The sequence below is a fragment of the Anas acuta genome, chromosome 4 (genome assembly GCF_963932015.1).
Source record: "Anas acuta chromosome 4, bAnaAcu1.1, whole genome shotgun sequence".
Classification (NCBI taxonomy): Eukaryota; Metazoa; Chordata; class Aves; order Anseriformes; family Anatidae; genus Anas; species Anas acuta.
Genome location: NC_088982.1, coordinates 17,953,133 through 18,097,311, shown reverse-complemented (window position 1 = coordinate 18,097,311; position 144,179 = coordinate 17,953,133). Strand labels below are relative to the sequence as shown.

Here is a 144,179-nt window from a genome sequence, read left to right as displayed (position 1 = left end):
TTTATTTTCTTGCTTGAAATACCACAGTTGCATTTTTGTAATAGACTCCAGTGAATTCTTCATGTAGAAACTTAACAAAAAGTATTTGGGAATTCTCATCCCTTATTCTTTTGTTAGCTTGAATAACAGGCATCATCTTAATGTCTGTTTGCTTGCAACTTCTATGCGCACTGTTATGTGAAAAAAGAAGGACCACAGAGACGTTCCAATATTGCAGAGCAAGCTGGAGTGAGAAATATTTAACGCCAGTCCAGAGATTCACTGGCAAAAAGCTGCAAATGAAAATTATTACAATGAGTATAAAATTATTATAAAACTGTCACATTTCCAATATTTCATATCACTTCTGACCATAAGCTCCACAGCTATAAAAGCAATATCTTTTACTCTTCAATGTGCGCAGATGATGGTTTGCATTCTTCAGGGCTTATCATGTTAAAATGCCTTTAATTATGTCCCAGATAGCTGTTCAGAAGGCATTTTTAAACCTCTTCAAGGTCAAAACCTTACTTCTTGCTGATCCTCAGATCATCATTCTATGATTTCTGTTTCACTAACATAATATCTCTATTATTCTTAGGAATCACTATGTTGATGTGCAGGCCACACTGGCATACGATTACATCAACTGTCCCTAAAGGTTCAGATGCTGTTTGCTGATGTCTGTTTCTCATTTACTAATCCTTAAAGGTCAGATGGGTTGAAAACTAATGTATGTACTTACTTCATATTTGAAAAAGGTAGTAGTATTGCTAAGTTACTTCTTTTTTTCTTCTTTTTTTTTTTTTTTTCTGTGATTGGGTTCATGAATATCAAACATATGGTAAACAGAAGAAGCATCTTACAAACTTGCGTTTCTGATGACATATTGTAATGAAAATGAGAAAGAAATGATTGGTTGCCAATCACAACTATAACTAGGCACCTTGAGAACTCCAGTCCATTTGCAGTTTGTGTTGAATTTAAACGATTGCTAGCTATATAGCACATAGTAATAAACTCCACTCCCAAACCATTAATTTAAGCTCAGACACAAAAACTCAAAGAAGAATCTTCTTCATGGATCACTGCCCTTGTTAACAAGTATCAAATAGGATAAATTGTATATTATAGCACTGTCCACTAGCTCTCTATATTTAAATCTTTCGGTGTTTCTATTATTATAACACTCCTTTCTAACAGAATGATAACATCCTCCACTTAAAAGAAAACTGACATAAACTGAAATTTTGCCTTTTAGTACATGCACTCTTCATAAAATATTCTGGTTGGTACGTATGCTAAGAACATTAAAGAATCAAACTTCTAGCAATCTACACCAATTCCAATCTTCCCCAATGTTTACCTCTCATGCAGAGTCCTTCTTTAATACATACAAACAGAAGAGGCCCACTGTGAATAAATTACTGTAGATATGCTTCAGTTCATTAAATGAATCCACAATGCAAAGTACTTCTTTAAAATTGTAACCTAACATACACGGTAAGATAAATAAATATGTTAACACTGTTAAATATAAAATTAAGGACTATCTTCAAAACCAGTCCAAATGTATATCTATATTTCATTCACAGAAATTAAAGTTAGAAAATGAACAGTCCTTTAGAAAGGAATAAAAATTAGAGTAACAATGAAGTCAAATGCTGTAATCAGAAAAAATATGGCTTTATCTTACATTTAAGAAAATAGTTCAGTTTAACAAAATTCTAAGTCCAAACAAGTCTTCCAATAGTTTTTTGTTGTTGTTTTTAAATGATTAAAATGCAATATTGATATCTTGAATGAATGTATGATGAATACTGATGATGATGAATATTGAATGAATGTTGATGAATATATCAATATTGATATATTACAATGCAATATTGATATACAAGTAACAAACTATTCATGTTGTATTAAATCCATGTTATATAGACTTCATATCCTTATTCAAAAAAGAAAAACATTTTATCCTTTTGGTCACTTAAATGACAGTTTTATTTATCAGCTATGTAAATAGACCAGCAAATCATGGGTAGAAAATGGAAGGAAATAATAATGCATTATTTTTGTAGTCTGTAGAAAATGGAATATAATAACTCCCACTCGTGGTAACAGAGTTATGTACTTCATTCTCCATCCATTGTATTAAAAATTGAGCACTCTGCAAAATACAATATCAGTTTGAGTGTTACCTTCTGTAAACTGTACAGACAGATCTTGTCCAGAAAGAAAAATATAAACAGTTTGCAAGTTGCAATGTCAAAAAGAAGGTATAATGGGTCAGACTGGGTAGTATAGTAAATCATTACTGAATTGCTACATATGGATGGACACACATACTGACATTGTATACCTGCAAATTACTCTCTTCTTGACTTGACTATGACTTGCCTTGACTACATGTATATCTTGTACTTTAGGGTATGTTTTATTTTCAAATAAATGGCCAAGAGTGAGTAAATCACTGGTCTACATCTATTAATCAATACAGGAGATAAATCTACAAAATGAATATGATTTTTTAAAACTGCTCATTTTTAAAACTCTGTTCATTTTCATTTTGTGTGTATAAGGTTGAAAGGGAAAGATTTTTTACAGGGAAATTGTGTGGTTGATTACTCAAGTAGTCTGTTTTTATGAGACTTCCTCCTCTTCCTTATCTGCTGTAATATTCAATAATGAGATTTTAAATGTCTTTTGTGCTATATATTTCTATAGGATATGGTGCCCTTTAAAACTAAATATTATTTATAGCATGAAAAACACAATGATTCCTGACCCAGAACTATATCATTAGAGGATACTAATGAAGAAGCTAGTTCATTAACATGTAGAACATTAAACTATTTTGTTTGTCTAGAAAAAGCATAATCACCCCTTCAAACTTTTGTTGTGTTACCTGTAATTAATACTAATTAAGACTGAGGCTCTCAAATATGAAATGGTTGAAGAAATCTGCAGGGTTTGGTTTCCTATTTGTCAACTTTTATTTGAAAACAGCAGGTTAAATTCTGATCTGAGGAATGTTTAGCCTCAAACTATCATGCAGATTGTTTTCGTATCTATGTAATTGCCAAAGACTGCTTTGGTCAAAACTCCTGAACACTTTTTATTGCTAATTTTGGCAATAAACCTGTTAATTAGTTAATTGTGAAGCATTAGTGAATCAAGTAAAAAGGATCCATCTGTTTATAAAATAAGATTTCTTCTGGGCATAACATTTACAAACCACAGTGGTAGACACCATATTTGTTGATAAAATCTCTCACTCCTTTTACAGCTAAAAAGTGACTTTAAAGGAGATTTGTAATATATCACGCATGGTTAATACCATCAGTTTTAAAATCATCAGGGGGGCTTGAAATTGTGGCAAAGACCTATACCCTTTCTTTTCTCTATGTCAGTGATGCAAATCTGGCATAGACCGATAGCTGCCAGAAATGTGGCCACATTAAAAGTGTTCAGTTCTCCAAACATATTCATGGTATCTCCAGTTGGAGAAGAATTTTAAGAATACCTAACATCTACCATTGCCACAGGGATTATTTCTGTGGGCAGGCTCAGAAGCCAAATGAAGCACCAGGTTTGAGGGAATTTTACCATTGACTTGAATGGAAGCAGGATCATAGATTTTTCCAGGTGAATGCATAAGCAGTCTAGGAAGCTTACACTGCTGCTACTTATCTTTTCCATGGCCAATTAAATAGGCTTCTTTTCTCAGAGCTGTCAATGTGGCAGCTTTCATGAGCACTAAATTCATCCTTTAAGGAGAAAAACATGTTAAAAAATGTAATGTCTTTTCTGATCTAAAGATACTGTAAAAAAAGATCTCTTTTCAATACAGAAAACAAATCTCTTGTATATTCATGTGGATTACAGAATAGTTTCCATACAAAAAATATTACATTTCTTTTATCAGAGCAAAGATGATACAATATTCTTGTCTGAGATTAAAAACATATAAGAATGGAATATTGATAGCACCATACAATACAAAGGAGGATTGGATGATGTACTATGGGTGCTGATAAGAATTATATGGCTTCTAGCAGAGAAATAAAATGACAGAAGAAGATAGAGACTGATGGCAATAGGAAATGCATCTATAAAGGGGACCACAGGAGTAAACAGGGAATAAGTTTGGATAACTCAGCAGACAGGCATTTAAGGGACAATGCTAATTGAATTATACACTGTAACCAGATAGGGTAGACTGATACTTCTAAATGCTGAAGAAAACCTGATGCATGCTGTCCTGTACCACTATCCTCCACTGCCCCAGTCTTTCCCCAAGAGTTCAAAATCTTCTGAAAACCCAGCCAAATAGGTTGTTAAGAGCTGTTTTATCTGTGGCCATTGGGGTTGAGTTATTTCTCCTTGGATGCAAGGGGGATATGAATGAGTCTCTAAAAAGACAGGGAATTCAAGTTCATGGTGGAAAATCATATGAGAGACCCACTATAGAAGTGTTATCATATGGCTGTGGAGAAAAATACCACACATGGAGAGAAAAAGTATCGTCTTTCCTTAGTGTTCTAGTCATACAAATCTAGTCATCTAGATGATGTGCCCACATGTGGGAGGTCTGAACGCTTGCCATGATGCTTACTTTCTAGATGTCTGACATCTGTGGTGGTGTTCAGAGCCTGGAGCAAGATGCCAGGGCTACCCTGTACAGCACCCACAGAAAGAAGGGGGGTTGCAAAAGTCAGTGCACAAAAATGTGATCTGGGGAGAGAAGCTACTGAAAGTCCCAAGCAGGTGGTCAGAGAACTCAGAGCTTGCCTCCAGCTGTGATTTCTCACAGCAGACCCTGTTCTAGGAATTAGTCCTCGGCACCAAACTTTCCCCATAAAATACAGTGAGCAGGTTGGGGGGAGAGGTAAGAGAGAAGCAAGAATACGAAGAATATATTTTGTGATTTTAGATCTGAGCTTACTGAAAGCTGTTGAGAAACAGGATCAGCAGCCTGTTTCTGCAGAGTGGAAGTGATGGGAAGACCTGGCAGCTCCAAGCTGTGCACAGATCTGCAGCAGGAACTGCAGCCAGACCTTGGGGCCACTACCAAAAGTACAGCAAAACCAGGCTGTGGTCTCACAGCAACAAGCATGAAATGAACCCAGGGACTGAGGGATAGACACCTTCCCCACAGCTGTTGCTTTATGAACATTTAATCAATGAAGTTGCTAGTAAGGTATGACTACAGGCCTGTTGTCATGAGATATCTGCTGAGGAGCAATGATAAAATTAATGACTTATTATAAGGGGTAAGGAACAATTCACAGCAGCAATCAGTTGGAACAGAGCCCTTTTCACAATGTCAAAATTTTAAATGGGGAAATATTAATTTGATCTCAAAATACTGGTACGCTTTTTGACACTGCAAAGTGTCTTTGTGCTGTGGAGTGCTGCTGTCAACTGGCAGAGGTGCACTGCTAAAGGTGGTTTGGGAGCAAGGACATCGAATTGTCTACTGAAAACATGGGTGGCAGGATGAAACCGAGAGGCTCACTTGTAAAATTCTAACCCCAGGAATGCACAGCCAGGACTATGTTTCACTGGCATTTAAAGTTACCTTCAGTTCTTAGTGCTTCCCTGAACAGCAACTGCCTGTACGGTCTTTGTGAAAATAGGTTGTAGCATGCTGTCTTACTGCTGTTGCCTGCAATTATGATGATTGTTTAAAAGCAAAAAAGCCAACACCCCAACCCAAAGAAGTGCATGCAAAAATCCCACTACATGGCAGACTATTTCACAGTGGAACCATCAGAAAAACTGGTTTCAAGTGACTGTAGAAGTTAACTCTGGCACCTCAGTTTGGAAACCACTTCTCAAAACCCTGTTGTTTGTAGGCTTGAAATGCAAATGTTTTTTAGCTACTTTTTCTCCAAATACTGTTACACTACTTTATTATGATATAGTCTTTTTATGAATGTTGGTTACTAAGAATAGTCATTTTTAATATAAGCATAATTGAAAACATTTATTTTAAAATATATTGGCTGTATTTTCTTAAAATAAGTTGGGGATACTTTAGGACAGGTTGGGAAGCTACCATCCTTGATAGGGCTAATTTAATATCAATCATAAAATTGGTAACAAGGTAAAAAGAATGGAATTACTAGAGAAAATTCACCAATAAGAGCTTAGCCTATTCGGAACAGTACTAATATAATAGACGGAACAAATCAGCTCAATAAATTTCCGTCAATGTAAAGTACCCATACAAGGTCTCACACATCGGCTAAACTTAAATGAGGTCCTTGTACAGATCCTGTGAACAGGAGTGAATTTCACCCTCAACAGCTGAAAAACTGCCTTTCATTCTGATTGCATCAGAAAATTAATTTGCTCCATTTGCTCCATCTTCCAGCAAAACAGCAACTGGTTCAGTCATCAACACAACATTTTGAACACCACAGTTTATACTACATTTACAAATAATATGGTATCAAGCTAAATAGAGGACTTTTTACTGTTTCTGTGGTAAAAACTGGATAATAAAAGTATTGACATGTGCAGTGTATCAACTGATGTAAGTAAGAGTTATATAATGAAATAAGACCTTGACAATAACATTGCAGAAGCACATGAAGATATACTAGTACAGAAGAAAATGAAGAAAAATGTCAGGAAAATTACTGAAACCAAGGAAGTAAAGCTTTAGTAAAAGGCTAAGGAACTGGAAGGGAGGCTGAACAAACATGGAAAATGCAGCATGTTTTGTGCTCTTCTGGGGAGGAATTGGAACAGAATGGTTAATACAAATATGTTTTGGGTACAGATAATCTGCACCAGATGACCAAAAAAACAAATTGTAAAGTGCCAGTTCCTCACCTGGTATAAATTGTCATCAGTGGAACTGTGATAACTTAGAGCTTGTGGACTTCGGTGTCACAAGCAGGCTATGAAAGGATTAAAACATAAGCACTGTTACCATTTCTTCAGTGCTGAAAAAACATATGAAGTGGAGATCAACCATAGGAGGTGCCAGTGATGTCTCTTAGCTTACACTAGTCCCCACAGGAGAGGGCAAAACTATTCAGCAAGTAGTCCACAAGGCCCCATGAGGCAAAAGATTTCCTTCCTGGATGGGCCAAAGTACATCAGCAGCATACCTCTCCAAAGGGAGGAGAGAGCACTGAGTTTGAAAAGTACATTTAAAGAGTATTGAGTACTATAACCATAGCAAGTGATGGGGCCTGGAGTCCCATATATTGGCTTAAATAACATCCCACAGAAGGTCTGTATACTCCAGCCTCCTGCAGAAGGTTGGTTTCACTCAATATGCATATCGCATCCTCCTAATTATCCATCTCTTTGTATTAATGATGAAATAATACAATCTTCTATTTTCTCTAATTAAGTTTATTATGGAGACATTTTTATGTGCCTATTTTTGAAAAATGAAATTTCATTAAAAGTCAGTGTATCAGATCTTATTAATTCTATTACATTACAACATGAAACGTTTCATCAGGAAAAAAAAGAAGACTGAATCAAAACCAACCCTAGACTTTGATAATACAGATAAAAAAAATCCAATGCATTCACTTTTCAATCTCATTTTAAACACTGCAAAACTTTCCTTGAGTGAAGTTTCTAAATCAATAGAGAATGACTTATCATATTCTACTAAAGAAACATATTTTGTCTACATTTCTGGGGATTTTTTCCCCCGAAAACACTATGAAATGCCAATGCATTTCACTAAGCCATTTTTTCTTCTTGTAATTAGGAAAAACTAGATAAATAAATTGATAGCAATTACCTTTGGGAAAACCAGGTTGGACTAAAAGACCTTTTAATAATTGGAATGGCAGTGCACTTTGCATGCTGTCAGTGTTCAGTGACAATTGCCACAAGACAATTGATACGCAGTGACGTTTTCTTTGTCATTGCTGGACAGTAGGGACTTTAGTGCCAACGATTTTCTGCCATCATCTGAAAGTGATAGGGGTCTATGAATGGTTATAGCAAGATAAAGGATCCCTTGATATCCCGTAGAGGAATTGCAGTGTTTTGCTGCTCTCCCAACATGTTCCACGGCTGTGACCCCAGGGCACACATAGCTGAATGGTTTTGCTGAGGTTTGAAGTCTTCTTTTTCTTGTGAAGCTCCTGCTCAGCATTGCCAGTGCTGTGATTGTATGAAGGATGGATCACGTGGGGTGGCAGACAGCAGCAGAAATACTGGCTCCATTTGCTGCTGCCAGGGACTGAGGGATGCTTATTTTACTGATTTAGAAAAGAAAGTCATAACCCATTTGAACAGTTGTAGCAGAATATATAGACTGTGTCAGGAGAGTGAAAATTTCACTTGTAAAACACACAGTGGAATGACTTGTAGCACATACCTAATTGACTCAAATTGCTTATTTTGGTTTTCAGTAAACCACAAATTTATGTCATATAATTTCATCTGTTTTCATTGTGCAGCAGTTTGTCATTCTAGAAGGAAGTGCAACCCCTGAAATTACTTATATAAAAACTTTTTTTCAGCCCTATTTCTTGTGCTGGAATGATTGAGATACAGTTTTAAATGCTTAGGGAGAATAAAGGACTGTTTCTGATGATGCTTGATCCTTCCTATCCATTAACTGCATATTGTTAATCATGGCAGCTAGGGTCTGCAGATCACATTTATTCTCTCAGGGCAACCTAGTTAGCCCAAAGTCATGCTCAAAAGCCCTCTCTTTTCCAGGCGACTCAGGAGGGTTTTGTGGGTGGACAGATTATATGTCATGAAGAGCTGTTTGTTTAAGAGCATTTCACCCACTATGTTTCCTGAATTTCTACTCATACAAAGAATGAGTGGACAGCAAATTCATCATCATTTATGGGAATTTAGTACTTCATGAGAGCTAAAGATTCATTGTAAGTAAGGCCAGGAGTGACTGGCACAGTACTCTGATGCAGATTGGGCATTCACAGGGCACATTGTTTGCAAATCGGACAGTAAGCAATGGGGACCATTCCATTACATGGCTTCTGTTGGGGCTAAAGCAAGGGTACACAGCCTTCCAGGCTGAAAAGGTCTAGAGATGTACAGGACACTTATCAGCGTGGCTGGAATCAGGCCTGTAGGGCTACTCTTTCTCTGAGCTGACCTTTGAAAGATAGTGACTCATTTTGGCACCCCATTGCCACCTTTCTAAAGTGAGTAGCAATACAGAAAAATATGGCAAGAGACTAGGAAAAATGCCAAAATGAAATGCAAGCCTGGATGATTTTACCTGGTGGCAATTTTCAGCAGAATTGGATAAATATATGAAAATGAAATCTTAGTAATATGTGAGACCAAAAAATCCCAACATAAAGATCCTTGACATTCTTTCTTGTCTCTGCCAGCTCCAGTGAGGATGCTGTCAATGATGGTGATCACACCCATCTGCATACCTTGCAAAACAGCAGGCATCTCCTGTGCACAGCCCTGCTTGGAAGAGATGTGTACGGATATTTCTGTCAGCCTGCCATCAAAAATTCATTTCAGCAAGTAATTCAACAAGTGAAAAAAAAACAACTTCTCTCTCCCACACAATGCAGATCCAAGCTAGTGGATAGGACAATAAACTAGAAGAATAATTAAGCCCATATGCACCTGAGCTTGCAGGTCCTTCTGAGACTTCACTGCTCATGTGTATACTATCTTCACAGCCAGCCTACATGCTATAAATATTTGTTTTTGTGGAAAGCAACATCAAAACCTTTTGAAGGCTCTTTCCACCAGGCTCTTCTGTACAGCCAATGGTAGTCCAGTGATAACTCCACAAGGACAAAGAAATACAGGGGACAGCCAGGCTAGGCACAGTGTGCAGTGAGTGGATACACAAGCCAAACTGGAGGTACGCTTAAAGGCAACTCTCTATTCCCTTCCTGAAGTTAATCCGGTTTGCTCTAATTTTGTTCCAGAGTGCCCTCCAGAGGGTAAACAATGACCGTGGAATTGCTCTTAAAATACAGGCTGGACATGGGCAAGGACGTATCTCTGTCTGTGCTCCTGGGAACCCAAGAGATGTAGACCCCTTTACCTCTGTCTCCACTTCCAAGCTTTACCTTTTACATGTAACACACTGCAAAAGCTGGGTATGTTGAACCCTAAACACAAGGATCCAAGCACCTTTCTCATTGGGAACATACAGGTGCTCCCATAGAGGCATAATGAAAGCCAAGTTCCAAGTCCCTGACTCTCTGGTCAGAATACATCTTTTTTCTTACTTCATTAGTGTTTCCTCCTTGTTGTTTAAGCACATAATGAAACCCAGAAACACTCCCAGGGAGAATCAATTGCATAAATGCAGTGCCATTGAGAGTGTTCAAGACATCTCCATGAGGCTGCCAAAAATGACAGAGGATCTGTGGAAGACCCGTGCCTTTCTAGAGTGACAGCTGGAGGCCAGGCAGGATACCATGGCGTTTAAAATGCTACTGAGTGAGGGATAGAATAAAAATATATTCAGCAAATTCTAGTCATGCTGCTTGATGCATTTCTACTCACAACATCCAAATAATGCCATGATATAAGCTATTATTCATTCACTTGTTCCAGTTCTTTTGAGTTCTGACATAACCTGATGAAAGATAGTTTAAGAATTCTAGAAGTGTTAGTTTGGCCTTTTGGACTCTAGCTCTGATAAGTATTGTGTATGAAAAAAAAAAAAAATATATATATATATATATATATATATTTAACTAGGAAAGATTTCTGTTAAAAGAAGCTTTATTTTATAACAATAAAAAGAGGATAAAATTCCCTCTGTCTCAAAGGCTGATAATGCTACAGAGATTACAAACTGCAGTCTCAAGAGTGTTGCCTTCATTTATCTGCTTGAGAAGTGGCTTTTTTACACTATAGGGAAGCTAACCATTTCAGCTATTTCATAATATCAGTAATGAAAGAATTGTTCTTCCATTATAACCCCATTTTATGTTTAAAGCACAAAGCAGAGCCTCTGTTTCATTATTGTTTAATTCCAGAACAAATGTTATCCTCATCCTTACAGAGAATTATAAACTGTGTCTTTATTTACTTGCATGACACAATTTTCACACATTTGACAGACCATTTCTCATGTTCTTCATTGTCATGGTATTAGTGAAATGTAGCATAAGCTTTAAATTTGCAACTGCTGTCCAATCAATAAGAAGATCACACCATCCGAATAATGCTATGATATGTGACATTATCTATTCAACTGTTCTATTCCTTGGGACTTGTGAATACTGTCACACTGAAAATGAACACCATTTGCGCTGACAGATTCTTCCTCCGTGCAGCACTTTTAATGAATATATTTCAAAATGAGGTACCAGATTAAATAAATTTCATGTCATATCAAAACAGAGATATTAACATTATTTGTAGCAGCAAAGTTCCAAGTAAATTACACTGAACCTACATATGTAATGTATTTAGCAAGAATAGGGTTTTCAAATAGCATAAATCTTGTTGGATGTCAACTTGCCACAGCAGTGATATGTAGACCTTTTTCTCCATATTTTCATGACAAGATCAAAAGTGTACTTTGGCATAGTTTTCTAATGCATCAAGCTAGCATTCAAACCAAAATTTATTACTAACACTAAAGTTCTCTAAAGAAGCTCAGTAAACTTCAGTATAAGTCTCTGCTATCTTTGAATTCCCAAACAAGACCATTATTATGCATTTTTGCTATAAAATCCTCCATAGAGCTATTTTTTCCTGTGGCTATGCTAGTTGAATTTGTGCATTGGATCTAACAGACTTTTTTCCTCCATGAGGTATCTTTTCTAATAGAATCATGCCATTCATGGAAGAATGACTCATGGTTTAGTTCTCTTTGGCTCTTATCCTACAGGGGATAGAACATGATTCCAGTGCAACAGGAATTGCTTGCACAGAACAAACCAGTACTGCCAGACAGACCCAAAATGCATCAAACTTATTGTGTGAAAAAGTTTAGAAGTGGGTACGTATTTTGCTGAGTGTGGTATCTTGGAGCATGAAGGCTTTCATAGTCTTCGGATAAGTGCGTCTTAGTCTTTCAGTAGACAGTCCTATCAGGGTTCAATGAAATTTATGGAAAATAAAGTAAAGATGACATTAGGAAAGACTATAGGAGAATGGCTTATCAAAACTCACGTCATAGTTTCAGTAACCTGTTGTACTGTAAAATAAATAAATAAATAAATTGCAAGAAACATGTCATTCTCAGAGTTGGTCTCATTGTTTCTGTAGTGCAAGCAAATCAATTCAGAGTCCATTAAAGTAATAAGAACTATACATTGTAAAAATACACTTGCAAGAAAACTGGAAATATAATATAGACATCCTATCACAGACCCATTTACTATTGGTGTAGTGGTAAAAAAAAAATGTTTTTAGTTCTGTATGACACTGATTTAATATACAAAGGCATGTAATACCTGCTACATGAAAAATCTTGATGTTAGATTCCTAGAATGAGCTTCTAACTCCTTAATCTGCTAGCAGTAATATTCATCACACATATTCTTTACAATCAAGTCTACATGTAGACAGTAGATCTTGTGAGGTCATTCTTTAGAGCAGCTTCCTTCTACTGGCAAGGCAAAATCTGGAAGTAATGGCTTCTCAGCAAAGAAATGTCATACTGTTCAAACACTGGTAGAAAAAAAATAAATAAATAAAATAAATAAAATTCTCCTGCAGGTAAGATTGGACTTTTGTTTTTCATTTGCAAAAGAAAGAATGCAGTCTTTCTCTGTCACCATCCAGCCATAGTTCTTCAAATGACGAGTTAAGCTTATTCTTCTACTTTGGGTGGTTGTCACTATTTTTGAAAATAAAAAAGCACATAGCCGTATTGAGATAATTGTCTACGGCAGGGAAGCCAACAATGAGAACACCCCTTACATACTGGCCAAAAAGTAATAAATGCCTGCAAAAATTAAGGCTGTATGCATATCAAAATTTCAGTGACCAGAAAGCTAATCACATCCTTAACTGCTGCACAAGTATTCCCTAACACAGCAATGCCTCTTGAAAGCCCTTTAGAAAGGGCTTAAGTCTAGGTGGAGGGAATACTTTTATGTCCATACTTTTAAAGAAGCAAAAGCAAAAGGAGGTTCAGTATTATAACTAATCTCCTTTCTCTCATTTTATCCACTTGTAAAACAATAAGTTGGTACTTATGTATTAGGTGAATACCAACGAGAAACATGTCTTGATTACAAATAGAAATAGGTAGGCATTTTCCCAACACATAAATAGATAAATAAGACACAGATGTTAACTGACTCTCATTGTTGACACAAGAAATTGGGAAATAACTTACAAAACACTCAAAAGGCACTCTTTAAGGAAAAACGAATTTAAAACTTTGCCATGATTAGTCCAATTTAAAGCACTAGTGGTATCTGTGTACCTCTCATGTTTTGTGCTTTATAATTAAACAACATTGGCAAAGTTTTATAGGAGAAGGATACAGCACTTCCTTGTTCCTGTGTTTACAGTGATTACTCTAGATCTTGAGGAAGTAGTAAGCAGAAATGTAAAGATAATCTGTTTTTAGGATAGTTCTTAACAATTTGAGAATTAGTACCTCTATCCCAGAAAGCTACAACCATGTAGTGGAAACAAAATTAAAACATTTTAAGGCTACTTTTTCTTTTCAGAGATCAGCAGGATGTGTTTGTACCAGTTATGTAATTCATTGTTTTATGATTATCTAATAAAATGTCATGTATAACAATTTCTTTAAACCTCAAGAATTTTATTCAAATATTAAAAATAAAGTGCTTTTTTATTCTCTCTCTTTTTATTTTTTTTTTTCCTTTTTCTCTGAGTTTTATTGTACTTCAGGTTCTGCATTATAAGCCACCAAGGATGACTATATCCTAATGTATGGTGATCACTACTGAATATGGTACTCCAGGTGAAGTATATAACTAGTAATTAGGTACTGTTAATTCTATTTAATTTGATTTATATTCTGTTTCTCCAGGAATTAAATATAGCATTCTATTTGACCTGTGTACAGGTAGGGATTCAAGAGCAGGTTAGAAGAAATTGGTATAATAATTCATTGATGGACACTATGCTGTTGGTGTTTTTGTTTGTTGATTTGTTGCTGTTTTTTAAGTATTAACTGTGAATAAACTACTGGCCCACTTAAGTATATAAATATTAATAATAGAAACTTTTGACCTTGTCAAACTCTGATCACTAGTACTTGAGCTATCTTGAATCACTTCATTTGCGATATTCTCATTAGATAGTCAAATTAGCTCTAAAATATATCTTCTAATTGCCTCTAAAAAAATCCTTGTCCTCTGATGTGTTGACATACTGTTTTGACACATGTAAGTGAAATTTTTTGTATGAAAGATTTTTCAGCTGAAAACCTTTTTCAAAATGAAAATTTCTGAGAAATGTTGATTTATGTTTTATTTTTTATTTTTTACTTAAAGTGTGATTATTATTATTATTATTATTATTATTATTATTATTATTATTATTAACTGAAAGGTACCAAGCTTCATTTGTCTTATGTTTTAAATTTCAGTTTTACTTTTCTTAATCTCCCTTTCCTTTGAGTTCTTCACTTTTTACTATTATCTAGTTAGAAGATGTCAAGCAGTAAGAAACCAGGCAATAGATCCTTCACGTTAAAATTGTTGTAGAATAATTAATATATGATTATTTATAATCTGCAGCATTTTCTTTGTATATGTCTGTGAGAAAAAGAATAAGTTTAATGAATAATTATGTGAAACAAATGGCAAGAGGTAAAGGTAGAACATGGAAGTCAGGACAATGTTGTCAATTACTGTGGTCTCTGCTGCCAAGATTTATATTCTTTGCTTCTGTAATGGTAGGAGCCATGTCCTCCACGTGTGGAACTAAGGTTTCCACTCCAGTTGTGATCTGGTTTGAAGGCTTCAGTTCAGCAAAATACTTAAGTATGTGTCCAAGAGTCATTAAAGAGAAGATTTTCAACAAGTGGAGATAGAGGTCTAACAATGTACATCAACTTAGATTCCACTGCACAGTCTTCAGAGGACTTGAACAAGTGCCTAAGGGCTACAACCAGAAGTTAATTGGTTTGAACAGATACCTTTTTCTTCCTGAGTCCAGGCAGGACTCAAGCAATACTGAAATAGATAAGGCTAAATACTTAGCTTTAGTACATCACTCACTTTCTGTTGCAAAATAGCACAACACAACTAGTTAGAAGAAAAGCCTATTGCCTTTTCCTCTCTCCCTTCCCTTCCTCTCCCTTCCTTAGTGGTCTGGATGTTAATATATATCCCTGCAAGATGGGTGATGTATTTAAACCCTTTCAAGCTGAGGAAGAACTTGAATCCAGGTGTTCTGCTTCTCAGATTACTGCTCTAACATGGACCTATTAATAATGGAGAAAGTCCTGAAAGTGGTTGTTTCTTTTAAACAATAATTAGAGGTGTATTCTGGAAAGATTATCAGCCTGTGGCTACCTTGTTTGACTCAAGCAGCTCTGTTGGGTGCTACACAGAACAGCTGGCCTCAGGATCCTTATTAGCTTGCTACAGGAAGATCTCTTCTTTGTTTGCTGGCTTTTCCATGTCCCATTCTGAGGTCTCTAAGTCTACCTCAGGCAGGGGTCTTCAACTAAAGGAGCACAAGTCCTGTCTCAGAACCAGCCTTCAAGTCCTTGCAAACCAGCACTATTTGTTGAATCAGGGTCTACAGAGGAATACCCATGACAGCTTTAGGAGAAATTTCAGGTCTTGCCACTTTAATCACAAATTGAGAATTAACTAATCACTTTAAAGTTAAACAACTTCTAAAATTACTTTCTATAAACAGATGCACTATTAAAGCTGTTTTGTTTTTAAAGTGATTTCTGGAGATGTTAATTTGTGTGATCAATTAGTAGAGAGCATGAAAAATACGTGCGGCTCTATGCAAACATTTCAAATTTTTATTTAAACAGAACAGAAATGAAACATACTCTCTTTAGTACTCAGATGACCTTCCAGATATCCATGTACTGTATCTATGGATTTTTAAATATAATTAACAACTTCCATTTTAGTATTTAAGAGCTTCAAGTTCTGTTTCTTTGACAGTCAAAAGCTAATCAATCTTGTTCTCAAATGCTAATACAAGCAATTAAAAATAACATTAATTGAAATACTGCAGGGGCTGTTAGTGTTTTTTTTTTTTTTTTAACCTCATGGCAACACTAATTTACAGTACTAATTAGTGAATTGCCCTTTGTATTATAAATCTTTAGAAGGGAGAACTGGCCTTTAAAGCCCAACAGAGAGATGCAGATGGTCACTGTACTTCAGTAAGCTTTCTTGCTAACTATCAGGATATTCACTTCACCATGTAGAGCAAACATGATGGATTATATTGTTTACAATGAAGAATATTAATTTCTGCAAAGAAAAATGTATTGCCCATTTGTCCTGTTGTAAAACATGCAAATATCCTTTATAGGATAGATGATGTTCTGCCCAGTTGTCCTAATTGGAAGAAAGAGTATAACTGCCTCATGCAAAACACGGGAGGGAAAGGTAAACTTACAATATATTATAAAACTAGAGAAGACAACCTAAGAAACAGATAAAAATATACTATGCATACTGTTTTTAAACAAGTATAATTGAAAACTTTATGCTGTGGAATTAAAAATTTAAAAATAAAAAGTAAAACTAAAAGCTATTAAGTAACAGTTAAAACAATATAACTGTTTACCTTAACAATTTTTTTCCACAAAATCCAGTTTAACAGAGCTGTATGGCCATCTTTACTCTCTATACCGAGACAGTTTATTGAAATTTACCACAGGCTAGAGGTGACTTTCATGCAAAAGCAAGGTTGGGAGTCTTTAGTGATCACACTAGAATCTAGTCAAAAGAAATTCTGATTCACCTTTAATGTAACATTATAGCAGTGTCCTGTGTACACATGTAAACATGGAAGTACACTTAGCTCCCTCTATTTTAATGAAGGCTGGTTTTTTTCAAGCAGTACTACTCTTGTGGGTTTTAGAAATCTGGTAAGAATTTGTAGCTTTTAAATAACAGGGAAATGTTAAAACATCACACTGCATTTTCCAGGGAAGTCATCATCAGTTGAGAGGTGAAGTGAAGGTAGATGACCACAGTAAGGTGTCATAAGCTTTTTACATCATACACATCCTGAGGGATTGTGTGATCTACAGTGATTGCTGCTGAAGCTCTAATCTTCCAGAAATGCAAATATTACAATAGAAAATCATGTTGGGTCCTAACTGTCACCAGAAGAAGTAAGATGATAAGCTTTCTGCCAGTGACGTCATGCCTCACAAGCAAAAACCATACTTATGGAGAGACCCTAATTTAAACATATAATGCACTTAGGGCTCGGGATGTGAAACTACTAATAAAGCAGGTAGCTTTTCAACATGAATATGAAAATAGATATTTAGGCCTTTACAGGGTTTTCCCTGCTTAGACAGTGAAAGCAGGAAAGTAGGATAGTCAAGACTGGCAAGGTAATGATTAATTACTAGTAAATGTTGATATAAGTAACCTTATTTAAATTGTTTCAAACCTGTTCCTGAAGGAAGACTATTTATTAGGATTCTCTCCTGCCACAGCTTTAGTCCAGACAAACTTGCACATAAATAACCACAGTGATAATCTGATGCTGGCTGCAGGTTTATGGTTCTCTGGCTGAAGCTGAAGCACCCAGAGAATAATTTAGCGGAGCTTCTCTGAAGTGCAGGATGATGGTAGCCTTGAGGGATCAATATAGCCGCACATTAGTGATACCAGGTATACCGACATTAACAGGGATTGTGCTTTTAACACATGCTCTCAGTCTCCTCTATGCAGTGGCAATACCATTGCCAGCACAAGGTACATGGTTCTCTGCAGGTCTCCTAATGCCAAAATCACCAAGGGAGACAAACAAACAAGAGTATAAAATCAAATTGAAAAAGGTATAGTGTGGATGATAATCTTGGAAATAATGTACCTTAAAAAGGGGTGTGGGGTGCAAGCAAAGGGCCAGACAGAAAAGTAAGTTAAAAAAGAGAACATTTTTTAATGAGATAAAGAAATCACAGTATTTTGAGTTTAGTCTTCATCCCAGCACCACTCTAAAGTAATTGTGACAAAGAAACCTTAAGCTGTAGGTGGTAAAATCATCTCTGTCATCAGTTGTATCAAAGGGCAGGAGGCTAACATTATGAACAGAGACTGGCCAAATATTGAGATATTATTGCAGCTTGTAGCTCATTTGATTCCTAGATTCTGAGAAACTGAAGTGCATAGAGATGACATTTGCCAGACACTGCAAAAGAAGGAGCAATTGTACAATTAACCATCACCATAAGATCTGAAAGTAAAGCATTATTTTTTATCTAGCTTCTTCCTCATCTGTAAAATGCAGTATGCATAGCACTCCGAGTCTTAGAAAGACACTTTAAAGATGAAGTATGAAAGATTCTTCTGAAAGTAAAGACAAAATTTTATGACTTTTTCCTTTTCTCCTCCCCCCAAATGCCAAAAGGAGAAAAATAAAGTTATTTCAAGGACAGCACCTTGTTGTAACACTGGAAAGTGTCCTTAATAAGCAAAGGAGGGAACAAACAACTATTCATGCGTACATATTAAATCTTCTGGTCTTTTGTAAACATATGCACATTGTAAGCACTGTGTATAAGCACTGTGTACAACTTACTTTTAATCTAAGCATCATAGATATGTGTGGTTTTTTTGTTTGTTTGTTTGTTTGTTTGTTTTTCCCCTAGTAAGTTACAGTGAGTTACACAAAAATTCTCCCACTTTTAATTGAAAGAAAGATTCAACCTTTTTTCTCTCCATTGTCAGGAGGCAGGTGCTTAGCCGGAGCAATGAACCTCTTTCTGTGAGAGTGTCCTAAAGCAACAGGTCACTGACAAAAGAGCCACTGACAAAAGATTTGAATCAACGTTAATATATTACAGGGATAGAACAGCAACATTTTCTGCATTGCCTAGAGAGCAATAATGAAGAGACGTTATGCACATTTAAAAGAAAGAAACCCCCAAACCAGTGGCAATACTAGCTGGTACCATGGCATGCTGATGCCCTTCAAGCATTGATTTTAGCTAAAAGAAACATAAAAATAACATCAACATTTCACCTATTTTTGTTAATTTACCTTTCTCACTTGTCAACATTTTCTGTGTAATCACTTTTTCTTCTGCAGTCATTTCAATCTATATGTTCACATTGTATAAAAATGAGAAGGAAACAGTTATTGTTATCAGATAACATTCCTATTGCTTTTGTTAGCTGATCTTGTTTGTTTGGATGACTTTTGCATAATCTTTTGCTGATGTACAAGAAGCATTTGAGTTTTCACAATCAATGTGGAATAGTCCAAATCAACAGCTGCTTCAACACACTTATTCAAAGTTATTAGAGGGATCACAAAAAATATACTGTAATTTGGACGATATCAACAGACATGTCTGGAACTAAAATACAATACATAATTGCAAATGTGGAGTGTATATCAGTTCAGACTTTTATACTCCACCTTTTAATGAGTGAATGTCCCACACTGCAACACTTACTATTAATAACCTCTATTTTTGTGAATGCAGTCCAAAGGATTACTCTTTCCCCGTTGTTCATAAAGAATGTTTGGCAACAAAGCTGGCAGACATGAACATAACATTGTTTTACAAATGGAGGTTGTTTAACTCCCCATCTCTTTACTTACACATGCTCTGGTGTAGAGGGGGTTGAAGGACTGTAGTAGGGCATTAAATGTCTATCCCTTTCCTTCTAAAAACAACCTATACAGATATTTTTTTTTCTATCTTCTGTCTCGTAAGCTAATGAGTAAAAAACAGTGTTTCCTCATCTTCCCAGCTATATTTTTTTTTCAAGGAAGGGTTGGTTTGGGAACCCAACTGGGGAGATGCTTTTACGTTGTGAAATTCAGGTGGATTTGTAATTTTTGCATGAGATTTTCCATGTGATTTCATTTTTTTGTTTGTTTTGTCTTTTTTTATTTATTTGTTGTATTTATCAACTTCCTCTCAACAAATTTTTTTGAATCCTGCCTGCAGTGCACTGTGTATATGTTAAGAACAAGCCTGCAATTTCTACTTACATTCTACAGCACAGCAAAGTAGCATGCACTCTCTGTACAACCTCTAACAATCTCTTTTTAAGAAACACATGTATTCCATGAAGCAAAGCAGTATAACCATGTTATTATTTGAATTCTCCTGTATGCCTACATGTGTTTTGGAGCAGATTTTGTTAGATAACTAAGGAAGGGTTTAAAGAGTTTCCAGCAGCCCTTTAACTCTGTTCTTTCATTAACACCAAACTATATTGTGCTTTCTTGTATCATATGACAGAGCCTTGGCCTCATCTATATTTGTGTGTTCACATAAATATGAGGGTGGACATGAGACAAGGCTTACAAAAAAGATCAAGTAACAATTTCCTGGATACCTGTTTGGAGATTTTCTAGGAAAATAAAGTATCAAGAGAAATTGCAAGAAATTTTGCAATGCTCACATAACTTAGATAATCAAAACCAGGCAAGAATTAAGGGAAGAAAATGTGGATTCCTTTGACTGCTTTCACTAAGATAAAGCAAACCTAATCTGCTTCTTTCTTCCATATTCTTAGAAACATAATCATACATGTCACTAATTATATATATGCATATTTTTTTAAAACAAAATGTAAAGTAGAAAATCAGTTTCTCAAGAATACATGATGTTGCTACTGTAAGTAAAAAGAAGGAACAGAAGTCTCTTTAGAAGCACCACTATGTTTACACCTGATACAATTATATGGATTCAGTAGTGGAAACGTCTCTGGATTTGTGATAGGAAAACATTGTTGGGTAAAACCCACAAAAATAAGAAAATAAATTAGAAAATAAACTATTCAGAAACTACAGTACATGCCTGTCTGCATCCAATAGACTAAACAGGGAAAGAAGTACCACCATATGACTTGTCTAATTGATTTATGAAGTGCCAAAATCTTGAGGGCGGGGGGGAGGGGGGGGAAAGCTTTTGAGTATCAAGCTCAAAACAGTGTTGCATGGAAAGATGACCAAGACTGACAGGGATGTCTGTTAGTCCAAGGAAGCTAGAACAGATGTGATAAGTACTGCTCTTGTCTTGTTTCTACTGCTTTTGACTTAAAACTATTAAAAGGGAGGGGCAAAGGCAAATGTAATTCAAAAATGAGACACAAAAATACTATCCACAATGAACTTTTCATACACTGCTGCCTTGGTAATAAGATGGTCTCCAAGTACAGTGAATTTCATGCTGACACTTTGATTAGAAAAACACATTGGGAGCTCATTATTTCCAAGCCCTAAGCACCATTTCCTAATACTGCTAGTGAAGCTGTGCACCAGCTCTTTTCTTCATAGGCTTGTTGAGGTGTTTTTTTTTTTCCTTTCTTTTTCTTCAGAAAGAAGTTAACCGTTATAAAATTCTATAACAGATGTTTTTATTTCAGCTTCAAAAAAAAAAATGAATACTTCCCATTCCTAAAGATGTACACAGCTCCTCAGTGCAGAGAGGCCTTCCCTACTTTTTTCATGCCTGACAACATTTTTCTTATTTGGAATATCTTTTTATACCAAACACATCTAACCAAAATTGAAGAAAATATTCTCCTACAGGAGAGTGACTATCTTTCTTTAACTGTCTGCTGAGATATCTAGATACTGCAATGACAGGCACTTTATAAATAGGCATAGATCTCCCTGTCCCTATCACACCATTTATCACTGTGTTTGGAAGATCTTCTAATTACTCTGCCAATGTAGGTGGTCAGAGTAGCTGAAGGAGTCGCTTTAGGTATACTGCCAAGTATCTAATTTGTCTTGTCATCCTTCACATTAAGCTCCTATTTCTTGTAGGGTCATTTCTCTGTGCTCATTCTTCTTTGATAGCTATGTTACCTTTGACACCATGGGCTGAACGCTACTCCACAAGATACTCCCACCCTTAGGTTTTTGTGACACCAACTTATTGTTTCTTCATCTGGTTGACAGCATTAGAGAGTTAATGCTGATGGATCTTCTATTTCCCCCTGTGTCTGCTGGCACCTCTTAAGGCTCGGTCATCATTCCCTTTCCCCTCTTCCCTGACATCTCCTGGATGTCTTTGCCAGCTGTCCTGGACATACTTATTTCTCAGAGTTAATGACTCTTGAATCTACTTTTCTGCATGTCCAGGCTTGCCTCTGTGGTATCTTACACAGGACTCCCCACTGCTTCCTAAGATGTTCCATGTCTATGGATTCTAGTGCAATCTTATCCATGGCAGCTCTTCTCCTAATCACTGTCTTGTGCAGACATCTCCCAGCTATTTTGACTGCTGCTTCAGTTCTATCTCCTTCCAATCACCAAAACTTTTTCGTTCTACAGTATTGTATCTCCTGTCACTGTTTTTTTTTCCATTTTCTTTGCCTAAATTTACCCAGGTTCTTTCTAAATGGACTGAATTAAACTTCTTGCACCTTCACTCTCTTTGCTGTTGCCTCCTTTTCCATTTACATGTATTATAAAACTTGTTCATCAAGGCTATTCCCTACTTCCTTTCAAAATGAGCAGTTTTAACATATGTATATGCTGAAGTCTTTTGAGACTGAATTTTAAAAATGTAAAGGAATCTATTTGTTCACAATGTAGTATTTTTTAAAGACAATATGGTCAAAACATTTGAGATAATGAACATTTGAAACCATGTGAAATGCTTGTTTGTTCCAAGGTGGCAAAGTAACTCTCTGGCTGTGCAACAGTATTTTTCATATCTTCATGAATATAATATAGGATTTTCTATTGCAATCTGTTTCACAGTATTTTCTAGTTCTTTTCATCCTGAACTTTTCCAGCCTGCAGTTTCGCAAAGCTAGTCCTCCAAAACTGATCTGGAAAACTTTTCCAGTTTTTGTAAAACACAGGAAATGGATCACAGTCTTTTGCCTTAATGAAGCATTATATTCACTTTGTCTTTGGCCTTTAAAAGGGTTGGAACAGTGTTAGCTGAGGAACAGAAAGTTTTTCTACAGAGGAAAGCGTTACCTCCTGTCTTAAAACACTATTCTGAAAAGTGGGAGGTGAGACCCAATGTCCCCAAGAGCAGAGATGAATTTCAAAACCAACTGTCATGTATTATAAGCAAATATTCTCACAAGCCACATCTGACATTCTTTCATTTTCTGTGATGGTCGGTAGAGGGGAACATTTATTTTCCAAATGGCAACAGTCATTGCATAAGATAGGCAAGGAAAACTTTTTAATAGTCTCTCATGCAATTATATGGCTGCATAGGAATAGAAACAGTTGACTTATCTGACAGACAACAAGGTTATCTAGGCATGTAACAGAGAGTTTTGTAATTGGTGATGCTGAATAACTGTTAGGTCATTTTAAGCACACTAAGTCTGATTTGAATAGCCATCTTAGCTGCTAATTCAGCAACCAGCTGCCTTGCTTTGCGCGTATGAAATATTGAAAGTCTATGGTGACTGCTCAAAGATTTTAAAGAGTGGTACTGCAGAGTATTTTCCCCATTCCTCTATTTTTGATCTCATATTACAAGCTGCACTGCAAAGTTAAACACTGAAGATCAGCCAAGATGGGTAATGAGAAATAGCAAAAATTTCCTGAGAACAGCATTTTCAAAAGTGCTGTTCTGAGAGTGACATCTTTATAGCACCTAATGTCTGCAGGACAAGCAGATTTGTGAGTATCAAAGCAAACATTACCAATGAACCACTTGGCATGTTAATAAGGCAAAGAATAGGGGGAAACCCTGTATGTAATGTAGTAAATCTGTTTATTACAGCTCTCCAGCTTTTATCTGCTTTAAAGTCTTAAGTGAAAAGTGATCCAGGTATAGTCACTGATAGCCAGGACCATGAAGATTCAAAAGGGTTGAACAGAAGTGCTTTATATACATGTGTGCCTACATAAACTTTGACCTCAAGCTCTGACTATGCAGGAGTCTGTAAGAGAGCTGCCAGGCTAGAAAAAAACCTTGAAATTTCTGTCAATGAGTACCAGCTTGGAGAATTAATGTGTAGTGGAAGTAGATATGCTCAGAGTTGAACTATGTCTCATCATGACAACCTGACTGTTATCTCTCTGTATAAAGCACTTTCTGCTCTCCTTAGGGGGACCTTAGAAACATTTTCAGCTTTTTAGGATGCTGCTATTAACTAATATTGGACTGAGCCCAACCTTAGCTGTTCTGCATTAAGGGTTTAATCTGAGAGATGGTTATATCTCCCTTGCTTACTCTCCCTTGAATATATGGAAAAAATGGTAGGATATAGTATTTGCTATAAGAATACTTGTTCAATGTTAATCTCTTCTTGTCCCTTTGAGGTCCTTTTAAGAAGAGATTGGCTATTCCTTACCAATACAGCAGGCAACACTGGAATATGCCACGCAAATTTTTCAGAACTAGAAACCCACAGACAGTGTCCCATACTTCAAATGAAAATGTCAAATCTTGGATTTCATATTGGTTTTACAGTAGTCATTGCACAGCAACATTTGCTCTTATGAAATTTTACAGTGAGTTCATTACAGGTGTCAAGGTATTATTTTCCCTATTGGACTGCCATGAATGCTCTTGTTCATCATCAGCCAAGCTTTTCCTTCTGAATAAAAGCAAAGCTTGTACAATTGTACTATGCAATCAATACTTATTCAAAAAATAAGATTCCTTATATACCACAAAGTGAAAACTATGAAATAACACTTCTCCTTGAAGACTTCTGGAGCTGGCATATACAGAATATGCATCACTACAAAAAAGCATTCAGTCATGCAAATGAAATGTATGGGCAAATGACATGCATGGATTTAAACAGATATTTAATAATCAAGAGATTAAAAAACAAACAAACAAACAACATTAATTTGAAACCATGTACTTTACTATGCCTTGTACCTGGACAGAATTGGAATATTTGGTAGAATTACACAGGGGAAAAAATTGACCTGAACAATGGAATGAGATTAGATTGAGACTTAGATTTCAACTGTGTGAACTAAGAAAGTACAAGAGAAAGACCAAGAAAGCAGATTAAAATTTCAGTAATACAAATGACAATCTGACTTGCTTTCATAGAAATATGGCATACAAGGATAATCATACAGCCTCACAATTGTCAAAATTTGCACAAGTCTAAATATTTGAGTTAGGTTCCTCTGTATGGAAATATGCAAAAAGAATCAGCAAATACTGTCAAAATATATCTAATGAAGATTTGAAAAGATTCACATATATCCATTCCTTTTTATGAATGATGAAAGGACTCATGAGTTCCCGTGTGCATTGTATATTCATGTATAATTACATTTTGGTCACATTGATGTTAATGGCAAAGCTCCCAATGAATCTGGAACCCTGAATTTCATCTATGTGGCATGTTCAGCCGTCTTCAGTTTATGCCTAACCATATTGCTCACAAAAATTATCAATACAAATTAGATTTTTTTTCCCAGCTTTACTGATGCCAACCAAACAGAGATTTCAAAGATGTACTAGTGTAACATAGGAACAGATCTACCATATCATGCTTACATACCTAACCAACATTACACAAGCCACTCCCCCAAAAGAGATGTCTGAACTGAGCAAACAGAAGAAGGCTGGGTTCCAGTTCTGACTTCCAATTGTTTATCATAAAAGAAAATTAAAATGTGAACGTGAATTTTCCCCATCGCCAATCAAAAGTATATTTATTTTCTCAAGGCAAAGAGGGGGTTGGAGGTGAAGCAGTATTAACAGTCCAGCAACATGCATTCATTTCCATAGATGGATGAAGACAAGAAAAAAAAACATTTTTTGTACAGAAACAGATTTGTGTTTAAAGCCTCTAAGGAATTATTAAAACCCTAATGAATGTTTTTAATTAACATTCACAGTGTCCTTTTAAGTGAAATCATTTAGGAGTTGCAGTGGAAACCTGTTAAACAAATTGCTGGTTGGAAAAAAAATCCAGCTCTACTTGTTAATAGGTCTTCTATTTCAAATGGCTCTGTGCAAGCCACTTGGTGTATCTTGAAACTGACAATGGAACATTTAGCCAGTATTTCATTATTTTTAAACAGGAGATGTGGGCTAAATTTACACATTCAATTTACACCACATATCTGTGGTACAGGTATGCCAGGCTACAACAGCAAATGGATGTCTCTCTGCACCCTGCACTAGTAAAGAGAATAGATACATTAAATAGATCATTTTCTTTAATAGATCAATATTCTATTGTTTTACAGGTTCAGGTACACTCAGTGGTTTGGCTGGTAAAAAAATCAATACACACATATACCATCATTTTTGCAGCTGGGACCAGTGCAGGGCAGCTGGATTCTGTAACAGACTCTCCTTTAGCTCACCTCCCATCAGTCCTCTGTTCCTGTAAAATCTCCACTATTAGTCAAATTCTGCAGGACTAACAAAGTGTTCGGTATTTCACAGTATTTCACAAAATGAACTACTTCTCACCCACAGAAAGAAAAAAAAAAAGAAAAAAAGGTAGCTCTGAAGCATTGAAGCAGAACTTTAGTTATTACTAGTAGGGGGCTAAAACAAAGGATTTTTATCACGATGTCTAGCTTGCTTTTTTTCCAAAATCTGTTGCATAACTATAGCCACCATGCAGCATATTCATACCTCCAGCTACCTGTGACAAAGAGAAATGTCTTTTGTGTTAGAAAGGGGTTTGCCTTTGCTGCACACAGAACTGATGCTACCCTACAGTATGTTTTGTATGTAATTTATAAACATTGTTTATATATTAATAAAACTAAGGTTCTGGAAAACCTTTTTGTTTAAGTAAAGACATTTTTCATATCACATTAATCTTCCCTATTACAACTTTCAAACTGGTGCATTCACTTTGCTTATTTAAAAGCAATAGATTAAGACTGAGAGAATTAAAATGGACTTTCCATGACTAAAACTGACTACAAAAAGGATGTAGCAGAACACTGCCACCTCCAGTTACAGATCATGTACAGAATACACTGTCTATATTATTCAGACACTCAAAATAAATGAAAAACAGGCGTGAGTTCTGGCAACAGGCACAGACTGACTGCCAGCAAAAAAGCCACATGCACATTTGAGCCTTTGATCATGGCTGACTTTTAAGAAAATAATAACAAAAACTGATACCACAGAAACAAATAAGCCACCAGTCCCCACATACTAGCAACAGCATGTTGCCATGTTAGCAAATTCTTCTGACTAGAGACTGTTCAATTAAGGACACTTAATACTTTCCCCACTCAGCTCACACTTGGTGTAAGGAAAGAGAATCTACTTTCCCATTTTCCATGTCTTTGCTTGTCTAGTTGCCTAGGATTCACAATTTCTTGTATTAGTATACAAAATTCTGGGGGGATCATCTGTGACACAGGAAAATGCATAGTGGAAGTCAATATCCAGGCTTGTGCCTCACCGAGGAAACACAGGCGGTAGTTCAGGACTCAGAGACTGCACTGATTATTATTTTTATTTTTTGCCAATATGAAGGGATAAGTGTTACCCAAATATGTATAAGACAAGGAGGGCACAGCTGAAGCTGGTGAAATAAGAGAGGATGAGTACAGCTGCTGCTTTAGGTGGTCAAAAGAGGTGAGGTCCTTCTCCTAACCTCTGCTTTTTTTTTCTAGTGTGCCTTAGCCACACTCCGGAGACCTTTGTCTTCTTGCTTCACCCGCTGAGCCTTTGCTATACACAATTTTGCTTTCCACATTGGGATGACACTTTTTCCTCTGTCCCTCACCCAGTTTTAGACATGCAGATTGCTGCTTGTCTTTTCCTTGGCTGAAACTGGAGTTTGCTTGAAGCATGTTTTGCCTGTTGGAGCGACAACCATGCCTATACAACACCTGATAGTAGTATGGTCCCATGTTCCAGGTATGATGTTTTGGAGGATGGTAAGAACTTGAATGAAGTTGAAAGAAAACCACAGTGATCAAGAGACAGAAAAAATAAATTATGATTTAAGACCAAAGAAAATAGATAAATATGCACAGCCCGGCTACGTGATGTCTGTGGCTGGAGGAGATGAAATGGGGCTTCCAATGGCTGTAGGAATGAACACAAAAGAAAGAGAGAGATTATCTAGCATAGGACTTGGAAGCAGTAGCAATAATAGGAAGAAAATAAGGAAGTTTATTGGAATTAAATGACATATATTAGACAGGGGAATTGCTTTCCAAGACAGGGTCTTATAATAATGTTAACATTGTACTTTTAAAACAATTTGTGGAATATAATTAACCTTTTAAAAAATCTTTATCTTTAAGGATAAAGCCATTACCGTTTCACACCTATATATGATTACATCATTTAAAAACCTATCACGGCCTGCATAAATGATAATGAGTCTCAGAGAGGAGAACAAGTGAGAACAACCAATGAGCATTAGTGTGGAACATGTTTCCCTGTTATTCTGGACAAATCTTTGGTGGTATTCTCATGAAAATAAACTTGCTGTAAACGCAGTTATGGTGTGAGATGGGAAGAATTCTTTCAGCCATAAAAAAAGCAATGCAAAAAGATTTGGGGAAAGTATAAACATTCAAATTTAAAACCTCCCCAAAGAAACATCTTGACTTTTCTTTGTGTAATGAGATACTAACTTTCAAATTGTCCTGACTTGGACAATTTGACCTGGAAAAAAATAATAAAATAATAATAATAATTTTAAATAATTCAAATATTAAAATAATACACTCTGGATCACTGCGTTCCATTGTTTTCTGTGGGTTTTTTTGTTTGTTTGTTTGTTTGTTTGCTTGCTTGCTTTGTTTTGTTGTTGTTATTGTTGTTTTCTCCTTCAACAAAACCAGTGTCTAATATTGCAAGGGTATACATCGCTCTAACATGATTTTGGATTTTTTGATTTTTTTTTTTCTGATGATGTATGTACAGTCATTGTTGTCAGCACTATTAAATTTATAGAATTAAAGAGAGAAAGGTCATAAAATTGTCTAGTTTGACCCTCAGTGTATCACAGGCTCTTAAATTTCACTAGTTTTCATGGGATGCATCTTAGATCTGGGTTTGACATATCTTCCAAACTACACTCAGCATCGATAGGAAGGCAAGAGGTGCAGAAACCAGTACTTCCGATAATTTGTGCCAATGTTTAATCACTTTCACTGTTACGAAGTGTGTCTGATTTCTCATTTGAATTTGTCTGGCATCCAGCCATTGGCTCTTCTTATGCTTTTCTCCACTAGATTAAAGAGCCCTTTAGTACCCAGTATATTTTCCCCATGAAGGTACCTGTACATTGTAATCAAGCCACCTCTCAATCTTGTTTTTGATAAGCTGGATAGATTGAGCTCTTTTTGAGTCCCACCGTAAGGCATTTTCTCCAGCCCTCAAATCATTTTTGCAGCTTCTTCCTGAACTCTCTCCCATTTTTCACCATCCTTTTAAAAAAGTGGACACTAGCACTGATGAAATATTCCAGTAGCTGTCTCACCAGTTCCTTATGCTCTGCACTGTACTTATTCATCCTCTGAAGAAAGGCAGAGCTAGTCAGAAGGCACCATCTGGTGAGGAAGTCTGGCTGGTGGGGGGCAGATTTAAATACTTAAAGAGTAGCAGAGGGGAGGGTGGAATGGGGAAAGGATATTTAAGGACTGACTTGCTAGACTACGATCATTTTTAGTATCCCCAGGAGGTTAGTGAATTCTTCTCCCTTGGACTCCTATTGCCTGTGTTTAGAAAGGTGAATATAGCAGATTATAAAATATGGAAAATGAAAATTTCATTGGGATTACACATGGATGAGGGGAATCAGCATCTGCCTGCTGGAAAACACAAGACTAACAGGGGTAAGGCAAGCAGGAAATCGAAAAGAAGAGAAATACCATGGTAGTCAAATAAGAAGAGAAGAAAATCACAACAGTCAAAAGAATACAAATGAAAAGTGGATTTCATGACCCTAATTTAAGTAGTAGCATATATAAAAAAGCATTGAATTACTGAAGTTTCAGGATGCAGGTCCAGTATTCAAGCCAATGCTCACCCTGCAGAGCCGACACCTAAGAGAAGAGACTGATTTAGCCCCATTCTGGCTCTGCACATTGTATGGCTTAATGAAAGATCTTTTTCAGAAGCTTATAAAGATGTTGAGTAAAGGGCAGGATGCAGAACCTGTGAATTGTTTACTTATGCACCCAGCTGATCATAACTGCTGGGGTAGCTCATGAGAATAAGACTGCCAGACAGCCATAAAGCTGGTTGCTGAGATCAGAGGCGACATTCGGAGTTGCAGATATAAAAGGCATGCAAGTCCGAGAAAGCTTTTGAATGACTGTTTCAGAAGCTGTGGAAGCGAAAGCACTCTCTTCTCCCCTTCTGCAAGAGCTAAGGCATTTGTCTCTGTCTCTGCATTCAGCTATGCTTATTCATTCCTTTATGATCTTTAGATTGGATTTCTACAATGCATAGTGACTGAAGAATAAACTTGAAAAGTGCATGGCAGCTTCAGTTGTTACAGCAGGAGGCTACTTACTGCTGTGAAGGTATTAGCCCAAGCAGAAATTATACTGTATGAGCCCTACACTGTAAATGCTGACCCCGTGTTCACAATAGCACAAGCATTGTTCTGCCTTTTTTTTTTTTTTTAATCATCCAACTAATCAATAAGGATTCTTTATAAAGGTCACATGGTATTAAAAAACCTGTAACTCTGAACATTCTTTGTAAACATGCATCACATACTTTCATACACTTCCAAGAAAGGATGGTGCAAAATACTGTTGTCTTTTAACCATCTGAATTTTTAAAAAAACATTAAGATACCTAAGGCACCTATGGATTACAGTTGATCCTTTCTGAAAAATTAAAACATTCTTTGTTGCTTAAACACTTCGCTAAAGCTCCCATAGCCCCTGCTAATATCCATACAAACTTTACAATTTCATACCAACATTGCCTGAATTCCAATAAATTATGCAACACAAAGAACATGAACAGCACAAATTACACTGTAGCTGAGGAGATAGCATTTCTTGGAATTCATGATATGGCTTTGCCATACTTAACTCATTGGTGTTACCAAAAAAACAAACAAACAAAGAAACAAACAAACAAAAAAAAAAAAACAAATAAGTGAAGACTGACATGGAAGTATCTTAAAGCCTTCTTAAAAACTGAAACACAGATAAAATATGGCCTGGGATGCAGGAGAATGAACCTTTCCAGACATCTTTCCCTTTCACACAGCACAGGGGCATTTTCTTCTTTCTTCTAAATGGCAATTAATCCCATGAGCCCAATACTAGCAAATACTGTCATGCAAGTCCAATTTATTCCAGATTTTATTTCCCATGCAAGATGGTTAAAAAGAATCAACACTATATTCAGATGCTTCTAGTCATTTTCACACTGGGTAAATGTGCCGGGATGCACAATTTGAGAGTAGAAAACAGAATTACTATAAGTATTAGGAAATTCTTTACTTTTATGTCTTACTTTTCCAAAGTAAAATAGTGCCACCAACAGAGGGTTCCTCCTCACAGAGAACAGCAAGAAAAATACATTTAAATTCTAAATTATTGTCAGGAATGTAAAAGTAAATTCTCTTTAAACATACATGAACGTGAACAATGTAATTCTCCTTTGCAGACTACATTTTCTTAGATTTACTTCTTCCTGAAGGTGAATTGTTAGAGAAATTTCCAGAATACTTCATCTAGCTAGTTTTTGTTGCCTAAGCATGAAGAAGTAAAAAACATGTCTTTTTTTTTCCCAAACTTTTATATTCTAAATTGTGTTGCATCCAGATAGACTCAACATCCTCATAGAGGTATAATTCCTTGTAGTTATTTGATAGTCTGATTTTTCATTTTCCAGAACAAATGATGCTACAGTATCACAGAAATATTAATTCCTCAAAAATATTCTGTTCAAGCATCAGGCTTACCTCACTAAGGACAAGCACATTTAGTATGTTTGGAATGTTTTGAAATATTTTACATTTAAGTGATATATTATGAGTTCAGTAGATGATTTCCCCATTAGTATTTTTGATAGAAGTGTATTCATGTAGATCTTCATATTCTCTGATACGAATGTTTACTTCAAAATGTGTTTATTCGCAGCAAAAATGTGACATTGAGCACATAGAGTCAGAAAAGGAGAGCAGAAAATCCAGGTTCCATACTTATTATTACTCTCATCTTCTTTTTGACCTTAGCTAAATTACACTGAACTTGTGCTGCCTCAATTTCTCTAGTTCAAAATCGAGATAGAGATACTTCACTCCCTGTATGATGAAGCTAAGTATTTCTTTATATAAAAATGGGAGATCCTTTAGCAAAATTGATTCAATGCAAATAAACTAATGCAATGTTATGGTTGAGAATCTGAACAGAGAGCTATCAAAAAATGCAAAGGCAAACTCCCACAGCAATTATAAAGTAGGTCATAGTGAATGTATGTGTTAATGCATTGAAGAAACATATACTTGCTCAGTAAAAACTGCAGTGGAAATCATGGCTTTAAATGCCCAGACATCTGAGAGTTCAAATTCTAATGCTGAGTAACAGACTGAAAGTTGTATTTTCATTTAATAAGACTTTAAATCAGATAATGCCTTGTTTGCATTTTATCCAATCACTTCTGATACATTGCTCTATTGATCGATATGGCTTCTTTCCTTTTATTTTGACATTGTAGCAGCATATACGTAGAACTGCAATGACACTGCTTCATTTGACATTGTGATATTCCCTGTACAGCTGCATTTACATCATTTTCAGCCCTTTAGAATTACAATAACTCCCATGAAATTAAATGATGAGCTATTATTATCACAGAAACATCATGAAAAATCACTAGTTTGAAAGCTGGATAGTAATATATTAGGTAGCCAGGCTATTCAAAACACAGATTTTATTATTATTATTATTTTTCTGGAAACCCTAACTAAGGTTATCTTCCTGCTCATTCTCCTATTTGCACTGCTAAAAATGTGTCCTAGAAAAAAATCCTTTCTTCAGTAACTATCAAACAAATACAAGGACTGTCAAATCACAGATCCATTTACTTGGTCAATCACAGATATTTAGAGAGAAAGACGAGAAACAGAGCATGAATGCTTCGTGTGGAAATTATCATTTAGGAATACCTTGAGAAAAAAGTTGTACCAGTGCCACTAAATTTAATAGCTTTTTCACTAATTCTCTAATACCTTTTGAAAACTATTTTCTTAGTATTTTGTGGTAATGAGTTCTGCGCTAAGACAGAATAGATTTCCTGTTGTATATCAAAATACAAAATCTAATTTTCTGGAACAGAAATCTGTGACTCTAAGAAGTGATAGGCATCTAAATAGAGATGTTTATTCTAGTAAAGTGGACCTATCTCTCCACTGCAGGAAAGATGTATGCCTATATGGAAAAGCTTATGCAAATTGTATTTTATATTAACTTGGTTTCTGGTGTGTGTGATCCTGTATATGATCCTAGGGAAGACATTTAGAATGCACATAATGGGACTGAGTTATATAAAACTGAATTATCTTGAAAAGGGGGGGATTTAAATTAAAAACTGTCTCAAAGACACAACAGCAACACAGAATTTTTTTATGATGTGCCTCTGTGGTTTCAGTACATGTTCTTCTGAAAGGTAACTCCAAATGAAGCATGTGGCTTAGAAGTGATTTTCAAACCCAGTAATGTTATGTGCAATCCGCATCTGATGAATTTAAACTCACAATTTTCATAACAGTCTTCTTATTCATCATAAAGACCCAAATCCCTCTTTTTTATTTATGAGGGTTTGTTTGTTGTCATTTCTGTTGGTGGTGGTGTTTTTTTTTTTTTTTTTTTCCCAGTGAAGTTGTCATTATCTTTCATCTTGAGGGGAATCAAAAAACTACAGTAGGTACTTCTGATGTGGGGATTATGTTTTGTATGTACAAATCATTTCCTAAGGGAAATCTCTAAGTTGCAGGTAAGTAATAGTTGCCTCTAACTTTCTGGCCGCATAGATAGGATTTGATGGTTAAAGACTGATTAGCTGTTGAGATCCCACATCTTAGCTTCCACAACTGAGGCAACTGGCAGTAAAGCTGAAGAATCCTGAATTTTGCTTTAATAATGCAGTAATACTTCTACCTAGGCAAAGCGAATCTGCTGCTGCTAACACCAATTATACCCCAAAGAGACTCAGTCAGGAACTAACCAGCAGCAGTAACACATCCACGGTGCCGAAATATTTAGGTTATGCGTTCTGAGGTAACTGACTAGTAGTCACAAAACCCCCTACATGCTGTCTCCCCTGCAGAATGGAAACTATTCTTATTCTGCAGTTGCTAATGCTTCTGAAGACTAACAGTTCACTGGGGTCTGAGGACCAATTACCTTTGAATCAAAGCACATCCCAGATACTGTGTGAGGATGTGGAACACTGGTTACATCCAGATTCCCCAGAACTCAAACATACTGCTGCACCACGCAGCCTAATTACTGTTCAACACTACACACAAAATGCCCATGGTGGGACCAGCTGATCCCTTTCTCCAGGGACAACCTGATCGGTCCATAGTCATCTAGCCACCATTGCATATTCTTGCTTCCTGTTTATTCTCTTCATTTAAAATTAAGACACTGACAAGAAAGATATCTACTCATATATATGTGTTTCAGAGAGAGACAATTGTCTTCTCTTGGTATAATAGCCAGTCTCCTATTCTGTTTCCAATAGAAGAGAGAGCTCAGAAGTGAGCTTATCTTATCTTATCTTCAATTAAGACACTTTTGAAGGCACAGTTCTGAGCATTTTGGAGAAAGAAAATGTTCCTTCATAATTTTCCATTGGAGAACTGCTGGTTAAGAGTTGAAAAATGAGTGTTCACTTTTGCATATTGAAAAATTCAGATTATAGGATTACTGAAAAATAATTTTAAAAAAGAGGCTTAAACTTTCACAGGCAAGAGAATCTTGCTATGAAGTCATTTCTATTGTCTAGATGTGGCTTCAGACATCTGTCATAAGAAATTACATGTGGATGTGCTTGTGATAATGTGAAGTTATAAAGTTGGCATTGAATTGGAACTCTATAGGATCACATCTGTGTCTGTATTCTGGACCTATACTATATTAAAAATATGATAAATACATCATTCTATGCTAACTGTATCTTTATGGGGTTTTGGTTTTGTTTCGTTTTGTTTTAACCTTTGAATCTCTTATAGTATTCACAATGAATTCAGCTTGATTTTAACACTTCTGCAGTGACTACTGCAAAGCTTATTAACTTTTATACTATAATGCAGTCAATGTATTTATAGTTCTTGAAAATGTCACATGGCAATGTTATGCCAGGGACAGCACATCGCAGAGACTCCTTAAGATGTCTGCATTGTTGTATTCTATTTGTAGAGGCATTTTTGTCAGCAGCAATGAAGAAACAGAGCTGCGGCTGCAGCTCTTTCAATAACATTCAAGCTTATAGTTGACCCGAGGGGCTCACATTATGACATCCATATTTAATTTAACAATAAATCATATTTTCATGGACTACAGTATTGTATTATAACCTCATCGCTTTATGTGCATGGGAATGCAGAAAAAGCAGGCTAGTATGTATCTACAACACAGACTAAATGGTTAGTTCATGAGCGCAAGGTCAAAGTGTACAGTGACAACAATATATAAAAGGTTTTACAACAGCTTTTAGAAGTCTAAGGAAAAAAGGACAAAAAAAAAAAAATCAGTCAAGAAGGGACTGCATTTAACTTAAGGTACATTTTTTAAAATCCTCTTAACTGTACCACCTTGCTTACTGTCAGTTTTAGTTCTGCTCTGCACTTCCCATGGCAGTCAGCATTCTCTGTATCTCATTTTCTTTTCTGCTTCATTTAAGCATATTTAAGGAGAAAATTAACACCATCTGAATCTTAAGCTTTACCTGCTCCTTCCTCCTAGTGATAATTTCTTCTTTTTGTCCAGCATTTTTTACCATTGACCTTCTAGCTAACTCCACATTGAATTTTCATATGTTTTCTATTTTCTCCCTCCTCTAGTCCCACTTATTCTCATTTATTCTTGTTCCTCATTTCCCTCTTATTTGTCTCTGCGTGTATCACATCACATCATCCTCAACTGCTTCACTTTCTATTCATACTAACTTCAACTCTCTTTCTAGTGCCTACTTCTTGCAGTCCTTTGCAATCTAACCTTCATTTAATTCATTCTTTCCTCCCCTTCAGCATTATTATTAATCTTCTACCGGCCAGATTACAGAATAACTTCTTTGCTCTTCTCCATCATCTGCCTCTGGCAACAGTTTACCCACTATTTACATTGCTCTCTTCCATGGACTTTATGAAATTCTATTATCCCTTTTAAAAGGTTCCACTTTTCCAAACTAAGTAGTTTCAATTACCTTTTTATTGGCAGCCTTGATCTTTGGTCTAGATGTCATCCTTAACATATATTACATAAAATTAAGGAAGAGCAACTGTAGTAAAAGGCATTTCACTACTCTGATCCATTTTCTCTTTATACATTTCATCCAGCCTTCTGTTCATCATCTCTTCATGCATTGTATCTAAATTAGATTTTCAGCTCCTTGGGGTAAGAAGACATCATTTTCATTTATCTGTAAAGCACCATGCATGCTTATGGCTCTGTAGAGATGCTAAATATGTATATCCACATTTATTAAAATATTGATGCTTTTATCTATTCACATAGTGCAGAGGCAACATGGCAGAAGTTGTAACCATTTAAAAACTATTTTCTATCTATAACAGCTATAATGTGATATATTTACAGTAGCTTCATGCTGTTCACTCTCTGTTTCCTAGTTCACATTTACATTGCTCTTTCTGGTCTTATTTACTAACACTGCCCCAAAAATAAAAATCTCATTTTTCTCTAACAGCATCAAAATCTTTTTTCTAAAGATAAAACATAGGGTTAACATACAGTGGTTTTACTGCTTATCCATACTGCGTGATTACATTCTTAGTGGGTGAAGGTTGGTGAATGAAGCCATGAAGTAAAGATAGTTCTTGCCCTCCAAAGTCTTGTCATCTAAATAGTCTTGATAGCCAAAATTTTAGGCATTTTACACACCAGAATTCTTGCTACTTAGTTTGAGAGGCACTGAAGTATCTGATTGTCAAAGCACAAGAGTAGAGCTCTTTCAAAAAGAGACACTCATTATTTGAGAAAGCATGTATTTGAGTGAGCATGTATTCTAAAAGCTAGGATAATTTTTAATGCAAAAAAAATAAAGTGAAGACATGCATTAAAACACCTGTATCTTAATGCACAAGTGCAGTCACAGGCTTTAGATAGACTCTCTTCTGTAGTCAAGCATATTAATTTCTTAGGCAAAAGACAAGAAGTAAGTAGGCATGCCCAAATCCCACAGCAAAATCCACATAGGCCCCTGTCATGACCCAGAGCTCATTGCATGAATGAGCCTGTACTAATCATTTTAAAAGTTAGCTCAAAGATAAGGAATTACTGTAGAGTAGACACTGTATGCAGAGCAATTAAACTGTTCTGCTTCACATGACACTTAATAAATGGTTAAGCATTTAAGCATCAAATAATGTGAACATCTCTGAGTCTCCTGTTTTGCAAGATATCTGAACTGAAAACTTGAAATGGGTTGCTTATTTGTGGGTCAGTACATAGGGAGTGGCTTTAAAAAACTGTTTACTCCAGCCTTCAGGAGGGAAGTTACATAGCGATAATGTGCATTTCTTCATAAAGTGTCTTACAGATGATGGATTTCATATTTATATTATCTTTGTTTACAGAGACCTGTTTGAACCAGTGGCCCACAGAGCTTATTACTGGACAAACAGATAGACATCAATTCGACATAGCATTAAAGCACCAATATAACTAAGCCTGTGTACAGTTGCACTGATTAGCCAGACCATACAAATTTAAAAGCTTTGTTGGACTCACTGAATGACAAAGTAAGGCTCATTTTACCCAACTCTCAATGTCTCCCATATAGCTAGCTACTTCCCATATAGCTAGCTACTTCAGAGCTAGTCTCCCCTCATTGTCTTCCTGGGCATGAATTGAACTATGTAAATAAATGCACCTAGTTGTGATTCATCTTACCCACTTTAAATGTTTACCTCAGGATAAGACACTATAAATTGCAGAGGAACTAAATTTGGTAAATTAACCCCGTTTATATTGCATTGAACAGTAAGAATCGAATGTTTATTAATTACTTCATCTTCTTCAGGGTAAGTCAAATACAGACATCTTGTGTACAACTTGGTAAGTAAACAAAACAGTACCAATGGCTTGACTCATACACCAACCCTTGCTAATCCACAGAGCTTAATTTTTACTCTTTGACAAAACTTTTCTCCAGATATGGCCTGGGGCCAGATATGGCACAGCGCAGCCACTGCTCTCCAAAGGCAGCTACACTGTGGTCTGCCTGCTTTAGATAGAAGCAGACCCCACCAACTGGTTTCAGAGAATGGCCCTTTGTATATTCTACTTAGCTGAAGAAAAATTGGCATGGATGACAAGTCTGTTATGACTTTGAATGGAAAGGAGGAAGACAGAAAGGTATTTTTTAAATGAACATTTGAATGAATGTAACAATAAAGAATATAAATATAGCAAAAGTAAAAGAGAAGCAAAATGAAGGCGTAAGAATGACTACGAAAACTATTAAATAAGAATATGACATTCATGATTGTGATCACATTGGACAAATATGACAGGGAGACTAACTGTTATATAAACAAATTGGTATTTTAAAATACGCTTCACATGATACATAGAGAGGTGACCTACTCCTTGTGAATTAGCTCAGAGAATCAGAGAATACTTCCAACCAGAAGGAAGGTAGGGATGGAAGTTCTCAAAACTGTATCAACTTTATTTCTATCAAAGTCAGTAGTAAAGTGTCGTAAAAAAAAAAAAAAAAAAAAAAAGAGCCATGCTGGTGCTGAACACTGTTACATTGTTGGCCATCTTGATATATAGGCAGAAGCTGAGCTATAAAGACTTAATGGTCCTATACAGGAATGAATTATTACACGGACCTCATTCTATATGGGAGATTGTATTCTGTAAGGATATTATGAGATATAATGGTCAGTTTTTCAGGTGCACTCAACTTTACATCCTTCACAATGAGAAGTATGTAATAAGCAGTTCAGAAGATCAATGTGGTTGCTTTATTCAATGAAGAACTATGGTCCTACAAAACTGAGTTTATAAATAATGTATGTATGGAGTACCTTTTCATCTATTTCCATCCCAAAATGGGGAAGCATGATTAAAAATACATGCTATCCTTTCAGCTAAACACTTAAAAAAAAAAAAAAAAAAAAAAAAAACAAACAGATAATTTTACTCAAATTTATAAGAGTTTAAGGTTCAAGAATCATTGGTCATTGCTGAATGCAAATAAGCACAAAGGAAAAATATATTAAGTTAGCACAACTGATCTTTCATCATTTCAAATGGTACCTTATAAAATTTCCTGTAAATTCAGCCTGAAATACTCCCATCATTGACTGTCATCAAGTAGAGCAGGGTCACTTTGGGAAAACCCATTCTCAGTGATGTAAATTACAGGGATATTATATGTATCCTAGAACAAGAGAGCAGAAGTTTTATTCAGAACAGATGTAAGAAAGTCCATAAAATCAGATGCATTACCCTCTATCTTTTCTAAGCTACAAACTAAAACTAGTTTTCATCAAATTGCACTGACCCTATTAACTTAATTTTCCATGAGCTGACCTTTTATGACTAACAATGGAAAAGCAAAACTGTGCAAATATCCATGAAGACAGTGAAATGACTTATTTTAATGAGAAGACTAAAATATCTTTCCTGCATTAGCATCTGCTTATTGTCACTGCTCCTTAACCCCTTGGTACTGGCAGTCACCGCACGTCCCATTGCCAGGAGTAGATGCATGCCAGGAATGCCTTACTGCTGGAATCACAAAGATCATTTCTGGAGTTCAAAAGATGATATAACACTGGTGTGTCATTTCAAATTGTAAAATAGCTATCAAGTACAAAGGCAATAGGAAAATACTAAGGTTCCTACTCTTAATAGATAGCATGAAAAAATTAAATTAAGAAAATCCCAAGGTGACTCGTCTATTTATGTATTGTACAATGTCTTATGCCATCCAGATGGGCTCCTCAAAAAAACAAATCACTCATATTACTCATTGGATTCTCAGAAACCTCATTGGCCAGCTAACAGTGGTTAAGTAGTCCTGTGAGCCTTATGTCATACCTTGATATAATACAGAAGTCAGTGTAAACCCCATGGTACTACAGCCAGCCACAAACTCCCAGTTGCAACAGGCCAAGAAGGATCCGTTATTTGTTCAGCCTCAATGGCCATTGAGACGCTTAGATTCTTGTCTGTATTTCTTGATCTTAAGTGAAATAGTTCAGAGCAAAGAAGTCAGCAGTATTCATGACCATCATTTTTAACTCTTTACTGAATTCCAGAAGCCTTGATGATCAGTTCATAAAAGTGAATGTGTTACTGAAATACTGAATTTCTGTCTGGATATTCACCATCAGTAAATACTGTTCTGATAAACCTGTCTAAGGTAAAGGATAGCTGCCATGTAATCTCTGGTACCAGGTTTTATTGTAGCTGAGGCTATGCCCTTTTCACAACCATCTACATCAACAGCATAAGGCTTATTAATAGTGATCCACAGATTCACTCAGTCTTCAAACGCTCTGCAGCAGTATTTTGCATGAATATCAAAAGTCTCAATGATCTTTTCAGATCTCCAGCCCCTTTATCTTCTAAAGACTGAGGTAAGTCAAAGTGATACAGTGAGCAGGATGCCATTTGCCAAGTCATTAATGATTTTGTTGACGTAATTGACTCCCCAAAACATTGAAAGAAATATGAATGGGTTAACTTATTAAATTTATTACATTTTTACACATGAAGATGCCTCACTGCACATTTTTCTCTGTTATGAGATGCAAACATTCTCTCTCAACTACATGCTGACTACTGTTACAAGACCCCAGAGTTGGCAAAAATGCTCAGCACACATCTTCTATTCAGGCACATAAAATAAAATGAGGATGCAAATTTTCAAAGTAGATCACTGGACAGCAGCTCCTCAGGAGAAACATAATTCTGATGGGTGCTGGTCACATGAAAATATAATCCTTTCATTAAAATGCCTGAATGGCAGCCCAGCTGCTTGTACAAAACCAGAATGCATTGGAAAAATCCTGACACTTCAGAGTATGACAGGTAGATTTGTTCCAATGGAAGTATTTCTCTCCTTGAGAACTCTATCTTTTAAAAACTTTAGTGTCACATTCAGCGAGGTAATCAAGCTGATCTTTTATGATTTGAATTTGGTTAGCTGGGTAAACTGCTTCCTCTCGGCTGTTCTGTTTTCTATCGCTCTCCATGCCTACATCAAGACAAAGAAGATACTGTCAATGTACTAAGTACTTTGCAGTGGTGTGAATTTAATCGTTCCCTCATTCAATGGGGCATCCTACCAAATCTACATGATATTTATGGCTTTTCTTGGTACTCTGATAGATTTTAGGTGTTTAGGGCACTGGTCTATTTAGCTACCAACTTGAACAGCTTTGCAATATTTTATCCAAGCAACCAACTCTCTTCCTTTTACACTACCATTATGTAGACAATTCAGTCTCTCTGGTTCTAAGAAGGAATTAGCTCACCTTTCTAAAATCTCATGACTTCCAACCTTTCTTGTCCCCCGTTGATAAGACAGAGTTCAACTACAATTTCTTGGATGCACTGTTAACAGCAGCCAGCACTGGGGATGCATTTCTAGAGGCTTAAAAGGAATCCACCTTCTGTTCAGATTTAGCAGTGGCTGACATGAATATGCTTCCTAAAGGACTATTTTTACGCTGCTCAGAGTTCACTGCAAGTTTAAATATCAAAATACCTTAAGCTCTCATATAAGCATTTTTAATTTTGCTTAAATCCAAACACAGCTACATTGCTTTTAAGCCTTTTGAAAACACTAGATATAGCAAAACACATCATAAGCTCTGGTTCAAAGAGTATCAATTAGCCTGCTCTTTTACTAGAACTATCTGGTGTAGTGAGGTAATTGGAAAAGGCCAACAGAGGCCTTGAATTATTATTTGTTAAGCTAAGAGGCTCCAGCCAGGAATAGGTCTCCATCATGCCACTGGAATTTAGAATCAGACAGCCTTTGCTTCAGAGAGTTGGGCTAAATATACCAAAGTGTTTAAGAACCTTAGAAACCTAAAATTCATTGAGGGTTTGTGGGTCAGCTGCTTAGGAAATGTCTATCCCTAGGAGTTGCTGTATTGAAGCCCAAAACTGAAAAAGGTCTAAAAAAGTTGAGAACTCAGCAGAAAGGAGGAGGAAGAAAGGAAAACTAAGCTGCACAAGTTAACAAAATGTAGGCTTAGGAGATTACATACGGTTTGTATTATTATTATCAGTGTGTGAACCAGAGATTTTTTTAATTCAAATGAGGAAATTGGTTCAGTAATAAATATGTCTCTACTGTATTGTACTATACATTCCCAGCAGTGTGTAGGTCCAGCTTTGTGTGTATTGATATCAGGCTTCAAATTATCCTAATTGCAAATGACTGATCTTAAGGATTTGTGTCAAATTGCTTTTTTAATGCAACATATACCGCAGCAATCAATTATGAACCCCACATATAGACAGTGTCTTCTTGTAAGCAAACAGGTGCAAACATGTCTTAGCACAGCAAGACTCAATAAGTTTGTTTACAAAGTAATTCACAATAAATCTCACAGGTAGTTTGCTTTTTCTTCCAAGCACAGCACCAAAAGAATTCATTAAATTCTGAGGAGATATATGCACCCACATAAAAAGGGGAATGATTATATCAGAACTGCAATTTTTGAGAAGAATATTCTTGCAATTTACAACAAATTAGGTGCAAATACAGTTTGTGTCTGTTACGTTTGAACAGTGACCCATTTAAATTCAGAGGGACTGGCTGTGTGTTAACTGTTACTGGTGGGACTACAAGTTTTACTACATAAACATAATCTAGGGAAAACAATCCTTCACTAGTATATAATTCTACCATGTTGAGAGTAATGGTCAACTAGAAGACAATACTTTTTCTTATTCTAATTTTAAAATTATAAATTACTTAGTACAATTTATAGCATTTAAGCTCAACCAGCTACCATTCATTCTTTGCATTTCAATTAAACAACAATATTGGAAAAGATTTATCCTTTGTGTTAGGGAAAAGAGAGAGAGAGAGAGACAAAGAAAGAGAAATCTAACTGCATCCCTGAAAAATATGTCAATTCAAAATTCCAGATTTTGCCATACCTTCCAGAGTAGCCTGGTTTAGTGTTTATGGCTGTATCTGTGGGTTAGCTAAAAGCAGAACTACAGAAGAAAACTTTCCTCCAGGAAAATGTGTAGATAAGTGTTGTGATTTTTTTGAGATATCTCATAATTCTGGTATTACAGACATGTAGGAGCATTTTGTCATGGTAAATTGAAGGATTCTTCTTTTCTCCTTTCTATCATCCCATCCCAATTCCCTGCCTCAATGCTGAAGTGAGGCTAAGCATCAAACTCTCTCAGACCTAATAGCCCCATGTCTGCTGCTTCTGTCTTCCTCCACATCTGCACCTAGTGTTTAGCAGCTAACCTCTTCTGCTCGGGGCAGCTACTAGGACACAAATAATTGCGCGAAAATTCTTCAAAACCAAACTTGGTCCTGACACGTTTTAAGAACAAGACACCTACAGCACTGCTTCTTTAACAGACCCCACCCCCACTGAGTTGGAAACAGAATTGTTTTAAAGGTTTTCAAATGTCCTCTGTTTTAGGTGTGAAATTGGTAGTGAATCTCTTGGTGTGAATGATTTCATTTGAAAGGACATTGCTCTAAGCTTTCTAATTCTTCACATGCTCTTTGTAAAAATGTTTATATAGAAGATGATGGCCTTTCCGTGCTAGGCAGTTACAATTGCTTCAACAGATCACTGCACAAGAGAAGTGAACTCCTGCCTAATGAAAGCTGGCCTACTTGGAGTTCCTCCAATGCCCTTTCGCTAAATGTAAAGTTCATAATATTAATCAGGCAACTGCTTATACTGGGGATCGAGTGAACATTTTCTGAAATTATAGCCGAGTTTTGTCAAAATGTTAGCTTTCCTTACCAAGTCTCTGCTATCTTCCACTCCAATGACTGAAAAACAAAGCCTGTTCAGCGGGCAGCTCTGTGGCATTGCATGGAGCCTGCAGCACTAGCTGAAGGAATATCAGTACAGGAAGAAACCACGAGGACCCAGCCAAATTTAAATTCAATGTGCCACAAAAAGCATTCCAAGGGAAGGACAAGCTGTGCTAGTAAAAGTGGGCCACATATTGTAAATTTTGGTGGCAAAGGGAAGGCTTCTGTTCAAGCCTCTACGGGATGCTGGCACAGCTTTTGCAGTCATGCTCGGCAGGGGAAAATGGCTGGTTGGTCTGTTTATAGCAGATCCACCAACCCCCCCCCCCCCCCCCCCCCCGAATTCTTGAAACAAAGGCTCCTTTGCTCTCTGGTGAAAAATATAATCTGCAGAGGACAGACTGCTACCTATTGAACAGCCAAGCTCTCCATGACCAAAATCCTGCAGAAAAATATTGCTTCTGCTTCTTAGTACTGATCAGAAAAACCAAGAGCATTTTCTTTGAAGCCTCCCACTTTTGCAATCTTCAAACCAGTGGAAGAAAAGAATTTCCAAGGCAAACACGGCCCCAGAAGTGCAAAGGTATATATCTTCTTGGTAGAACTGAGATTCAGAGTAGGAGATGGAACTGAGATTCAGAGGTTCATCCAAATCTGCTTTGCATGTTTTCCTCAGAATGTTATCCTCCCAGCATACAGGAGACCTCAGCCAACTGCTTTGATTCTCCCATTCTTTCTGGTTCAGCTTCAGTTGCTTTTATACTTCACAATTCTCTTTATTTCATCTTTTTTTCCATTCCCTATTTTCTTCAGGGAATGCTGCCATTTCCTTTTTTTTTTTTTTTTTTTCTAGTAAGTCACCTTCATCTTTCCCCCAGTCTACACCAACAGAATTAAATAAAGAAATCAGATGTGCAACAAATTTTATACCTGACATCTAGCAATCTGGCCAGCTTTGTTTTTATGTGCTGTATCCCTTTACACGTATACTTTTATATTATCTGCTGAGGTTGTGAAAACTCTTCTCCTTAGAGCAGGAGCTGTCTTGTGTTTGTCACAGACATAGTTCCTAGCTGAGTCTGAAGAATCCCCTTTAGTTCTCTAAAATAAATAAATAAATAAAAATCTGGAAAAAAATGTCCCTCAGCGTAAAACAGTCAACATGAAGTTCAGTACGTCAGAGTATACTGATAATCTATCTAAATGTATTTGCCAAATAAGAGATTTGTCTATTGTAAGCCATCCAAAAATATCCTTGTGGCTAGGATTCCTGTAACTAAAAACATTCTGATGAAGCAAAATGATTTAAAGTTACGATTAAACTGAAGTAAGCAAAAATACATAGGAAACATAATACTAATCCTATCCCAAAAGATTGTGCTATCCAAAGGGATCTAGAATATTAATTAGTAAGTTGTTGCAAACCTATAAAAAATCATCCCATAATTACTCTGAAAAAAGTTGCAATTTCAAAGCTACACTGCAGAATAGCATACTGGATTAATTATGCCAGACTGCAGCAATAACCTTGAATTAAAGCTGCAACCTTCTATTTTTAAGAAACAATTGCCTTTCTGGTTGATGAAACCTGTCGTCCCATCAGGTAACAGACGTGACCAGGAAAGAGAAAAGCGATAATGAGTCAATCCAAGCTGTTTGATACATTTCAAATCTTCCTCCCACAGAGTGTAGCTGCCACAAGCTACATCACCAGTCTGGTTCTTGAAAACTCGATCTCCTCCCTGATGGGTGAATGTGTCCCAGACATTAGGGCCCTTTCCATCTGCATTCCAGCCTTCTGCTTGAAAAACAAAACTCGGTTGTTACACTTTTGACATCAAAAAGCATATGTTGAATGTAAATATTTACCACGAAGTAGGCACAAGAACCTCAAAATCCTAAAAGAAAATCAAGCAGTATCTCCCTCCCCACATCATTTAAAGTAACTAGGAACTTTCAAGCATTAGTATATATATTTGCATTAGGTTTTGCGTTTATTCATATTTTTGCTTGCTGCTAATTATTTGAAAATCCTGTTTCAAAAAGTACGAGTTCTGACACACTTCATACTTCCTTAGCCAAAAATCAGATGTTTGCAACTCTGGAGATATTACAAGTTTTCACAAAGGGCATTTTCTAATGCAGCTTCCATCCATAAATGTAAAAGATCAGTCCATATCAAAGAAAGCCTTTAGGGTATGAGAAATACATCCAACAAATAGGCACTTATGGCTTTCTAGATGTCCTTTGAAAATCCTGACAGTCTGTTAAAAAGAAAGGAATGCCATTATGAGCCATGGCCCTAGGCATATACAAGCTGAATTAATAACACAGCTCTGAAAAACTTCTGCTTTTTGCTTAGCCAAACGTTCACGGAAATGAATTTTAAATGTTCAAAATCCCTGCACCATTTTCTTCACTCTCATAGTTTTGGGAAATTTCTTTACAATCCCAAAAATAGAGATAGTGAGATTACGTTTAAAATATTTAAAATTTATCTGTTGTTTGAGATTACACATCATTAACATTACATAGAACTTAAGCCAAACAAATGCACCTTCCTTCCTGACAAGCTTCTTTGTCTTTCCAAGAGCAATGCTGTAATGGAGGCAAACATTTCATTTTTAATGTGAAGAGTAATGTAAACCTACACTCAAGTAAGATTTTATCATAAAAGTCCAAATAACCCCAAAATGACCAACATCATTTACCAGCAAGATTTTTCAGAGCTCCAGTGAATGCATTGTTCCAGGGTTACTCTCTAAAAACTAAAATGACATTGTGTGTTAAAATCATGTATAAATTAAATATCAGTTGGGTTGTAAGATTAATAACTATATAATAGCTACATATCAATCCTCAATAAAAGTGTTTTAATAATCAATTAGTATCATAGAAATTAGAGATGGAGGAGAACTATTAGGAGGTCATTGAGTCCATCCCCTGCCAACGCAAGATTGCTCCCTTAAGTATATTCGGTACTTAATACACATCTGTCTTATTAAATCTAAGTTTAATGCAAGGTTAAGCATATTGAAGACACTTAATTTAAAGCATTACTAAAATTTGTAATATCACTTCTGTAACCTAGCTTTTCAAAGATCATTGTCACATTTCATGTTCTTTACAGAATTTTATTGCAGCACACGAACACCAATACATCTACATTTGGTTGGTCAGTAAATTAAACTCTTATGTGGGACAACCTTCAAAGTAGGTCAAATTTTAGATCCAGACAATTTGAGTTTCTCTTAATCTCAGATTTTATCACAGGCTTTGCACTCTGCCTGTATGGTCTTTAGAAAAATACTGTACTAAGAATTTTCTCTATCCTGCTTTTGATTTCAAATATGCCTACAAAAATAAATATTCATTTCAGAGGAGCGCATGAAATAACAAACAATAGTAATTCTTTGGTGGTACATAGAATATGGAAGCCTTTGAGAGCAGGCTTCCTGCACCACATCAGCATGATACAGCTCCTTTTCACCATGGTAGAGGTAAAGGGAAGCCAAAAGCTGTCAGAATGGGCAGCTAAAACACCTTCGTTTAAGAATCAGCAGCTAGTACAGATGCTGCACCATTGCTTTTTGTGTCTGCCTTCCTCCAGCGAAGGAGATGAGAGGGAGGTGGAGAAGCATTTGATTTTCAGCAGTCTGACAGTACTTCTCTGGTGGTCATTAGCCACTATAAAGCCAATGGGGGCTGTGGCAAACAGACCCACTTTCAAGCATTCCTCATCTTGTTCAGAGAGCCTCTCTGTACCATGTGGAGTACCTGAGCTAGCTAAATAAAGTGTAGGAAGCAATCCAGGCAAGGCAACAGAGAGCTCCACATACACTAAAGTATCCTGCTGAGCCACAATTAGCCTGCACAGAGCTCTGCTCTGCTTCAGCTAGCTTCAATGGACTGAGCCTGCACCTCTAAGCTTGTTCAGAAACCTCTATGCTACACGGCAGTTCATAGTGGAGACATACCCTGAGTTTTAGCAAGCTTCAGGGCCAGGAAAAAAAAATAAGCGATGAGGAACTGATTTACTGATTTTACATTTCAAACACACAGGTGAGGTTTAGCTATCAAATCCTTACTTAGTACAATAACATGCCATCAAGTGATTAATCTAATGATGAACATGATGAAAGGTGATGCATATTCCCCATTCTCTGCAATTATTACAATAGAATAAGATAGGATTGTTTTCCTTTTCAGTGGAGCTAGTGAATTGGGGCTATTACTGATCAGACTATTTTAGTTTTCATCTGCTTTCCAAGTTAGGTTTTCTTCTAACTCAGATGTGCTTTTACCTTTCAGAGTGAAGTTTTCCTGGCCTGGTCTCTGCTAGGCAAAATTTTGTTTGAATTAATGTAGCTTGTATGTAGGCATATGAAAGAAGTGAAGAAAACCACTTTTACCATTACAAGAATTTTTTGCAACTTTTCCCTCCTTTCAAAGAAAAAAAAAAATCAAGCAGAGAGTTGAAATTTAGCATAGAAATGGCCCTCAGTAAGAAGAAGTGCCTTTGAGTGTTCTGGTGCAAATTGATTTTGATTTGACTGAGTCATGAACCTCTGAAATCTGCACTTTGAGCATGCAGAGTACAATTGGTATGATTTTTTAGCACTTTGAAATATACAGAGTGAAGAAAGTTGTGCTGTGCATAAATACATAGCTGACAGTAAAAAAAAAAAAAAAGTAGACTGTCAGCCCTTGCCTCATCTACTGTGTATCTTGTGATATGTGCAGCAACTGGGTTTGGAGTCTACAAGAGCTATTGCTTCAATCGTGCTGCCTTTAAGTCAGAAGCTGCATAGCTTCCACAGCTTTCAGGAGGAGGAATTCCCTGTTGAGTTTCTTACTTCTGTGGGAAAAGGGTCATTTGAGCAATGTCTAGACCACATTATAGATTTTTTTTTTAACGTTTCTCCCACTCAGAGGCCTTAGGAAAGCTCATTAAAAATACATTAAGAGAACATTAAAGTTGCACATCTAGCCACTCAAAAGGCAGGAAATTATAATGTCATCTGTATGCACACACAATTCACATTTTAAGAATTAGTTAGCAGAGCTCTGCGCGTTGCAGGACTTGAGTTAGGATCTGGCCCAGAATATCGATTCCCGGGGACGAGTGAGCTGTTCAGGCTATTAGGTGAAACGAGCAGGGCTCGTTAAAAGGTTCCAAGCATGGGCAAATATTCTCGCTTTCAGCAATAACCAAGAACTAAAGGCTACATCCTCAAAGACAATTTTAGATCTACAACTCCCATTTAGGCACTGAAATCAATGGGAGCTAAGTGCCTGTACGCTGCAGGGTATAATATGAGAAAATCAGATCTATATGTATTTTAGAGGTCTCTAAACACACATTTATGAAGAGAGAAAGGTTGGGGGTTTACAGCTGTCAGTGTCCCTGTATCTTATAGATTTGCATTCCCTACTCTGCCACATAGTTTCTTACCATGCTGGGCAAACTGCTTTATCAGTGGTACATGCTTGGGGGGGTTCTCCCACTGTTAACCTCCCAGTTCACAGTTTTTCATATTCTTTGAAGATGAATTCCTCCTTGAGGACCCCCATGAGTACCAATATCTGATGAGGGAGTTCTCCCATCCATGCTCTTTTGGAACAGCCAATAGTAACCTACCTAAAGTATCTCTAGAGAAAGGAAATAAGAGCTGGTGGGAAAATGACTTATTTCTGTCCTCCTCCCTCTCCCCCCCCCAGTAGCTAGTGGTGGAGGTTCCTCCTCCATTTCCATTACCTAACCATATTTCTGAGATCTGAATCACCTTTTAGCCTCTTCTTACTGCTCAGGCCAGAAGTGTTTAAACAGAAGTGCTACATGCATTTGCATCAGAGGCAGCATCCAGGCAGTGAGGCAAAGATCAATCACGCTCCTTCCTGGATCCTGACTTCCTGCTCACTTGAAACTTCCTTAACACTTTGACAGCTAAAAATTGACACCTTCAATTTGATATGCTGCTGTAGCTGCACCCCAAGCAAATCCAGCTGGAAAAGCAATATCCTCTAGCACCAGCTGCAGAGGACAGGCGAATACACAGCATTATGCGATGCTATGGAGATGTGGGCTTCGTTTGCAGACAACAGTTTCTGGCTCGATCACTCTTCCACTTGTTACAAGCAGATTCTATACTGAAGACAAAAATAAACCCTGTGCAGCTTCACAGGCTGAAGGGTAAGCCATGCACTTTGCATATCTCCGGATTAAAGCAGAGAGGTTCAGTCAGCTAACAGTGAAAGCAAAAAAGGCAGCAGTGGAAAAGCCTACAGTGGTCACGGTAAAAGGGCTCCACCTAGTCCGCAGCATCGGCACACAGAGCAAGTTCCCATTTCCCTTCACCTCCCCCTTGTATCCCACTCCCCAGCCGAAGGACATTGGGGACCCTCTACTCATCATAAATCCTTCAGTGACCAGTCAAAGAATCCTTTCTACCCTTTCCTAGCTTCAAAAAGCAGCAGCACCTCTGCATTTCTGGCATCAAATGTATATTTTTTCTCTCCCCATACCAAAACAATTGGCCTGTCCATGCTGCAGTGGATGGGAAAGGATGTTTTAGCCATTACATGGTTAGCAATGGAAATCAATGAGTAGGAAAGTAAGTTTTATGTGGTAGTACGGGCAGATCTTTCTCTTTCTTTAAAGTCCCATTGATGCTCCTTTTTTTTTTTTTTTTTTTTTTTTTCTTTCTAGATTAGCAATGACAACCTTATGGCACATGTGCCAGGCTCAGCATCTGCAGAGAGAGCAGCCCTCAGGTCTCTGCCTCTACCTTCTGCCAGAGCTGTTACTGCTCCCCTGCCAGCAGGCAGAGAGGGAAGCAGCAGCAGGAGGACCACTCTGGGTAAGACTGTAACAAGTGGGATGGGCTGAAAGTCTTCACTGTCCCTTTCCAGAAAGCTGCAACACCTGGCACACTAGATGGCACTACTGCAAATTCTCTCTTTTTTTTTTTTTTTTTTTTTTTGAGTTAGAGGAGATTTTTCTCCCATTTATTATTCTACCAAAGCTATACCACTTTTGCCAAGGTCAGTATCTGCACTTATTGGACTGCTAAGCACTAACGTCTGACAACTAATATTTTTTCTTTTTGTTTACTTCTTTTTCACCTTTTTGATTTTGAAACCTTTCCAGGTGAGGACCTACTCCTGCAAAGTGTTATACATGCATGTAATACTTTCTTTTACAAGGAAAACAAGAAAAACCTTAAGATACACAGAAAAGCCACTAATACAGCTAGCGCACATACTTTTCCCAGAAATATGCACAACAGAATAGTCAACTTATTAGGAAAATATATTCCTTGCAGAGATGCAGAGAAGCTGATTTAAATCCAAAGTGCACGTTACAGAACCAGACAGTGCAGATGCAATGCAAAATGAATCAGGCTTTCACAGCAGGCATGCATTTCCTCAAGTGTCTTTCAAAGAAAAGGTAAAAGCTCTTTGAATACAAAGGAACAAAGGGGGAAACGAGGCACAACATACCAACTTGTTCTCAAAACATACATTGATGCATAGTTCAGACAGACATACATATTTCTCACATGTTTCTTACCGATGACTAAAGACTGATGCAACGAATGAGTTAATGCTCTCTGGTAGAAGCAGCCTCCTCAGGCTTTCATTTGCAAAGAGGTAAGCATTGGACAGTTAACACTAAAACTCATCAGGGACATCTTAAATCATGATTAATAGGTATTAATGAACCAGAGTAATTATGCATATTTTTTACATCATTAAATGTTATTGGTAGGTACCTTTTAAAATGTAAGTGACATTAAATCTTTTCCCAGAAAATCATACAATTCAATTTCACAAGAGATATAATAAATATGTAACTCAATAATATGGGGGAAGAGGCAGACAGGAGATAGTAGCAATAAAAACCCAATAAAAAGTTTTATAAAAATGCTTAACCATAAAAACAAGGCTAAAAAGTGTCACTGCTGATTCTCTGGCAGGAATCAACAGAGACAGAGATGGGTTTTAGGAGAGATTGAGTGGGAGGAAAATATTCCATAAGCAGTCTGGGGAAGAGTGAACAAAATTTGCCTCAGAGGTTAAGGCAGATTCACAGTAATGAGATAGCAGACTATGTCAGATAAGTAGGCAGATACTGAAAGATACAGAGCTTCAAAATTCAGAGAAGCTGAGTTTATAGCAGCTAATCTCAAACTCTTCTGGCAACCCAATTTCTAGATTTCTAACCCCACTTTGGCTAGCATTTCTGGACTCACGAGCCTATTTCTTGTTTCAGAAGTGGGACTTGCAATCATATTTCCATTAGACCCACCCAATGTCATGGCCTTTAGGATGCATTCCTGGCTCATCCAGCCTTCATCCTTTGGCAATTTCCCCCACATCTAATAAGTAGCCTCACCTGTACCTAAAATTTTGTACCTAAAAAAATGTACCTACCCTTGTTTTGTCCAATACATATGTACCAAATTATAAGAGAACTTAGTTTTACCTAGAAGCAATTTTTTTCCAGACTAGATTTCATTGTTTTTGTTTGTTTATTTGTTTGTCTGTTTTCACATTTGCACCGAAACAGATTATATGTAAATAAAAGAACACAAGCAAAATATTCCTAGGAAAATTTGAGCAGTTCTTGGATATCCAAACACACTTGGATAAACTGGATAACTGGATAACTTGGATAAACTTGAATAAAATTTTGGTAAGTCAATAAATAACAAGAGTAATTGGGTTTGATGCTAAGAGTTGGCAACCTGTCTTTATAAAATTCTAGGTATTGTATAAAGGTCAAGGGTGAACAGGTTTTGGTGTCGGTACCTTTAGTCATGTGGGATTAATTAATAACAGAGGAACTGTATCTTGTCAAAATTAATTTTCCCCAACTGATTCTGTTTCTACATATCTTATCCTGTTTCTACATTCTTATCTACATATTATAAATATGTTTAATAACATTTACTATACAATTTAGAAATTAAACTTTGGAGGGGTTATGAAAATTCAAATCTCTCTCCTGAAACAGTACGCTGTGCAGGAACAGAAGAAGGATACAGATGCTTTGGAAGCGTATGTCTCTGAAACAGCCAGAGATAGAAGTTCACATATTCTGCGAGTTGTCTTTGAAATTGCTACTCATAAATTTAGCTTCCATCCCTGGCAACATAATGGAACAGCTATTGAGAAAACAAATTTACTAAAACACTTTGAAGCCTGCCAGACAAAGTTGATTTTTTTTTTTTTTTAATTTTATTGTGATACAAAATTAATGAGCAGACAGCAGAAGATATACTGTCATGTGCCTGAATATTATCAGTATACTGTTTTCTTTTGGACATTTTAGCACTGATCTTAGGTGTTCTCACTTACAGAGACAGTTCCCACCTTGCACTGTTGATGCAGGAGAGGACTCCTAACTTTGATCCCCTAAATTAAGCCTTAATTAGAAGCCTCTGCTGGGCTGTGGATTAGACTTTCTTCTCCCATTTCTGCTGTGTCAAAATACTGTTCCCAAGCTTAAATCAAATTGGAAATGAACTCTCATGTTGACTGAAATGAAGGGTGATGACAAACAATGAAGGGTAATGATAAACAATAACTTTGAAGGGAGGCATTTAGTGCAGTACACAAAGATTAGTATTAGTTCTGATCTCATTTAATAGCTTCAATAATGAGCTAGAAGAGGGAGTAAATGGTACATTAATGAAATCTGCAGATCTATTAAACTAGGAGGAGCTGAGCATACTGCTGAAAATGGAGAAATAATACAAGGGGTCATGGCAAGATTAGAAACACAGGCAGAATATTGTAATGACATTCAGTTTAGAAAATAGAAGAATAATATTTGGGTTAAAAAAATAATCAACAGGTGGTTACAGGTATAATGCTGGAAGAGATTTAATATTAAGAACACTGGGAAAATTAGGCAAGAGTCTGTAACTGAAAAGTAGAGAAAAACAGTGAAATTTGGGCAGAACTATTAAAAAATAAGCAGTAATGACTCATCTTAAGCAGCTCTTCTACCATCAGCTCTCCTCTGCATTTAGTCTGGGCACTGGAAAAACAGACTATCTGTCAGATGTTCAGAGATTGTGTAACTACAGATTTTTTTCCAGGAAGAAAACTTAGAAGCAAGCCATCCATTTAACAGAGTGTTGTCCTTCATGGAGTGAATGACATAACTGTGAGCCAGTGGCTAAAAGACAGTAAAAGCATGAGACTGAAGAAATAAAATATTCTCCCACTGCTTCTGGTAATTGCATCATGCAGCTTGATTTTTTTTGATATTGCTGAGAAAACTGCCGATGCAATGTCAGCTGCTATGAACTTTCCAATACCAGATATATGTGCACAATATCTTGGAGAGCTAAAGCTAGTAGTGAGCAAGTTAATTCCAGTTGAGGAACTAACACAAATTAATCTTGCTGGGAATAATGGGTCACAAGCTATAGTGGAGTGCCAAAGTAATGTTTTATCACTGCCTGTACCAGAGAGGGTTTCGGCAATTTGGCATGGCACAGCATTAGGATGTATAGCATGTATGTAAAGTGATATTCCATATTGGTCATCAGTCATCAAAAGTCCTTGGTAGCTCTTGGCTGTTGAAGGAATCGTCCTTTATTGCTGAGTGCCTCCATACAGAATTTTTAAGTGGGCCTGACCATTCAAGAGTTTGTCACTGTCACAACATTATGACCCAACACTGAGTGTGCAGAGAGCAGGGCATTGATCCACAGCTTTAAATTTGCACACTTCAGTAGAAAAACTGGCTCATGTAAAACCACGCTGTATTCATTTATATCTCGGCGTGTCCTGCCGTTCCAGGTTCCTGGCTTGTTCACCTTCTAAGTGAACAGGCTTAAAACCAATGAGCTGTCATGCAAAAATGTCAGGATATAAAAAAAAAAAAGTAGAATAAAGGAGGATGCGTATATGAACCCCCCCACACACACACAAATAAATGATACCAGAAGCATGAGAAAAAGAAAGAGAAAGCATGAGGCATGAGAAAGATCTCTTGAGAATGACACTTGTTTGTTGAGAAAGCACCTTTCTACTGATGTTTAAGGGAGAGCTGCCTAAGTTTTTCAGAAATTGTCAGTTTCAAGAAATCAGTATAAACTGCCTACTGGCAAAGTTGCTTGATTTGATTTTGCCAAAAAAATATCTGCTACAGCTAATCAGATTGACTGAAAGTGGTTAGGATGACATCTGAATGATTTTAAATGAAACTTGTTACCATTTTTAAAATAGAAGGTCCAGAAATCTTACATGCATTTGAAAGCTGTGCAATTCCTTTGTTCATGATATTTCTCCACAGGGCTGAATTTTCAAATGTGTGTATTATCTTCACTGCACATACCAAGCTTTGTTTTCAAACCAGTATTTTTTCCCCATATGTACACTTCGTAATCCCAACACTTTACCCAAGGGTACCTCTCTTTGTAACATCATTCATGTGTCTATATGAATGCAAATCTGTGCGTCAAAAGTGATTGTCTTGAAAATGTAGGCCCAGTACCTGGCTGTTTTGCTGCTTCCTCTGTGAAACTTCTGCCTTGTTCACAACTAAATCACGTTTATCCTTAGAAACCTGGCAGATCACTTGGGTTATATTACTGGATCTCACTTACATGCTGTCTGTATTAATCTCCCACTGTAGCACTCTCAACTTGCATATTTCCCTGCACAGCAAAGGTTTTCTTTTTGTTGCAGGTTTCTGAGCCCATCGAATGATCAACATGAAGATGAAGGCAGGAATTCAGCCAAAGCCAGGCAGAGCTTGCACTGTGATGGCAGCCCCATGCACGTATCAACCTGCAGCCCCTGCTGCCACTCCGTGCCCCTGAAGGGAAAAGCATGTGCTCCAGTTGCATCACATGGAGGGCAAAAAAGCGGGTGAGAAGTCCAAGTTCTTACAAAGATGATGCAGCTCAGTCCTCACAGCCTATCAGCTGACATCAATGGAAATCACTCTCCAGCTTCAACCAAATTTGATAGAAAAATTAACATCTGTGAAAATACATGGCTGAATAAGTGGATAGGGTTTTCAGCTGATGTAAAGCCTGAAAAGTGAGGGCAACTAGAATATTAGGCACTGGAGAATGCACTCCAAATGTGTCACCATACCACATGGGAAATGCTTCAAGCAGGATGTGCAAAACCACAAAAAAAAGCAAAAATCAACCCCCCAATATAAACCTGGTTTTAAAACTTTGAATGATCATAGAAACACTTTTTTTTTTTTTTTAATCAGTTTTATGAAGATTTTTTGGCTGAAACACTAGCAATCCAGAATTCTTAACACTTTTTTTTTTTTTTTTTTTTTAACCTTTCAGGTATTTTTATTATTATTGTTTATTTTAACATATGTCTAGAATCAGGCAGAAAGGATTCTGCTCAGACTGATTTTGTACTGGGGATATACTGTTTCAACCCAATGATTTCAACATTTATGATCTGTAGTAAGTCCTGTAAAGTCCCACATTTTGTTTTCAGAATTAGCTAGAAATAGAGAGACAAGGTCTTATAGCAGTGAAACTGTATCTTTCATTTTCTTTTCTTATAGAAATGCTGTTTCCAATGTCACTGACTATGACTAATGACATTGACTATGACTTTAGCAAATATGCTTGAAAAGCTTCTTCCACCAGTCAGGATTAAGAAATCCCATTATATTAGTGCATTTACATAAAATCCACTTCTCTATATCAGCAATATGGAACTATCTACTATTAAACAGCAGCACACTATGAGAGACAGTAGTTGATATTACTTTTCAAAAGATTTGTGCTATGCCATTATGCTGTAAATATTTTTTCCTTTTGCAAGATATACTATCCATTGTACTGTTCGTTTTTATCCTGCAAAATATTAGTAAATACTACTGCTTGCACCTGGAAAGTGAGATAAGTAGCACAGCAATACTTTAATTTGACAAAGTAATCCAAGTACCTATTTGGAGTTCAGTAAATACAGGTTATTTTTCAGACAGCCTATGCTTTACATATATACTTTTGGTCTTCCAAACAGTGTTACAGATGTGCAGTGATGTCTGGGGATGATGTTATTCTGGAAATATTGCAAAACTTGTACCTAACCCTGAATCTAAACTAATAGAATCAAAAGAAAAAAAAATCAATATAACTGTTTAACATAGCTGTCTCTTGCTTGATTTAAACACACAAATAAATAAATAAATAAATAAATAAATAAATAAATAAATAGAAAAAAAAGATTAAAGGATATGGTGGGTATAATGGTGCAGGACTGACCTTTTTATCATCACAGAGGCTGACTACTTAGCAAAGAAGTCACACAGATGAATACAGTACCTCATTCAATTTAAGTTCTTTAATCTTTTCCCGTGTTTTAGCTTTGCTCAGAGGAATCTGAACATTCACATAGTGCAGATAAAATCATGTAGATTCTTCCTCTTCCGATTAAATACTAAGGAATTTTATAAACAACACACACAAAAAAGTGGAGTTTATGGGTAAGTGAGTCTGTTTGTGTATCCAATTCCTTTTTATATTAATTGTCTCTTTCAAACTAAACTGGTGAATAGACCTAGCAATGGTTGCTGTATTAAAGCTTTTGGCTGTTGGGTGATCAGTTTTCAGTAGGAGGCAATAACTAAAGACATGAGGATGGCAAGGTTGGCTGAACACACATACTGACCTCCTAGAAATGGTTCTGGCTCCTTATGTTCCCAAGGAGGCTTGTAGAAAAATGGTGGGTATTTGTGTAATTAAAGGGCTGTATCAAGATCTATGACATGGATTGGGAAGGGGGAGACACAGGCAATCTATTATTTTCTAGCCTTTGAATAGCAAATTTTGGAAAATATTAATTTGTAAATTCTGTTAGCAGAATGCATACAGCACTTCATTAAATGCATTTAAAATCTGGCCACTGGTGGTGCTGCTACCCACATCATTTTCCTCTCTTTGTCTGAGCCAAGGCAAGAAGTTGTAGCAATAGAAAGCTGTTACCTTTTATGTGGACTATTACTACAGCTTGTCACTGGTTCCAGTTATTTGTTTCCTTGCCAAAGACTGAGGAACTTTACGCTGAGTTCCAAGTTCTGCAGCAGAGTGTGCACTACTGATTATAAATTATTTTTATACTCCGCTTCTGGCCTGCATTCCTGATCTTAGCGCCTGTTGTTTTTTTTGAAACAACCTTTGGCAGCAGTAGGAAAATGGCAGGGAATGTTTTGTTTGGCCTCTGAACTCTAGAGTGGAGCCTGCTCAGTCTCTGCAGCACTGGCCCAATCCAGGTAATTCAAAGAAGCTGAGAAGGGCTGAGGCATTCTCAAAGTGGACTGAATCTTTGGCAAATTAAACAATCAAACTCTAACAAGCTCTCCACTGGGCTTCTGTAAAGAGTTTTTCTTCCAAGGCTTATTCTGGTTCCAAATTTTAATAAATATTGCCAGATATGGCAAGATGCTTATGCTAACATGCATTTGTCATTTGTGTCCAAATTTCAACTTCCTCCTTCAGTGTCTGGAGATGCTAAAGTAACCTCGCTTTCTTCCTGTGAAAATCTCATGTTTCAGACACCTCTGATCTACACCAGGACAAATCTGAGACCAGAAAGAAAAAGGCAAGTACACTTATACACCAAAACAATGAATAGGTGCAAGATAGAGGATAGAGCTGTTAGCTGAAATATTTACAAGAAAAGAGTCCAGTTCTTACATTGCCCCAGTAAAGTTAACATTAGAACTAGGTGAGTGTCCTAATAATCAGCATGTGTTTGCTATCCTACATTGAACTTGAATTCCCCTCTTTTTTTTTTTTTTTGGCATTCTGGATATCTTATTGACAAAAAGCACACCACGATGCTACATTCTGACAAAATATATCACAGTTCTACTGGTTCCAACAGTAAAAAAGTCAAAATCATTGCTACTTTTTAAATTCTTTTTTTCCAATTTTACCGTTTTCTTCCTTTTATACATACTATTGTAGAATTCCTCAGAGTGCAGTGAAAAAATGCAAATTCTATCACGGTTTTGACAAGTACATTACAAAAAAAAAAATCCCATTTCAGACTCTATAAGGGAAGAAACAGCCTCTATGATCAAAATCAGCACAAGCTTTCCATTGGAAGTTGGATGAGGTCTTAGCTTTCACCAAAATTCATTCAGGTTAACTAAATTTAAGGAGAAGAAAATATGACACATGATGGTATCCAAATTTTTTCTACCCACAAAACATTTTTTTTTTCACATGGCTGTAGCTGATATTTTAAAAACTATTTTCTCAGTCTTCTTTTAACCCGGCTGCACTGCCACTATTGCAATGGGTTGTTAAATGGGTGTTGCAAAAAGGATTGGGATTTTTTCTTTCGCTCTCCCCCTCCCAATCAAGATTAGCCAACTCCTAGTCAACATATGCTATATATAATATTTCTTAGGGTTTTCTAAAGACTGCAGGTTGTGTATACTCAAAAAATCAGTATTTCTCTTGCAGTTCTAGCATAAAGTCTTGGACTGATGCCTAGAACAGACCCAAGATGTGTATCTCTCAGCATGCTCTGTCATGTGCTATTGGTTATAAAGCTTGCAATTGTTATACAGCTGGAGTAGTGCCTTAAGCATACCTTTGCCTTTCAAGGAGAAGGTTCAAACAAAACAAAACTTTTGTTCTCCCAGGAAAGTTCAATGAGAATGTCAGCATGACAAAGCAAGCTGGGAATATTTTCTTAAGAGAAGATCTTGTGATTAGTATAACTTTTTTTCTGGCAATATCTAGCTATTTGCATGGAATACTTTACAGACATTAATTTATGTAGGCATTGGTTTATTCTCTTCCTAAATTCTTATTTTTTATTTAAAAGGGGGTGACATGCATTTTTGAACTTTTTTGGGGTATATTTTCCTTCCATGTGATGAATTTTCCAATAAGAAGAGTTCCCAGATGAAACGAGAACACGGTAAGTTGGGAATAACACTGTCAAAAGGCAAAGTACTGTAAAACAAAAACAAAACAACACCAGTTGTTTACAATACAGTAAACAATTTCCAGTGCAAAAAGATTCCAGTGCTGTTATGCTCAGAGGTTCTTTCTCTATGCCTGAAAAGGTGCTATGAAGGAGAATAGAGTCCCTAGAGAAAAGATAAATGATTTCTCAAAATCCATATTAAAGCTCAATATCAGGATTAGGAAAATATTTAGATCTTTCATCAAGCAGATGTCCCTTTCAGGGGACAATACCTACCTCTACATTCTCGCCTCTACTGTAAAGTTATTATCTCTCACTATGCACATTTCTGAAATGTTAGGAAAATGTGCAGATATATGTTTTGTTCTACCATACACAATTAGAAAAATGGAAATCTGGAAGTTTTTTGTTAGATTTAATTAAAGTAAGTTACTGTGCTGCTTTGTCCTGGAAAGCATATGCATAAAAATGCTCAACAGAATATGAAGCTTAGAATAGCCCTTCAAAAATAGACATTAACAGAGCTTTATAACTTAGATGTTAAAATTTCAGAAAGAAGACCTTAAACTCAATATCATGTATCCCAGCTCTCCCGTACTGTATATTTTGTATGCAGTAACTTGTATGTACTGCCAAGTGGATGCTGAAACGTATCTTTTCATCCGTAACTTTGCAATGGCAAGTCTTCTGTACTAAATTTACTTTGTATTTTAAAAGTTAAAAAGTTGAATGATTGCCTATTAAATTCAATACTACCATATCTCAGCTCCTGTGGAGAAGTAAATCTTAAAGGCTTGTGTTCAGTATACAACCAATTCAAACATGAACACTGTAAATGATGTTAGAGATTACCTTTTTATCATTCAAATTTCTCCTGTGAATCTGTCAGGGAAAGAGGTGGTTTTATAAAAGAAATAATTAGAATTGCCTTTGAAGTGAGTTGTGATCACAATCTAATAAGAAGGTAGATAAGTATTTGACAGTAGGACTAGAATTTTAACAGATGCAGCAAATCTATCTGCAAACAATAGCTTTTTCATTGGACAGCATCAGAAAACTGCTATGCTTTTCTGTTGTGGTTTCTCTCTGCTGTTGTCCACCTATCACTTTAAAATTTATCCCCTTAACAGTCATTAAAACTCGAATACAAACTCTTCTCGAACAATGTTTGCGTATACATAGTGTAGATATTCATCACTATGATAAATGAAGGGAAGTTTCTGTTGAAAGCTGGAAATAGCCCATTTATTTATTTATTTATTTTAATTTTATTTTTTTAAAGCTATTTGAGCCTAATTCAAAGAAATCTATGGAATAATGCCATTACCCAACCCACTGCAACCTTCCATGAGATCACTTCTGCTACTCACTTTTTCAGGCACGATGCCTCTTATAATTCTTTGACCACTGTGGAGTCTCTCCTAGGTGCTTATTTCCTAAGTGAAGTCACTGCATCACTTAGTGAGATAAATGTTTGTGTGTGTGCTTATTCTGAAACATGAACCTCTCCAAGAGGAGAGGAAGTAATTCAAGTTTCTAAATAATGGCAAACACATAATTTTCATTAGTTTCTTGAAGTTCTATTTCTTTCTGCACATGGTCCATACTAATGAAAAATAAAAATAGCTTGGATAATCTGTATAACTCTATCAAATAAGAATAGACTGTTAACAAACCACTAAAAAGAACATGGCTAAACTAAGTACATGCCAAGCTAAATTTCAGTCTTCAGATATGCTCAAAATTGTGCAGGCAAAAACACAATCCTTCATAAGAAAAAAAGGAAACAGTTACATGACATATGATCACAAAGCTGGATGAAATTAATTTCGTCAAAACTTCAAATAGTAAGTGACCAGGATAAAACTGACCTTTGGTCAGTAATCATATCTGAGAAATTTCAGCTGTAAAGGTGAAAGCTTGGCAAAGTTATAAATAAATGAAAAGGACAGAAAGAAAACATTACAAAAATTATAGCTGTCAATATGGTCTCTATCTGGAATACTATTACTGGTAGTTTTTCAATATAGCACAGACAGCAGACTAAGGTGATCTATGGAAAAACAATCTGTCATTAATTAAGAGGAAATGAAGACTGTAGTGGGAATGAGATCATGGACCATCCAGAAAACCAACCACTGAAGAAAAAAAAAAAAAATAAAGGTCTGTTGTAGCCAACTTCAGTGTTTTACTGAATTGACCTTTGAACCACTAAGTCATCAGTTTCCAAATATCCAGTTTCACTGGCAAATTACTCAGCAGAATATGACATGATCAATGATCTGAAAGTTTTCAGCTGGTTGTATTGATCAAACATATAAACAAAACACAACTGTCAGCTGCTCCGAGTTCACTACTGATTAAGTGATGTTTAAAACAATTAATGAATAAACGCTTGAACACAGAAGAAAAAAGCCTAAGTGATATAAAGGAGTAAAGATGTTTATTGCTCACTTAATTAATAATTTGCTTTATAATTGATTTTTTTAATCATTTGACTGACAAACCTTAGGGTTTGAACTATAATTACTAGCTACCTACAATTACTCATTTTTAGATTTCCGTTATACACACCTAAAGTTCAGAAAGCAGAATCGCTGCGGCTGCCAAACTCTCTTCCAAATATTGGTGACAAAAAATAAATCTCAGACAATGCCAATTATTACAAGAATGTGAAGGTTGATTACTTTTTGTAAGAAAAGGCACATAAGTAAATGCTGTGGAACGCTGAGGCAGGGCTTGGGCACACAAAGGAATTATCGTAAACTAATGAGCTTCCAGGTGTCGGCCGAGCTTGGGTAACTAACAATATTCACACTCTTAGCCTGAAGCAAATCTGAAGCAAAACACATTAGATTAATCTTCAGGGAGAGCACCCTCTGTTAGCAAAACCACCAACCCCAAACAAGAGTCTAGTTTGCAATGATGCACTACCTCATGAAGAACATCTACCTGATTCTCCCTTGTCCTGATCTGACTATAGGAATGATTGAAATTTTAATTTGGGAATTTAATTTTCCTTAGACATCAATAGAGTGATCCAAGACTCAGTTCTATCTTGCCTTTGCAGAGGAAGAGCCTATAAAACAAGGGTTACTATAAAAGAGAGACCTGGAATCAAATTCCACATTGGTCTCACTAGAAAACTGAATTTATGTCTTTCTTAGACAGATAAGATGGGAGACAATCTAGCTGTTAAAAAATAAGGACCTGAGTTAAAGAAAATGGAGGGGGAGAGAATCTACCGTGGAAAGAATGCTGTTTAAAGAAAGGGTGAAAACTGAAAGATTAGCTTACTGTTACTCTAGTTTTATCTCTTGTAAGTACATTTTTTAATTCTTTAAATCAAAGTTCTTCTGCTTTATGTCTGCTGCTATTATTTCCCTGGAATTTAAAGTGCCTGTTTTGTTCGGCAAGTGGCTGTTAGAAATCTCGGGCTATTAAAAGATGGTGCCAATGTTAACTATTATATGAAGGATTAAATCTTAACTAAGTAGTATTAAAAAGTGACTGTATAAACCTTTAGGTTATTGGTACTTCCAAGATTTTTCAAAGAAAAGAAGACCAATATGAAGGATTAATAGTTAAGGTTATGCAAAATCCACTTAATCAGCATGGCTAATTTTAGCTTAAACTAAAGCTGCCTGCAACTCTATGCATTTTGCTTTGGGGCTTTACTTTTGAAGGGAGGGATGAATGCATTTTTGAGGTAAATCTATCTTAACTGAGAGACTACCTAATACTGTTTAATTGCTGAAAAGGTGATTTTAATAGCATTTGCATGTAGGAAAGGAAGGAGGTCTTCAGCTGTGTATCTGTAAGATCCTAAAATAAGCATTATATTTTTCACATTTTTATAATATACTGGTTGATTGTAGAATAGGTAAGTTTTATAAACAATACAGTCATCAACATGGGCATTAATTATAAAGATAGAATTGTTATAGGTTAATATATATAATAAAAATATATATATTATATTAGTTATAATATATATAATAAATAATAATAATAAATATCTAATGACATATATATATGTGTGTGTGTGTTATATACATCTGATATTAAATACCCGATTCAGAAAAGATCCTAGGAAAATTGGAGCACACTCTGAAGATATGAATATAATGACTTGCCAGACTATCTGGGGTGCAAATACTGAAGATGGGTGTGTTTCACTGACAAATGCTACCTAAGCAAGACAGATGATGTACAGAGCATTGGCTCAAGCACTCCAAGCATTTTAAGCCAAAAAGATGAATTTACTAAGACTTACAGGTCTTTTACCCACCTCCAAAATCACAAAGGATTAGATTATTCAATGCGAAGTGGTTATGATATGGTTATGCTCTTAGTCAAAATACAGTGATATGAATGCTAAGTTTCCTAACCACTGAGAGTCAGACAAAATCTGGCTGCATTTCAGATTAGTAGGGTAAAATGTGGAGAAAGAAGGCGGATGGATATTTGGTGGGATTACATAGGGCTTCTTCATGTGGCTAAAGTAGGTAAGATTGGTAAAGTATGACTTGATTTACAATGAAGTTACTGCAATTGGAGCCGTGAGTGAAATCCAGCCATGCTATTATTTATAGACCTAATGTAACTATGTTGAAATGTATGTCTAGATCCTAGTGCACTAATACAGTATAATTTATTTTGAATTCTTTTTATGCACCTTCAGATTTTTTTTTCCTGTGTCATGAATAAATTAATTGTAATTCATTAAGCTTCACCTCCCTATGCCTGCTGTCATGCCCTGAGAAGGTCGTCCCAACTTTCCATCTCTCTTAGGGTTTTCACTACTGTTATTTTTTCACTGAAACCTGTTTATCAGCTAGGAGCATAAGGGGTGATATACTGGACTGAAATCAATGCATACAGCATTGTGTGTGTGGAAGTGCTTTAGAAGATACTTCAGAAGGACTGTGAACCCCCACTGAGCTAATGAACTTTCTCTCGGTCTAAACTAATGCTTGGAGAAGGCTTAGACCCTGTGGACCAAAGCTGAAAATTGTATGTAATTAGGTCTCCTCACCCTGTATAAAATTAGGTAAAGTCAATAACAGAACCAGAAGCCACTTCAAGGAAATGGGGAATCTCAACAGCAAGTCAGGAGTGAGTTCTTCCTCCTTGCAGTAAATCTACGCCGTTTATGTTAAATCTTTGCAGGTTATGTTTAACTCTGTCTGTCTGTTTACAGAGGTTAGAGTTTCAGCTAACTAGCTTAAGTGCTGTTAGTCGTGATACTGTACCAGCAATTGTGCTTAGCAATCTACTAAGGATTTGCATAAACACTTAGATGGCAAGCCTGGACTGATCTTGGTGTTGGCCATTTAGCCATAGACATACAGCTATTCGCAGCTTTGTTATGGGTTGCCTCTGTTATAGCTAGTATGTGCGAGAGCTAGTGTTCGGTTTTTTGTTTTGTTTTAAGTGCAGCATAGATATTTTGAGTCTTGCATGTCTTGGATATATGTCCAACACGAGGATCAAATCATGGCTGTTAGAAACTCCTTCTTCCAGATTGCAAATGGAAATTGGATTGAATATACTCAATGAAACAGATATGTATATTGTAGTATTTCCCTTGGCTAAATATCATTCAGTATTACAGTTCCGCCTGTTTAGAATCTTTCTGCTCCTGACACCTGTTCTTAGTCAGATATGGCCTTCAATTTTTGGTTTAGACCATTGTGTAATGGATCACTGTGCAATACTCTTTACTGCACCTCAGAAGAAACTGTACCTCTTTGATGGAAAAAAATATTGGTGGAGATTTGTGAGAGGTGTCTTTGAAAGATGAGGAGTGGCTGAGGGAGCTGGGCTTGTTCAGCCTAGAGAAAACGAGGCTCAGGGGCGACCTTATTGCTCTCTACAGGTACCTTAAAGGAGGCTGTAGTGAGGTGGGGGATGGCCTGTTCTCCCACGTGCCTGGTGACAGGACAAGGGGGAATGGGCTTAAGTTGCGCCAGAGGAGTTTTAGGTTGGATGTTAGGAAGAACTTCTTTACTGAAAGGGTTGTTAGATATTGCAATGGGCTGCCCATCCCTGGAAGTCTTTAAAAGACGTTTAGATGTAGAGCTTAGTGATATGGTTTAGTGAAGAACTTTGTAGTGTTAGGTCAGAGGTTGGACTCAGTGATCTTGAGGTCTCTTCCAACCTAGAAATTCTGTGAAAATAAATTATGCTGATGGCTCACTTAAGAATCTTCAGATTCTGGTCTCTCCATTTCTCACTGTAAACTGGCACTTGGAGAATAGTAATTATGAGCAATGAGAATTTGAGCCTGATTTTTTTTTTTTATTTTTTTATTTTTTTACTGGAAGCATTCAGAAAGAACATACCTATAACCATCTTAATACTATCTTCTTTTAAATTCTTACATATGCTTAAGTGTCAAATGCATTTCTATGGGGTTAAAACAATTAAAACAATTTAAAGCTCTTGGAGAACTATTTATCTCTGTGTTTGTACATACACAGTTACACTACAGCTTCTCATTTAAAAAGGAAAAATGTACCCTTCTAAATCTTCTAGGAATCATTCTTTAAAATATATTTTGAGTTATAATCTCTGACCAGACCTCCTAAAGTGAGATGCTGTATGGTTCTTTTAAGTAAAAATATTGTTACTTATGAATAAATCTGTTGCTATAACAATTTAATTCTAGAATAGAAAGTCAAGTATTTAAATCCATTATAATTTATAAGGAAGAACAGTAAATTTAAGAGTACAGAGGTTTACAAAATCTCTATCTTGTGTTAGCTGCTTCAAACCATCAGTATGTAAAGCAAGATGGTAAATAGCTGTCATGTCAATATACATTAAAATAAGCACTACTGAAGTCTGTATGGACAGACAAAATCATCTGTTAACATTTAATTTTGTTAAATTTGCTTCTTCTTGTGTAAAACACTTTTTTTTTTTAAATTGTATCTCCGTATTCTCTGTGCTCTGGATTCTTCTAGTTTTTTCTGGATTCTTCACTTTTTACACATGATGTCTCCTTTCAACACTATATTTCTACTCTAATATCTAAAATACATTTGTTGTCTTCTATTGTTAGAGCTGATTAATGCACACTCTGTTCAGGTTTGTGCTACCCTTCTTACTTGGGAAGATTGTTTCATAAGAATCTTGAAAACAAACCTGATAATCATTCTTGAAGATTTCTTAAAAAAAAAAAAAAAAAAAAAGGTTCCTTTCCCTTAAAAGCTATGAAAAATCTTGACAATGTTGATAAAGCTGATGTGCTTGCTACAATTGCTGTCTATAAAGCTTACAAAGAATTCTCACTGATATCTTGGTCTCTCACATGTCTAGCAAATGTTGTCTCCAGTCACATCTCAGTGATCAGCTTTTGGGACAAGAACAAGATTTTGTTCTATTTTCCAAAATATTCTCTTGCGTGTCAAAATGCGTAGGCAGCTAACTACCAACAGTGTGCCTATTTACTGTGGTAAAACAAATGAATAAACATACGAATTTTTATTATGTCTTCTATAAAGAAGACAGAGCAAAAGTTATCAGAGATGTGATGCTACTAGACATTTTTCTCACTCAGTCACAACAACAAGGCATAAACATTTCATGAATCATGCAATTTTTAGATGGACAGAAATATCAGTCAACAGAAGCAACGTCAATAAATAAATTTGAGATAATCCTGCAGTAATCAAAGCTCTATTTAGATATGCTCTGGAGTATTTAATATGTCTAAATAAAGAAACTCAGCTGTGTAGCAGAAAAACGATGCTGATGTAAGCTATTTGGTGCTGGCATGGAACCAAAATGGATGACATTTCTGCTGTTCTGCTCAGTTTCTTTATTTAGGTGTTTCTTACACTAGATGCTGCTTTATGATAGTTTTCTTTCCCCACCCCCCTCCTTTTTTTTTTTTTTCTTAAAAAAGGCAAGCAAAACACCCTTCACGTCTAAATTGATCTATGTAGGATGTCTGATAATCTAAAATGTTTTTGATCACTTCCTGGCTACCAGCTCAACTGTTCATTAAGATTCTCAGTGTTAGATTTATTTACCTGTGTAGTCAATTTATGGTGGTTCAACCTAATCTAATTTTATTTGGCTTCTTTCTAAGAATGCAATGAGCAACCATTATCAGTGTCTTGCTAATATTAAGAAGTTCTGTGTCTACCACTTTTCCTTTATGCATTCATTATTCCATCAAAGAAACCAATTAGTTTGTTTTCACTTGATTTGTGCTTTTTACAAATGTGTTACCAATTTATCACTGTATTTTCTTCAAGCTGTTTACATACTGATTGCTCTTGCTTTGCTAATTGTTTTAGTTATTTGTCAGGTATTGAAGTCAAATTTAGTGGCCTATAATTCTTCATCTTTCTTTATCCCTCACTTATTCTCTTTAAAATTTTAATATAAATTTAACTCCCATCCCCCTTGGTCTCCAGAGGCAAAGAAGTAACTGGAGACAGATTTTAAATTAAACAGTAAACACTAAGTAAGACTTGACTAATAAAACCTAGTTTGAGCAATAAATGACTTCAGTGGGCAAAGGAGAAAGTTGTACAGAAATTGGATGAGAGGAATGGATTCTGTCTTTGGCCTACAAGGCCATACCCTCTCTTGTTGCCCATACTTGTTTTCCATAACTGTGCGTATCTGCAGCAAGGTAAAATGTTGGCGCTGCCGTTTGCATATTATTTCTGGATCATGAATCAACAAATTAAAGATCACTGCTCTAGCCAAACTAGAGCTAAGGCTACAACATCAGTGTTACAGCACTACAGGAAGAAATAGCATGGCAAGAGCCAGAAATGATGTAATATTTGGCTTTATATGAGCAAGAAAAATTAAGTCCTATCAAGACAAGAAAATAGGTACTGTTTGAAAAGGGCAGAGTAATATAAAATATCTGGTTCTTAAGTAGCTGAGGACTGATTCACAAAGACATTTATTACTTAAATCTCATCAGCTCTTTGGATGTTGGCCTTAAACTCAATGTTCAGCTGCAAACAGCTAAACATTTTAAAGGATAGTAAATCTGTCTATTATTCCTTTAGCTAACACAATTTAACTCTTTTTAAACACTCCCTGTTTCCACAGACTGGACAAGATTATGAGGCCTGTGCTCTTTCAAGGCAGTTACTGTCATCAGCTCCCTCAATATTCAGCTTTCAAGGAAAAGAGCTCACAGGATAATCACGACATGAGAGGGAACTATGGAAGAGCCCTTACCAATGCTATTTTATTTCTGCAGCAAATTTTAAGATCTATTAAGTTTCTATCAGATTTGAAGCTAGCCAGCAACAGGTAGTTGGCACATTTGACATGCAGTGGGTGCAAAAACTACAACACAGCATTGCAGACTTACAGGAACACAGCCTGGCTGCAAGATGCTGCACAATAGGAACTAATGGACAAATACAGTTCAAAACTACAGATTTCATATTTGGAAGTCTTGTAAAAAATAACACACTTGATTTTGAGTCATCACTGTGACCATGAAGAATGTCATACATCTATGAAGGATTCAATTTTTTTTGCAGTGCTCAATTAACTTGTGGCTGAGACTCCAAGGAGAGTCTGCTAAGCACAGCTTTTACTCAGAGATGTTTGCTTTAATGTGTCTTGTAAAGCTGAGTGAATTTCAGGGAACAGAAGTGGTAGTACTGTTGTGACAATATTCAGAGCATAATGACTTGTACAAATTTTTAATCTGGAAAAGTATAGTAAAAGTCAACACAGGATTTAATTGTTCAACAGAGAAAAATTATAATTTACCATCTGCCATTTTTAAGTACACCTCTTAAATGTATTTGAGCTTGTTCTTTCTTGACACAAAGTTTGAACAATTCAGGTAACTTCATAGATGTAATTTCTCTCCGAGAACTATAACACCATACCAAACAGCATTCTGGTTTAAAAGAAATCAGTGCTATACATTTACATTAGGATATATGTTATCTGGGTTAAATGTTCAATAATTAATACACCTAAAGTCTCCTTATGATGAGATGTTCCTCATGTGTCTCATTACAGTTTTAGTTCTGGTACTATGAAAAATGTTAATGTTAAGTCTGGAAAAAGTAAGGATGCACGATAGTGATGGATAATATGTACAGGGTAATAATACAGTTTCCTTAGGACTGTAGCACAGCAACTTGCATGGGACTTAGATCAGGTTGTTTGGGACCTTATCCCATTCTTTACAGCACAGAAGTTGGTCCTGCTTTGAGCTGGAGTTCAACCAAATGACCAAAAGAGGTCCTTTCCAACCTAAATTACACCATGATTGTAATCTGAAAATTGCAGGTTTCAAGTGGGAACTGTACTGGGAGGAAGAGCTGGAGTTCTGTTGTGCTTGTGGTTTGCTTGTTAGATGCTATTGCTCCAATGCAACAGAACTCTCAGACATAAAAAGCTTTATTTCAGAAATAAGGAGTCTTTCATGCAAAAACAGTATGCACTCTGGAAGCAGCCTGCTGTGCTCTTTCTATTTAAACATTTACATGCATCTTCATATTGCCACATACACAGATACACACAGGTATTCTACCTAGACAGGACAAAGAACTCAAAGCAGATCTACAAAACCAAAGACTGCTCAGTGGGCTCCTGAACAGATTCTCAAAGGACAGTGGCAGGAAAACAAAACTCAGGCAGTGGAAATATAGAAGGAATGATGAGTGGGAACTAAGAAGTCATATGGCCTTGATGAGACTAGTATTGGAATACCATATATAGTTTTGGTGACTGTGTTTTTTGTAAGATATGTTGAGTAACTGTAGTAGAGAGTGAATAAAAGATCCACAAAAGGGCTGGCAAGCCTTTTGTACAGCAGAGACTGGCTTTAAAAAGACTGAGAGGTGATATAATCATGGTGTATGTATAGGATAATGAGAATAAAATACAGGATGCTGAATAATGCCTTTATAGTTACACAATCTTCTAAAAATAGCAAAAATGCAGTTCAAACTTCATTTGTTTCCTATTCCAGAATGTTTTCTATAAAACTGAAGGTGAACAGTCACTGGGAATGCATTCTGAAGAGAAGCAATGGATTCGCTAGCTCTGGATGTTCTCAGAAATATTTTTTCTAGAGAGCTTGATTTTGATATAATTTACTGAGGTCAGTACAGGCTTTTGATTATTTCTTGTAGTATGTGTTAGGTAGCATGACTCAACAGTTCTTTCTGGCATTAGTTTTAATGAATCTTATCCCTTTCTCCGATGACACAACCTGGTTCACAGATCAAAACACTCTGATACCAGTTATTGCTCATTGCTATGCAGTCTTTATCAAATAATAATAATAATAAAATCTGAAGTCTAAATCTAGCATTATGCTAGCTTCTCACATTTGTTATTCAGAAGACTGCAAGAGATACAGTTACTATTAAATCAATTCTGTGGTGATCTTGATTCATTTAGAGAAGAAGTGTATTCTGTAAATTTTCAGTCTTACATCTCGTCCTGAGAGATGGTCATTTTGTAAACTCACAATGTGCAAATCTCACAGCTGAATTTTTACTCAACGATTTTAATGAACTGCTGAATGTCAGTTCTTGCAGTCAAAAGGGTTTACCTTTCCTAAACAAACACGTGATATTTTATTATCTTCAGGTAATGCTAATGACACTGGAAGGAAATGGGAGAGAATCTTTAATATTGCTATTAGAGAAGCTTGGTAGAACGTGATTCACAGATATTCAGAGCACCTAGTAACTATATTCTAAATGAAACAAATTTACTCAGTCTTTAAGACTAATTTTAATGAAAAAATATGAAACAAAGATCAGATCTGCTGGGAAAATAGGTAACCTTTTAAATTAATGTTCCCTGAGCCACAATTAATTTAGATTTAATAGGACAGTTAATGTATGTTATTTGAATACTGATTATTAAACATTCACAAAGGATTAAAAGTTATGTAATAGATTCATAACTGTGAAATTGATATGGACCTATTGCATAGCCATAATACTCTGCAAATATGTTTGAGTATGTAGTTGCTATTTATTTAATATATATTAACTGTTTTATGAAGTCTAAATTAAATACTTAAATCTCAATTGAAAATGTTTCTGGGAAATACAAAACAGAACGTGGGATATGTTTAATGTGCTGTGTTTATCTAGGTAAAATCCCGTTGCTTCAGAAACAACAAAAACTTGAGTAGTCTGTGGGGCCTGCTTAAGTAAAAAGTTTTCAATGGATAGTTTCAATGCTGAAATGCCTATGAAAGAAAGTAGACATCAGGATGATGAAGTATCCAAAATGCAGGATCCAGAAATTTTGCTAATGTTGACAACAAAATCCTTTGTTTTCCCAATCTCCTTCCTCCTCAAGAAGCAAACCTATAATGATGTATTAATTGCTGTTTATTATGCTTCCTATTGCTTCATTTTTTATGGCTTGTGGTTGCTTAACAGAAGTAAAAGTAATCCTGTGGATAAAATGTAGTGAGATAAAAGACCGCTACAAGTCTTACTGCAGATTTCTTGGATGTTTTTATTGTAATTGAAGGTGGCACAAAGATCACTTCTCTAATGACAGGAGCGCTAGCTCTGCGACCAGACAAGCATGCTATACCTACTGCTGTGGCTCCACCTGCTGAAAGGTATGGGTTTGAGTCCAGAAGGAGTACCACCGTAAAACACATTGCATCTCCTATCCACTCACTGTTTTTTTTGCATCTCTGCATGGTACTGTGTCTACGTAGCATATAGGGTGTAGACGTATCTTGATTACTTGACAAGAACACAGCTTCTGTTTCAAAGGCAACTTGTACCTCTTGCCACCAACAGGCCTGTAACTCCTGCCTGCTCCATCAGCTCGATCTCAATGTAGGTACACGTCCGAGCCCAGATGTGTGGCTGGGCTGGCACAGTCCTGTAGGACATTGTCTGAGCTACAGTCCCATGTCAGTAATGGTACTCCGAAATCATTTGCCTCCTCTGGCCAGCATAGCCTTTTTTATTCCAACTACCATATGAATCTTTCTCATTTTTTTTTCTTCAGAGTTTTCTGCCTCAGTTTGAGGCACTTTGCAGGGGAAGAAAAAGAGAATCTCTTGCTTCAGGCACCATTACACAGCCAATAAAGTTGGGACTTTTCTAGAGTTAATGTTCTGTAAAATCTAAGGTGATAAGATTTGGGAACGCAGGAAATTCTTCAAAGTATTCATGTTAAGGAAGTTTAACTTCTGAACCATTTGAATGCTTAAGCATCAGACAGCTTTTCTTTCGTATGCATTGTTCACACAACAGTGCAAATCCCCATCTATCTGGCTAGATATAATCACTACCATCTTGGAATACCATTTCCTTCTTTTCAGCCATAAGCACTGATGTGTTAGTAATGAAGTAGTTCAGCTTGTATTTTCCCTGCTAATTCTACTCCCTCCCCTAAATCTGTGTCTTTGGATCCTACTTACATTATAACATCTTTTAGAGCATTTAATGAAATATGATGAGGAATAGAAGGAAAACTACTTTATTTCCATTTTTATTAGTAGTTATTGCTTAGAAGTCTATTAATGCTGAGTAATGTGCCTAACAGATGCCAATCTTTTCAGAAGGGGTTAAAGTGAGTTACACATTTTAGCAACATTTTCAATGTAAGGTTTTACAAGAACCATATTTACTTCTTCCCCTTTCATGCAGATATATATTTCTATAACTTTTTATTGAAAATTCACATTGGATATATAAAAATCCAAGAGGTTTCAAAGTTACATGAAACATTTATTTGGAGGCCAAATACTAAAGAAGTGGTGATTGGATTGCATGTCAATAAGAAACCTGGCACAATATATTTTACACATTTCTGTGCGGTGTGCATTGCTTTCAAAAATTTACCAATGAGACTGTATTTCATAGTCAGTCTTCCACCTACAATTATAGACTAGAACAGCAGAGGAGGAATGAGATCCCTGCATGAGTCTGCTGAATCCACATGGTACTTTTTTTCCCCTTTGCTTAAGGCAAAGAAAAATCAAGCATGAAAATCTTCAGGGCTGACTGTTCTTTCTGCAGAAGTGCATCTGGTGATATTTCAGGTTTTAACATACAAAATTTCACTGTCTAGTTCTGGCTTAATTTGGGATTTACTGAAAACCAAAACCAGAGACTTCTAAATAAACAACTTAGAGAGCAGTCTCCTTTTAAGCATTTCCAAAAAGTTTTCCATAAGAAGTTCACAAACTAAGCCAACTAATGTTTGGGGTTCTGCCAAAGCATTCTTGAAATACTCACGTCTACTTAAAGGAACAACCAGGTAAAGGGAAGTAGTGTTCCTCCTCAGTTTTCCCAACTGAGTCTAAAAACTATAATTTCACCCAGTTATACTACTGATACTGAAGATCCTGACCCTTGAATACAGCAGTGCCCAAGTTTGTTGTGTGCAACATGACAAACGTCAGCTACGCATCTGGGAATGCCTGTGTTTGTCACAAACCAACAGCAGAGCTCGGATTAAGTAAGTGAACTGATAGAGGCAGAGATGTAATACTACAGCCTACAGTTGTGCAAGATGTACTTGTATAAAGGTGACTGTGCCTGCTTGGATTTAGTGGTTAATAGCAAGCCAGTGTGTGCCAGCAGTTATCATCACCTCTGTCTACTTGGAATAGCAAATAACCACAGTATTGCAGACATAGCTAAGAGCAACCAAATGCTTCCTCTTCCTTGGTGATTGCTGTAGCAAACAAAACATATGTCCTAATCCATTAAGGAAAGAGATGAAATGTGGTAGGTAGAAGACTCCAAGGCAGTGAGAACTAGGGGCAGCATGACAGTCCCTTGTGAGGAAAATTAGGGAACAATCATTTTGATGAAGGTGATGATAGCTCAAGAAAAATGTGGAGGGATGTGAAATCTGAACTGATAAAAGCAATGGACAGAAGTAAGCAAAGTAAAGAATCAGAATGAAAGACAGACAAAAAATCACTTAAGAGCTCCTATTTATCTCTCTACCCTGAGGACACATGAAGGATTTGAAGTGCTGCCAAAACTATCTTTGTTTACACATAAATGCTGATAAGAATTTCCTTCATCCTACCCTATTTCTCACCCCCTTCCTCCTAATTTCTTGGATACAAAAATTTTGTAATTAGTAAACTAGAATGAACAGAGAAAAAAAATAATTTTGAAAATTGAATGTGTTAGTGGTAAATTTTATGAAGGGAAGGAAAACAGCAAAAAAGGACAAAGGATACTCATTTGCAAACTGGGAGCAAAAAACATTTTTAAAAGTTCAAGTCTCACCTCAAGTAAGGCATTACCAACACTGGCAGAGGATTGCAGGACTGAGGGAAAGAGAGGTTAGGATTTTTTTTTGTTGTTGTTTTGTTTTGTTTTGTTTTGTTTTAATTCATTGTTTAAGAAAAAGAAGCATAGATTGCAGAAAGAGAGAGTATTTTTGAGTAGTTGCTACTCCTACTATTTCCTGTAAATTTTGGGTACAGTTTTCCATCTTTTTTGCAGCCCTATCACCTACAATAAGATATTGCCTTCCCCTACAGATTTTGTCTTTCTTTAAGGTATATATTCTGGCTTACTTTACTGCTAAGACAGGAGGTTGTGCTCCCTTTGCTAGTGTTCTTGTCTTGTTCCGACACTGCTAATCTGCTAGTCTTTCCCTGAGCTGATTCAACTCCATAACCTGTCAGAAAACAAAACAAAACAAAAAAACAAAACAAAAAAAAAAAGAGAGAGAGAGAAGAGAGAGAGAGAGAAAAAAGAGGGTAGGTTAATTGTTGAGTTGAATGGGTCTATTGTACAGTCAGATTACTACCACAGGTAGACCAAGAGACAGGGTATATAACCTAAAAAGTAGAACGGTTGTGAGAAATCTAGGAGGAACAGGACTTTCTGGTTTTTGAAGCAGCTGCAGAACATAGTTTCATCCTTATATCTTTAGACCACCACAACTACAATACAGGTAGTGATCTAATGAATGTGAAAAAAAAAAAAAAAAAAACATTTCAAAAGAACAAAATAAAAACAAAACAAATCTTGAAATATGTTAAGTGATTCCTGTGAGACACATGTTTTGGATTAAAAGCTTTTCTGAGTCAATGTAAAAAATACTTTTTCAAATCTTTAGGAGAAAATAGAAGTTGCAGTTTTTGCACAATGGAGGAAAGATGAAGGTAAAAAGCACAAGCCTTCAAGAACAGCCTTTTGCTTAAAGCTTTCAAGCCTTTTGAAAACAGGTAAGGAACAATATGATTTGGAATTAGATTCATTGCAGAAGCAGAGTAACTAAGAGAAGACAACAAAATAAAAATCAACAAATCACTCTGAGGTTTCAATAATACCAGTTTAAACAGAGGCATTGCTTAAGATGGTGGGTGCTTTGCAGCTGGGAAATATAGTTAGAGACCTTAGTAGGGGTGATCTCAGAGAAGTGGTGAGAACAGCAGATTGTTGAGAAATACCAAGGTCAAGAAACATGTGTATCTATAAAATAAAAGGAATGAAAGTGAACAGGACATTAATATGAAAAGTAGTGGTGAGAATTTGTCTCTTCAGGATTATGGGAAAATCAAGAGTTAAAATGGTCTGTGACTGCAGTCACCAGAAGAAATAGTTCCTCGTCACCACTTCTGTCATCACCTCTGTGTTATGTGACAATGTAGATCACCTCCCTGATGCAACTGGAGACTAATGTGGTCTAAACAACGCATTACCACAAATGCAAGGCAAGGGAGAAGAATAAGTAGCTGCAGAAAAAAAATGGGAATGTTCCCTTCAGTAGCACTGAAGTGCAATCTTGATTAGCAACACTGAAACTGAGGTGATGCTAAGCCAAAATGCTCTGGTGGTGCCAATGGTTTGAAGTGACATATTCTGCCAGAAGAAGCAGCTCTATGCCCTGTCTCCATGTTGACCTTCACATGTTGTGTTTCAGCCAGCTTTATGTAGCTGTGCAGTGAACCACACTGTGGAACTGACATAGGTGAAGGTAGGAAGAAAGTAGAAAACGTGAAGAGCTGCTTAACTCCAGACCAATTCTTGGGCCATGTTTTGATACAGTAAATCCAGATATAAAACTGCTGGTGCCAGATCAAAAATAATGGGGCTCCATGATACAAAGCACTGATCCAACAGAAATTCACTTTCCAGTTTGAATTTGTTTAAAACAAAGCCCTAAACTGAAGAATTGACTTTATACTGCTGAGCTGTATGCTGATCAGATATATATTTTCTTATGGGTGCCACAATAGCATCATAAGAGCACAGACATTGTCATTTTGTATTTCGTGTCCTGACCTAATTTGGGTCAAGTATAATTGTGACTTCGCATCTCATCCAGATCAGGCTGGTCCTGCTGAGTGACTCTGTGACTAATACTAAAGTTCAAGGAACTATGGTCTCTTTGTACTCTGGTCAACAATTCCATTAAGTGAGACAGGCTCCATTTTGATTTGTAAGAGTCCATAAAACAGAGGAGAGAAAGCATGGTGGTAGGTAAAGAGTATCCACAACACGCCCAAGTCATTTTGATGCTGTTCTTGAAACCTTGTTCCACCTGCCACAATCCACAACTCCAGTAGTCTGCCTGTATCTTTTATTAGGTTGCATCTAAAATTGGGCTGCAACCTGAGGTGTTCCAGATCATTTCAAGGAAACAGTATGTTAAAGATTTTCTTAGCCTCATTTTGGCAGCTGTTAGTGCCAATACTTAGTATTGCATTTCTGTGTAACAATAGGTATTTTGAAGGGTGTTACTTGCCAGTGCTTTTCCATAAGGATGTGGCTTTGTGAGTTCTTAGTTAGGGACCAACAACTTCCCATGGGTTCTGGAAAGTCTTCCTTAAACTTCTAAAGTAGGTGCTGCCAGTTCTTGTAATTCGACTGCAAGTTAGATGGCAGTTATTTTACTAGTCTCACACATGCCGGAGGCGAAGAACATACTGAGAACTTCTACTGTCATTGGCACAAAGGCATTTGGGTCTGGCCAGTGTGGCTGCTTAGAAAACTGCAAAAATGACCCAACGACACCCAGAAAAGCAGTCCCAAGAGTATAATGAAAAGACTCATTGCAGGTAACGTTTTTGTTTGTTTAACATTTGAGATTGATGATATTAAAATGACTTTTTCCATCTTCTGGCTCCTTGGCCGTGAAGTGGGAATAACAGTTGCTTGTTTCTACAGGGATGACCTGAGGAGGACAGATGAATTACGAGTGCAAGACGCCATGGCAACAAAGGCCATTGAGCACCTAGGCACAGGATGACCCTTTTTCCACAATGCACGACTGGAAACAAACCCCTTGTGGACAACCGATGGCTCAGAGCAGGGGACTGAGAGATGAGGCACACATGGAACCCAACGAGGGGGAACGGCGCCCACAGAGCACCACCGTCCCCCAGAGCGCTGGGAGGGGGGCACTCCCCCAGACTGGACGCTGGCAGAAGGGCGGCCGGGGGTTCCCCGGAGGAGGCGCTCGCTCCCCGGGGAGGCAGCACGGCTCTCCCCTCTCCCCGGGGCAGCAGCACCTCCCCGCCCCGGCCCCCTCAGCCGGCGAGGCGCAGGCGCGCTGGAGGCCGCCCAGGCGGCGGCGCTTGCGCGGTCAGGCCGAGGCCCGGCGGGGGGCTCTGGCCGCGGGGTTCCGACACCGGCGGAAGGCGGCGCTGCTGCCGCTGCCGCCGCTCGGAGCCCGCCCGGCCCCGACACAAAGACGAGGGCGGGTGCGGCAGCGGCAGCGGCGGCGGCTCCTGCCCGCCCGCGGCACCCCCCCCTCCCCATAACACTCCCCGGCGCCACATGGCGGCAGCGCCCCCGCGGAGCTAGGCCACGGCAAGGCGCGGCGCCCAGCTCGCTGCTCTCCCCCCGGCTCCTGCGGGAGGAGCGGGGCCCTGAGCACCCCCGCACGGCCCCGCCATGCTGCCCCCGGGCCGCCGCGCAGCCTGCCGCCAGCCTCGGCCCCACCGCCACCGGCGGCCGGCCCGGCTGCTGGCCGCGCTGCTGCTGCTGCTGCTCCCGGCGGCGCTGGGGGGCGGCGGCACGGCGCTGCCCGAGGGCTGTAAGTACGACGGGCGCCCCAAGAGCGCCGGGAAGGCGGCCGTGGCGGCGGGCAGCGGCCCCGTGGAGGTGAAGGTGGTGTGCAGCAACCTGCAGCTCGCCCGGGTGCTGCCTCCCGAGGCGCTGCCCAACCGCACGGTCACGCTGTGAGTACGGGCGGTGGCGATGGGGGGGGGGGGGAAGGACCGGGGAGGGGGAAAGGGAGCCGTGCTGGGGCTGCCCGGGGACTCCGGCGTCGCTTTATCCCGCGAAGTCGCCTTTAAACTTCTAAAGAGCGCCCTGGTGTATTTCTTTCTGTGTTTTGAACTTTCTCTCAGGGGAAAGCCAGCCTCGGAGTGCTGTGCCGTGCCGTGAGGTGGCTGTGTCCACCGGGCGTGAGCCGCTCGGTGCGTGGCAGGCGAGGAGCTTGGCGGTAGCAAATATTGTCACGCAGCCAAAGGGACTTAGTTTGTCTCTAAGGGAAACGTCAGTTTACTTTCAGGTAACAGTAGGCGTGTTGTTTTTACCTGGACTTAATCCTGGCTCGTCCGTTTGAATAACAAGTTCAAACTGGGTGTGCAGCGTGCTCCAGAGCAAGAAGTGTATTGCTGCTCGCCTAAAGAGCACGCACATGCAAACGAAGCATTTGCAAGTTGTTTTTTTCTTCTCCTTGAGATGTTCACCAGTCTCTATAGCAAAGAAGATATGCAGCAACACTGAATCTCATCAGTGGATAGCCCAAAAAGTGCAACCTGTGTTCATTTTATTAGGGAGCCACTGCGATTTTGGGGGTGCAACAAAGTAGCATGCAAAGAAGATTGTGAAAAGAAACTCTATTATGAGGTCTAGCTTAAGATACTTATTATTTGTCAGGAAATCACAAGTTTGAAAGATCTAGAGATAATTGGAGTTGAATATACTTCTGTTATGAGAATAACAGTTTGCCTTGTCTTTGTGAACTTCGGCAGCACTGAACATGAAGGAAGGGCTTCTTTGGGAAGTTACAGTGAGATGTGTACGCCAGTCCCATGGATGTGGACCTATGAGAAAGGGGAAAAACAAAAAAGGGAGATGATCGAGGCCAAACTAGTTGTGCTCAGCTTGTCAGTATGCAAGGGCTCAGAGAATATTTCTAAATGACCTGTGAGAAGTGACCAGAAATATTGATGTGTGAAGTTTCTGAAGTAGACAAGAAAGCAAAAGGTGGAAGGTGACAGCTGTTTGATCAACAAATTCATTTTAGTCTTTGTTAGCTGTAAGTGCTTTGCAGATGATTAACTCTTAAGCATATAGTATTCACACACAAAAAAAGATAAAAGTATTTGTTAGTCTGGGTGATACGCTGAAGTTGGCAGTGGGGATCTTTTGATTCAAAAAGTTTGGAGTCACAGCTGTGATTGCAGTGAAAGACAAGCAGATATCAAACACAGCAGCCTTGCTGTGAATGGACCTTTGTTCATAATTGTAGTCACAGAAGAATTTGGAAGAATGGCTCATCTTTCATCTTGATTCTTCATACTCCTTTATTATCTAGAGTGTATCTAGAGCATATCTACATACAGTAATTAGTTGTTTTCACTTTTAACTGGCCTTTGAAGATTATGATAACTTCTGAAACATTTTTTCTCTTAAATACTCTTAAACTTTTAATAGACTTAGCAAGAACATGCTTTTCCATTGTTTACTCTAGTAAGTATCATAACTATGTTGATACAATCAATGTGAACACATACTTTGAAATTTTACTTAAAAATAAGGCAAAGATTATTAAACCAATACACTTTTCTAAGAGACTGGACATAGTAAGCGTTGTGGTTTGGGATCTTTCAAGTTTGTTCACTTCTGAGGAGTGACTTTCCGTATCATTTTCCTGAATCAGTGTTAACCTGGTTAGAAGATTTTGGTAGTTTATGAGGTGGGTTGCCATGTGCCATTTCACTACCATGTTGATCAGTAATGGCTGGGTTGTTATGTAATTGTTTGCCAAAATTTCTTGCCTTTTTCTTCCCTCCAAGCTGATACTTAGAACTGCAATACTTGATGGGAAAGGTTGTCTGATTAGAGTCAAACTGCCCTAAGTTATCTTGGATCTTGATTCTTGTGGGATCCTTCTATTAAGATAACTACTAGCTCTATTATAGCTTTTTGGATTAGTGGATTGCTGTAGAGATAAGTAGCTGAAAATAGGTTACTGTTGTGTAGATCAGCTGCACTTTAATTCAGTTAATTTCCTTTTATGTTGACTCTTAATTTGCAGAAAGCAATCTTAAATATAAAGACTTTATAAAAAGTTTTATAATTTATTATGCTTCTGGAAGTGAGCTAGGAAGGACTCAAATTTAGTAATTATATTCTTCCTGGAGATCCTGGTTCCATCTTCATCACTGCTCAAACTCTTATTAGACACTCAGTAGATGAGCTGCTGTGCATTTAGCATGTATATTTCTGTATTTTTCCTCTAGTGAAACATTTTTGAGGATAAAACTCACTAAAAAGTAGGGACAGAAGAAAAATAGTGGAAATAAGGATAAATGAGTAGCATCTGAGGATGTTGGCTAGGCTTTTGTAGTTGGCGGTTAACACTGGTGTTGGTAAGTTTGGCAAGGTCACTTAAATTATGAAGTGCTTGACGTTTGTTTGCCACAAAAGCTTTCATTGCTTGTAATTTAGGTCTGTACTAGTTACGGTTGGTTAGAATATTTAGTTACAATTCAGGAAGAAATATCCTAACTTGATGTCAATTAATAAAGGACAAAGTAATTTTGCTTTATGTTTGAAGAAGGAAAGCAACCACTGAAGGAAGAACCATAAAGTATGGAGAGGTGCGTACAGGAGACTAAGTAGTGTTTAGGATTTAAAGCTGTACTGTAAATTGAGATTCCTGTAGAATCTAATTAGAATTAGCTAGTGCTTTATTGAGCAGTAGCTCAAATTCACTATGGAATTTGACCTCTAGTTATGGTTATAGTTAGTCCCTAAGGAAGGGACTGAGTATTTTGTAGCCTTATACAATAAAAAATGATTGGGATGCAAATGAAGGGTGGTGTACCTACACTAAAATCCAGAGATGGCTTTGACCTCTGTAGTTTAACCGGCCAGATGAGATGCTTTTGGTGTGAAGATAATATAACTGGGTGAATGTAGCTATGTGCTTTTGTCTACTGTGTTTCTCTAGATACTGAAGTCACTGCCATGATTCACATTTAAGTAAGGAGCACGCTATATTCGCATGTACTCATGAGATAAGATAACTATTGCTGTGCTTCCTTTGATGCAAGCTCAAATGATGATCTCATAGCTTGTTCTGTGAAAGAGAACGTGTAATCCCACTGAAGACACGCCAGTGAAGTCATAATCCTTGTTGTTGAGAATTTTGGTTACTGGTTACATATAGGTTATGTTATAGGAATATAAATAAACAGAGGAAAAGCATGTGTGCTCAGTAAAGAAGTGTTACTGAAATAGGAATCTAACTGGTCTGCAACTTTGCTTACCCGCATACTCTGATAGGAACATGAGTATCAGTGTTGGCACTTACAAGCATTAAGGTTTACAAGCCAGAACATTAGTCTGGATTTGTGTTCAGAACAGTCCAAAGATATGGTTAACTGGATTGCTGTTGAGAAACATCTTAAAATGTCACACTTTTTGCCCAGCTTCTAAATATAACCGTATTAAACTGTATCCATTAAGCATCTGAAAGGCGTATTTTTTTGGCCGTTTGGGTACTTCCAAAGCCTTTACGTTTTTGTAACACAAGTTCTTATACTCCCTGATTTTCAAAGCAAAAGGTCACTCATATCACAAGGAGTCATTCCTATCACGGTGTATGATGGCATTGTAATTCCATTAATTACGTGTAGTTACATGAGTAATTTTTTCCTACTTGCAGTAAAAGGACTTCCAAGTTTTAAAAATAAAGCACATTAGTATTATGTAGTGACTTTATATTCAGAATTTTTATACTCCTTTTTTTTTGAGGCATTGTCTAATGCTTTGCTAAACTGTTTTATTTCATTTGCTTTACTTAGTTGGGCATTTCTTTAGTATGTGTCAGAAAAAGATGTTCATTACCCAAAATTGACAAACAGGAAATACAGGCGTAGTAAGTGTATTCTGTGGAAGTTTGGCTCTTTTGAAGTACATTTGCATTATTAATTTGAATGGTTCTCTTGACAGCTAATCCCTCTTTTGTTGAAGTATCTGCCAGGGACTGCTAAATACTCTGTACTAATAACTGATAACTTTTTTTTTTTGAAGACACAAAGGGCTAATAACTCCCATGGAAACTTATCTTAACATTTTCTTCAGTTGGTGGGTACGTGGACTGTGCAAAAATGTTTTCCTCAAGAACATGTGGCAGAACAGAGACAGTACAGTACTTGAGAACTGTTGTATCCACAGTTGAGTCATTTGCAAGTACTTGTGCATGCCCATCTACCAGTGGCATCCAACCTGTAAAAATTGGTAGTGATGCTTCATTTTCTGTTAGGCTTGTATTCTAGTAGACCTCTTCAGTATTCAGCTGTTGTTTTGTGTTCATCTTTGTTGAGAAGATAGCAATCCACATTCAAAATAAAATTAACATTTTGCTGTATACCATGTTTCAAAACTGATTTATTATTGTGAGGTTGTTATTATTAGACATTAAATATATACAATATACTTTTATGACCATGTATGCTTATATGTTCGTAAGAGCATTGCAAAAAAACAAAGGTCACAATTTGAACAGCTTTTTCATCTAATTTGTTCTGCCTAAATAACTACTGAACTTCAGAAGGCATCATCATGTAATTATGTGCACACTAGGACACCCACTCAGTTTTGCATAGTGTGTTGTTGTTTGTTATGTAGTAGTAATGTCTTCAACATAGATGGTGGGTTGTAATTGGTAATAATCTTCATGTGAAAATGATTATATTAATACTGATTTTTTTGAGATTCTTACATACGAATGTGTTTGAATCGTTTTAGGTGACTTTCAAACAGAGGTCGTTGTACTTTTAAATAAATACAAATACACGAAGTACTCAGAAATATGGCTTTTTATCATATATACAACTGTAGTCAATTGTTACAAGTCTGAGGCTCAGAGTTTGAGAGCAACACGTTGGTTACTGCTGAGTTTAAAAAGAAAAAAGGACGGGTAAGTTATGCAAAATTCTGCAGAGCAAATTTAAAATTTTGTAATGAGGCCAAATTCAATTTTTTGATTTCTGGAGCAAAAGTATTTATACAGAATTGCCCAGAACCTTTTATTGCCCATGAGGTTATCCATGAAAGCAACATCTTTTATATGTTACATAACCTTTCAGTGAATGTTAGATGTTCATTGTGTTGTACAGTGTTTAATCTCAAGAAGTGGTATTTTTATCTTAAGGATTAATACTTTTTTATTCTTTTATTGTGGACTTTATTGATCAGTAGTATGCCTGGTTTTGCTGGTTCTGCAAATCTGCAGAACCGTAGAACTTTACATTTGAAAGTTAAATGAATATAAATAGGTGTTGTACTGCATTGATGAATGAAGAATGAACAACTGCATGTCTTGTTCCTTCTTGCTTGCAGTTTGTTCATGTTTCAAACGTTAGTGTTGCAATTTTAAATAAATATGGAGATGTAAGATTCGATTTTTTTTTTTTAGAATTTGAATGTATGTACTTGCATGGGCCAGATAAGTTGCAAATTCATGATTTTGTCATTACTGCTTTATTTAGTCTTTATCTTGACTGTTATAGTCTCTATAATTTTAAATCTATATGGTTTAAGTGCTTTCATTGTGCTAATAGTTAATCCGTGGAGATTAAAACCAGTTGAGCATTTCTTCTCATTATTAATAATAAATTGTTTTAAATTTAAGAACTTCAGAGAAGATAAGTATGTTTTCATTATATTTTGCTTTCTGTGGTGAAATAATTGATGAATTTTAAAAAAAAATACTAAGTTGTAAAATCAGAGAGAAATCATCTGTTAAATATCTGAAATCTTTAACAGCAAATAAGTGAGAGGATTTTATTTTCACCCTTGGGTTTCACTGTGTGGCTGTTTAGCAGTGAAAGAGCTACCATGTCTTGCTGCTCCTAGAGTGCTGCAGTGGCCATTAATTGCTGTTTCCATGCATTGCCCTGTTGTGGCTCCTCTGACAGTGATGTCCAGCGTGCAGCGTGGTGCTGCCCTGCAGGTACCCACACAGCCCCAGAGTGAAGGGGAAGGAAGGGCTGTAGGAACGGAGGCAGATAGCTATGGCTGGCAGCTGGGGAGGACCTGAGGTGGCAGGACAGGGGGGAGTTTTCTTGGGATGGATTTGCTCATTATGGAGATGGAAAATCAGAAAGACTTTGGAAGGAAAGTAGAATTAGTTAAGGTTCTGAAGTGGAGGGTACAACTGGTTAGTGAAAGTGAGCAAGAATTTTGGGAAATTTAGCATATACAGAGGAAATCTGGGTAGGATTAGTAACAGGTTGCCAGTAGGATGTGGATCATACAGCAGCATCTCAGAAACTCTTTTGGTATTGTCCTCATGATGTATTTCCATCTGAGGAGATGAATGTAGACTTCTGTTAGAAAAGAAAGCTCATGAGTTAACACTTGTTTTTAAAGAACAGGTTTTACCATGAAACCTAGCATCAGGCAGGTTTTGTAAGTTGTGCTCTGATTTCTAAAATCATCCTGTAAGATATCTGGAGGATCTTAGCCCGTCTAATAATACCTCAGTCTTGTTTTAGGGTGACAGCCTCGCCTGTTGACAGGCGAGAACTTTGTGAACCCTCAAAACTGTGCTGATGGCAGGTTTAACACGACCTGCTTCTGCGAGCTGGCATTCTAGCTCCGTGCTGCAGACTGGGGGTCCCCTTCCTGCCCCCCTCCCTGCTTTTGGCCTGGGGATGGTGTGGTGCGAGGGAGAGAGGTGTGGGGTCTCCTCGCTGCTAGCTGAACCCCCGTTCAGCTGCCTCTCGGGCACAGGCCGGGCCGCGCTGGGGCCTTCCTCACTGCTGTGCTGTGTGTCCAACTCCACGTGGAGTCAGTTCAGGGAGCTAAACTATCCAAAAGCTGCTGACTTCTGTAGCATTAGGATATAAATTTTTGTGGAAATGTGTCTTCGTGTGTGAGGAGTTGACGGGAAGTACTTGCTAACGTGTCTAGACAAATCATGTCTAGACAAAGCACTTTCTTATCAGGTAATATGTGCACGCTGGAAATATAAATACATGACACTGTGGGCTTGACGGCATGGGCTATAATTACTGCTTCTACGATAGGGCGTACAGAACATATTGCCTGTAACAGCTTAAGCTGGTTAAGGGTCTGGCTAGACTTGTGTGTCTGCAGTATTTCCCATGAAGTGAGCTCTTCTGGTGCATGTTTTTGTGGAGCTTGGAAGTGTAGGGTATGGTCGCACTAAACTGCAAGGGAGAATCCTAAAAAGTGTATAGCTGCTGTGGAAAAGCTAGGAAAAGGGAGAGGAATAAGACAAGAGGCCACAGAAAAAAACAGTCATCTCTTAAACTGATGCAGTTGCTACAGATACGGGGAGGGGAAGAGAGAATTTGGAGGAAACTCTGGGAACATTGTGGTCACAAGGGTTAGGTTGCCAGTACTGTTGGTTAGCTTTAGGACTGGCAACGTGGAGTGTTTGGAAAAAAAAAAAAATAGATGTCACTGTGTTCTCTTGACTTTTCCATCTTATCCTAGGTTGAAAAACTGAAGTACTAGAAAGAGAGGTTTTGTTGTTAAGCTTATAATTTCACAAGCATTTCTCTTCATGGTAGTGTGATTTTCAGCAATATTGCTTCTCATTATTACATTCTGCTTTGTCCCTCATTGCTTCCTTTTCCCAAGATCTCTTTCATTTAGCATTTTTGATTAGAAAATTAATTGAGGTAGTCCAGTGATGGGCACTGTATTTCATTGGAAATCAAGAATAATGCCCTTAAAGATGATAAAGACTGTGGCAGCACACTGAGTATCAGGAAAAAGTCTTGAATAGCATTGCACAAAATGAGCATCATTCCTTTTGTAAATTAATGATACAGGGATTGTGCAGAAAAAAAAATTGGTCTGTCATTACATTGTATAAAGTTAGTATGTTTCTGGTTTAAAAAAAAAAAAAGGAAAGATAAATAGATACAGGTGTAATTCAGTAACCTCATTAGTTTACTGTTTTAGTTTACAATGTTAATATTTCCTAACATGCATAATAGTGAGATAGAACATATCTTTTTACCTGTTACAAACTTGTATTTTTGGAAATGTTTCATTGCTAAACTTCCTCATATTTTTATATATTGGAAAATGCTCTCTCCTTTAGTAAAGGCTTTAGAAAGATTCATCATTCTATTTCTGTATAATAGTTTGTAGAATGTTTTCATTTCAGGGATTACTTTGAAGCAAGTACTGTTCAAATTCTGCTCAGTGTATTACTTAATGTTTCTTTACCTTTGACACCAGTAATTCGCTAGAAGGCAAAGTACTAACTGTGCAAAATTCAGTTTTTATGTCCTTGTTAAATCACAGTTTCTACAAGATAAACTTTGATAAATATATTTATTTTTGCACATTCACTGCTTTCAGTAGAAAGCATTTTTCTTGGTTGTACCGATGGTTATTTTAGTCCATTTTTTGCTGGTGGTCACTTTTCCTAGTCCTTAAGAGTATACAGCCATCACTGTGAAATGATCAGACCTATTTTCTGCTTCCTAGCTCACTGCTGAGCTCTCCTAAATTTTGTTCTGGAAGCTACTTCAATGTTCAGCTACAAGTTACTGTCTCCCTGTCTTCATACTTCTTGGAGGCTATTTTGACTATTTTGTAATAGCGTTAATGGATGTTAATGTGTAGTTTAGTAATATCCTATTAAAGGGATTCATTTGTGAAGTTTGGAGATGTATTCTAAATTCCTGATTAGTTGACTTTTGTCATAATAATGGTTGTTTTATTGCTGACAAGCCAAAATTGTTTTACAGCACAAAACCTTTTTCACTTAGTGTTTTATTACCTCATTATAAAGGTAAAAATAAGCCTTTTTTTTTTTTAATTTTCTTCTCTGTTATAAAGACATGGCTGATTACATCACATTTAATGGCTGCTGTTAAGTAATTGCATAAAGTAGATCCACATCTCAGTTTGTGTTCTTACGCAAGGGTTGGACAATGGAAAAGCAAAATGCATTTCTTCCAAGCAGGTACTGTTGACCCTTTAAAAACAAAACAAAAAACACGCCCCAAATCTAAACCAGAAAAAAACAACCCAACCAACAGCAAAACGGTGAGTCTAAACTGGAGCTTATGAGATGTATGGCATAGCAGTGACATTGGGCAAGGAAACCAGCATCATTTATGTGTGAGGTCACTTCTTAAAGAAGAGTTGAACAAGATGGGGTTGAGTGGAGTGTACACTCATGCTCATTTTCCCACTCACCTTCTTAATGATGTGCAGGTTCAGGTATTTTTGCCTCTTAGGAAGAATTATGGTCTTAAACTAATAAATTAAAATTATTATTGATCGCAAAATAATCGTCTGTGTCTAAGTGGTACATAATAGCTCATTTCGCTGCACATTAATGGACAGGAATTGTAAAAGTGGATATAAAATGTCTACTTTGAGGTGAATGCTTTATTGTGTTTTGTCGTCTTATGCTACATCCCTAAACACTTCTAATAACGTATAGACTAAATATATTAATAGGAAGTTTAAGCTGCATTTTTTAAAGATTACACTTACAACATTAAGTGTGATGAAATGTCTTACGTTATATGGAGTGTTATAAAATCTATCATTTATTGTACTAAACCTTTATGGTTAAGCAACTAACAGCCTCTGCAGGAAGAAATACTAAATCAGGCTGGCTATAATTTGTACATCACACTCCAGAGAGAAATTTACCTAGTGAACAGATATTCAGAGGCTTCTACTTTAGGCCTTTTGTTTTATAGGCAATGTCAGAAAACTGATTATTTATTTACAGAATTGTAATTTTTATTTCATTTAAATTTAGTTCAGTCAGTTATAGCTACTTCTGAAGAGGTTTCTGCTCCATTTTGAATAGCTATTTTTTTCCTGGAAAAAGTACAGGTGAAATCAATATTTCATGAAATGAAGTCAGTTATAACTAAAACAAAAAAGACTTCTGTGCCACTAAAGATTGTAGTTTGTTTGCTTGTGTTTTCACTTCGATGTTTTATATCTGACCTTCAGGTTTTTTCTTTTCATTTTATTTGTAAACCAGTTTTGTGTTTTTTCTTTTTTTTTAAGCTGCTGTTATACCTTATGCTCAGTTTGCATTAAGTAATAACTATTTTTTTATAAGCTCCTTCATTCATTTATTTTTATTCTGTTTTTTTTCTGCATTTTCGTGGAACCAGGAAAAACGTTGAAATAAAGATGTACTTCCTGGAGATTTAGCTAGATGGTTTGAGGTTTGTAAAATGAGTCCTGTACTGTCTAGGTTGAACCCCTTCTCTCTTTTAATAGAAGTAAAAGTAGTTTCAAAGGTTTTAGGGTATGTGCTTTTAACACTTCAGTTAAGTATTAGTAGTTTTGCCGGCATTCTGTGTTGAAGACAGATTTAAAAAAATAAATTCTTTTTACTATTAAAATGTCTGCATTCTGCCTTGCCAAATTTCAGCCTTTCAAATGTGTGCTCTGTTTTTCTGTTCTGCGTTGGATCTTTCTTGAAATACCTGCTGATCTCTGAAAAGATTTCCCTTGTTTCCTTGATTTGTTTGTCTGTCTTTAAAAAAACTCTCTGTGGTTTCATTTGTTTGGTCAACTAGATTATCATAGATGCAGCCCAGGATAATTTTCCTTCTTCTAGAACTGTATTTTTGCAAGAGCAGACTTTCTTAGCTGACACTCTAGTGGATATTACAGACATAGACAAACATACCAGCATATTTTTGGTATACTTTTAAAAGTAAATATTTTTCTTATCCTTTCACCTTTCCACTGTTCCTCTGATCAGTTTCCACACAGGACTGGCTGACCGTGTAGAGCACTATGTTGATCACAGTTCTGCAATTAACATGTAATTGTTCATGTAATTGACGTGACACCTTGAAAGTTCCCTGGGGTGTTTGTGCAGTTTAACATTGCTTATGGAGCAGTGGGCACCGGGGTTGGCTTTGGATGAGCTGCTGAAATACGTGGTATGGGTGGAAAAGCAGGAAAAAAGAACGGGATCTCCTTTTAGCATCAGAACTGTTACCTTGGTTGAACGATTCAATATTAACTTCAAGAATTTTCAAACCTTCTGCCTGTCAGATTGGAAATGGAAAGATTTTCACAAAAATTGTTCAGCTGTCTCAATTCTCTGCATGTGTGTGATCGAGAGAGATTGACTCAAAGCCAAAGCTTTGAGATGAAAATTGCCTTCACTGTTTGTCTAAACCATAGACGCTTGAGGCAATCGTTGAGAAACCCAGAGAAGAAAACTGCTTAATGTAATATATGGCTGTGTCAAAAAGGTGCTGTTTTCATAGACGGTATTTCTGTATTTTAGTTTTGTCTTATTCATGATGAGCTTTGAAGTACTAATGCTTGTCATCGGATAATAAATTTTATGCATTGGAGGAAAGGTGTGTGTTTGTTTTTACTGCTACTATAAAGGATATCTGAAAGATGTAGCAGACTGGAAAAAAAAAATCTCCTAGTGGCAGTCGTTAATGCTGAAGTAGTGTGATCCAGTCTGAAGATATAATTGGTGTAAGTGAAGAAGGGCATGGACATACTGGATCTGTGAGACACATTTGATAGAGGATCTGACAGAAATTGAAGTGACTGTAGCAGAAGTTATGGAACAAGCTGACAGTGAATAAATTTACAGGATGAGCTGGTTTTCACTGGAGACCTTTTTAGAAGAACTTGGGGATGAAAAAGTCAAATGATGAATGTCTGAAGTCTTGCTCAGAATGAACTTGATTTCTGAAGGCTGGAGGGTGGCAAATACACTGCTGATTTTAGAAGTGCACCAGGAGTTTTGTGGAACTACATGCTTCTGAGTCTGATGTTTGCACTGAACAGTAGAAGTAATGTTTGTTGGAAAAAGTGAGAGACGTGCACTTTGGAAAACTTGTATCTGCTGTAAGTCAATGGTCAGTCCTCTCAATGGAGTGGGATCTTACAGACCTGTGATGTATGGTGTATTTGTTAATGACCTGTAAAGGAGGGTTTTGGGTTGTGACAATTTGAGAATGAGGGTAAATCGAAGAATTTCAGAAGAAGTCTATGACACTACTAACTGGGCAACAAAATGGCAGAAGCAGCACATCAGAGAAGTGAGAATTGTGCTGGGAACAACGACAACAATTCTGTCTTCAGTACAAGTAGTGAAGGCAGATCAGATGTTATGAATTGTTAAGAAAACCACAGGAAACAAAAAAACAGCATCCTTACATCACCGTCTGAATTTGTGACTTGTCCATGTGTTGAATACCGCTTCTGTTTTGGTACTTTAGTCTCAAATTTTTTTGAGTTTAATGAAGCTGGAGAGAGCTCAGAAAAAGTTAAGAAGGCAAAAATTTACCTTTGTGTGAAAAGTAATTGGTGAAAATGAGTCTTCCACCTGGCAAGAGACAATCTAAGATTCTACATAATTGTGGGTGGTAAAGAGAGGGTAGACAGGGAGTTTCTTTCAGTATAAAAAGCAGGGAGCACCAGCTGAAGGTGGGTAGGAGCTGTGATCCAAGCAAATGAGATGAGGGGTTCTTTATGCAACAGTTGTGCACTGTGAAACCTTCTGCTCAGGATTGTTGTGGATGCCAAAATGGCATTCGTAAATGGTTTCAAAAAGAAAACAGGAAAATTTAGTGACTTGGATATAGAAAGCAGGACTTTCTAAGTAAGGAAGCCTCCAAGGAGTTTCTTAGCTTATGGATAAGTTGCATCCGCAGATGGCTACTGGAGACAGGATACTTGGCTAGATGGAGCTTAATAGAATCATACAGTCAGGTTGGGAAAGACCTCCAAGATCATCCAGTCCAACCATTAACCTAGCAGTGCTTACCGCTAAACAATGTCTCTAAGCACCATATCTACATGTGTTTTGAATACCTCCAGGGATGGTAACTTTACCACGTCCCTGGGCAGCCTGTTCCAGTGCTTCACAACCATTTAAATGAAGAAATTTTTCCTGATGTCCAGCCTGAACCTACCCTGGTGCAACTTGGGGCCATTTCCTCATTTCCTATTGTTTGTTGCTTAGGAGAAGAGACAGACTCTGACCCCTGCTGCAGCCTCCTTTGAAGTAGTTGTAGAGTGATAAGGTCTCCCTGAACCTCCTGTTCAATAGCCTTTGTTTGATCCAGTTATTTGTATGGAAGAGAAAACATGCAGTGATCTGGTTCTTCAAGGGAAGAAGTAATGGATAGGCAGAATGCTTGCTGGCTTCTTTTAAAGGTGTTTCAAAAGAATTACATTAGGTAGAAAGCTGAGTATGTGAGGGACTGCTGTTATGTTATGACATAAGCTTGCATGTTACTTAGAGCACTTAACATTTAAAAAAAAAACAACACTTCCTTTTTCCTGTGTGATATTTGGGCAGTGCTGTTATATGCATTTCAGATAATAGCTAGGTATTGTAGTTTGGTGTAAAGACTGCTAAGTAGAAAGGTTGTTTAGAAGTCTTAGCACCAGAAGTGTAAGCTGTAGCAAAAAATGTTGCTATTAAGTATGTAACATTGTTCTGTTCTTGTTTACAGGATTCTAAGTAACAATAAAATAACAGAGTTGAAGAATGGTTCCTTCTCTGGATTAAACCTTCTTGAAAGATTGTAAGTACTTCTTAAAATTTGTTTTCACTTAAAAATAAAAATAATTGTATACTGTTTATTTCATTAATAGTTCTGTAACAGGATATGTTCCCATTGTATTTTGATACAACTTTGTGATTGCAGAGTTAACATAATTAAGTATTTTTCTTTATGAAAATAAATTTTATGTAACAGCCTAAAGGGTGCTTAGTAAAAGCTGTAACTCTCAAACTAGGTGCAAGTGACGAAAATGCAAAGTCAGCAAAACAACCAACTCCTTCCCTCCCTCCCCCCCATCAGAACTCCAGCAAACAAAAACTTTCCTACTTTTTAAAGGGCGGTAATGAAATGTGACATTTTACAGGAAAGCTGTAGCTCATAACCCGATTTGGGTGAGATTAGGGCATTTCCAGTGGGAAGTTCACTGGAACACTATGATGGACTGGACTTGCTTTCTTGTTGGCCTTATAATATGAAAACTTAGGTTGTAGAGAAAGCTGTTTAATTTCTTTTCTTATGAAGTGTCAAGCCCTCTATCAAACAACTTCAAAGTATTTGTCTAGGGGAAATAAGTATATGACAGCCTCTAAAAGAGACTGTATGCACTGTAGGTTTGTTACTGACATACATGTTAACAGTTTTGCATGTTACTTTACGGTCCCTGTATATGCCAAATATATGGGGAAAAATGGGAGCGAGCCTGATGGGAGTAACCTCTTTGACACCTTTCGCTTCCTGTTTTCACTTTCCCTTTCAGATGATGTATTGCCTATGGGATAAGAAGCATTATAGCTTCTGTTACAGTCAGCTTTTTTTCCGGCTGGTAGAAGGTCAGGATTGGCAGGTTGATCTACCTGGGAGCAAGCAGAAACTTTAGAGATAGGGATTTTTCTAGGCCATTTGACTGGGAAGGTAGCCAGTTTCATAATAATCTTGCAACATCTAGGAAGAGTTCCAAAGGACTTCTGGCTTCAGGGGATTAAAAGAATTTTATTCATCCTCTGAAACTTGAAGGCTGCAAACCCAGTCACCTGGCCTAAATAAATTCAAATGCTACCACCATTCCATCCCCCACAACGTAGGAGAAAGATCTGTCTCCTGCACTGACAGATGAGCTCTATTGTAGAAATAAGCCTTTGTGCCAAAGAAGCAAGGTTATCAGCAGGGACGGCATTCTGGATCTTTACACATTATTTTGGCATCGTTGCTCTAGGTAATAAAAGCATCTGCTGACAGTTGTTAGTTGTTGAAACTCATTACAATTTTCAGACAGGAAATACTTGAAACTCTAATTAGTTTGAGGTGATCGTTTACATTTGCTCTATGAGTCCAAATCTTAATTTCATTTAATATAATAACCCAGCTTTCTTCAATTTAATGCCTGTTGTTTGTAAGGATTTTTAGGTTATTTTTATATCTCCTTTCAAGAAAAGGAAAAGAAAGCAATACGTAATCCATCATGTTTTGAATGTTTAAAGTGATCTGGGATAGGCAGTATTTAGATGGTATGGTGATGTAATTTGAATGAGATAACACACTGTGCGTACTAGTGTAGGAATTAATACACCAACAAATGATTATTGAGGGTAAGGTGTCTTCATCGTAAAGGAAGGGATAATTGGCATGACACACTAGTCCTTAACGACCACTCTTTCTTGTGTGTGTGCAAGACCTGATGAGGGGAAAAAAAGTATTTAATAACAAAAAATAAACTTTTCTGTTTTAAATACTGCTAAGACATGCATCTAACTTTAGGACAGAAGGTAATTGTATAACTGAAACAATTTTTCAAACTTAAATTAATAGTCATTCTCTTGAGGCTATATAGCAGACTCATCCTGGGGAAACTGAACCTGACAAGGTACCCTTGCCCAAAGGAACCATGAGTCTCCTGTGAGCTTTTCATCATTATTTTTAGCAGTCCAAATGAGTGTATTGTACTGCAGTTGGTGTTTGAACAACTTGAAATAACACCTGTAGTTTGAATTTCTCAACTTGGAAGTTTAGCCACTGCCATATTCTGGAAGGGTATCAAGGCATCATTATGTAACCGTAGTTCTTAATTCTGTCTTCTGTGAACTAGACAGTACTTGTTTACTCGTAAGCTCTGCTTCTAAAATTACTGCAAACAGTTTGAAGAAACAAGATTTATACGTTGGTTTGAATTTATTCTGTAACCCCTTATATGCTAACCTGGATTTAGGAATGATAATTTGAGAAAATAATAGAGAGCATTTCTCACACAGGTCTCAATGTGTTTCTTGAATATGCAAAATAAAAGCTGTACTGCAAGTTTAAAATAATTTATTTTTTTCTACCTGAAATGTTTGAAATAAGAAAGACTTACCCCCTATTGATCTTCCATTTGGAAACATCTAGTGGCTATAATTCACCATTATATTGGATTTCCTTCCTGATTTCCTTTTGTATATGTGATATTTTAATGCTATTATTTTTGATGTTATAGGGGTTGTAGACTTGGCCATGATACCTTCCTTGTGATGAAAACGAGATACAGAATTGTTCTCCTTTAAAAACTTCAGTTTTTATATTAGCTTTTGCCAACTCACAAGATGAAACACTCTGACAGTCTGTTTTCTGTGCTCTTTCAAGGAAATTAAAAGATAATTTGGTATAATACTACATAATAACATTCTTGCCATTATGTTGATATTGAAAGCTTTCTAAAATGTGGGAATTGTAATGGAGAATGACTAAAAAAGATTAATGGCTGCTCTTGTGAAAGGGAATATTTTGATTTGTGTTGGAATTATTAATATCTGTGTACTGCATCCTCCAAAAATTCTCGTTAGATGTTACCTCAGTAGAAACAGAGTTCTGATGTGTTTGCATGTGTGACAGGGAAAGTAAGGAGGCCACAAAGTTTGACTGCCTATGTGCTGCGTCTTTGCCGAAGAGGGAGTACACTTAGAGTGGTGTTTGTCTGTGGCCTTCAGCCCTTCTGGCAGAAACTGGAGTGCTCAAATGTCTGCCTCTTTCAGACATAACAGAAACACCCTCCCAATTCTCTAACAGTGCTTCTCTATTCAAACTGTTCTCAGGGCTCTTGTTCTGTCCTAAGAAACCATGGATTTCAGTTTTTCCCACTGGACTCTTAATATAAAAACTTCTAGAAGTTCAGATAAGGAAAATTTTATTCAGTGACCTAGAAAGAGTAGAAACAGGACGAAATATTTACTTTTGGTAGTAAAGTTGTTCCTGTTTTGAAAGGAGAATGTAATTACAAATATGCCAGTATTTGCTAATGTAATCCAGTGCTGAGGATAATTCCAGATATGTTTGTTTTAATTTTCTTGTTTGTGTTGGACTGTGCCCATTGTCATATGCGTGAACACGTTACTGGTTGATGTAAGTACTACTTTGACCTTCCCTCAGTTAACTGTCATCTCAAATTAAGAATTTTAAATAATTTCTTCTCACTTTCCAATGAGGGAATTGTCATTTTATTCAGACTGTTGTCTTCCAGGGTGGAAAAGATACAATTTCATGAATAACTTAATATTACTGTAAGACACTGAAATAAATCCTCTTACTTTTTCCAAAATGATTTTTGAGTAAGCGTGAGCAGGCTACAAAACAGTTTTTTTTAAAGTTATGTAGAGAGAGATTACCAAAATAAGAGCGTTATTTAACTGAAGGATGGAATGTTTGTTGGGAGCTTTTTGGACAGTAGCATTTTCTGATTTTAGTTCCTGTTGTGATAGTGCTGCAGAGCATGTACAAAGAGGGACTTGTGTTCTTCTAGTAGTGGAACTGATTTTTATTATATTTTTAAGTCTTCTTAAAAGTGATCGATGTGTGTTTCTTGTTTGAATGACACTGAGCAGAGAAGTGGTTTTATGGATATTCAGAAACTTGGTTTCTGCTCAGACATTAGGTCTGTTTTCAGTTTTGGGAGCCACATTTCTTTTTGTTACTTGCAGCTCTTCAAGAGAAGACTGGGAGTTAGGCTAACAAAATGGTATTTGTTTGCCCTATCCTTGCAGTGCTTCAGAGAGAATTTTTAAAAGATTAGTGGTACGAGAGAAAATGTTCCTTTAGTCTCTGAAAAGCCAGTGCTCCAAAACTGAATAGTTTGGAATGTTCTGAACTGTGGGAAATGGCACAGAAATTGAAGGAAAGAAAAAATAGGGCTTCTGGTCTGGGCTCTAGCTTTTGTGTATACCCTATAAAACTGTGGGAGGGAGAGGTTGGCTTTATGTAATGATTAACCTATTTTTATAACTTCATACTTTGTCCTTTCTCCCCATTTCCTTTTTGAAAAGGCATTTCATATAGTACAGGTCCCTGTAAGCTAATCTCTCTTCCATTAATTTTCAAGCTCTATTAAAAAAAAAAAAAAAAAGATTACTCAATAGTAGTGGAGACCTAAATGTATACATGCCAGTAGGTACATATATGCATCATTTGTGCCTGCAGGATGCTTAAGTAACTGCTTAAACAATCTTTGTGTCCTGAGACAGAAAAGGATAAGTTTGTAAATAGGGTGTATTTATGCACAAGTAATTTTTAGATACTTATGCACATGTTTTTTTTGACGTTTGGCTAATGAAATACAATTTTAAATTTTAATGAAATAGAAGGATTTTTTTTAATGGCAAACCACAGTTAAATCCAAGTATATTTTTTCATTTCTATTTTTGTTATATTAGCCAAGTAACATTCGGGTTGATTGTTAGGCATCAACATTTTTGCTTATTGAGAAGTTGGTATTTGCCTGCTTAATTGTGGATTTGTGGGGAAAAAAAGACTGAGAATAAGAAAATCCTTTCTAATGAGAATAATTAAACACTGGAAGAGGTTGCATGATAAGACAGTAAAATCTCCATCCTTTCAGGTTTTCAGGACCTGACTGGATATCATAGTGGAGCAATTCATCTGACACAGTTGTTGCTTTTAGCCAGACTATATGACCTCTACCGATCCCTGCAAACTTAAGTTTTCCTATGATCCTAATCCCAGTTAGTTGCCTCACCTGACAAATACAAGAGCATCCTCATCTGCAGTGTTCTGTAGATTTAAGGAAATTTATTTTTTTTTAATATAGCTTCTCAGTTCAAGATTGCTCATCTGCCTGGCTTGTGTTTTTTGTTGTTTTTCAGCAGTATTTCTAATTACTAGATGGAAGATGTAGTTACTGTAAAATAAAAGATGTGCCAATGAGATAGAGCTTGAAGTTGTAATACTACCCTAACTGAAACCCTTCTAGTGGATTTCCGTGTTTTTAAATAAACTTTTATTTGAACAAATTAATATCTATCACTATATCCTGTTGGTTAAGCTTTGCCAAAGAAAAAATAATTAAAATCAGTGAATAAGATGATTACATTCCATTTGCAAAAAATCAGTAGTTCTGTTGGCAGATATTAAAAGTGGTAAGAATAAAACAAAACCCTTAAAAGCCAAACACAACTTTCTAATGAGATCGTCTTCCCCACCCTACCCCTTTGATGAGGATGTGACCAGTCTGTCAGTTTGGCCACAGCTGCCACTTCTTGAAGCTGTCCCAGATCCCGGAGTCCTGGCAGCTGCACCACCTGGGCATCAACATCTCATCCTATTTTAGGAGAGCTGCCAGACATGTCAGTACTGTGTTAATTTGTGCTCTTTAAATGTCTCTTACGTTTCACAGTTTTCATCTGCTAATGCTTTTTGAGAGCTGAACACATAACTAGTCTTCCAAATGATTGCCTCTGGGAGTGGGAAAAATCCCAAAATGCAGACTCCCCAACTGTTGTTGTTGCAGGTTGAGAAAAAGCTATCGCTTTGGGTATTTGGGATGTTGGTTTTTTTTTTGTTTGTTTGCTTTAAAATATTTTAATATAGTTGTTGATTAATGCTTTGCTATCTTATTTAAAAAATACGGAGCATCCATTGAATGAGTTCTATGAAAACATGACAATTGTTGGCATTTCTTTTCTAAAAAAAATGTTAATTCTGGTTTAATTATCCCTCTGGAACTTGTTTTAAGACCTATTAAGAGGAGGAAAAAAAATACTATGTATAAATCAGACTGGTCACTTTTTATAAACTAATCTGAAACAGATTTTGGAAGTAATAAAACTCTTATAATTCTTAAGCTACATTGTTGTGGGTTGGTTTGTTTGTTTTTCCACTGAAGTGTGGAATTTAAGTAAGAGATGTATCAGAGAGTACAATTTGAATTAAAGTAATGAAATTAAAGATAATCTAAACTAGTGGATTTCCAAGGCATGCTGCCAAGGTTTTTTCTCCCCGAGTGGGAGTTGTATGATTTCAAATTAAAGCTTTAAATATGAAAAGAGACTATCATTTTTCTTCATTGTCCAAAGACTGATGGTAAATAAGTGATGACTAATATTTCATATTCTCAGATTTGTCACAGTATCGGGACTGGATTTATCAGCCTTCTGAAAGAGGCTTAGAAACATTAAATTTTCAGATTCCTAATACTGCCTTGGATGCTGCTGGCAGTCCCTGCTCCCCACAGGGCAGGAAAATAAAGTTGAAATAAGAGAGCAGAATATACACAATATACACACATAGATTGATTTAAAACTAACTGGTGATACTGCAAGGTAGATGTGAAGTATTTCAACTATTTAAAATGTTTATTAGGTATGGCAGTGAGGCCTGATCCATGTGCCCTGGCATTGTCTGTTGTACCGTGTCTGACTAATCTGGCTGCAGGAAATGCTATTGTGAAATCTCGGGATGAACTTGTATTTTCATTCATGCATATCTGTGTGATGGTAGATGTAATCCTCTTGTACTGTTCTTTTTTTTGGCAGAACTATTAATGTTCTAGGAGCTTTTTTTTTCCTACCCCAGCTAACTAAAACATTGGTTTTAATTGGAATTACTAATTTTGTTTTCAAATATGAAGCTTTCCTGCATTACCAAAAGAGTGAAAACTTTTCCATGTCACAGTGAATGCCTGAGAAATTTCAGTAATAATACGGTACAAATATTAGGTGAGCAAGAAGGTAAAAATATTTTTAGCAGTGATAAAGTTTGTTCAAAACTCTGTAGATGCTGGGAGATGCTACTTGTGATCTTTCAAACTAAGCCATATCTGCAGGATATCTTAATTCAGGAATTGAAACTATTGTACAAGGACATCACTTGTACAGTTAATAAAGCTGTTTAATGACATAGTCACTTTAATTCCCTACAGTCTCCTGTTCTAGAAATGAAGGATTTAAAAATCTGTGCTCTGAGTCTTTTTGCCATCTTTAAGTGGAATTTTCAGCCAAGGCTTTTTTTTTTTTTTCTGTTAATGGTAGTGGAAACTTTCAGTTGTCTGGTATATTTTTACGATCTTGTTTTGCTGCTTTGGTAGATGTTGGGCAATACTAAAGCATTAAAATGCGGATAGGCTGAAGAAAATGATACTGAACTAGAATGTATTGTACTATATAATGAGCAAATGTAATACATCTTGAACAGGTATAATTTATTTGGATAGTATGATAAAATGTCTTTGACTGTACCTTTTCATGTGCTAAGAATCAATAGAATATTTAAAGGAACATATATGCTGTTTATATTCCTCTTTCTAATTAAAATACAGGTTTGCAAATTTCAACAGACATGTCAAAAATTACAAATGTATTGTATGGGGTTTTGGGGTAGTTTGCCAAGTGACTAAGACAAGCTAGGTATATCTTCATGTATTTATTCCTATATTTAATGGGTACTTTGTGATGTTTTAATTTTTCTACATAGGGACCTTAAGAACAACCTTATTAGTACTATAGATCCAGGAGCTTTTCTGGGACTTTCATCTCTGAAAAGACTGTAAGTAGCTGGTCTTCCCCCCCAGTTTATGGGGGTGAAATAGAATAAATTTTGTGTGTTTGCTTTTTATCTTCTTTGTTTTTTATCTTTTTTTTTTTTTTTATCTGTTAGAAGGTGGATATGTATCACAGTCACAGAATTGTAGGGGTTGGTAGGGATCTCTGAAGATGGAGTGTGTGTATCTATATAGTTTTGCTGTCTAATATACACATTTACATCTATATATAAATATAAAAGTCTGCTTTCAGTCTAAAAGAACTGCTGCTTCAGTCTTCAGACTGAAGAACATCTACTGCCCGTGGCTTGGCAGTCTCACTTGATCTTACTGGCAGTCTCTCTTGTATTATTCCTTTCTTTTAGTATTTCAGTGACTTGAGACAACACTGGGTTGTTCACTCAGAGCTTTGATGCCATCAAGTGTTGCTTTATTAAATGTTAAACTCCCTGTGATTTTTTTTTCTATGGGTCATAGTGGAACACAAAGTCCCTTGCTATTAATATTACGCTGAAGTTACTATGCTGTTAATGCCACTTTACTGAAGGCTGTGCCAACATTTCCATTAACGCATTTTTCAGGGATCTATACCTTGGCTGTAAAAATCCTGTCTTAGATGAAACTTGAAAAACAGGATATTGGTGTGACAGCTTTTTTTTTTTTTAACTCTGTTTTTCAAAATATCTGGGACGATTTTTAAGTCATGGAAGTCCTAGTAATTCTATTTTTCACCGGCCTTTGCTCAGTGTGAAACTTTTGCTCTTAAATTTTCATTGTGTTTATGTTTGTTACTGTTCAGATGATCTGGCTCAGTGAAAAGGAGATTTTGTTGCTAATTGCACTTTCAAGAACCTCAAAAATAAAGCTGAAGGACCAATTCTGGAACTTGCAGGCTTAATTTTTATTCCTTATTAAGTCTAAGATTTACCTCGTAAATTATGTAATGCTTATGTATTAATATAAACATTGAAATGTTCATACCTGTATACAGTAAATAAACTGGTGTAGATATCTTTGGCAGGCTAAAAAAAAAATCAGTGAAGTAGCACATGAATATACCACACAAATGCAAAAATATGCTTCGTAGTGATATAAGCCAAGCCTGTTCTGAGGGGACTTATGTTAAAGGTTAGGCTTATTTTACTGTATATAGGCAAACCATTATTGAGTTAGAAATGGGGTAAGGAGTGTGTGTGCATACATCCATAGAAAAATACATTTTGATTTTTGCTGAAAAAGACTAAATGTATATATGGTACGTTCCATTACTCATGACTCTTAGTTGAAATACTTCAGTTTGCAGACTTGTATGTCATTTTGAAATGAAATAGTTTATTCTGATTTTTGCTTTTTTCCTATTGATAGAGACCTAACTAATAACAGAATAGGCTGCCTGAATGCAGACATATTTAGAGGACTCGTAAATCTTATTAGACTGTAAGTATAATTTCTTTGTGTATTATTTCACTTAAGTATTTTTCTCATGTAAGTTAACATTCTGTGTTTTAAAGGGACTAGTTTGTTTTAAGTGTGTGCATGAAAGACATGCCCCGTTTGTGGTCAGTAGCAAGCTTAAGATAAAAAGAAACGGGCAGGGCAGGAGACAACCAGTGGATACTACTATGTAGTCTACTTTGCAACTGTTTTCCAGTTTCTTGACCGGAAAAGTAAAGGAACTTTTTTTTACTTCTCCAGTTCCTTATACTGGGGGAAAAAGAGTAGCAGATCGTACAAAATATTTTCTGTAGAAATGTATGTCAGGCTTACACAACCCTGCTTTCTTACCCTAGCATCAGTATAGTTGTGTTTTGCTGCCTTTTTTGCATATTTTGTAAATATTCTTTATTTATTTTAATAAAATAACATTTAAGATTACAGAATGTTTCTTTGTCTTAGCTATTTGTTTCTTACAAACTTTCACTGTCTGTGGAGGGGAAAAAAAAGGGATGTTTTTGAAGTACCACTGAAGTTTTACTATATAAATTTTTTATTTATTTATTTATTTTTTTCAGCATGTTAGCAACATCAATTCAGTGAAAACAATGAAGTTATTTTAAAAATTCTGGAAGTGTATACTGAATACATGCTAATTGTTTATAATAAAGTATATGCTACTAAACCTTGTACCCGATCTTAAAAATTCCTCAGCTAAGTATTGGGGAACAGTTTATCTGGGGATTTTTGCTATGCTTTTGAACTTGATACAATTCTTAGTCTTATGAACTATGGCAGCGTGCCATAATAGTTACTTAAAGGTTTTAAAAAATAATGCTGTGTTGAAGAGGGATCTTCTTTGTAAGTAAGTTTCACAGTAATCTCTCGAGCATGAATTGAAATCATTTTTACTTTTATTTCTCAGAAATCTTTCTGGAAATCTGTTTTCTACACTTACACAGGGAACATTTGATCATCTTGGTTCACTAAAGTCTCTGTAAGTATTGCATCTAATTTTAAAATGATCATTTGTGTTTTAAAAAACAATTACATTATTAAAACATGCTTCAGTGTTTTCTTGGAATGGCCTTTTGTGTGAAACAAAAATAGTTAAATCCAAAACTTCCACAGTTTTTTCCAGATTTTGATTGAGATTTTTACATTAATGTGAGTGCTTTCACTTGCTAATACTTCAGTTTCTATTTTACTTTTAAATATCATAATAGCATTTTTTAAAGCCTGAATTAAGTGTATAGGAAATGTGCATGCAAACATACAATATAAAAACACGATACTCTGTGTTTATAGAAAAACCTTCAAAATGTTCAATGTGTTACAAAGCTCTGCGAGAATAATGCTATAGCAGCTTCTGGACTTCTGAAGTTTTACTCCATATGTATGATTCATACATAAATACTTCATATTAAATAGGATCATATATTTATTTAAAACCTATATCTGGAGAAATGCCTGTGAACAAAGACCAAATGGAGTTTCACAAGAATGTTGGTTTAGTGTTTGAAGTGTTCAGCCTATGATGTGCTATCCTCAAGACATTTGCAAAAATAGAAATAAATTGTTTTTAATAGAGGATAAAACAGTGTGTAGGCACAATGATCCGTTTTGATCCATTTTAACTATTTCTAAACAGACTAATTGTTTTTTACTTTGAGTACAACAGACACCTATGGGGGATTTGGTGTATTGTTTTAGTAGAAAGTATTAAGCTCTACAGAGATTTCATGAATCAATGGTAAGCCTTATGTGATTTGCATATAAAGCAGAATAAAACTATCGTTAAAATTGTGTGAGTGGTGGCTCTTGTAACAGAAATAAATGAGAGGATGCTTTTTGTATTTTTGTTGATTTTAATGTTAAAGCATTTGATTGCTAAATAAGCCTTTTGTCGATGAAGCGTGCTCTTAAGTCGTGGTGATGCATATTCAGGCACATTATTTAAAAAATACTAGAAATTATTTCATACGCAAATATTAGATGTTATCTGTATTTACTGAGAGGATTACATTTCTTGAGGATTGTTTGCTTTTGACATGACACCAGAGCTTGCAGGGTTATTAGAGTACCTTCCAATATGTGGTAGTAGGCCAGGCGGCTGTGTTGTGGGGTTTGGTCATCTGTTGACAGTGTGTCTGTGCCTGCGAGAGGCATCTGCAGCTGTTCTGTAAAGCTTTCAGACCTCCAAGTGTCTCATTTCATCATTGTGAATACTCGTTTTGCATTGCAGAGAATTTCAGACTGATTATCTTCTTTGTGATTGTAACATACTCTGGATGCATCAGTGGCTAAAGGAAAGAAATATAACTGTACGTGAAACTAAATGTGCCTATCCCAAATCACTGCAGTCACAGACGGTGACGGGTGTTAAGCAGGAGCTTCTGACCTGCGGTAAGCACTTCTGACAACTGACACTTATTTTCTAATGCATTTGCTATTGTGTTAAAATTATTGAACAGGCTTTTTTAGTTTTATTTTCTTGAAATAAATCACTTGTATGGAATGTGGTAAGAGTGATTTGTTTTTAAAGACTTGGTTTTATTCCTTGTCCAGTGTTGTTTGCTTTTTGGAAATAAGTTTTTGATTACAGATGTTAGTCCGTAGAAATTAAGGATGAGTGGTGATGCCTTTTCCTTCTAATACTTGTTTTAAGTGATTTTTACCTAAACTTCATGAGAGGAATCAGAAACTGTTATTATTTTTTCCCCAGTCTAGTTATCTGGCTTCTCATACACACAAATAATTCCAAGCCAAAGTCTGAAGTTAAAAAGGTCTTCATCTTATCACTGATTTTATTTTATGGTATTTTATATATTTTTTTAATTTTGTTGTTGTTTAGTTTCCAATGCAAATAAGTAAAATTGGGGTAGGGAGAGTCAGTGTAATAATTTTCTGGTCGGTTATGTGATTGATACATACAAGAAAAACTTGTGAGAAAGTAGCTTTATTTAAGAAGAAGGGGGAATACCACTACACTGGGTTGTTCTTAGAGCTTTCTCTTACTAGAGAAGGACTAGAATGCACACTGAACTACTCAGATTATTTTTTGACGGGTTCAGGAAATGCTTGGCAGTCTTCTGTGCCTAACGGTAGATCTGCCTCAAATAGCCTTTCAGGGTATGTCCTATGGCTTTAGGAAAGAAGGAAAAAAAACATTGTATTACCTATAAATTACAGTAGGCTTGCCAATAGTGTTTCAGAATAACTGAGATGTTTATAGAAGTGGCTTGCTTTTCTTTGTCAGACTTCTGCTAGAGAAGCGCATGGCATAAGCATCAGTTGTGCTCTGCCAGTGGAAGAGGATATCCTGAGAAGAGGAATATCGACTTCATAAGCATAGTATTATATATATGATTTTCAAATATTAGTGTTGAAAAATTTTAAAGAAATTAAAGAAATAAAATGCATAGGGATATTCTTCTTTCAGATTTATATTCATTCACGTGGATGTAGGATAGCAAATGACTTTGGGAATGTACTACATTAAAGGAATACTTTTTTTTTTTTTTTTGAAAAAGGATATAGTTTGAATTTCTGATGCATCAGATGTGGCTCTTTGCATATAAATTTTGCAAATTGTAGTTTACAGTGCGATTGAATCAATAATTGATATACAGTTAATGAATTTGTCTCGTTTTCTGAAGAATGCTTATAAAACATTTTTGGTATTAATTATGCTTTTATTTCTTGAATTTCTAGAGCCTCCTCTTGAGTTACCATCTTTCTATATGACTCCATCTCACCGCCAGGTTGTTTTTGAAGGAGATAGTCTACCCTTCCAATGTATGGCTTCGTATATTGATCAAGACATGCAAGTCTTGTGGTACCAAGACGGAAAGATAGTGGAAACTGATGAATCCCAGGGTATTTTTGTTGAAAAAAACATGATTCATAACTGCTCACTGATTGCAAGGTAAATCACTATGGAGAAAGAGTATTCTCCCACTTCCCATCTACCCCTCAGCCCCCCAGCAGTTTCTTGCTGGGTACGTAGAGAGAAACGTCCTTGCAGGGACATAGTAACAGTTAAATCAGGTAATTTAAGATATCATGTATGATATTTCTAAATATTTAGGAGGGAGCTCTAGAGATCGCGTAGCTGACACATGTGTATACACACACACACGGATTTAACATTGCATTTCATATAAGACAGCTTCGTGGTACGATGCACTTGTAATTTTACCATCCTAAGATGGCAAGAATGGGGTTTTTAAGTGAACTCATGAATTGTTCCCTCTTCCTTTGGACTACACCACAACTGGTAATATGGAAGTTCTCCATCAGATCTGTATCATTTATTCCACCTACAACAGATTTTTGATTTTTCACTGTCTACAAAGTGATTATATATTAAGTAATCGTATTAGTAAATAAGGGTGTTAACTTTTATCACAAGTTATGTATTTGGAATATTATTTTAGTTTGGCATTTCTGCAACAACTATTAAAAATTTGTTTTAAGAACAGTGGTAATAATTAATGGAATTGTCTTCTCATCTATTCTTTCAAAAGTCAAGGAACTTTTTCTAATGGCCGTTTTCTTTCTTCACTGCCTTGTCGTAATTGAGAGCTAGAAGAATAGAAAACATTTTTGTTAATCACAGTGCACTTATAAATAGCTGTGATCTTACAAGATTACTCACAGTTCTGTGTAACTGGTTGTTTCTTCCACTGTCTTTCTGTACTTGATTAATCCTTTTGGTAAAACTTATGGGAATCTTGTTGCAAGGCTGGGGTTTTTGTTTGTTTATTTTGTCTTCCCAGTGCACTGACAATCTCAAACATTCAGGCTGGCTCCACAGGAAACTGGGGTTGCCACGTACAAACCAGACGTGGGAATAATACGAGGACAGTAGACATTGTGGTATTAGAAAGCTCTGCGCAATACTGCCCTCCAGAGAGGGTTGTGAACAATAAAGGAGATTTCAGGTTGGTAACATCACTTTTTCTCAGAAAAAGTCTGTTTACTTCTGTTTTTAACTCAAACATTATTGCTTTAAAGGCACCTAAATTAAATGGATGTTCATTTGTAAGTGATAAATTTTTAGCTGTTCATGGTTAGCACGTGTTGAAAGAAATGCACACAACTGGAATACTTAACTTTTGAGCTTGTAAACTCACATCTTTGTAATAGATGGAAATTAAACTATGATATCATGATATATACAATTTAAATTATTAGAATAGATTAAAACTTTTAAAATGAGCTGTAAGTTAGAGTTAGAATGCATACTGGTGGATTGGGTTTTCCACCAGGTTGTCATTCTGGTTTTTAAAAACTTTTCCTGCTTTCATACGACAAAATAACTGTATAAGAAACAGTCTTGTGTTTTTTTTTTTTTCCCTGAATATTCAAGTGAATATTATAAATGTTGCTTCCTTTTTATGATTGTTGGGATTGTAGTGCTAGTTCTGATATTCCATTGTGTTGGATATTGCAGATTATGTTGTCTTTTTGTTCTTACCTCTTCACCTGTTTTCCCTTTTCTGATCTTTCTGCTGCTGGTCACTCTAACAACACGTTACTCCTGGAGGTGCCAGCTGTAACAGATAGCTTCTGTATAGATTCTCTGTATGTAAGGTAATTCCCTTTATAATACTCTCTGTTGTACCTCCCTACAGTAGCTCCTGCTGAGAATTAGTGTATGTCATAGCGCATATTTGCACTACAGGTTGTAGGGTTTCTTAATGTGATAACTGCTTTTCATTTATGTTCCTTTATGCTGCTTGGCTATGTTGATCTGTTTACATTAATAAACTTTCTTCCTTTCCCTGTGTACATTAGGGCTCTTTAAAGTTGTCTTTATGTAGAAATAATCTAAGACCATTAACATTTTAAGAAATTAAAAGCAAGTTAAAGCATGTTGCTGAGACGTAGTTTATGGGGGGAGAGAAGGCATGCTTTCAAGTACAAAAGGCCTTCCCCAGTTCTAGCAAAAATTCAGGTAAAGCCCCAGCTGAGAACATTTGGGTTGAGTTCATCTTCTTGTTCATCAGCTGGACATTTTTGAGGAGAAAGGTAGTGGCCATCTGGGTACTAGGGAACTGTTAGTAGGGAAGAAACATTAAGATCAACTTGCTGCACAAAGGCAATTTGGAATTACTGAAGAGTTTCACTTTCACGTTATAATGAATTATTTATGTAGGAAACAGTGTGAATATCTTCCTTTTACACTGTAGTGGTTCCTACTGCAGGGATGAGCGCTACATTAGCAAATGAGAACTTCCTGCTCAAGATAAAAGGTGAAGAAAGTCAAACAGATGCATGCTGTATTCATCAAAGAACATACACATCTATTTAAATCACTTACGCTTTTTTTATGATGCAAGCGTGAATTGTTCTTCTTTGATTTGCCATTAGAGGTGAAAACAGATGGTAAAGGCTTTTTTCAAAGTGTTTTCCATTAAATTAACCTGTGCAGTTCAATGACTGTTGAGTGTAATAGGATTTACCCCCTCTGGAATTCAGTGGAAAGAAATAAGGGAAAGAAATAAGATTTCAGGGAATGTTCAGCTTATCAAAAGCTTCACTGTGTCTGAGTTCACTATAACAGCCTTCCATTTGTAGTTTAGGTAGAGTAATAATAAAGAGTAATTTTTCACCTTTGAGACCATATGGAAATACGGCTTTGACTAGTGAGAAAATGGTTCTGAGCAGATGGCTGTAAATGATCCTAGGTGAATTTGATTTTATAGTTTTTTAGTTGGAACTGGCTAGTCATTTTAGCTGAAAAGCTGCTTCAGAATTGGCAGCTAGATTTTTATCCTTTCAAAGATGGGAGAGTGAAGTGTTGTGACGGAGAATGTTTGTCTTTAGTTGGTGCAGTAATGATGGTTTAGCATGAGTTCATAAGGATTAGCTAAAAGCTGTCTCCATCATGGGAATCGTTTTTGTTGTTTTTTAATATACGTATTCTTTTAAGTCTTAGCAGACATCCCAGAATACATTACAATCCATGAATGAATAGAAAATATAATTTGTATGTTAAAATATAACCTATTGCTTCTGCTTCGGTAAATCCTTCAAGTGTTGTTTGGCATAACTTTCTGCTGGTAGCTGATAGGCTGGTAGTTGATAGAATTGTCATAAATGTAAGAATTATCCTTTTGAAAACTGTTACAAGGTTAAATTAATCTTAAAAATGTAATTGTTATGTTGAATTTAGAAAATTATTAGATATAATAATAAAAAATATTCGACTGCTTGTAAGCTAATGAAATTACGGTATCAAAACCCATTGTTACTAAAAGTTATTGTTCAAAGAAATGTTTTCAAAACAGCATTAAAAATAAGCATGAAAGAAAGAATGCTTCTATAACCTCATGGTCTTGCTCTTTCTTTCTGAAATTTAAATTACAGTGTATAAATATAAATGAATCCTATTTTTCCCCACAGCTGTCTACTCATGTATATATGATAGATTTTGAGCACATAATTATAAACAGTGATGAAGTAAGAGTTAATACAGTCCAAATGTTCACTTCTGCTAGCATCGGTTAAAGTGTGGAAGACATTCAAGCTTAGGCTCCCAAGAAATGAAGAATGCAGCCAAAGTTACACAGCCTTTGTTCCATGATGAGAATTTCATATCGCTGTTCACCTTTTGAACCCTGCTTCAGGGAAGAGCAGAGTACCTCATCTCATGCACGTACTGGGGAGGGAAACAGTTCATGGCTGAGAACAGTTAAGATTAACATTCACTAAGGAAAAATGGGGAACTAGGGAAGCGTAGCTACAGCTGGAGTCAGTTCCCCTATCTGATTCACTGCTGGGCTACAGAGAAACTTACACCTGCACATGGAGTACTGGGACCAGGAGAGGGAAAAGGGCAAGGGACTTGAGTTCCCCAGAAGGTGCTTTTAGTGACTGTGTTTATTTCTATTGGTTTTGCATATGGGAAGTTATGGCAGGAAGCTTGGGAGTTTAAACTGGATATAAACAGTAGGCCATTTAAGTGGAAAGCTTTCTAAATCATTAGATACATAATGTATGAGCTTTATTAGCAAATTGTTTCTGTAAATGATTAAATTTGCTAGAAAAGTAGTAGCGGCTATATGACTGTCTGATGTTGCCAGTCTTCTTTTGAGAAGATTGTGGTAAAAGATGATAAAATGCTCTGTAGGGAGATGAATGAAAAGCCAATGTAGTAGGAATAAAGGAATCGTGACAAAAAGGAAAGAGATGCATAAAAAAATAAGGGAAGTATAGAGATGTACAAAGAGAAAAGAGACAAACCATCTTGTGATCATCTAATAATCTTTGTTGAATTAAGGAATTAGTGTTACACTGAAACTCATTCTTCCCATTTAACAGCTGCGGAAGTTCCAGAAGCTATATATAGCTTACCAATGATACTTGCTTAGAAATGCAATATTTAAATGTAATAATTAAAACTATTGCTGGAAAAAAAAAATGCTTTTTAGTTGAATCCTGCTGTTTCACTTTTTTCTTTTTTTTTTTTTTCCTAATGTTCTGAGTAGTGAGCAAAGGAATTGAACATGCCATTTTTCGATTAAAATATTTTCCTGATCGTCTTGGAGGTCATGTCATACAACATCTGGTAGGACCGCAGAGTTCAAGTTAGTATAACACCACGCGGCGCTCAGTCTGTAATGCGGCATATTCAGTCAAAACTGAGGCAGCCACACTTCAACTTAAAAGCCTTTGGAAAAATACAGCTTTTAGAGAATTGTGTGTAAAGAGACATAGATATACCTTTAAAAGTGCTGGCATTGATGTAGAAACCTAATCTTTAAAAAAAAAAAAAAAATTGTTTTTGTCAAGGAAATAGCATTTTGAAATTTCGATGTCAGTATTTCTGGAAACCTGAATCTTTGCTTCCTGGAAGTTGTGTTTTGGATGTATTCCCCAAAGTGTTCGTGGGCCTGCACGTCGTCCAGTATCTGTTAACTGATTCTTCAGTTGTCTTTTAGCTGCTTGTTTTCTGTTTACTTCATCCTCTGAAGGCTTTTTGTATCCATAAGAAGTAGGAGCTTAGAAATAACTCAACTTTTTAGTTGTTTTTCCCCAAATCCACACAGATTGGGCTGTTTTGATTTTCCCATGCAGGAATTTCAGTGATTTGGAAATATTTATCATGTATAGTATGTTGTACTCCCTTCCTCACTTCCCAGCAGATCTGTAACTTGCTCTGTCCACAATCAGTTGTTCAGACATGATCCAGCACCATTACTTCTGTTAGCTTACAAGGATGCACATAATGTTGCTCTAAGTTTGCAACTGGGATTGCAGCACTTAACAGAGGCTGCTGTGATTTTCATAAGAAAGGTTTTGTCCTTTCTGCTGGCTTTTCCTCTCTACAGGAGATATGATAAATAATTACAGAATCTATACCTAATCTTTGAAATTGTTTACATTGTATAAAATACCAGTACATAATTGCTGGCATTTTCAATCTCTGCTTTTTTTTTTTTCATCTTCTTTTTAGCACCCTCTATTGCCATTAATTCTGGTATAAGTTTTCCTTCCTGATATAGGTTGAATAATGACCCTTTTATTAATTTCTTGAAGTGGCCCTTGAGGCATGTGTACTAGGCTGAATGAAGCTATACTACAAGACCCAAATAATCACCTTTCTTCTCATCTAGTACTCAGATATTATGGTGATGGTCATATGAAGTCTCCATATCTTATCTCAATTATGTCACTGCAGTATGGCAAATTGATTGGTAATGCCAAGCTGTTAGAAATGCACAAAAATTTAAACCTGTATTTCGTCTTTTGGTTTATTGTAATTATATTGTCTAATCTTTTCCATTAGATTCCTTATTGACTTTTGATTTTTATGGTGATGCCATGACTCATGCATTTTAAGGATTCTGTCATTTTAAGCTATCATTTTGTGAGTTGCTTGTTTTGACCAAACCGAAGTAATCTCTGCCAAAATGCCTGCAATGCTTTTCTTCTGCTGCTGAAGGTGCTTGGAGTTGACTAGAAATTCACAGGAATTTGAGATAGAGAGGACTTTCAGGATACTGGAGATGGTTAATGTCTTGTATTATGTAAGACAATTTGATCATAAACCATTCCCTGGAATTGTTGTTTATCACAGAATACTGTGATACTAGAACTCAACTTCTATGTTTTGTTAATATTACTTACATTTTACTTCCCTGAAGTGGAACGTTTTTTAAGGTATTTACTCCAGTCTCCTTCAAATGCAGAAATTTGTATTTTTTCAAATTTAGGTAATTTGTTCTGCAAATATGTTAATTTAGATAATAGCAGTGATTAATTGGCCATTTACTGACATACAGTCCAGAGATATGAATTAAAAATAACTTTTTTTTTTTCCAGTTTTTGGATACAACTGCTCTGTGTAAAGATAATAGAAATTCTTAAGACTGAGAAGTGTGTTGGTTCTTCAGGCTCTTCAAAGAGCTTGCTTTGGCTTGACTTGATTATGGTACAGAAAGCCTGGGGTGATGGAATGAAGCTTTCTTTTGCTGTTGGTTTTAGTTGTACCTTATATGTTAGCTTGTGAGATTTGAGATATTTGGCTTTTTGTATTGTAGGTATATGTGGTTTTGCTTTCAATTTTAAGCATTAGTGTTCTGAATGTAAGCAATATTTTATTCATATCTTACTGGGGAGAGGGCAGGAAGCATGGCAGACTGGCTGGCATTTCTTGTCCTTTCCTTTCTCAGTGTTGCAGCTTAATTCAATTGTTGTTTCTTTATATTCTTATATCTCTTTTGAAACAGTTCTTAGGTTTTGAATGTGTATTGCAATTTAACTTTGTGTTTATTCTTACTCATTTTTATCTGTGTATATGAATCTATAGATATACAGTAAAATTACAGAAGAGAAAATGGAGAATATTCTGGTTTCCTTAATCTTAGTTCTCTGTCACTTTAGTTAAAGTAATCCCTTCCTATTTAATCAACATTTCCCTCTCATGTTAATTTCTATTTGGTATATGTTTGGTTGCAAAATCAGTCAGTGGTAGTACCACTACCACTGTTTCAGAATTGGTTTGTTTTCTGCAGTTTAGTGTTAATACGAATGAAGTCTCTGATGAAGTTAGTGATGCATGTGAACAGGACAAGTAGAAAATTTCAGCGCTTGCTACTGTTATTTTTAACAAGTATTTATATAGCTTTAATACAGTTTTTTTCATGAAATAGGTTTGTTTTCTTTTAGAAGAAAATCTGTAAACTGTTCCTAGCAATTGTATGGGCACCTTTTTCACTCCACCTGCAACCTTATGAAAGAATGAAGAAAAGCTTGCAGGCATTAGTACTCATTTTGTTAATAGTGCTCTCAAATACGAACAGCTTGAAAGGACTGAAGGCGAGCCAAGGTGGCCCTTTAAATAGTTTAGAGATGCTTAGTTTTGAGTGTCTCTTTATTTCATGTTGTAGTGCTTAATCCTTTTATTTACTTGTCATGTAAATTTGTCTTTTTTTTTTTTTTGGTTTTTGCTTCTGACTCCCCAGGTGGCCTAGAACATTGGCAGGCATCACAGCCTACCTGCTGTGTACACGTTATTCTGCTGGCAGTGGGATATATCCTGGCAACTCACAAGATGAGAGAAGAGCTTGGCGCAGATGTGACAGGGGAGGATACTGGGCAGAGGAGGACTATTCTAGGTGCCAATATGCAAACGATGTGACTCGAGTTCTTTATATGTTCAATCAGGTAATTTGTTTGTATCTATGAAATCAAATTCTTTAATGAAAACAAAAACTCAGAACCCTATTTTACCATTTCTTTTACATAGGTAAAACTGGTGGGTCTTGATTGAATTATGAAAAAAGAATGACTCTGAGTATGCAAGAACTCATAGGTTTATGTTAAGAGCTTGATCTATTTTGGATGCCCCAAGTTTGAGAGCATGAGGAAATTCTATTCCTTAGTGTGCTTGTGTAAAGCTTAGAGAGGCTGAATGGTACATGTCTTGAATATATTTGTCAGCTGGATGCCCTATTCTGCCGATGTTCTGTAAGGAAACAAGGCAGGTTCAATTTGTAACAGAACAGCTATTTTCATTATAATAATCATAGAGTGGGCAAATGCTGCTCAGCCTCTGTTGCAGTAAGCCTGTAATAGTTTTTTTGTGGTTAATGAGAGTTTACGAGTAAAAGTAGCAATTATTGCCTAGGCCTCTATAATCTGATTGTATTTACTAAAAAAAAAAAAAGTAGTGTAGCTTTGAAACAATATTTTTCTGCTCAAACTACTTACGAGGCTTATCTCTAGCTAATGCGTGCTTTTGGTACATCACTGTAAAACAGTGTATGTAAACCCTGTGTGTATAGGTACTAGAGAACATCAACACAGTGACTAGTGTCAGATCAGTAGCACCTGTGCAACAGAGGGGAATAGGGAGGTCTGAGAAATTTAGTTATTTGTAATACAACTATACCTCTTGAGTTGATGATATTGGTAGCACAGGCCATTGTCTGCTACCAATAGCTCTTGTCTGACCTCAGGGAGGGATTACCACATTTCATCAATTCACAACATTTCCTTGTGTGAGCTCATATTCCTTTAGAGAAAACTGTGCATCAGAAGCACCACACCCTCTATATAGGAGTTGAGATCTAAACCAGTATGTGTTTTCTGGATGTCTTTGACTTACATGTATGGTTGAGTGCTTCATGTCCAGAGGCTTGGACTAAATCTAGCCTGAAGTAAAAGCATTGAACTGCATGCATATTGTGTAGATTGGTAGCTGCTGACTTGCTCCCTCTGTATACTTAACAGCACCAACTTACTAGCATTTACCTTTCCTCTCTGGTTCCCTGGGGATCAGTGAACACTTGTGTAAGATGAATGGGAGGGAGAGAAAGGGAGAAAACTGCCTGTTGTGGCCCAGGTTGAACTTGGGTTGACATAACTGTGTGTAGCGCTCCCTTACATTCCTAGCACGGGAGGTGTATGCTGTGGCTGAGGGTTAAAGGGGGGGGAGTGCTCAATAAGTGGTTAATAGGTGAGAGGTGATGCCGGGGATCCATTATTGTCCCATTGTGGGACACAGTAAGGTCAAGTATTTGCTTATTAAAACCTTTGATGTATCTGGGTTGCATTTTTCCTCACTTGAGAATTCACGTTTTCCAGCAGGGCCTGTAACAGCCCGGCACTACTGACTACATGCTGCAGCGTCAATTTATGGCTGCAATTGCTCAGGAGCCTGGATGATTTCAACCTGTTGTAGCTGTTTTGTTAGCCAATGTTTTTCAGGTTGTAAAAGAACATTGCCAATTTTGTGTTAGGAAATTTAAAATGCATTTGATCCTTCTTAAAAATATGGGAACAGGTTGAAATAAAGCTTTCCATTTTTTTTCTTTAAAGAGAGGAGTGGCATGTTTTGATTTTTTGGGGGTTATTTTCTACTCATTAGAGCTTTCCTCTCTTTACGTGTAGTAGGTCTGGAAGTCTTTCTACCAGTATTCTGCACAGAAGTTTATTGTCTCTTTGAGACTAACATTAAATGTAATAATGATATTATAAGCATCATTAGAGTCTTTGTACACAAAGTAGTTGATGAGCTGTTTTGAACATTAGAACTCTGCCAAGTAATCTAAATAGAATAGAGGCGTACATTTTAAATGGCAGGAAACCTTTGTGGCATTATAAACATTTTTATTTTTATATAAATTTGTATATAAAGGTATAGTTCTTGGTGAAAAGAAATTAATGTTTAAAGTTCAAAAAAAACCCTCACAAAATATCTGAATTTGAAAGTTTACATTGTTCAGTGTCTGTTATGACATGGAACTCTGAGTCATTTAAATTGTGAATGGTGTTTTGGAAAAAAGAATCTTCCTTTAGTTGCATTGAATTCTATGTATGTGAGCTACGGCCTGCAGGGACTAACATATAGCCATGTTTACGTGGCAGATTGCAAATTCAGTAGGGCAGACTGTATGTCCAGACTCCAAATAATGGAAAGAAGAGAGGTCTCTACTTTAGATCATCGTGGATAGACAGCATCTGAATACAAGCAGATTACATTTTGCACAGCGTTCCACTGTCCTGTGTGAAATTTATCATTTTGGGGCCCTGCTACCTCAGGCTTGTTGGAGTTGTGTACTGTTTAGTGGTAAATAATTTTTTTAGCCTGTCCTTGTTTCAGGAATGAAGTGATCAGATTTGTTATACGGAGGATCTGCCTTGGGTTTGTTGTTTATGCGTGTTCAGTTCCAAACAGTTCCAGTAATTACAGAATCAAGAGTGAGTGCTACAGCAGTGGTGTGTTGGAATTTCTTTTGGCTTCTCTTACTATAAAATGCTGTATTTTTAGAAACTTTACATTACTCAGGCTCTCATGCAAAGCAAAATAAGCATTTAACAATAAAGTCTCTTTTGCTGTTCATGGTGCAACATCTACTTTCCAAGACAACTGGACAAAAAAGGTCTTGTGGCTGCAGATAATGTTGGTTCTTTGGCGTATTTTCAAATGTGGTGTTGCTATCAGATATACTGGTAGTTCTGGCTAGTTCAAACACTGTTTGAAGTCTCCCATGATCCCTGTGGGATTTGTTAGCCTCTTTGGCAAATGCTGTTTTTTTAATTGCTGAAGTGTTTCCTCTCTATAGTACTTAAAGCTTTCACTTTTCTCAAATGTTTTTCTTTATGTAGATGCCTCTCAACCTCACTAATGCAGTTGCAACAGCAAGACAGCTCTTGGCTTACACTGTTGAAGCAGCAAATTTTTCTGATAAGATGGATGTTATTTTTGTGGCTGAAATGATAGAGAAATTTGGAAGATTTGCGGAAAAATATAAAGAGGTAACTGGATAACTTGTCGTCGCTTTAAAGATAACCACAGTGTTGGTCCTAAAGTATTCTGAGCAGTGAAGCCTTTTCAACAGTAGATGCAGGCACTGAGTTAGTGGTTTATTAGATGCTATTCCGTGTTTTTGTTTGTTTAGTAGGTCCCTGAAGTTGCTGACCCATGGTCACAGACTTTGCATTGGCGCTGAGATCATCCAGCATTCACTGGACCTGTAATGTGAGTAACACCTCTGGTCAGCACTGGAGCAGGGAGATAGGTACAGTAAGTCTGTTTTTATTTAATATGGAGTGGGTCACACAGGTTTTCATTGGCATGTTCTTATCTAAAAAGATAAATAATGAAAGCCTCAGAGATCCTCTCAATAATGAATAAAACAAGACTTATCTTCTCCCCTTCCACCGTGGCAGGATGTCTTTATTCAGTATTGAGCTGTATCTCTAAGGTTTTCAGTATTCCTGTATCTTGCAGGATATAAGATAAAACATGAAAATAAAATCTTAGAGAACGCTCATTGTCGGGGAGAAAAATGTGAGTGGTTAAACAGTCCCACCAGTGGGCAGGAACTCTCTGTTTCACTGCTGAACAGAGGTTATGTTGATCTCACTGTACAGTGCATGTTGGGCAATTGTAGACCACAATGCCTTGGTTTTAAATTTGTACACAAAAAAGCATCCAAATTTCCCCCTCCACCCTCAGCAAACCATAAATGCCAGCTGTAAATTCTTTGCAGAACTCTTGGAGAATTTTCAGTCTACAACTTGTTTTTACCATCATAAGTTGGATTTTTTTTTGTGTATTTTGGAATTACGTAAGTTCATTAAATAGCCAGTTTTCTATCGAGCTGAAAGTAGAAACATGTTTTAGATTGCTGCCTTATTTGTTACATTATAAGGGTATTCTTTTCTCAGGTGTGATTTATTGTCTGTAAGGTGACACAATCTGACATTGTTTTGCCATTTTTGAAGGTAATAGTTGATGTGAAAATGTCCTAAGTTAAATTCATTGGCAATTTCAGACTTGCCTTTGATGTATTTTTATCTTAATTGGTTTGATTTGGAATCAACCTTGATGATATGTTAAAAAAGAGTGCAATTTCATTTAATACTTGTTATTAGTTAATAAAATTCTTGTTGGCCTTACTCTACAAAACTCTTAGCTATGAATGATACTGTATAGACTTACACCATCTCATTTTCAGTTCTTTAGTTTGCATTACGGTGGCTATTCTGAAATGCAAATGTTGTACATTATAAAATGCTTCATTTAATAGCTTTTTGATGTGAAAAGAAGAAAAATTGAAGATGTTCAGAAATTTCTTGGTAGATTGTCTTAGGTTAAAATGCAGTTTGAGAAACTTAGGCATACCTTGATAAAGTGAAAGAATAATGTTTAATGTATGGAACGTGAAATAACTTGAGCCCTGTGACTTTAGGATCTTAACACTGATATATTGTAACAACTCCATCTATTGATGTATTAAACGTGATAACACCTTTCAAGTAATAAGTAATAATAAGCATCTTACGTTAATATAATTTTGATTTGTTCTTGAAAATTTAACGAAAAGCGCTGTAGCCTATAAGTTTTGCTTGATGCTCTTTGTTAGCTGTGGAATGTTTACTGACTGTAGCTTCTGTCCCTAACTGTGTTCTCAACTTACTAATGATATTCCTTCAAAAAAAAAACAACTCCCCACAATCTGGATCAAAAGGAGATCACTTCCCAGCCCCACCACCCAGTCAGTTTAGGCACTGTGAATTACATTCATTCAGTTTGGTTAGAATTACGTGTGCCTTCACTTTTGGTGCAATATTTGCCACTTTCTTAAATGCGGTGAAAATCCAGTGTAGGCCAATATAGGTACTTGATAATTTTGGCACAGTTGTGGTCTAAGTGAAGGAATTCCCTTCATTGGTTTGTATTTCTGTTACGTAGAAGGCCAGGTAGGGAGTGTGAGCATACACTTTAACAGTGTAATTGGTGGTTTGAAGTCAACTCTGGTACCTTTCTGTATTTCTTGAATAGCCTGTGACCTAAAACAGTCCACACAGAACTGAAAGTAGGCAAGGAAGGAATCAAAGAAAAGGCAGACATAACAAAAGGAAGAGAGGCAGAAGGATTGTGTGCTAATTCTTCCTCTGTTACTCTTTTCTTGACATGCACACTGTACTATTGCTGATTCATAGCTATTTATTTTAGGTTTAAATTTGATTATAAATTGTTCTTTAGAATAACTTGAAAAGTAGAAGTTGGAGAATTACGCCTTTTTCTCTTACTGAAATACTTGTATTTCTCATGGTTTTGTTCTGTAGTTCTAATGCAGTTACACAAATTACTTTGGTACAGTATTCAGATGGGGGTAAATGTCTATGTATTTCAGTATGTCAACTTGACAGGCAGTGATTGAAATAAGGACAACCAATTCCTTTTTCTTATGTTGACAAGTAGCATTGTATTTTCTGGTAATGATCCTGCTTGATGCACGTTATCAAAGATATAAAATAACCTTATTTCTTTTCCCTGCTAGCTTGGTGACGTGATGGTGGATATAGCAAGTAACATTATGTTAGCTGATGAACGTGTTCTGTGGATGGCACAAAGGGAAGCAAAGGCTTGCACTAGAATTGTACAGTGTCTACAGAAAATTGCTATGTACCGGCTTGCAAATGGGGCTCAAGTTTATTCAACTGTAAGTACAAATTTCTTCAGAAGACATGTTGCTGGCTCGTAAGTTTCAATAGCTTTTTATTTTTCCTTGCTTAATAGCTTTTGGCATTATCTTAATCTCTTCTGTTTCTGTAGAAAGAGGAGAAATATTCTGAATTCCCTGCCAGATATACAGAAGCAGTTTTTGTTTTGTTTTTGTATACTGTTATGACAGAGAATCCCTTAAAGATTATTTGTTATTCTTCCTGTAGCGTGTAACATTTTTTATTCGATTTTTTTTTGTCTCAGTATTCTCCAAATATTGCTCTTGAGGCTTATGTAATAAAGGCTGCTGGTTTCACTGGGATGACGTGCACCGTATTTCAAAAAGTGGCTACATCAGACCGTACAGGACTCAGTGATTATGGGAGAAGAGATCCAGATGGAAATCTAGATAAGCAACTAAGCTTTAAATGCAATGTTTCAAATACGCTGTCAAGCCTGGCTTTAAAGGTTGTATACTCACTGTTTTCCCACTCTCTTTGTAATAATATCATAAATATGAATCACTTGGAAAGCAAGCTTACGTTATGAATTTCTGATGTTAAAGTAGCATTCTTATGTAATCCAGAATGACACTGACAAGGGATGATTAAAGTGACACAGGATAATATAGTTTGCTTATGGGATAATTTCTTAATGGACTTAGTTTTTAATGAGTAGGTGTGGTTTCCCTTATTAAAACATCTTAAGTGGAAAGATGCTCTCAGGCTGTTTGTAGGTATAGATAATAAATGCTCCCTAGTTCATAATAATTCTTATTTATTTTAATCTGTTTATTTCTAGAATACAATCGTGGAGGCTTCTATCCAGTTGCCAGCTTCCCTTTTCACCCAGAAGCAAAAAAGAGAAATCAGACCAGCAGATGAATCTGTCTACAAGCTTCAGCTTATTGCATTTCGCAATGGAAAGCTTTTTCCAGCAACAGGAAATTCAACAAATCTGGCTGATGATGGGAAACGTCGTACAGTTGTAACACCAGTTATTCTTACCAAGATAGGTTTGTTTTTTATTATTATACTTTTATGATCTTTAAAAATAAGAAGCTTTTCTTAACTCATTTCTGTCAAGTAGCATATTTAAATTTTTTTTTTTTTGCATTTGACATACTGAGAAATTCATGTGCAAATACATTTATTTTGTAACAGATGGTTTAAACCTAGCCAGTCACCACATTCCTATAAATGTGACACTGCGGCGCATTGCGCATGGAGCAGATGCTGTTGCAGCTCAGTGGGACTTTGATCTACTGAACGGACAAGGGGGCTGGAAGTCTGATGGCTGTCGCATTCTTCTGTCTGATGAAAATATTACTACCATTCAGTGCTACTCCCTCAGCAACTATGCAGTTTTAATGGTATGGCACTTAGAATTACATATTTCTGGAACTTAAAAGCACTGGAACCACAGTTCTGTTTTTTGTTTCTGCATTAAAGTAAGCATTCCCATGTCTGTTTTCACAGAAAACTAGACATAAGAAATGTTCAATTGTTACTTCTGTTAATACAGATTTTGATGTGAAATGAGATTTAAGTGGAAAACTGTCAAAGTGGAATTAATTGCGTAGTATGATGGAGAAAAAATAATTTTCATACGAAAAGAACTATGCTATAGGAAGCAATTCTAACGAACCATTTAATTAGATGTTTTTATGAACTTCAGTCTTAACAATGGCAGTTTAAAATAACAGCGTTGGAGAAAAATTGCATCTGTTAGATAAAATTTGTTAGCTTTGTCTGTTAATAGGAATGCTTCCCTTTTTTTTTTTTTTTTGCTATTATCTTTCATCAGGGTTAGCTATTCATTCACTAGTATTAGTGAACAGTATTAGCTAATCTGGTTCATTAATGGAAGAAATGAATTGAAAAGGTTAAAAAAAAAACCATCAAAACACTATATAAAATACTGTTTAAGAAACACCTAAAACTCTATATCTCAACATTAGTCTTCATGTAATGATGCCAATAAAATGGTTAACCAGTTGTAAAATATGATATACTGGGGGGGGGGAGGGAGGGAGGGAAAGAGGGAGGTGCCTTGTCATGCACTTTAGTTAGAAGTAGAATTTCTTCTTTGTTCCTGGAGTGCTTTGTTTCAGAAGCTTCCAGTTTACAGTGATTGATACCCTGCTTATCAGTCATCACTACATGTAAAATGATACCTTAAAAATGGTTGACCAGTAGGAAACAGGGTGGAAATCTTAAGAGCTTTAAGAATGCTGTTAACTTACTACGTGTAAATTTGGTGTGGGTTTTCTTTTGTTGTAATTAATGTGCTGTTTGAAATTTATATATGTATGTTTATGTAATCATACTCAGAAGAAAGAGCATTTCTTGATGATCAGTGCATGAGAAGTTGCAGTTTTTGTTGTTTTCCAACTCAGATTCATAATTCATCCTCTTAAGAGAATTGAATAATAGAATAACAAACAGCTAAATAGAAATAAGCAAAATTATGTTATGGCATCATGCCAAATCTTTTAAGATTTTTACCTCTGAAGGTACTGTTTTAAATGACTTCAAACCGTTATAATCCCTTAGCTCCCTTTTTAAATATTTTTAATATATAATTCTTCCCTTAACATATATGTTCTTTAGAATTGAATTCATCTGTATGTGTAGTATACATGTGAAGAGAGATTATACTTTAAATTGGTCACATTTCTGCCATCTGGAGGAAGAAAAATGAAGGGCATACTGCAGCTGTAAATGACTTTCTGTATTAACACATGGTACGATTACATCAATAACTATATTGTGAGGCATATAGAAAATTGTTGACTGCCAGAAGTTGGAAAGGAGGATGGGGCAGTTTTCTTGCTTTTCTACCAGTGGCTCTTTGAGTGAGCATTCCTGTTCCATACTCAACACTGGTATTCTTTAAATATTTAGCTACTTCCAAAAGTGTTAAGTTGAGACAGGAGAGGAGTCAGTAGGTGGAGGATGAGGGAGAATAACTCTCATCTATGTTTCTTATAATATGGTGCAAAACATCTGGCTAAGTAGCTGCTGAAGAAGGTTTTCATACTTCCTATGTGTTATTTAACTAAAAGTTAAAAATAAAGTTATGTTATTTTGAGTTCAGTTTTAGAAGCTTGGCTTTGAATTCAGCAGTTATCATTAACATAAAATAACATGAACAGAAGTGGCAACCAAGGATCTGAATGCAGTGTCCATTATTATGGCTACTGGCTAATAACCAGAGTGTTATTTCACTCTTTATTCTTTCTTCTGAACATATATACACTAACATAAAAGTTTCAATATAGTGGTCTGTCTGTATACATTTCAGAACATAATGTAAAGTCTTCTCTGATAAGGAATGCCATGACCAAGTGCCCAGTTTCCTATTCTAGTAATCTAGGAACATACAGCTATAAAACTTTGCATTTATTTGGAAATAATTTTAACCACTGCTTAATAATGACACAGGTAACCAGGAGGCTCAGCAGTTCTCCTACAGTTCTTGTTCTCCAGCACCCACCAACTGTGGGTGCCACTGCCTTTGCTTATGCTTGTAACAGCAGTGGGTAGTTAAGGATCTCCAGCTGGATTTTAAGTGGGCTGTGGGTAGTGTTCTGATCAGACTATGCTGCCTGCCTGAGGTGCAATATCTTATGACTGTTCCTAAAGTGTTTTCATCCAGGTGCTCAGGAAAACCAAATACATAAAAAATCAAACTGACAGTCTAACTAAATTAGTTTGAAATGAGGTTAGTGAGTTAGCAACAATAAATTTATTTTCTGATAAAACAGTAATTGAAGGAGTAGTGAAGATGTTGCTGATTCTAATTTTAAGCCTTGATTCAAGAGCTCTTTCCCTGACCATTAAACCAGATTACCCATTGTAACCTTAAAAACAGATTATATATCACTGATTTTTCTTAAAATAAATTGAAGCTTCCTTCTAATGTTTTACAGTTTTTTTGTGAATGCTGAATTTATTCTCCCTTCCATCAGCATGCGTCTGAACTTCACTCAAACTTCTAGAAGTTGTATAATTCTCACAGTATCTGAGAAAAGTTCCTGTATCTTGGCCCATCTGAAAGTAAAATATATATATTTTTTCCACTGAACTTAGTTTTATTTTGTGCTGGAAGGTACTGAAGTTTTTTTCATTACCATTATGGAAACAGAATCCTAGTAAATCATTTCAACATGAGTGGAAACTTACCTAACTGCATCCAAATCAAATGAGTATTTTTTGCTTTTCTTGTTCATAAGTGAAAATGTCACTCCTGAGATGTTATTTAAAATATTGTCATGCTTTAACAGTTTAAGATTCCATTCCATACTCATATTCCTTGAGGAATATTTTGACCAGTGGGTTCACCAAGCTTGAATGATGCTAAGGAGATGTTTAAATCTTGAGTTATCAGCTGTCTATTCAGTCAGACAGTACTCATGAAGTAACAGTCTGGTAGGAACCTCTGGATGTCAGTGGGTCCAATTACTGCTTAAAGCTGGATCAGCTTCGAAGTTGAATTATGTTGCTCCAGGTCATATTCAGTCAAGCTTTTTTTTTTTTTTTTTTTATTTGCAAGGATAGCAATTGTACAACCTCACTGGGCAGCCTGGGTCTAGTATTTGACTACTGTCATCAGAATTTGTTTTCTACATCTAATTAGAATTTTCCATGCTGCCAACAATGTCCATTGTTCCTCACAGTTTCACTGAACTCCAAGTAGTTTGACTCTGTTTTCTTTTTCCCAGTAGATGGTTCAATATAATAATGAGATTTATCATTATAATGATTAGTCCAGTGTAGGAGTAATGATTTATCTCATCTTCTTTCTCTTAGAGATGAACTAATCCAGCTTTCTCAGCCTTAAATATTGTGTGCTTCACCCTGTTAATCATCCCAGTGATCCTTTGTTAGACATGCATTATCCAGTGTGTCAGTGTCTGTCTTATACTGGGGAGTCTTAAACTGGATATACTTCTGCAGAGGTGGTCTTACAGCACTAAACAGAGGGGAGTAATTGCTTTCATTCACTTGCTTGCTATATTTTCACTAGTACGGTGAAGTGTGGGCTTGGGCTGTAGGGTGTGCTGCTGACTCGTGTTCAGATTCTGTCTTACCAGCACCCTTAGGTTCTTCTTTTGCTTTCTATTCAGTCCAACACCCAGTCTGTTCTTTAGCATGTGTGGCATTATTCTATCCAAGATGCAGAACTCTCACATATTCCTTTGTTGAAATTCATGGCATTTTATCAGCCCGTTCTGATGGCTTTTCAGTAACCATTTGAATATTGTCCAATCTACTGATCATTCTCCCCTCTTCATCATTATCTGCAAACTTGCTGAGGACACTTTCTGTTCCGTTCTGAGTTGTTGCAGATTTCAATCATCACTGAAACACATGATTGTTCTACGTGCTATACAAAGTTATGCACATTTTAAAAACAAGAAAGTTGTGTTCTGTCTAAGCTGATAATTTGTCTGTGTATTAAGACATACACGAAGTCTAAGTGTGTTATAAAACATAACTGCATTTGTAACGTTCAGCCAGAATAACGGGTATTGGTAGAAAGATAACCTTAAATAATGGGGGTAGGCTTCAGGGGTATAGTATTATATCTAGAAGGTTCCTGTTCCTTATATTGTCTCCTCTCCTATTCCCACCCGCAAAATAAGGAGATAAGATGGACTAACGTTACTTTTGGATTTGTTGCCAGGACTTGACAGGAGCTGAATTATATACACAGCCAGCTGATCTTTTGCATCCAGTAATTTATGCCACTGCCATGGTTTTGCTAATGTGCCTGATTATGATCATAGTCAGCTACATATACCATCACAGGTATGAATCAAAATCAATAGAGACTAAAAAAATTACTTTCAAAGTTCTTAGCATCCTTTTCTTTCTTATATGAACGTGATACAGTAATTTGCATTCATATTTTTTCCTGTAAAATTTGTTGATGCAGACTGACACTTAAGCAAGTAGCTATTTCATATGTTCTTTAGTATGATAATTTAACTCATAACCGTGTATCTCTTTAATTGTCATTTTTCCTTCGTGATGCAAGAAGAGACCACTCAAAAATGACAGTGAAATTTAACAAAATGTTTAGCTTTTGACGTTTCTGTTAATGTCAGTGAAAGCTTGAAGCCTAAAATTTCTTGAAACAGTTCTCAAATACTTGCATCCTGGTTAATAGGAGGGTGTTTTAAATTCTTGTAATGAAGATTAGAGATTTTATTTGAAGTCAAACAATCCTTAACATTAATTATATCTCATTTAACATAAATGTATCTTGCTGGTTTCTGAAAGACAATAATGCAGCTGAACTGTATTTTATTTGTTTTTCTTAACAGTGTGATCAGGATCAGTGTAAAAAGCTGGCACATGCTAGTTAACCTAAGTTTTCATATTTTCCTGACATGCGTGATGTTTATTGGAGGCATAACTCAGACCAGGAACGCAAGCATTTGCCAAGCAGTAAGTAAACACAACAGCACAAAAAATGTTACAGTTATTTCCAAAAAACAGTGTTAAAATACTGAATTTTAACTCTTCCATCATTTGGGAGGCAAAGCCAACTTACATACTTTTATGTAAGTATGAAGGTTTGCTATTTTTAGCTCTTATTTATTATAACTGAATATTTTGGAATTGTACTTAAGATCATTTGAAAATACTAGTTTTACCAGTTTAATACTATAGGGGTATTCATATATATATCCCCTTGCCTCCTACAGTGCAGTACAGGTATTTTCATCAGAATGTAACATTTTGATAAAGAACCAATTTTTTTCTATCTTAAAACTTCTCTTATTTTGACCCATGCATGGGGTTAGAACTGGGTCATTATTTGAAAACCAAAAAGTACTTCAGAAGTGCTCGGGATTTCTTTAGTCAGAAATGCTATCACAAAAATGTTTTTTACCTTGTAGCTTTATATATGAGACTCATTTGTTACAGAATTATTATAGAGAGCTGTAAGTGACATTTACAGACCACACAAAAAGTGATTTCTGCAAATGTAAAAGTATTTATTTTTTACTGCCTCAGTATAACTTAAAGGTAGTGACAAGTATTTAAAGTCAAAGACCTGTTCTTTCCATAAACAAACAGCTTTATTGGGACTCCTCTTTTATAATGATTTATTCTTCAGCGATTGACCCATCTATCATTCAGTTGCTGTGTTTAAATGTAATGCAGTTGCTTCTTGATGAAGCAACTGTATGAAAAGTCAGGTTTTATGCAAATTGCATGGTAAATGATTATCTTGTAACTTTGTAAAATGGGAATGTTTAGGGGTTTGTTTTTATTTTTCTCTCTTTTTTTTTTTAAGGTTGGGATAATTCTCCATTATTCTACTCTTGCAACAGTATTGTGGCTGGGAGTGACATCTCGTAATATTTACAAGCAAGTAACCAAAAAAGCAAAAAGATGTCAAGATCCTGATGAGCCGCCGCCTCCACCTAGACCAATGCTGAGGTGAGCTTCTTGTTTGTTTCTGCAACTCTGTGTACTAGGTCACCTTGCTCATATTCTGACCAGAAATTTTAACAGGTTGATATTGTTCTTTTGCAAGTGCTTTTCCTATAAAATTTTTCCTTTCAAGTTTACAGAGTTATTTCCAGATTTCTCGGCTCCTCGTTAATGAGGATGAAGTGCAGGATGGTTGGTCTCAGCATGTTACGGTTATGATGATGTATTTCTGATTTGTAAATTAACAAATTGTTACTGGTTTAACATCACTCCTGGGGCTTTGATTAGGAGTTCAGATAAGAACACTTCCCATTAAGTTATCATAGGGGAAAGAATGTGGAGAACTGTGTTACCAGCCAATTAATAACCACTATAATTCAAGTAAACATAGTTTAATATGGTTTTCCGAAAAATTGCTGACAAGTCATTTCAAAAAATGTCAGGCATTGTCAAATGAAAATAGTATTCTTTGTAAAGCAATCCTCTTTACAATTTGTATTTCTAAAATCACTGAAATGCAAAAAAAAAAAAAAAAAAAAAATCTGTAAAATTCCCCTTATGAAATACTTTTAGTAGTAAACATTAATATAATTTGTACATATAGCTTAACTGTTTCTCCAGATACTAATTAAAGACTGCTGAGCTGGAATTCTCCACAAGGTGGCAGACATTGATTAACTTTGATTAGTTACATAGCAACTATTTAGATTAAGTTTAAGGTACAGAAAGTGCAGAAAATCAGAAATACTCTTCTGAATATCAACTAAAATTTGCAGTACTATGTACAAGCATATATAAATATTAAATACATGAGTCAGAAAGTAGAATGCTAGTATTTATATTACTAAGCACTCCCTTTGCTTTGTTTAATTTATTCATTGTTTTTGTTTTCAGAAAAATAATCTGTTCCATTCAGTGTAGGATATCATGATCACCAACTGTTTGCCTTCCAGCAGGATACTGCATGGCTATTTTAACATCTGTGTAATTTTATTTCATTTTCCATCCCCTATTATTTGTCATGCTGGTCTTGCTTTGGAAAAATTTACAGTAATGTTACCAGCCTCGGAGGCTCAGCTTTGTGTAAATACAAACATGCACATACTTTTTCAGATCTGGGCACCTCCTCTGTGATAATGACAGTAACTCTGGAGAGAGTATAAGAACTGGGCAAGCATACTTAATAAATTTTCAGGTTATTCTGTCTCTGCAGATCAAAGATTTCCTCAGTCAATGCGTGATGTTTTTACATGGGACAGCCATAGAAGGATTTAAAATTTAATTGAGTTGCCTGTTAAGCTCCTGCTCAAAGCAAACCTACCCATTAATGGCATACGGCAGAGTTCTGTATAAGAGTTCCTTGCTTGTATGGAACCAGTCACTGCCTTTACTCAGGCCCCCTGTTTCTTGAACTGAAAGAGACAAAAACAACTAATTCACTCTTTGCCACCATACTGCTGAGATTCTTCCTCCGATGTACCTTTTCAGATTCACAAAGGGTATTTTGAAATGGATGTAGAAAAGCCCTAGTAGATGTAAATAGATATATAGTTTTCCCCTCATTTGCCATATCCAAATTATTCTGCTTTGCATTCTTTGGGTTTAAAGAAGTCCACTCTGCACTTGATAGGAAACCATTATGCTTACATGTGGATCTTCAGTTCCTGTAGGTGTTTTATGAGGGTGGACTTAATAGCTATTAATCTTCCTCACATACTAGCACAGATAAGCTTTATTCTTTATTTTGGAAAATTCATTGCATGTAAGATAATTTCTGTTGATCTTCTCTATTCTATTGTGTTAATGTGGCTTTATACAGTTCATAAACAAGATGAAAAAGACTTCAAAACTGATTCAGTGTTTCGTAAAACGCTCTAGACCAAAGAGTGGTCTTATGTGGTTCACAGATGCCATGTTGCAAAGATAGTACAGCACTTGCACTGGGTGGAATTTCTTAATTGTTCAGAACTTTATGCCAAGTACGTTGCATTGCATTGCCATGCCGAGCGGGAGGGTGTGAAAAAAATGGAGTCTCCTAGCTGCCAGTCACAAGAAGGAAATGGAGTTTGTCGTGCAGAAATGGTAGTTTGTTGAAATGTCAACCAAGACAAAAGGAAACAGTTTCAAATTATTTTTACTTTAAAGGATTGCTTTTAAAAGAAATTCAAGATCTTAATCATAGTATTCTTCATGGAAAGCAAAATATGGTAGTTCCAATACTGGGCATGAATGTTCTACATATAGTGAATTTTTCTGGTTATGTGTTTTTGTTACTGTTGTAACACGTTGTATATCCATGCCATTAGATTTTTGATCTAACTGAAGGAGAAATTGTAGCACAGCGTGCTATTGATTGGAGTGATTGTTGGTAATTAGTGATTTGATTAGTTAGATCCTCTAACAACATATGCCCTCATCCTTGTGAAAGCGTACAGTTTTCATTACAACTGCACAAGGAAACAGGAAGTAAGATCAGAGTTCTTTTTTTAAAAAAAAAACATCTTCAGAAATAAGACAGAAAACACTTATTTCATTCTAAGTTTCCATATTCTCTTGTAACGATTTATAGCTTCTGTCATTTTTTGCTTCTTCCCTCTAACTTCATATACCTTGTCTATTCAGTGCTGTGGAGGGAAGTGAGAAGCTGAGAGAAAGGTGGTTTACACAGAAGAAAAAAAAATGTAGTGAGGAAGACATGGAAAAATTGCTTTTACTGGAGTCCAAAACCAACTCACCCCACTTTTTTCTTTAAAAAAAATTGCATATTTCCAGAATTCTGGAAAGCTCTCCTTTTCCCTATGGTGACCAAATAAAATCCATTGCCATTACGCAGCCAAATGTTCATATATTGTTTTTACTTCTTAGGTTCTACCTTATTGGTGGAGGGATCCCAATCATAGTTTGTGGAATAACAGCAGCAGCAAACATCCGGAATTACGGCAGCAGACCTAATGCACCTTAGTAAGTACTGTATAACTGAGAGCTCTGTCGTAATGTTTCACAGTCTTGCTTTTCTAAATACTACTTGCAATTAATTCTGGTAGTTCCAATACATGTAACGCAGCCGAGGTCGCTTCACTTTCCGTTTTGAACTGATAAAGCATAAATGACTTGTGAGAAGGTGTTCATTCTGATTTTTGTTTGTTTCTTTTCCAGTTGCTGGATGGCTTGGGAACCTAGCTTAGGAGCATTTTATGGACCAGCTAGCTTTATCATTTTCATAAACTGCATGTATTTCCTCAGCATATTCATACAACTAAAACGGCACCCTGAACGTAAATACGAACTTAAGGAACCAGTTGAGGAACAGCAGCGTCTTGCCACCAACGAACATGGGGAACTGGCTCACCAAGATTCGTTGTCAGTGTCACTAGTTTCTGCATCTGCTTTGGAGAACGAGCACAGTTTTCAAGCACAGCTTCTGGGAGTGGGCCTTACTTTGCTTCTGTATGTTGCTCTGTGGATTTTTGGAGCTCTGTCAGTTTCCCTGTATTATCCTATGGACCTGATTTTCAGCTGTTTTTTTGGGGCAACTTGTTTAAGCCTTAGTGCCTTTCTTATGGTGCACCATTGTGTTAACAGGGAAGATGTCAGGCACGCATGGATAACAACTTGCTGCCCTGGAAGGAGTACGTACTCTGTGCAAGTGAATGTTCAGCCCTCCAGTTCCAGTGGAACCAATGGAGAGACCCCCAAGTGCACCAACAGCAGTGCAGAATCTTCATGCACAAATAAAAGTGCATCGAGCCTAAAAAATTCTTCTCAAGGTTGCAAACTAACAAATTTACAAGCTGCTGCAGCTCAGTGCCACCCTACTTCTCTTCCACTGAACACGGGTCCTCAGCTTGATAACAGTCTCACTGAGCATTCAGTGGATAACGATATCAAAATGCATGTAGCTCCATTAGAGGTACAGTTTCGGACAAATGGACACCCAAGCCGGCATCATAAGAACAGAAGCAAGGGACATCGTGCTAGCAGGCTTGCAGTATTGAGGGAATATGCATATGATGTTCCTACCAGTGTGGAAGGAAGCGTGCAAAATGGCTTACCAAAAAGTCGACAAAGCAACAGCGAAGGGCATTCAAGGAGCCGAAGAGCTTATTTGGCATACAGAGAACGTCAGTATAACCAATCCCAGCAAGATAGCAGTGATGCTTGCAGTACGCTTCCAAAAAGTGGCAGAAATACTGAAAAAACAACAGTTACCAACAACAAAAAAGATATTCTGAGGAAACCAATAGTGGTTGAACTTGAAAACCAGCAAAAATCTTATGGCCTAAATTTAGCCATTCAGAATGGACCACTTAAAAGCAGTGGACAGGATGGACCCTTGCTCACTGCAGACAGTACTGGTAATATTAGAACTGGCTTATGGAAACATGAAACTACTGTGTAGCATTGCAACTTGTGGGACAAATCCATGTGAACTGTGATTACACATTCCTTAAAGCTGTTAACACTTTTAAAGACTGTTTACAAACTCTAGGTACTTTATGCAGGGAGGGAACAAGGATAATCTGCCAAGCAAAAGATTGTATGCATTACCTTCACTGTTCTTACAAGGACAAACTTCTGGTGTTTTTGTGAATTTTTTTTTGAAGTATCAATCTTGTTAAGAGATGCAGAATGGAACTTTGTACATTTTTTATTTTTTACCTGTAACCCTGCAGATGTGTCCACAACACATTTCAAGTTTGTATTTAAATGTATAATAAATAAATAGTATTTTCCCCAGCAGCCTAATGTTGTACTTACTTGTTGTTTTTCAATTACAGATTATTAGATTAAATGTCATCTTGATTTTACTACTTCAGTGTCTGAAAAGTGTGGCAGTTTCAGTCACCAAAGAAAATACTTGGTGTCTGAAATAGGCAATGCAAATAGCTTAATTACATCAGTCCTAGAGTTTCTTTGAAATGCAATTCTAATTTATAGAGGTTTTTCTAGCTTACAGGCAACTTCGGTACTCCAAAATCACTGTTGTCTTGTGATACATAAGTTAGTTATGTTTTCAGATGGTTGTGGCTTACTTCAATAAGTACTTACACAGTACTTATACTTGTCCTGGTAATGTATTTGGAAAATACAGTTTTTCCCTCATAATTACTTGGCTGGGGTTTTCTGGTTTTTAATTTGATTTAATCATTTGTAATTGAGAAGGAAAGGGTGTGTGTGCGTAAATTTTCAATAGGGACATTTTCCATGCAAACAATCATTTCGTCAGTGTATGATAAGACTTGAAGGTGCAAGTATTTTACATTCTTCCGAATGAGGAGATCACTGTATTGTTATTTGCTTGTGGGTAATGCGAAGGAATGGGTTATCAGAATGCCTTAAATGCTAATTACTAATTTTAAATTTCTGTAGGTTAAAAAATGTCAGGTGCTGGGGTGGGGGGTGGACACAATTGCTTGTCATGGAGTTTTCATTTTTGTTAAGATGTATTCCATTTTGGCTGTTCTGTATTAACACCGTGCTGCTTACTGAAACTCTGTCTTGTGTTGTATTGCTGCTTTTTCACATCCCTGAGCAAACAAAGATCAGTGGGAGTTTTTCGCTCATGGTTTCTAGATTTTAAACTGTGTTTGTTTCTAAATCTTAAATCAATAGCATAGATACCGGTGAGAAATTGTCCCTGTAGTTCAAGATTCACTTATAAAACATGAAGAAAGTTTGTGCTGTAACAAACATCTTGTAAATTTTTAATTCTTGCTTTCCAAAACAGAGGGACCTGTTGTGTTGTGGGAGTTTGTTTTTTCATTTGAATTTGGTTTATACCTTCTCTGGTTCCAAGATTGGTTGGATGGTTGAATATGAACATGTGGGGAGATGGGGGAGGAAGTGAAGGGGTGGTATCTATGAATATAAAATTTGTTTCATATGGAAAATCTAACTTTTGAAAGTGATGGGGTTAACAAGATCTGCAAATATGATAAACTTTCGTACCTGTAATATTAACCTACCAATGCCACCTCGCATCTGAACTCACCTCCATACAAGTAGATAAAAAGTGTCTGTAGACTGCGGTCCTGAAGTAAGGAGTTGAGGAAATCAGCTTGATAATTACTGTTATGCCTAGTTTGCTAACCTAGCACTTCTAATAAAGGCCTTGCAGAACTGGCACTGCTGACCAGGCTTCTCTGCTGACTGTGGTTGTGGCTACCAGCGTATCATGGACCAAACCCAGTGTTGAGTGGAGAACATCCCTACGCACTCAAAAGACAGCAGCTAAAAGGTCGGTGCAGAGATACAGCTTTACAGATCTCTGAAAGTGTGCTTTGTATGCAGTCAAGCGGATGACTGGTGTGACTTCAGTTTAAAAATTAAAATAAAATTTTAATCACTGCAGCAGTCTGCAATGAGGATGGTTCTCCTTGAAAATTAACCAAAATCAAACCCCCAAATGCACATTTTTTTATGTACAAATGAATACTTAGCTGAACACATCATCTTCTCTGAATTCAGCACTTAGTATAATGGTGCTTATAAATCTTGCATTCTCTGAGCTGTAGTGTAGTAGATGAGGGCAGGACTTAAGATTAAGTGAGATCAAATTGTGGAGAAATTTTGTAGTCTTTATCAGATTAAGATTGTTGAAAATTTGCGCTTCATTTGCACTACTTGGCTATAGTAAAAGTTTAGTACACACCTTTCAGTGGGACATCACTAAAAAGCCTCAAATCCAAGTTAAAAATCCAATAGTTAACTTTCATGAATGAAAGAAAATACTAAATGTTAAAATAACAAATAGAGGAATGTAAGAGTCTAGAGATTTCCAGAGAACATGCGTCTCATAAAATGCATGAAGACACAAAAAGACAAACATTTATATAAAAGAAAACCTGTTGTTAAATGTAAACTTCTGTTTTTGTTTACAGGAGGAGGACTTCAGCCCATTGCCAAAGCCTAAGGGATAGGTGTGTAGAATCTGTGTAATTCTTGATGTAATGAGCTATATTTTGTGTAATACATAGGTGACGTTTACTTCCACTGACATCCACGTAAATTCTGTTCACTGGCTGATCTCTTTCCCTCAAATTCAGATGTTCCCCCTGCATCATTTTCACTAATCTCTTCTGAGATGCAAATGAATTGTGTTAAACTGCATGCTGCAGTCCTCCGCACCCTTCTTCCTATCTCATTAAGGTATCCAGCAACTTCACAGACTGTGGCAATTTCCCTTTAAGCCACAAACGAGTGAGTTTTTCCTCTATCAGAGTCTAACTCTGAGGAGCAGAAAGGTGCAGTATGCCGAAATTTAATTTCCTCTATTAGCTAACTGGTCACAACTGATGAAACAGAAATTTGTATGACAGTTTTCCTCCTAGGGAGGAGGGATCCCTAGCAACATCCAGAGCTACTGAGCAAGTTATTTAAAATTAGAATAAATACTGATGTGCCATGCAGCCAATCATTAGCAGACTTATTTATAGAGGTGGTAGAACGTGCAACTTCTGCATGTTCCCACGGAAGCTATAATACATGATGAACTTGTTTATTCTGTTGACACTTAAGAGCACTTACCCAAATCAGACCAAAGTTTAATCTTCAGCTCTGATGGGCCGAAGATGTGCTACTATTATGAATTTTCATGTAAAACTGTACTTGGAATTTAAGCATTTGTTAGTAACTACAAGGCAAAGAATGTTTGCAGAGGAAAAGAGTTTGATGTAAAACCAGAAAAGGGTAGTTAAAAGACCATATTTACTAACTATGTACATACCAAAATACCTATTCCCAGACCATTACAGTTTCAGTATCTGGTTAAAAAATTGATGCAATCACTCACACCTGGTTCCTTCCTCTTGTGGATAATGAAGAACCTAGCAGGTTGTCCTAGGATGCTACCAGGCTGGTGTGACATGGAATTGCCCAGTACTGAAAGATGATCTGGATATGGGAGCCCATCACCAGTGTAACAAATTCCTGACAATGACTTACATTACTTTAACCTATGCATCACATCACTGAAGCTTTCTCAGCCTTGTGGACAGTGCAAAGGAGCTTTAAAAAATCCTGACGTAGAGTTGAAATGGTTTTATGTCACCAGTTTTGGAGAAATGGATCTTTCAATCTTAAATGAGGTAAGGTGCACAAGCGAACCTTGGGGCTAGAAGACTCAGAATGAGCTTTTTCTATTACGAGATTCAAGAGCTTTCCTAGTACCTTCAGTAATTGTCACCGAAGTTAACTCTGTTGCCTCCATCTTTTTGATGAAAGTGTTTTGTAGTTTGAGTTTTCTCATCCTTTTTTATGCAGGTTTCTGTCATCAGATTTTTCAACACTAAGGTATCCATCAGTTATATCTAATAAAGAGATCAACTAAACAGGTGTGATTTCCCCTTCCCTGGTATGTCTGCTACCTTACCTTTCCTGTTCCTGAATCTAGGAACCACTAAATAAAGGCAGCTTTGTTCTTGATCATTAATTTTGTAATGAACTCTTAAGTAGCCTCATGTATACAGAAATGCTCATGAGGAATCTGAGATTTTCCTAATCCTGTGATCCTGTCCAATATTTCAGATAAAGGAAATAGAACAGTTTTAATCCAATAATTGTCAAAAACAAACAAACAAACAAAAAAAACACCTCCCTCTACAAGAAAACCAAATAAATTTCTCATGCAGATCTAAAAAGGAAGGAGAGCAAAATTTTACTACTACTTATTAGGTAAAAATATGTTTACTGGCAAAGATGAAGCTGTTCCTTGCACTGAGGTGCCCTTAGACTGCACAGTGTTTAGACATGTTAATGATGTTGGAATATAATGGATGAGATCTGATGTACTAATTCTGCTCCTACTTGCCTATTTTGGAAGGTTTTGTCTGAAAGCAAGCAAGCAGACCCAGAAGTACCTCTAAAAATGACCTGGAGTGAAGTTACATGTTAGAAATACCACAGCAATTAATGACCAAAGCTATCTGAGGGCTGATCTTCATTTGTTCCCAAGACATCTTGTTTTGGAACAATGTAATTACTGTAGTCCTATGACTGGGGTAAAATTATTTTCTACCTTCTACCAAACAGCTGGTAATCAACTTGAATAGGCACCTGATTTGTTTTGTTGCCCCCATGTTGCTCCTCCATGAAGCTATCAGGTAACAGCTGTTAACTCCGCAAGTTAGTGGCTCAGCTTCTGCAATGCATGTCAAGTACCTTTCTTCTCCTAACATTGTCCATCTAATTTTCTTGCTTCCCAAAACACTTCTATAGATAGGTACCTTGATGGGCAAAACGCCCAAAAGCCACTCTTTTCCCCCAGGAATCCTGGCTTCTGCTGCAGGCTGGTTTCACTTCATCAAGAAGTGTTTTGTAAAGTTTAATTCAACAGTACCGAGATTGAAATGGAGATGGTACATTTCTGCAAGGCCGCAGGCTTTCTTCTGTGAGATAATGACTGTTCACCTAAGATAAGGTGACAGACTCCATGGTAGCGTGATGCCATGATTAGTCTGGATCAGAAATTTGGAAGATCGTTTGGAGGTCTCTAAGACCTGCTCTGTAATTCCTGTTAATTTCCCTAGGTATTCTGCTTTTCACCAAGTGTCATCATAGCCTTATCTTCTCGAGAGAGCGCTAAAGCAACTTTCTTAATGCACAGGAGAAAGATTAAGAAAATAAGCCCAAACCTTTTATGTCTGAAAACACACTACAGAGAAATTCTAAATTTATATCTGCGTAACTTTAAAAAGACTGTTTAGTGTAACTTTATTTAAAAAATGAACAACAACAACAAAAAAAAAAGACATACAAACTAGCTTAAGGCAAGTAACTTTTTTTTTTTTTTTTTGGCAAAATGTGCTGCTAGACAGCTGATTAAATCACCTGCTGAAAAGACCAAAGTTGCTGTGAGGCTGTATTTTTACATTGTCGAGTCTTTCTGTTTTTTTACAGAATAGGTGTCCACAAGCACAAAGTGCCTGTTAGTGCTCACACACTTGTCCCCTGTGTTCTCATCCCGCTGTTAGCATGGCACGTTCTGTACAGACAGAAATTGAAGGTGCTTCAGAGCTGCTAGTACTATGTGCCTGCTGGTAATGAGGCCTCAACTCCTCCTTTCCTGGGTGTAGAATCCCAGTGAATTTAGATTCACTCTTGCAATGATCAAATCCATCCCCTGTAAGCCAGAGATACATGCTATCTGTAAGCCATTACTCATAGTTCTAGATACAGAGGTTTTGGAGAGGAAAGAATTCAATCAATAACATTGGCAAAATGTTTAGTTCTTAATGTACAACCTTTATTTTAAGGAAACTTGCTGTTTAACTAATAAAATCTGACCTTTAATCATGCAAACACTCCCTTCTCCACAAGGTCAAAATTAAAATTGGTATGTTTCAAGTTACAAGTTTTGCTACGTTTCCTTTGTTTGGATTTAAGCAAAGTGTTTATCAGCAGTATTCCAACCTAATCCAGTTGATAGTGGAGTGTCAAAAATGCCCTAGAACTGTGTCCTACATATTCGTGGAAAAGAAAGCAGGAGGCAAAGGAATGTAAAGAGAGATGAAATGAGAACGATAATGGAAGAAGAAAATGTGAAAGAAAAGGCACTTCTTACAAAGATTTTTTGTTTAAGCTGTAGCATGGGGGCTGGTGGGTGCCAATAGACCTGGACCCTACTCATGGCTCTTATGGCTGCTGCTGCCTCTCAGTGCTTCCCAAGGGGCTGTGAATGTTAAAACAACAAAGGGCCTGAAAGTATAGCCCAGGAAAACTTGAGTAGGAGGGATAGAGGTGAAAAAGATACAAATATATTGTAATGCTGCTAGTGACAAGCCATTTGCATTAGACAGAGGCAAAAGTAAATGAATGGGACTTCTGTCATCACAACCATAAGGAAGTGGCGTAATAAGAAATGATCTGAAGTAACAATATAAGTAATAGCAGAATGGTAAGGACCCACTAGAAGCCTGTCACAATAGACTGGTTCAGTTATGGAGAAAGTGTTGCTATAGATTTCAATGGAGTGAAAACTTTTGAAGTTGCTTGCAGTCACGTTAAAATGGAAAAAGTTCCAAATTGAGAGCATACTCAACATCATCTCCAGAAATAAAAGCCTGCCTCTGCTGTAGTGCTGCCAGTGAAAACAAAAAGCGCAGTGCAGCTGTGTTAAGAAACAGATAAAGCAGAAAATGGGTAATACTGCACTCAAAATAATAAACGCATGTATTTATAACTTCTAATGTGCATTAGAAAACTGTACGTGCTTTCTGCTCCTTCTGTTGTTTTTAGCTCCTCAAAATCCTACACTGCCAACTCCTGATGGACACCTATTCTGAACCTGATGCAAGAGAGAAAAAATAAAGGTTTAAAAAAAAATCATCTCTTTCCCAAACCCCAAAGTCTTTGCTTGTGCGTTCTTCTAGAAATCCTATTAGAACAACATGGTACATGTACACAACGATGTTTGCATTATTTTGGGGGTAGTCTATTAAATTTCTCTGCTGCTTTCATTGATCTTCTATGGAGTGAACAACAATCTCCAAGAACTTAAAACGTCCAGTTATGAAACCCAGATGCAGAAAACACAAGCTTGCTTGCCCAGCTCTGACCAATGTAATCATTGCATTAAGGCAGCTGATTTATGGTAAGTGACGTTTGGCTCTTGCGTGTGTATTTTATGTCTTAAGAATGGAACCAGAGAATTAAATAAATTAAGGTGATTCATAATCAATAAAAATCATCATTCCTTAAGCATGTACAAAAACACTGAAGTTAAAGTTGTAGCGATACAGATAACGGCTGGCCTTGGAATTAAAGCTTAAGTTTGCTTCCCACGTTAATACAAAGGCAACACAATGCAGAAATGCCCCTCACATGCTATTTCTCTATTATTAGATAGTCAGGAAAACCAAAGTTTTCACTCAAAATCACTCAATCTTATATTGTATTTTTGGTATACTGCCCCAGTACTAAGGAGCCAGTCTAACATTTAATGTGTTATGTCTGATTCTGTATTGCGTGGGAAGCTAATCAAGGCATAGCAGGCTTGAAGGTCCCCCCAGCAAAGCTTTTGGACTCTGGACTCTAGGTCATGGCTAAATGTATTTGCGAGGCGCAGGAGAAGTTAATGCACCAAATGATCCTTCTGAGGGGCTTATGTGTCAGTTTATTGTAAGCTGTAAATTGCTTTTGGAGATGAAAGACGTTCGTCTCTGCTATTAACTATAACATAATGACGCTTAATGATTCTGAAATTGTTTCAAAGCCAGGGACAGGAACGTGCTCAATTCAATGCAACCCAGCACTCCCAAAAGAGCACATTACTGAAATACCTTTCAATCTCAGAATAGGAATGTGTGGACACAATAACAAAACCCTTGGTATAATGTACATGCCAAAACAAATTTATTCATCTGGAGTTTTCATGGTCACTTTCACACAAATGTAGCATTCTTTAAGATTTGTTGTGTTAAATGTAGACAAACAGTGATGAGGTACCAGGAAACACCAAGAAATGAAACCTTTACATAGGCAATGCCAGGAGAAGAGTGGAATTCAACTTACATACATCTCACGTAGAAGAGGCATTTTTATATTCTGTTTAGGGATTACTTGTTGATTAAAGTACTAATCGCACCAAGTAATGCCATCACTAAATCTGTGCAGTTAGACAATTATGGCAAGTTTTACTGCACAAACCTCCTTCACTATTGAGATAGAAATGATATATAACTGAGATTAACATGCCAGAAGCATGAAAACAGGAGGTTCAAGTATTCATTGCATGAGTAACTTCAAAAAACAATTTTGCAACATAACCTCATGAATGCAAAAGTTGTGTACATGTTCACCATACCAACCTCAGTTGAGTCATGCCAACTTCGTACATGCCACGGACTCCAGTGGTTTCCCAGGGCCAACAGTGGTGAACGTTTAGTCAGCGGTGCTTAAAAGCAACTGAAACTTAAGCCAGGAAATTCTTTAGCTAATTCAGGCCATTCTAGAATTTTACTGATTTTGTAGGATACATTGCAAATGAAAGCAAGGGTTATGTGTCTATGTGAAATGTATCACCCTCTTGCAGGTATCCCCAATTTCTTATGGATATTTTCAGATCCCAGGTGACTTTAGGAACTAAAAACATTACTTGCACAGGTTTTTGCTTCTAACTCAAAATACACACTGTACACCCATCCTTTATTATTTTTAGAATATTTTTAAGAAGTAGTCATGGTTTTGTTCATTCCTGATGCCTTTTTTTCTTTTTTTTTTTTTTTTTCCCCTACATTTTTTTTTTCATATTATAAATTTTCCTACATTGGCAAATGCCCATTTTTTCCCCCAGAAGATAGTGCTGAAGGCTGTAGTACAAGGTGTGCGTGTTTCCATACTACAGTGTAAAATACTTCCACGCGTGATGTATTGCATGCAGCTGAGCCCGAGGAACTTGCAGCCAATATGCAAATAATTCCTAGAGCACAGCCCTTTATTGTGCCCCAATAGCCCTACTGCACCAACCACTGTCACTGAATCTTTGCATAACTCATGGGCAGCCTTAGTGGCAAGGGGAGCTTGGGCTCACCCCAAAATTATTTAGCTCTGTCTTCCTACCACCGTGATGCTGTTTAAAGAGCAGTTTTTTCTCCCATCTCAGAGCTAATCCTTAAAAATATTGTAAAACTTCAGATTGATCTCGATAACAGACAGGATAAGTTCCACCCAAAATTAGATTCTTTGCTAAATTAAAATCTTTTTATACCTCTCATCTGTAAACAATTAACAAAATGCAAATCCTATTACTTGCCTAGGCAAACACGGCAATAAGGAGAGAAACTTAATTTACCTTGGCAAAACTGAATTTTCTCTCACCTCCAATCCATACCCAAGAAGACAAAAGTATGATCTCATGCTGTTATAGTCTTGAATTGAATTGCTCCAAGAAAAGAGCTGGCACTGAGCAAACTGTACCACGGTATTAGGTCAGAGTCCGTGAATTGAAGTAAAACAGCAGCAGTTAACTCACCATTTTCAAAAATTTGCCTCAAATTTATTAGTTTATTGATTAGTCTGGGGCTTTCATTTTAATTTCCTGTTCATTTTAATTTTCCTGATAACAGCAATGGCAATTCTAGGATTTATTAACATTATAAAAAATGTTTTGAAAGAAACTGTGATGGATTCATTCATTAAAACTGCTGGAGTTTTACTTGTTGTGGAAATCAGGGTGGTAATGGTTTGCATTACAAATGTATGAAGTAGCACAAAAATTCCTATGAATTTGTACCTCATCGCACTGCAATAATAATAAAAAAGCAAATTAATGAGCTTTCTGCATCTAGGCTAATGACTGGAATATTCTCCAAGCAAATTAATGTTATGCTCCTTCTGTTTGAGCTCTTTGAGCTCACTGCAGGCAAAGTTCACCAGCAAGTTACAACCCTGGGTCCTTCCCTGCTTTCTGTGAGTCTCTTGGCAATGGGCTGCTAGTGTCCTGAGAAGGTTTTGCAGACTGGCATAGAACCAGATCAACCTTCAGAAATGTCCTTTGTCAGCCACTGCAGCGGGCATGTTACAGTGGTGCCCTTTCTCAGGCAGCTAGTGCTTTGTTCCATATAACACTGTCTCATTTGAGTACCAAAGCATGGGAAGGTCTTGCCTTGACCCTCCCCTTTAGAAAAACTTGGAATAAAGAAAGAATCTCAGACAGCATTTTCCAACCAAAGGTATTTACATGGTGTACAAGAAAGAGTGAAATTACATTTGCTATCAGTGACACAACAGCCCTTTGGGTCCCTCAATATGAACCAGCTCCATGATATACCAATTGTCTTGGGGGCAAAATAAAATAAAACAAAAATCAAATCAAATCAAATAATAGGAAATTAGATCTCTGCCCCCAAAACTTACCTGTACAATTCCTAGAGATCATCATGCAAACTTGCAGTTAGTTTCAATGCCGACGGAATCGCTTCATGAACCAACTTTCATGACTGATGGAGATGAAGTTGATAGAGTTATTCTGTCTGTGTCAGTCTGTATCAAGGTCTCTTTTATGCAATTGTGATGCATCAGATGCTTTATTTTACAAAACAGTCAACAGAAAGTAGTGATTGAAGCCTTCTCATCAGACAGAGATTAGGACTTGCTTGCTGGAATAGACTGCCTGCTGCAGAAATTCAGAGATGCTTCTGAACAGTCAATATCACCACATCATAAAAATCAGGTTTTCTACCTGTGTGATTAGCAGCAGCAGACACTCTGTCTTGTTCTCTGCCATTGTCAATGCTCTCACCTTGCTCCCCAGGAAGGCCCTCCAGGAAGCAGACCTTGTTCACTAGTGGTTTGTTCAGAAGAAACTCACAAAATTTGGTACTTATCACAAAAAAATCTTGACTGTTTCCAAAAGGCTTTTTCTCCTGTTGGTTGCCATTGCATTTTGTATACCACAACAGCTATCAACTTGTAATGAACCCATAGTACCCTGGAAGCAGCATCAGAACAGAGAATTGAGTACCTTCCTCACTGCTCCTTTATGTTTTCCGGCCCTCAGCTTTCCTTTTGTGAGGTAGGTTATTACTACTGCCTTTTTTTCCTAGGGATCATTGAAGAAAATAATTGCATTACAGGCAATTTCAGCTTTTTCTTTTTTTCAAAGCTTGTGAAGAACAGAGTCAGATTTTAATTTCAAATACAGTAACTAGAATATTGGTCAAAAGTGTCCTGAAAGTAAGTGTGAATGTGACGCATTCATATATTAAGATATTCTGTATTGCTGGGAGATATCTTCAAAACCCCTTCAAAACAGTGTAAAGCTGATGATGAATCACATGAATAAATGTACAGAACTAACATTTACTGACACTTTTAATATTTTGGGGTTGATCTCATATCTAAACATGATTTTAAATATTTTGCTTCAAAAACTTTGGTGTTGTCTCATAAAGCCAGCTGGATATATAATCTCTTAATTTAATTACTGAAACACGAAGTCCAGAAGAAAAATTGAAAGATTTGGAATTGCACAGGTCTCATAAAACTGGAAAGAGTAATAAAAAATAGAAAAAATGAATAGTTTTATAGACTTTTTAATGTTGCAAATCCAAACATAATTTTATGACAGTGGCAAACTCTTAAGTGATGAGATGTGAAAGAGAAAAGTAGATCATAAGTTCCCAGTAGATATTTAAAATGGGTACTGCCAACCAGAATTTCACTCAGAATTTAGGTTCTCGATGAGGTTTTATTAAGCACTAAAGAAGAGAGTTAGATTAAGTGTTTCCATGACAACTGTGTTCAAGTTTCAGGAGTTTTTTTTTATGTAAATAGAACTTCTTTCCAAATCTAACCAAGGCAGTTTTGACTTAGTGCTGTCACTCCAGGGACACAGTGACATTAGCTAAGAGGCATGGTTGCATGGTCGCCAGTTCAGGTGTACATGTGCAAGAAGGTAAGTAATTAGAAGCTATTTTCATTCACAAGCAAGGTAAAATGCCCAGATCTCCTCGGTTGTCCTAAAACGACATATAGACACATTCACATTTAAGAAAAGTGCTAAAGGAGTAGCATTTGAAAACAGCAAATACAAGAACATATATAGGCTTATAGGGCACATCCACATTACAAAACCATAGAATCACAGAACTATAGAATCACAGAATGGTTTGGGTTGGAAGGGACCTTAAAGATAACCCAGTTCCAACTCCCTTGCCATGGGCAGGGACACCTCCCACTACATCAGGTTGCTCAAAGCCCCATCCGGCCTGGCCTTGAACACCTGCAGGGATGGGGCATCCACAGCTTCTTGGGGCAACCTGGTCCATTTCCTCAGCACCCTCATAGGAAAAGATTTATTCCAAATGCCTAATCTAAACCCACCATCTTAGTTTAAAGCCATTCCCCCTTGTTCTATCACTACACTCCCTGACAAAGTCCCTCCCCAGCTTTCCTGTAGCCCCCTTCAGGTACTGGAACTGTTTGCCACCAGTGGGACCATCAAACTTCAGTACAAGTCCATGGCTGTTGAGGATATAGCAAAATGTCCATGTCTTTCTCCCTTTCCTGATAAATGTGACTGACAAGGCCAGAGAAGAGGCCTAATGTGCTTAACTAAGCAGGTTACTTGCAACAAGCAGGTAGCATCAGGGAAAGCACTTGCCTTTTCTGCAGGCACAGAA

The 144,179-nt window shown here is 36.7% G+C and overlaps 1 protein-coding gene and 1 pseudogene across 1 annotated transcript; one reads left to right on the top strand and one right to left on the bottom strand.

Annotated features, from left to right (window-relative positions):
* Positions 1 to 39,487: 39,487 nt before the first annotated feature.
* LOC137855306 (cytosolic beta-glucosidase-like) lies at positions 39,488 to 78,920 on the bottom strand (annotated as a pseudogene).
* On the top strand, positions 78,715 to 131,799 carry ADGRA3 (adhesion G protein-coupled receptor A3). The gene is made up of 19 exons (XM_068680030.1): positions 78,715 to 79,322; positions 92,853 to 92,924; positions 100,632 to 100,703; positions 102,064 to 102,135; positions 103,058 to 103,129; positions 104,378 to 104,538; positions 105,847 to 106,060; positions 106,914 to 107,078; positions 113,610 to 113,811; positions 116,758 to 116,907; positions 119,442 to 119,603; positions 119,870 to 120,073; positions 120,407 to 120,620; positions 120,769 to 120,977; positions 125,297 to 125,421; positions 125,940 to 126,063; positions 126,920 to 127,065; positions 129,925 to 130,020; positions 130,216 to 131,799. The coding sequence occupies exons 1-19, from the start codon at positions 79,036 to 79,038 to the stop codon at positions 131,456 to 131,458; spliced, it is 3,990 nt and encodes a 1,329-aa protein (XP_068536131.1). The 5' UTR covers positions 78,715 to 79,035; the 3' UTR covers positions 131,459 to 131,799.
* The last annotated feature ends 12,380 nt before the right edge of the window (positions 131,800 to 144,179 follow it).

Bases quoted from the DNA above. Each gene is read 5' to 3' on its own strand.
- ADGRA3 (XM_068680030.1), top strand. From the start codon at position 79,036: ATGCTGCCCCCGGGCCGCCGCGCAGCCTGCCGCCAGCCTCGGCCCCAC. The intron at 92,925-100,631 runs GTAAGTACTTCT...TTTTCTACATAG, and splicing joins TTAAACCTTCTTGAAAGATT to GGACCTTAAGAACAACCTTA. The intron at 127,066-129,924 runs GTGAGCTTCTTG...TTTACTTCTTAG, and splicing joins CCACCTAGACCAATGCTGAG to GTTCTACCTTATTGGTGGAG.